Source organism: Canis lupus, chromosome 18 (assembly GCF_048164855.1).
Source record: "Canis lupus baileyi chromosome 18, mCanLup2.hap1, whole genome shotgun sequence".
In the NCBI taxonomy this organism is placed as follows: Eukaryota; Metazoa; Chordata; class Mammalia; order Carnivora; family Canidae; genus Canis; species Canis lupus.
This window is the reverse complement of record NC_132855.1, coordinates 49,216,819-49,360,997: the sequence shown is the minus strand read 5'-3', so window position 1 is coordinate 49,360,997 and position 144,179 is coordinate 49,216,819. Positions and strand designations below refer to the sequence as shown.

At 37.8% G+C, this 144,179-nt stretch overlaps 4 protein-coding genes, 1 long non-coding RNA gene, 1 other non-coding gene and 1 pseudogene across 10 annotated transcripts; 4 read left to right on the top strand and 3 right to left on the bottom strand.

Moving 5' to 3' along the window:
* Nucleotides 1-9,708: 9,708 nt before the first annotated feature.
* On the top strand, nucleotides 9,709-15,954 carry TMEM229A (transmembrane protein 229A). The gene has a single exon (XM_072784424.1). The coding sequence runs from the start codon at nucleotides 9,709-9,711 to the stop codon at nucleotides 10,822-10,824; it is 1,116 nt and encodes a 371-aa protein (XP_072640525.1). The 3' UTR covers nucleotides 10,825-15,954.
* Nucleotides 15,955-44,313: 28,359 nt separating this feature from the next.
* On the top strand, nucleotides 44,314-54,751 carry LOC140609376 (gametocyte-specific factor 1 pseudogene; annotated as a pseudogene).
* A 5,077-nt stretch (nucleotides 54,752-59,828) lies between these two features.
* On the bottom strand, nucleotides 59,829-79,137 carry SPAM1 (sperm adhesion molecule 1). Of its 2 annotated transcripts, none has more exons than XM_072784422.1 (4): nucleotides 79,006-79,137; nucleotides 67,376-68,511; nucleotides 66,817-66,906; nucleotides 59,829-61,284 (listed from the first exon to the last, which is right to left on the bottom strand). In XM_072784422.1, exons 2-4 carry the CDS (start codon nucleotides 68,330-68,332, stop codon nucleotides 60,706-60,708), a joined length of 1,626 nt encoding a protein of 541 aa, XP_072640523.1. In that variant the 5' UTR covers nucleotides 68,333-68,511; nucleotides 79,006-79,137; the 3' UTR covers nucleotides 59,829-60,705. The 2 variants fall into 2 exon arrangements, with proteins under 2 accessions (XP_072640523.1, XP_072640524.1); XM_072784423.1 differs by having other exon boundaries at nucleotides 78,923-79,040.
* A 45-nt stretch (nucleotides 79,138-79,182) lies between these two features.
* Nucleotides 79,183-90,518, top strand: LOC140609544 (uncharacterized). The gene is made up of 3 exons (XR_012011352.1): nucleotides 79,183-79,342; nucleotides 89,892-90,064; nucleotides 90,152-90,518. It is a non-coding gene; the product is annotated as an uncharacterized lncRNA (long non-coding RNA).
* Nucleotides 90,519-92,160: 1,642 nt separating this feature from the next.
* On the bottom strand, nucleotides 92,161-112,047 carry LOC140609176 (hyaluronidase-4). Of its 2 annotated transcripts, XM_072784421.1 has the most exons (4): nucleotides 111,610-112,047; nucleotides 98,785-99,780; nucleotides 94,610-94,699; nucleotides 92,161-92,881 (listed from the first exon to the last, which is right to left on the bottom strand). In XM_072784421.1, the coding sequence occupies exons 2-4, from the start codon at nucleotides 99,760-99,762 to the stop codon at nucleotides 92,480-92,482; spliced, it is 1,470 nt and encodes a 489-aa protein (XP_072640522.1). In that variant the 5' UTR covers nucleotides 99,763-99,780; nucleotides 111,610-112,047; the 3' UTR covers nucleotides 92,161-92,479. The 2 variants fall into 2 exon arrangements, 1 of the variants encoding a protein (XP_072640522.1); XR_012011111.1 differs by lacking the exons at nucleotides 98,785-99,780; nucleotides 111,610-112,047 and adding an exon at nucleotides 95,046-95,702 and having other exon boundaries at nucleotides 92,834-92,881.
* A 4,590-nt stretch (nucleotides 112,048-116,637) lies between these two features.
* LOC140609174 (hyaluronidase-1-like) lies at nucleotides 116,638-128,154 on the bottom strand. Of its 3 annotated transcripts, none has more exons than XM_072784419.1 (4): nucleotides 128,107-128,154; nucleotides 124,291-125,234; nucleotides 120,273-120,362; nucleotides 116,638-117,174 (listed from the first exon to the last, which is right to left on the bottom strand). In XM_072784419.1, exons 2-4 carry the CDS (start codon nucleotides 125,209-125,211, stop codon nucleotides 116,728-116,730), a joined length of 1,458 nt encoding a protein of 485 aa, XP_072640520.1. In that variant the 5' UTR covers nucleotides 125,212-125,234; nucleotides 128,107-128,154; the 3' UTR covers nucleotides 116,638-116,727. The 3 variants fall into 3 exon arrangements, with proteins under 3 accessions (XP_072640520.1, XP_072640519.1, XP_072640521.1); XM_072784418.1 differs by lacking the exon at nucleotides 128,107-128,154 and adding an exon at nucleotides 125,913-126,118; XM_072784420.1 differs by lacking the exons at nucleotides 120,273-120,362; nucleotides 128,107-128,154 and adding an exon at nucleotides 125,913-126,118.
* Nucleotides 128,155-136,425: 8,271 nt separating this feature from the next.
* Nucleotides 136,426-136,639, top strand: LOC140609622 (small nucleolar RNA U3). Its single transcript, XR_012011388.1, has one exon. It is a non-coding gene; the product is annotated as a small nucleolar RNA U3 (small nucleolar RNA).
* Nucleotides 136,640-144,179: the final 7,540 nt, after the last annotated feature.

Sequence of the window (144,179 nt, the reverse complement as noted above, 5' to 3'; positions counted from 1 at the left end):
TTTGTTTTTTTGTTTGTTTTTGCCTTAAACACAAAAAAGAACTCACTTCATGTCATGTAATATTAAAAAATAGTCATGTGTAACTCAAACAATAACACATTTAGTGTACTAGGAAAGGGAATACCTGGGTGGCTCAGTCCAGTAAGAGTCTGCTTTCAGTTCAGGTCATGATCCCAGGGTCCTGAGATGGAGCCCCCTACTTTGGGATCTCTGCTGAGCAGGGAGCCTGCTTCTCCCTCTACCTTCTCCCTCTGCACTCCCTTCCTGCTCATACTCTCTCTCTCTGAAATAAAGAAATTAAATAGTTTTAAATGTTCTTAGGAAAGCTTGTGATCTCAAAAAATCCTACTGTGAGGATTTGCTTACCAGGAAGAGAACTTTTAAAGAATAAACAATTACCCCAAACATGAGAACATAGGTATATAAATGCAAATTATCATATATCTAATTTACCCCAGAAAGAGATAAATGCCCCATGTACATTCTAGAATGAGAATGCCACGTATGATTCATTTTCTTGCCAACTTCTGTTGATTGATGCTATCTTCTTGTATCATTCTGTTGAATGAGATTCCAAGGCAAACTCTGGACTTAATGGGAAAACATGCAGCAATAATTATGTCTGCCATGTATGTGAGAGTAAGGAATAGTTGGAAGGCCAGACACATTCACAACTGCTCTCTGCATTCGCATATGTTTCCCCTTTCTTCTTCAGCACCATAATTTTCTACAAAAAGATTGCTAGGAAAGAGGTTCAGGATAGGATTTAGGCAGACTGATAGTAGGAAAGAAAGAAGTGTTCTCCTCCCTAGACTTCCTTAGCAAAAGGAAAGGATGAAGAGATGGAAGAAAAACTTGTTTGGAGCTCAGTTAGTTTTTCGCTCTGGTTATTATCATGACTAGTTCATATCGATACTACTAGATTTCATTTATATATAATGTAATAAATGAAGGTCAAGAATGTCCAAACAGTAGGTCATTTAAATCAACATTAGAATCCACAGAAGTTGAATGATCTCCTTTTTGTGTATGTCTCCTTTTTTTTGTCTTGAGATTTTTATTTATATGAGAGAGAAAGAGAGAGAGAGAGAACACCAAAGCCTTAAAATGTATATAACTTTGATTCTCTATTTAAACTTTAAGGATATGTGGTCTAGGTAAATAAACATGGCTACATGAAGAAGATAATTAAGGAAATGCTTGTCACATAAAAGTTTATAGCAGCAAAACTTTTGAAACAACCTAACTAGCTAAATATTGGGGATTGGCTAAACAAATTATGGGATATCTCTACAAAGGAATCTATTGTCGTCATACCCATGATGTAGCAGATTATCAAATGAAAAGATGCTCCCTAATCCCCAATAAGTGACAAGAACAATTATAAATTATAAAAGGTATGCATAATATAATCTTCTTTTTGGTGATACTATAATATTGTTGAAAGCCTACATACCAAAATATTAACAGTGGTTAACTATGGGTGGCGGTATCATGGGGGATGTGTACTTCTTTTACTTTCTACATATATTTATTTCCAATTCATTCAATAGACAAGCATATCTTTTGTAGTAAGCTATACTTGAAACGTCAAGAGGAGTAGACTTTGTTATATTCATTTTTTATGTCCAAGATATAGCACAAAATATTGCACATAAGTGTTCCATAACTGTGTGTTGAAGAAAAATATATTTAAACATATATTTATATTTAGTTATTATAAATAAAAGTTAAATAGGATATAAATATAAGAAATATATATTCTCTAAAGCAAGAGTTGTGGCAGTCGTAATCTCAGAGGAAAGCAATGTCACCAACACGACCATTCTCAGAAGAAACAGTCACACAGGTCAAGCCAAATAACTACAGTTAAAGGAAGAAAACCACTAGGTAATCACCAGGTGGCAGGAAATAGAACCAGCAACTTAGCTAAGGAAGCCAATGAGTATAGTGAGTTCTAGAAACTGCATCCTCCACAGAGGGCCTAAGAAATCCAGGCTATTGGCCAACAGGACTGACTCAGGCCTCCTTCACTTCCTTCTGCAATTCAAGTGAAAATAACTCCTCTCTTCTGAGCCCTGATCAGTGAGCTTGTTTCACACAGCCAGGGTGGGCGCTTAGAACCCTCCAGTGGGCTGGAGACATTTTGTAAGATAGGGAGTGTAGTCTGGAAGAAGGAATTTTTGGATTTTAAATGAGAAACAACTCAAAACAACTCTGTCATTAACAGCGTGTGAGTTTTGGCAAGTTGCATTTTCATTTTACCTGTTAAGTATGAATTAGAAAAATAGCTCTGTTTGTCACAAGATAGAGGACAAAATGAGATAATGACTGAAAAAAAATTAAGAAGTACCATAACTAGGTGTTAAACTATAAAATATATTACCTTTACTACCCCAGAAAGAGAGAAATGCCCCATGTACATTCTAGAATGAGAAAGCCATGTATGATTCATACGGAAGATGCTGAAATATAATATGCACTTAGATTTTGGAGACCAGATACAAGTGGACTTGGGTGGCAGCCCGGGTGGCTCAGCGGTTTAGCGCCACCTTCCACCTGGGGTGTGATCCTGGGGACCCGGGATGGAGTCCCACGTCGGGCTCCCTCCGTGGAGCCTGCTTCTCCCTCTCCCTGTGTCTCTGTCTCTGTCTCTGTCTCTCTCTGTGTGTGTCTCTCATGAATAAATAAAATCTTAAAAAAAAAAAAAAAAACGAGTGGACTTGGGTAACTAGATGAACACATGCAAATCTATTGGTTAAGTCTCTGCACGGAAGCATGCCTAGGTTTTTAGGTTATGGCAGCCACAAATAGATGTGTTAACTGGAATAGCAGGGTGTGGTTTTGCTGAACTTCGATATCTAGAGACATGTCCCAACAGCGCACAGGAATACATTTGCATCCCATACTTATTTTCCTATTATCTGAGCTCTATCTTCTATTCCACACCAAACAGCAACCCCTTCCAGACAGCCCCATTTGTACAAATAAAGAGCCATTACTAATTTGTCATGAAACCCTGAAGGGGGAAAGTGGGGCACAATAAATAAGTACTGAACAGTAACAACAAAAGGATGTGAAAGATTGCATAGGTTGATGATTAAAATGATAGCCAAAGGGATGGAGTAGCTGGGGAGGGGTTAGGGATTCTTAAAGGAATGCCCACTAGAACTATAAACAGAATTGATCTTTTTTATTAAATCTGCAACTTCAACTCATTCAAGGTGGCTTTAATATAAGAACAGAAGAGAAAACACAGTGTGTGACAAATGAGCTGCGATGTCAAGTGGAAATGACTTCATTGTTGGCATTGGACTTAATAGCTAAGACCTTGAGCAAGTAACTTTTCTGAGCCCCAGTTTCAATATCTGTTCAAAAAAAAATAATAGAACAGTTGTAGGAATTACTGATAATCTATGTGAAGTGCACAGCTGACATGTAGGTGCGCATTAAGTAGTATCCATTGACAGTGATGACCTCTCTCACCCCTAAACCTCAACCAATGTACCCAAGTAGTTTTATTCAAAATAAACTCCTTCCTCTGAAAACATAATGGAATTAACTAGGGAGGGGAAATCCTCTCCTTGTGCACTGAAGGTGAGTCACTGGCAGGCAGGCAGAAATTACACAAAGGGAGTGTTTCTGATTTGAATATTGCTCAAAGTGAAATTTTTAAGCAAGATTTTCCAAAACAGCTTGGTGCTCTTTTGGCTTTTCTTTAAGTGTTGTGAATTTAAAGAATTTATTCAAAGTCTGTTCCTTAGGGCACCTCGGTGGCTCAGTCAGTTAAGTGTCTGCCTCCGGCTCAGGGACCCTGGGATGAAGCCCCACATCAGGCTCCCTGCTCCATGCGGACCCTGCTTCTCTCTCTCCTGCTACCCACTACCCCCACCCCCCGCTTGTGCTCTCACTCTCTCTTTTATTCTCTGTCAAATAAATAAATAAAATATTTTTTAAAAAAAGAAAAAAGAAAAAGAAGAGTATAGGTAAAGTAAATGAAACTGTAGACATATGCAGACAAATATTTTACACGGCTGTTTTTATGGAACTGTCAATCAATCTCTCTCTCCCTTCCCCTGCCCTCCACACACACTAAGGATGAGCATCATTTTAGCTAAACTCAGTATCAGCCTTGCTTCTTTGTTACCTTTACCTGTCCTTACTCAAATTATTCTCCTAAGATTAAAAACTGGTCCTCACTATTCGATTGTGTGAACCCAAGATCAGACATCTCTAAAGCTTATTGTCTACGTGGCCATGACATTATTGTTTGGCTGTCTTCATTAACATGACTTCTACTGTCTTCATCAACACAACTTTTTTATTCTAGGAAGCTCTGGAGCAGAGAGATAAAAGTTTATTGATTCTCAATACTTTTTGAAACACTCACCTCAAAACATTCATCTTATGTCCACCAAGCCAAAACTATTTTATCATAATCATTAGCTAATTCTAATCAAGCCCGTGTATTGAAAGACCCATTTTAAACTCAAACCCAGAAACCACTTAAATAGTCCAACATTGTCCTTCCCGCTCCAAGATGCTATTAAAACTTTGTCAAGGAAGAAAGCTTACTTAACCATGATAAGCAACAAACTCAGTTTTGCCTTAGCAACAGGTTATTTTGGTGGTATTTTTAGGGAGCTAGCATTCAGCAATTGCAAGCCTTCTTGGAACGGGTGTTCTCCTTAGTTTGATGATTATAGTATATAGGAGGGAGGTGTATGGGTATAATTTGATCTATAATAAGAAAGGTTTTTATATCTAGTGTTAATGTGGCTGCTGCCTTTTACTGTTTTCTTCTGTCATTACATTCATGCTTTACCCTAGTGAAAATTCCTTAAGCTTTCTTCTAAATGCTGTACTCTCCCCTCACTTTCCTTTGTTCTTCTGGTGTGCAATGAAAGGTCTCGGGCATTCCGCACATCTAAAAGACTACAACCATGACCCCATATTCACTAGACAACAATTCACTGAAGATTATCATAATCCTCCAGAGGACCCTTCTCCTAATTAGCAGATCTCTCCCTGCTCACACTAACTACACAGCTCAACCTGGCCAGTCCAGAATTTTTACATCTCTACAGGTCGTTACTGAGACAGCTTCACAGCTTCGGAGGACAAAGGAGACTGTGTTTTCCATGGAAGAACAATGCTTCAAAACATCCTTTGAATGGCTACTTTCTAACCTAAGGAGTCTCAACTCATGTTCTTTTATTGCAGATTCCTGTTTCCTATTTTTAAATTTCCCTCACTCTTATGCCCACCAACTCCCAACAAGTTGCTGCTTTAACTGGTGGATCTTTGCAACCTAATGTTTGTAGTAGTCAAGACCAACACAGAAATGCTTTTAAGCATTTTATGATCATGGAGATTCTGATGCAACCATTGTAAATTATAAAATCATCATGGATCAGCAAAGCCGTTCTGCAGTTTTCCATTTGGAAACCCAGCAATGAAGTGTTTAAAACAAAAGAACAATGTGAAGATAAAGCAGAAACAAAGATTGGTATCATTGATGGGCTAACTTTTCAGAATGGTAGAAGATAATTCACTTTTTTTTTAAATGAGGCAATGAGTGAAAATAATTAATAATAGCAAGTTATATAATGAATAGTTTCCTTGCCCTTTGTTTCATGCCTTTTTTAAAACTTTTCCTTTTATCCTTTTGGTCTACTTTTTAAAAAGGTTCGTGTTTCATACATTTTGAAGTGGCCTAACTAAGGCGAGGCCACAACAAAAATATAAAAAGAAATATAGAATAACAGGTAATAGCTGCTTTTTCTGCTATGGACTTATAACTGTTAATTGCTATTTTGCATTACTTCTCCCGGAAGAAATGAGAAACAGATTCAAAAAAAGGACCTAGAACATTGAGATTTTTAGTAATCTAACCCACTCCCCACTTAGCAGAGCAATACATTGACAACAGTGGTGAGACACAAGCCTTTTATTATATATTCCCTAATTTTAAAAAATTAGCGTGTTTAGAACATGCATGTGCTATACATGCATAAATTTTATACATGTCTTATTATACCAATATAATTCATATGACATGTATGGTACACAAAATTGAAATTTTGTTAAGTGTGGAAGCTAAAAATACAGAAATAGAAGATACTAATTTTTGTGTTTAATCCAAAAGATTTTCCTACATTCCCTGAGATGAACTAGTCTGAACTATCAAATTAGACCTTTCAAGGTTTTCCTTGCATCTTTAAGAAAGTTTATAATAGGGCAGCTCCAGTGGCTCAGCGGTTTAGCACGGCCTTCAGCCCAGGGCCTGATACTGGAGACCTGGGATCGAGTCCCACGTCAGGCTCCCTGCATGGAGCCTACTTCTCCCTCTGCCTGTGTCTCTGCCTCTCTCTCTCTCTCTCTCTCTCTCTCTCTGTGTCTGTCATGAATAAATAAATAAAACCTTTTTTAAAAAAAAGAAAGTTTATAATAAATAGAGGACTTAGAAGAGGACTTAGACCCTGGAAGTTTAGTATACTATTAGAAAACAATTCAAGTTTAATATAGTGAATTAATATATGCATGTTTGAATGGCTATATTTATACTACCATGAAGTGCTTTCCCTTGCTTGGATAGCAATTTTGGAGAACAAGCGCATTTGTTTTTTAGTATCAATAAATTGGGCCCAGGGTTGAGTTTATTTAGTAAAATAATAACTCAAATATATTCATTGGTATGTATAGTAGTTCCCCTCCTTAGCCACAGGGGATATGTTCCAAGACCCCCAGCGAATGCCTGAAACCACCAGTGTTGAGTATATATACTATACATATTGTGTTTCTTTCCTGTACATACTTACCAATATCAAAGTTTAATTTCTAAATTAGGCACAGTGGGAGATTAACAGCAACAATAATAAAATTAAACAATTATAACATTAGACTTTAATAAAAGTAATGTGAATGTGATTTCTCTCCCTCAAAATATCTTATTGTACTATACTCATCCTTCTTATGATGATGTGAGATGATAAAATGCCTACATGATGAGACAAAGTGAGGTGAATGGCATAGTGTTAGGCTGCTACTGACCTTCTGATGATACATCAGAAGGAAGATCATCTGCTTTTGGACGGTGGAAAGCAAAATTATTGATCAAGGGGAGCTAGCTGGTCATAATTATTACCAGTAATAATCATAGGTAGGCTTTACACAGATATGGTAGGTTATTATCCTATCAACTAGAGTATACACTTCTTAAACAGTGCATCTTAAAACTCTTTATTTTCCCAGTGTATTTAGCATCTTGTATATAGTAAGTGCTCATGAAAATGTTTACAGTGTTTTAAAAAATAATAATAACAGACTCACTATGGAGTCCTTTGCCCTAAGACAGCAAACCAAGACTTAGTTACAGAAATGTGACTTTTAATCACCGTCTGGAATTTCCTGATCAGTACTAGTGTGGTGGTCTGCACGACAGACCCCCAACCCAAAGGAAGATGACCTTGCCTGAAACAATTCTTTCTTTGCTTTTACTAATAACTTTCCATGTCTTGCCTTGTTTCTGCCTATAAAAGTCTTCATTTTGTATAGCTCCTTGGAGCTCATTTCTGTTTGTTAAATGGGATGCAGCCCAATTCATGAATCATTGATTAAAGTCGATCAGATCTTCACATTTACTCAGTTGAACTTAGTTTTTTTTAACAACATTATTATTTTCTTCGTTGTACTTGCTCAGGCATTTGGGCAACTAACCCTCTCCTCTTTTGCAGCTGGTCTGACAGGCCTGTTACCTGAGGCTTTTGTCCCTGGCATGACCATTTCCACCCACTAACAGTTATCAAAGGAAGTCTGCCAATAAACCACAAGCTAACAAAACTAAAAAGAATAAGTCATTACTTTGCCCTTACACAAGTGATATTACTTTAACAATTTTTCTTCTCATCATACTTTTATTTCTCTCATACCCAAGTCACAGACAATTTAGCAACTATAGACTTTAACATAGGGGGTTGAAATAAGTAAAGGGAGGGAGTGTGGTGGAGATTGCTTTTAAAAATAGGGGCATTGGCCTCAGAATATTTATTTCTCCGAGAGGAAAAAAAGAAATCCCCAGAAAGCCTTCCGTCCAAGAAACATCCCATCTCCTTTCAGATTAGAACTGTTACCTAGTTTCTGCCTACAGATGAAGGGGGTAGGGGAGTATAAATCCCTTAAGGTAAAATATACCTTACGGTATAATTTACCTCTAAGTTTCTTTTCAATTTTAAGGCCTGATTCAAAATTGGATTATAAAGCACAGGCCCCGGGGCCGCCTGGGCGGCTCAGTGGTTGAGCATCCGCCTTTGGCTCAGGTCGTGATCCCAGGGTCCTGAGAGTCCCGCATCGGGCTTCCTGTGGGGAGCCTGCTTCTCCCTCTGCCTATGTCTCTGCCCCTCTGTCTCTCATGAATAAATAAAATCTTTAAAAAAAAGCACAGCCCCCAACACACCAAAGTTCTAGATTCTCTCATTCTACCTTAAATAAATAGATTAATTAATTAATTAATTAAAAAATCTCACTCTCAGTCTTCATCTCTGGGATGATCTGGTTCTGCAAGGAGAAAAAGCAGCACTGGGGTGTAAGAGGCAGAGACACAGACAGAGGAGAAGCAGGCTCCATGCAGGGAGCCCGACGCGGGACTCGATCCCGGGTCTCCAGGATCGCGCCCTGGGCCAAAGGCAGGCGCCAAACCGCTGAGCCGCCCGGGCTGCCCTCAAGGGGGCTATTCTTGACAAGAGCCTCCGCGTCAGCCAGAGCAACGTCCAACCCAACTGGCCTCAGATCATTTCATAATTCGGGGGTGGGGGGTGGGGGGTGGGGGTGGGGAGCCTTGGCCCCTCGCAGACTAACCTAGGAAAACAGGCTTGTCGGGGAGAGAGAGTGCAAAAGTGGACCAGGCGACGTTTCGGCTGCTGGGCCGTGCGGGCTCGGAGTCTCGGGTTTATCCTTTGTGCCTGGGACACGGCCGGCTCGAATCGGAGCGGGACACACACCGCACCGCAGCCTGCGCCCGGCCCGGCCTCCGGCGTGTGGCACGAGGCCCCGGTTGCGCGCTCCCGGGAGTGCCGGGCCCCCGCGCAGCCGGCGCAGCTCGGGTCACACCTGGTGGGGGTTTCTCCGCTCCTGCCCGCCCCCCCCCCCGCCCGCCGACGCCGCCCCAGGAGGGCGGAGAGGCGCGGCCGGGCTGCGTCGCCGGGACCCCGCGGGCCTCTGCGCGGAGGGCGGAGCGGGAGGGGGCCCGGCGAAGGCGGGAGAGGGCGAGCCGGAGGGGAGCACGGGGAGGCCGGGGAAGGGCGTCACTGCTCGCTCTCCGCTTCTGGAGCGGGCGGCCGAGGCGGCGGGGCGGAGCGGGGCGGCGGGGCTCGCGGCGGTCCTCGCCTCCACTCCTCCGTGGGCCGCGCGGAGGGAGCGCGGGCGCCGCGGGCTGCACCCACCCGGGCCGGAGGGCAGGGCGCGGGGCGGGGGGGGCTGCGCGGGGGGGGCGGCCGCGCGTCTCCCGGACTCTAGGGCTCCCGCTGCACCCACCCGGGCCGGAGGGCAGGGCGCGGGGTGGGGGGGCTGCGCGGGGGGGGGCGGCCGCGCGTCTCCCGGACTCTAGGGCTCCGGCTGCCATCGGGCCGCGGCGGGACGGAGCTCCCTGCGCGCCGTGGGGGCCTCGGCGGCCCGGCCCCGCAGCTCCACGCCCGGGCAGCTGCTGAGCCCATGGCGGGCAGCGATGCGGGCGCGGAGGGGCGGGCGCGGAGGAGCGGCGCGGCGCGGCGCCCCGGGGGCCCGGGCGGGCGGGGGCGCGAGGCTGCCGCCAGCCGCCCGGAGCCGCTGTCCACTGCTGAAGCGCCGGCCGCCGGCGCCGCGCTGCCCGCCTGGATGCGACTCTACTTCTACGGGATGCACGGGATCACCCTGGACGTGCTGGCGTCCTCGGCTGGGCGCTTCGCCCGCAGCCCGGACCTGGACCTCCGGATGCTGGGGTTCTCCTCGCCCTACCGCTGCCTGCTGCACTCGCTCACCCACTTCGCCCTGGAGCAGGTCTACCTGCAGCGGCCGCGCTGCCCCAGCGCCTTCGTCTTCAATTTCCTGGTCTACCCGTCGGCCCACGTGGCGCTGCAGACCCTGGCCGGCCTGCGCGGCGGACCGGGCGCGGCGGTGCCGGGGCCGCTGCGCTGGGCGCTGCAGTACGTGCTGGCGCTCTACCACTGCCAAGTGTTCCTGAAGCGCTTCCTGCGCCTGCGGTACCGGCGGCCGCCCGAGCCGCGGCCCCAGCCTTGGCCGCGCGCGCCCCCCGCCGCCGCCGCCGCCGCCGCCGCCCCCGCCCCCGCCCCGGGCGCAGGTGGCCGGCGACGACCGCCGCGAGGCACCAGGGGCGTCGGGGGAGCCCCGGCTCGGGGGCTGCCGGACCCGCTCCGCTTTCTCTTCTTCGGAATGCACGGCTTTTTGGATGAGATCTTCTTCACTTTCTTCTTCAACTTCCTGGGGCAGGCGGACGGGCCGACCAGCGGCCACACGTCGCTCTGGTCCTTCTTTATGTACGGCAGCTGCAGCTTCGTGGTGGAGAGGCTCTACTTCCACCTGCACCGGGGCCGCGGCTGGAGCACCTGGAAGCGGGTGCCCGTCTACGTGACCTTCATCTACGCGTGGGAGCTGTGCTGGGGCCTGGGCCTCCGCTCGTGCGGCGCTTGCTCCTGGGACTATTCTCACTACCCGCTCAACTTCATGGGCCTCATCACCCTGATGTATTTACCTGGTTGGATATTCCTTAGTGTGTACCAGGACCTACTTTTCAACGTGTTGTGGCGGGTTCAGTACATACCAACTATCTAAAGAAAAGAAAGAAAGAAAAGAAAGAAAAGAAAGAAAGAAAAGAAAGAAAGAAAGAAAGAAAGAAAGAAAGAAAGAAAGAAAGAAAGAAAGAAAGAAAGAAAGAAAGAAAGAAAAGAAAGAGTCATTCGAGTCCCACGAACCAATTCGATTTATTTTTACACGTTTAAAACGGAGTGGTTTTTTTAGCCTTTTAATTTTTATACGTTTTCCTAAGCTCTTCTAATATGTTTTACTCGACTTTTCCGTTTTTCTGACACTTTGGAACCTATGCATAATACAACATTTTGAAATTTTACTCGAAACATAACTCAAAGTACTTGTCAATATTTAAAACCCCTTACAAGCCCAAACAGCAAAGCCATGATACCTTGACATCAGAAGCTGTAGTATATTCACTTATTGGGGCATGGGTGGGTGATAACTACTAGTCTTTTTTTTTTTTTTTTTTTTTTTTTTTTAAGAATGAAGTTATTCAAACCAGAAATTAGTGATCTTTACAAGATTTGGTGAAATTTTCTAATTCAGTCATTTTTTTTCTTACTTTCTTTTTAATCCAATTTCATTTTAATTCCCCGCCGTATTTACCAATCACTGCTGAAACTCAGTGTCTTTTACTCCTAGAATGACAGTTAATAACTCTTAAAGTGCCTCCCTCTAGCACGCAAGTGGAAAGAAACTGACAAATGTGAAAACACATCCTATGGATCGATTTTTAAATAAATCTTTTCTAGCAACTCAGACAGGTGACACTGTGTTAAGATATTTGATCTTCATCCTGGAGATGATTGTTTTTCCAATGTGGATTAGCCTTAAACGCCAAGTGTGTTAACATTGATCAGATGCTGTGTTATCTATAGCTGTAAATTTTTGCTGTAAAATGTTTACCTTATATGCCCAAAGGCCAAGCAAAGTTTTATCACCCACAATAGTATTCTAACCCTAAGGACTCTCTCTACACGCAGCTTCAAGAACAGAAACAGTCCCTTGGAATAAAATGAACCTGAATGTTCATTATACTCGCATTAGACCTAATTGCTTACCGTGAATACAGATAGGCGTTTTCAGAGTATTTCTGCCACGGCTCACTTGTAATCGTCTTTCTTTTTCCTGCTGCACCCACAGAGTTCTTGGGCCAAACCTGATGTGCTAATGTGTGGTATAAATCAATGATAGCTTTTTGGTGACTCATTATTGTCTGGAAGCTCCAAAGTTAAATGAGATGATAAAACCCGCTTTAAAAAATCATGTCTAATCAATAATAATGTACTTTAAGGTTGTTTGTTGTTTTATTATATTTAGAAAAGATGTAGAATTGAGTATAGCTCAGCCAAGGATGACTAACACTTTCTCAGTTTTCGTTACGAAAATTATGAGGAAAACTTACAGTTTGTACAAATGAATAGTTTCCGCTTCAAATTATTAGCTTGTCTATGCTATGCTTCTTTCTGGTTTCAAAAAATATTTGCTATAGCAGTAAAAACGAATATGTATTTAGATGATTGTTGGGAATAATTTTGAGAATGTTATTTGAATCCACTATCTGAGGTTGTGAGCTAAATTATAAATAATGCAATATAATCAACCCCACCTGTGGAATGAATCATGTCAAACTGATTAGTTTAGCTAGTCAAAGCTGAGTAGCAAACCAAATGTTTGCAGAAAGTTAAAGGGTCACTTTATGAAACTTGGTCATAGGTAAAGGATTTCTGAAAACACTGGCCAGAGAAAAGTAGAAGTATAGACACTAGTTAGTCAGATGCTAAGCAATATTTGTAATATGAATGTGACCCATTGCACAGGAATCTGAGTTAAGTGTGGCACCACACCACACTTTCCTGTAAATGCTTAACCAAATCCTTGACTTCTAGGATACTTGCTAAATGTACATGTTTGCACTTACGTCCTTCACATGCTGCTCCTCATCCCTGCTTACCTGCTTACCAGCGTTCCTAAGTTCAGAAATCTGTCAGGAAGTAGGAAAGCCTGTTACTTTTTGTTTGTTTGTTTTGGTTTTAATGTTAAACTTGTTTTAAAGAAAAGACCAAGGTTTCCATCCATTCAGTTCATTCAAGAAATAATTACTGTGCACCCATTATTTGCAAGGTGTTTGCCTAAATTCTGCAGATACAGCAATGACCCAACACAAACAAAATCTGTCCTGATGAAGCTCAGGTATTAGTGTTTTGGTTTATAGGAAGTTATACTTAACTCGGAAAGCTACTGTTTTAGTACTAGGCAATGAGAGGCAGTTGCTAGGAGGGTCCTCATCAGGCTGGATATTCATCAGAATGAACATCAATCCATCATCTCTAAAACAGAAGTCCATTAACAGCCCCTCTTCTAGTTCTACAAAGACTTCATTCGTATGTATTCCGGAAGTGATTATCCTGTCTATTAACTCAGCACCATGCTATAAGACTTCTTGTTATGTGTTTACTCAATTTCTTAATTGACATTTTGCTATAACTGAAACTTGAAAGAAAAAACACGGCAAGAATCATCAGATCAATCAATTTTGTTAACTCATTAGCAGTTCAGATATAGAAGTGACAAGCCAATATAATAGTTAATATTTAAGGAACACCACCTGCCAAAAAATGAGCCTCTATTACATACATAAAATCTGAAGTGAATATATGTATATATCCATGTATATATTTTAAATGAGTATCATTTATACATCTTAAGTAGATATATATAATCTTAATATATATCCATATACAAAGTAAAGCATATAAAATATGATCTATATCTCTTAATTGTGGATATATATACATATGTATGCATATACATACAGATACAAACCCACTGATTTTACTTAAACCTCTAGCAACCCTCCTTTTGCAACCAAGACAATGAAACTGAAGCCGGAAGAGGTTAAGTAACTGCTCAAGTCATACAGCTATTGAATATTTACACTTGAATCCAAGTACTCTATGCTCCAGGGTCTGTTCTTAACAGAAACACTGTCATGCCTCTGTCTACTGACAGCAATGATTTTGGATCTTCTACGGATTTCACCTTACAGTTTGTATTGCTCTTCCCTTTCACTATCACAAATGCAAGTGTAGATGTCTAAAAACCAGGCACTAGTAACAAAAACACTCTATTCCATGGGAAATAACAAGGATTTATTAATACCAGGATACATAACTGAAAATCAGCCTAGTACTAATTCCTCAGGTAATAGTCTTATACTTAAGCAGAGCTCTGAAGTGGAGTTCTTCATTTGAAGTCAGGCAATCTTGATCAAAGAATAATACACCAAGAGGCATGATACCTTATATCACAAGCTAGGAAAAATACATAATTATTGCTACATATTTAACATAGCATTTGGAAGGATCATCATTGTGAGAGCTAAACGCCCCAAAAGTTAAAATTAAATTTTTTGCACGAACATTTATTCTGAGTTGGATTAAATACCTTAAAGTCTAAGGAGTCCTGAACAGAAAACATGGAAGAAAAGTAACAAGTATGATTTTTGTTCCATGTTTAACTTCAACAACACTGAAATTTTCTTCTAAAGGTGCTTTAAATTTTAAATCAATTCTATCTGGACACTGTATTTACAGAGAAATATGATCTTTTAAGTTTCTCATGTTAACAATGACATTTTTAGGTTATGCAAAGACTCCAAAAGGTTAATAATCCATATCAATATTTCAGACATTTCGGTGTACTTAACTTTGAATATTTTATCAATATTTGACATTTCATGTTTCGACTCAGCAAAACAAAACTTAGAAAAATATGACCTGTCCTTTGTTATTTAAGAAATGTTTCTAACTGGTTAGTCCTATCCTTTTGAAAAAATAATTTTCCCATACTGTTTTGAAATAGACTCCATTGACATAATGGACCTGGTTCTATTTAAGAGGGATGGTGAAGAATTTTGGTAGACTGCTTTGGTTCTTTTTCCACTTCCATAATACATTTAAAAATCAATGTACTTGGAAAGGAAGTTATAGTCATGCTACAGACTTGGAGTGATAAGTAAATCATTGTATTGTAATATCTGAAAGCATTTTAATAAAATCAATTTTTGTTTATATTAAAAGGCATTAAAAACACTTTACATTTTAAATTAATTTTAAATATACTATCTCCAATATGTTTTCCAACATTGTTTAATGGAACTAAGCTCCTTTACTGAGGGGAATAAAAGAAACACTCTTTCCCTCCCTCCATCAAACACATGCCTCAGTTTATGCTGAAGAGAAAGATGGCTGTAAAAGATGATGTTGTTGTGTTGCCAGATTTTTTTTTTCTTTCTATTCTTAGACTTGGTACCAGAGGAACCAACAAAAACAGCAATTGTTTGTGTGGACTTCTGTTCACTAGAATTGGCCTCATTCTGATTTTTAACATTGAGGTATGAAACCATCACAGAGGCAGTGGCTTCTAGACACTAGCAACCCAATTGTAAATTAAACTGGGATGAGTGTAGTGAATTTTTCCCTAGAGACTTTTTCTCTTAATATAAAGAGAACATAAATTTAGAGACTTTTCCCCTTAATTTTTAAATTCTCTTTGCAGAAATGGTCTATTTTTAGGTAGCCCTTAGAGGGAGAAAGAAAAAGAAAGAAAAGAAAGGAAAAGAAAGGAAAGAAAGGAAAGAAAGGGAGTGGGAGTGAGGGACTGGTCTTTGACATACAGAAAGACTTGATTTTCATCTTTTAATGATTCCATTAGAATCCAAACATCACATGGACCAACTTTCCCATTTGGAAAAAATGAATTTTTACCATGATTAAGGAGAGTCAAGGTTTGAAAGAAAGCTGGTTAAACTGGTTAACATCCAGTTCCATCCCAGGCAGGAATTACTGACATGACATCTCTGACAGATGGTTTCTCAACTCAGCTTGGACTATTCAAGGCAGTATTAATTATGTTTTTCATGCAAAGACTGAATGAGGGGAAAGCTGTCAACAGCTGAGCTGATAAAACCCACTCTCTATCAGTGAAGGAAAAGGCTTTTCAAGGCTTTCAGGAGCTGACATATCTTGTGTATTGCACATTGCTAATGTATTGCTTAATACGTTGCTTGTGTATCGCAATGAAACGTTTTATAAGACACTCTTTTCTTGTCATTAAAAAAATCAGTGTTTCATTCTTTTATCATGATAAGTATGGTCTTACATCTTTCCAAATGATGCCTTCATTCACTGAGTCTAAGCAGCAAGGCTTTGAGAACTTTGAGAGTAATTGACATTACTTCAGAGAAAGAGGAAAAAAGAAACATTGGCTGTAGATGTAGGAGTTGAAGGTTAAATAGTAGGGACCCTGCTTGGGTTGCTGGAGTCTCAATGTGGCTGGACCCAGGAAAAGCCTTTGGTTGCTGCTTAGGGCTACCTACAGAATGTCAACTGGGGGACTTTCCGGATAGTTTCCTCTGGCAGACCTAAACAGCTGCATTAAGAAAGGAATTGAGAGGCCACAGGTGTCACAGAAGCAAGTAGCGAGTCAGGAAGGATGAAAGATGCCAATCGGAAAAAGAGAATTATATATTAAAGGGAAAGCTAGCTCCACTTTTGATGGGATTCCAACAGACATTTATGTTATATCTGAGATACTTTATTAATGTATTATTAAGATCCATGATGAAAATAAGACTTGTTTCACAGGATCTCAGATTCAGAACTTTAAATATTTGAAAGGTAGTTGTTGTTGGAGAAAAATGGTATTGAGAAGAATATGCAGAAAGTTTACATCATCTCATTTTGATTACCCACTAACTTTAAGATACTAAAGTAAAATTAAATATGCTCTTGTACATTTCTGAAGGAGAACTATTTTAGTCTTAACCTTTTATTAGAAACAATGAATGGACAGGAAGATAAAATAAATAAGAAAATTCCCTGGAGTACATCAGAGCAAGTACTCAGATCCTAAGTGCTCAAAAGCAAATATTTAACAAAATTTATCATTGTTCTTACTTGTAATGAGGATATTTTCAACAAATAAAACAGAAACAAAAGAATAATAAAGGCATTAGTAGGAGATATAATGAAAAGGATAGTATTCAGTAGCTTTAGAGAGCCCATGGATTTATCTTTCTATGTAAAATAATTCAGATTATGAATGTTTTTCTAAGTCTTTATATCATGTAAGATTTGAATTAAAAGAAAATGTTGAGTTCATGAAATACTGTACACCCTTAGTTTGGTGAGGTATCAAAATGTGTACTTTATTATGTTAATATTTATTCAGCAAATTTTCTGAAGTTTTTTTTTTTGCATGTGTAATGATGTGATTGGACATACTATAAAAGTTTTAATAATGTGCTTTTGAAGTGTCTACAAATGTACAAGTAAACAGTCCACAACTTACTAAAATATAAAATTATGGTATTTCAGGGGCACTTGGCTGGCTTAGTTGGTAGGGCATGTGACTCTTGATCTGGGGTTGTAAGTTTGAGCCCCACATTGGGTGTAGAGATTACTTAAAAAAAATTAAAATCTTAGGGAAATAAAAATAAATAAAACCATGGAGCTTCAGAATTTGAGGAGAGAACTAAAGGTCATCTAATTTAACTTCCAGACAGTAGAATAATTCCTTCTAGATCATCTTTTACAGGTGTCGTCCACTCTCTTCTTAATCACATCCAATGAGATTATGATACTTACTCAGCTCTCGCAGGCCAAGCCATTCTTTGTTCTATTGTTTTAGTTGCTAGAAAGTTCTTAACAGTAAGGGATATCTGTAATTTTCACACATTTTTCCAAGTTTTCACCCATAGAAAGAGGACCAAAGGTTTGAAGAAAGTTTCCAAGTGTGTCTTAATTGTTTTACTTCAGGTGAAATATCCAAGATCTTTCAGCAATAGATAATAAAGTGTACAATTAGAAAATTGTTATCTACTTCAATCAGGGCACTTTATTTCTGCAAATGGAACAACATTAAGCACTATTAGCTTTTTTAGCAGCTCTGACCACTTGATTGTTTCTTTTCTTTTCTTTTTTTTTTAAGGAGATTTATTTATTTGAGAGAGGGAGCAAGCTTGGGGGTAGGAGAGGGGCAGAGGGAGAGGAAGAGAGAGTCCTAAGCAGACTCTGCACTGAGCATGGAGCCAGGCTTGTGATCTCAAGATTCTGAGATCACCACCTAAACTGAAACCAAGAGCCTGACTGATGTTCAACTGACTGTGCAACACAGGTTCCCCTACTTCAATGGTTTCAATTGAATTTTTATTTCTCCAAATACTCCGAGTCTCCTGTAAACTGCTGTTAAGCCCATGATCACTTTGTGTATATGCACATTAGTATAAAAATAATCGGCATGGATCGGTGCTATTCCCATACTCCATGAGTTAGCTTGAAGGTGAATGATAGAGAAATGAAGACAAATTGAGTGAAGAACAGAGAATCTACCATTGAATTCACTCTTCATTTCCTTCTTTCCTCTGATTTCCTACTCTCATTTTGAGAATGAGCATTTGTCATTCTTTATGTTTTCTCCACAGTTTGGAAAGAACCTAGCACAGAGCAGGTACTCAAATTTTGTTGTTGATGATGAACTTATCTGAGCTTTCATGTCAGACAATTCAATAGTGGAAGCAGGAATTAGGAATGTGCCACATGGCCACCTGGCCACAGAGGACATTAATTTATGGAACGTACATGAGACTCACCACGTGCCTAGAGTAAAGGTGGAATTTGCTTAATCTCTCCTCTCTTTCCCTCATCTGTTCAGCAACTTCTTTTGTCAGGTGCAGAACTCTATAAGAGATCTTAGTTACATTATAGATTAAAATTTGTAAGCTATTTATAGAACCTAAGTACCCTTTGAAATGTTATTTTGGAAATATGAATTTTAAAAAACTGACATGTACATGAACTAGTTGGTGGTATAAGTATTACTACATGACACTTCCCTAAGGACTGTCTTGTTCAGTTTGCAGCTTACTGATGCCTGTCTTGATTTTTGTTGGTTTTTTTTTGCTGATGACCTTCTGGATTTTGGCAATTTTTGAATAAAAAAGAAAAACAAAATTCAAAATTAGTTATATTTAGAAAATTACTGCTAGTGACAGGTGGTAAACATTTATGTTTATTATCTATGTATCTGATAACTTCTTGCTATACTTTCAACTCCAAATATTATTGACAGATTGTATTAGTCAGGATTCTTCAGAGAAACAGAACCAGTAGGAGATATATATGTGTAGGCAGACAGATATTGTGATAGATAGATACAGAGATGGATAGAGATATACAAAAAGAGAGGCTTATTATAAGGAATTGGCTCACACAATTATGGAAGCTGACAAGTCCTGAGACCTGTGGGGTGAGTCTACAAGCTGGAGACCCAGGAGGGCCAATGGTGCAAGTTCTAGTCTGAGCCCAAAGACCTAAGAACCATGAGAAACAATAGTGTACCTTCAATTCAAGACTGGCAGTCTCAAGACAGGAAGAGCTGATGCTTCAATTGGAGTCTGAAGGCAAGAAAATACCAATGTCCCAGCTAGAAGGCAATAAGGCAGGAAGAATTTCCTTTTATTCAGAGATGGTCAGTCTTTTTGTTCTATTCAGGACTTCAGCGATTGGATGAGGCCCACCCACATTAGGAAGGACAATCTGTTTTACCTCATCTATTGATTTAAATATTAAACTCGGGGCACTTGGGTGGCTCAGTCGCTGAGCATCTGCTCAGATCATGATCCCGGGATCCTGGAGTCGAGCTCTGCATCAGGCTCCCTGCAGTGGGGAGCTTCTCCCTCTGCCTATGTCTTTGTCTCTCTGTGAGTCTCTCATGAATAAAATAAAATCTTTAAATATATATGTTTATATACTAAATATACTACATATATATATACGCATATATATATTAAAGTCAGCCAGAAATATCTTCACTGAAATATTCAGAATATTTGATGAAATATTCAGGCATCCTTGGCTCCATCCAGTTAAGACATAAAATTTACCATCATACGGAGCAAAGCATTTGAACCAAAGGATTAAAAATGAGCATAAGGAAAATTGAGGAGGGTTTATTCACTCACCTGTTCAACAAATACTTAAATGTGTATTGTGTATTAAAAGCCAAAGGAGACATAGATAATTCTTCTTCTCATGGAGCAAAGATACCGATTTTAAAACAAAATTTTATGTCAGAGAAAGATGTTATTGGAGGAGAAATAACAGGCTGCCACCTAAACTGAAGAACATGGTGGCAAAATTCTACAAAGAGGGTCCAGGATGCTAAAGGTCCTGGCAAGAGTGAGTATCAGACACTGAGTAACTCAAAGCCCATGGAGTGTAGATTAAGAGAGAGTAGTGTAGAAGGGTGAATGAGAGCTGAGCTAGAAAGGTAGGCAAAAGGCAGGTCCTGAAGCCTTCCTGGCACTTTAGAGTAGGAGAACCATTTCCTAAGGGTGTTGACAAGTTACTTAGAGAGTTCGAACAGACAAAGGACTGATCCTCTTTGCATTTTTGAAAGGAAACTGAGAGAGGACAAGATGAGAAATAGGAAAAGCCAGCTACGGGGCTATTATACAAAAAAGTGAGAGGGGCACCTGGGTGGTTGAGCATCTGCCTTCGGCTCAGGTTGTGATCCCGGAGTCCCTGGATCAAGTCCCACATTGGGTTCGCTGCAGGGAGCCTGTTTCACCCTCTGCCTGTGTCTCTGCCTCTCTCTGTATGTCTCTCATGAGTGAACGAATGAATGAATGAATGAATAAATAAATAAATCTTTTTAAAAAGTGAGAGATGGATGCTGGACTGGGCCAGGATTGATGGTGGAGATGGACTGGCATAATACATCTGAGAGACACGTAAGAGACCCAGCAGACAGCGTGTGGTGATTAGATGGTTGTGCAAAGAGAAGGAGAGAAGCAGATGTAGTTGGCTGAGAAGTGACTGTAGACTCAGAGCCTTGATGACCTCCCAAAGCAAGTGATAAGAGGAATTCTGCAAGAGATGCAGGGATAAATAGTCAGATAAGCAGGTCGTCCAGAGAATGTGGTTTGGCAGACAACAGAAGAGAGAGAAGGAGGATGTGTTCAGTATCATTAAATTCAGCTTGAAATTAAAGCAAATTAAGAACAGAATCAATGACCATTGTATTCCAAGATATTCAGGAAGAGGAAGCGTAGGCAGGGATCTGAGATGTGAAACTGAAATATACTGAGGGTTGCAACTTGGGAAAATGATGATGGTGGCATATGTGACTTGTCTGAAAAGTGGCTGTGGGGGCACCTGGGTGACTCTGTCCACTAAGCCTCTGGCTCCTGGTTTCGGCTCAAGTTATGATCTCCTGGTAGGGGAGGGTGGGGAGATTGAGCCCCATGTGGAGCATCACATAGGACTCTCTGCTGAGCGGAAGTCTATCCCACTCCCCTGCCCTCTGCCCCTTCTTCCCTCCCCCACCCCATCCACATGTCTTTCTCTCTCTCTCAAATAAATAAATCTTTAAAAAAAAAATGTAAGCGTAGAGGGAAAGGACTGGCCTGTAGGCAAAAAGAGGTAAAGGGTCAAGGGAGAATTTTTTATCTTCTAAATTGGGAGATTTGTTCATATATAAATGTTGCTGGGAAGGAGCCAGTATAGAGGTTGAAGGTACAAAAGGAAGGAGATATTAGATCTCTGGTTAAAGTATGCTTAAGAATAATTGATAACTATGAGTGATGAGAGCTCACTATTTGTTTTCTAAGTATGACATGTATCAGTTTAATTCCCACAGCAACCTCCTCATAGGTACTATAATTATCTCCATTTTTACACATGCTGTTATTAGCACATGGGGTAGTTAACCATCTTGCCTAAGGCCACAGAGGTAGAGCCAGGACTTGGGCCCAGGCAGTCTGGATCCCAAGCTGCATTCTCTGAACACCTTACATTCAAATGGAGGAAAAAGGTAAAGGGGCAGATAGAAAGGGAAGAAGAACCTGGGATTGGCTCTCCACTGAATGTCCATGCTGCCCATATACAATCTAATAAACAAGTCAGAGAATGCATCTGAGAATTTAGATGCTTATCTGTTGACTAACTTTTGTATTTTGGATTCAATTATAGATTCGTTTATTCAGTAAAGACTTTTTGAGCACCTACTATGTAATAGGCACCGAAAATGCTCTGGGATTAAAAAATGAGCAAATCTAGGAATGCCTGGGTGACTCGGTCAGTTAAACATCTCCCTCTGGTTCAGACACGATCGCTGGGTCCTGGGATCGAGCCCGGAGTCCATTGGACTCCCTGCTCAGCAGGGAGTCTATGTCTCCCTCTCCCTCTGAACCTCCCCTCTTCTTGTGCTCTTCTTTGCTCTCTCTCAAATGAATGGATAGAAAAAATCTTTTAAAAAATATGAGCAAGTCTAACATGGACCCTACCCTTGATACCCTAACTTATTGTATTACTCAGCTCAGGCTGCAGACTGGTGCTGTGAGCAACAGAAACTTATTTTCTCTGTTCTGGAGGCTGGAAGTCCAGGATCAAGGTCCAGCAGGATGGGTTTCACGTGAGAGTGCTCTTCCCGGCTTGCTGATGGCTGTCTTTTCACTTGTCATATGGCAGAGAGAGCAAGGTCTCTGGTGTCTCTTCCTATAAGGACTAATCCTATCAAGATCAGAGTCTTACCCTTATGATCACATTTAAACATTACCTCCATAAAGGCCCTGTCTCCAGATATAGTGACATTGGGGGTTAGGGCTTCAACATATTCATTAGGGTGGGGAGGAGGGGAGAGAAAATTCGGTCCATAGTATATATTCTTTCTTAATTCCCCCAATGACCCTGTATGGTGGTGGTCGTTGTTATTTTTTTATTATCATTATTAATTTACAGTTCACAGATGAAGTGATTGAAACCTATCTGCCACACAGCTAGTAAGGGACAGGAATGAGACTCCATTTCAGCGTTCTTTTTAGGCAACACATCAGTCTCTTAGAAAGTCCAGGGTGGTATTATTAGTCAAGAGGGAAAGACTAAAAAAGAAGGAGCATCCTGTTAGTCTTAATCCTCTATAGTTACATAAACCAATCATCACTGGTTTTCATTCTCTCTAGAGATAAGTTCTATTTTGTCCATGCCTAATTTTAACCTTTCTTAGTATTTATACACAGATTTCTAAGTGAGCCCCTCCCCATTTTTATTTTATTTTTTCCCCAGTCTATTTGTTACCCAGAAAATTAGCTCTCTGGAAACATCTGATCACAGACACTATGTCTCCAGGACTTTCTGCAGGCTGACACAGAGGTTTTAAAGGGCAACTACACTCAGAGCCAATTCACTTCATTTCATACAATATATCTTGAGATTAGTGTTTAATATAGTTGCCCAGTGGTATTCAAGAGTACAAAATCAATTTTCGATGTATTATAACTTTTACTGGGTAATCACATTTCCATTAAGTTTCTAGGGTATTTATTTCCATTTCAGAAACATGAATTCCTAATATTTCTAGATGATCTATAAATAACTGTAGATATGCTTGCCAGTGTGTTGCTTTGCTTTTGATGGCATAAAATGGAAAACATAAATAACAAAGTATTTTGTTTTCTTAGCCAAAGGAAAGAATATCTTTTTTAAATCCAGAAAATTGTATATTATTTTGGAAGCTGTATGCAAATCAGACAATTTAGATGCAATATCAGAAGGAAAGGTGGTCTCCTAGGAAACTCTTGGCAATTTAAATGTTTGGTAGGTTCCTTCTTCAATTAAAGCAGAGTACAGCAAAGGGATATATCCCTTGAGTCACCCCATGTATTAGAAGTCATCAGCCTTCCCAAAACACTAGTAGTCTGAGTGAAACTTTTTGTTGGAGCAACTGGGTGAAATCCTGGAGCGTAAATAAATTCCAGATTTTAAACTTCACCACACAAATTACATTTTGGGGGGATAATATGTTTAATTTCATGGTAAGAAATCTGTTGAGGGTCAACTTGCTGCCCCCAAATAGTTTAAGTAGGTCAATGGAAACTTCTCAAAATGGTAAAGGTCAGTGAATGGCCTTTCTACAAAAATACTTTCTTTTCCAATACTAGACTTTCTTGAATAGGCTCATTCACTAAATCAGATAAATGTTGATAAATAATTTGATAGTCAACTTTACACCAGGATGAACCAATGGAACACTTGTTTTGTTTTGTGCTTTGGCCTTTTATAAAACACAGTTGGGAAAAGGTTGCCCTAAATGGATCAACTAACATTCAGCCTATGCCATGACTCACTCTGATCTCTACAACAAAAGCACTCCTTTTGCCCAGGATTTAAGTGTATTAAAAAAGTTTCTCAAAATTTAAGAGTAGTTGAGATTCCTCCTTTTTACATACCTTACATGCCCCCAGGAACCCAGAATCTCCTCTGAAATTATCATTTACGTTAATTTCTTTCCATTCCCTCAGCCTCCAGAGCAAACAGAAATCAACTGTAAGGGTCTCATACATTACCTCCCTCACCCCAATTTCTGTACAGTTCAATGTCTAAACTAATCTTAGAGGACAGTATCAGGAGCTACATCTTCTACTGTATACCTAATACCTGTAGTTGACTTTTAGCAAAGCAACATCATCCATCATATTAAACAGTTTATTTTTTATGTTATTGCTTTATATTAATATATAGATGCATTTCAGTTTTATCTTCATGTAGAGCCATAAATACAAGGTTTCATCCCCATTTTGTCTATTCATTATTTAATATCCCTGATAATTTTTTCTCCCTCATAATTTTTTCTCCCTCAAGGACATTTCTGTAAGTTTCTTTCATGTAAGTGCCAGAAACATACTTTCTGCGATTTCCAGTTTTCATATACTATATTGTAGAAGAGCTTGGTACTTCAAATTGTGGCATTTTTTTTTGTTTGTTTAAGGTTTTTATTTGTTTATTCATAAGAAACATACAGAGAGAGAGGCAGAGACATAGGCAGAGGGAGAAAAGGCTTCCTGCGGGGAGCTTGATGTGGGACTCCATCCCTGGACCCTGGGATCACGACCTGAGCCAAAGGCAGATATATGCTCAACCACTGAGCCACCCAGGTGCCCCGGAATAACAGAATTTAAAGACTGGTGCTGGCAAGTTCCAGGACTTGGGGTCAGCAAATAAGCAGAAGCCACACTTCCAAGCAAGGTACACGGTCTGCTTCTCATCCTCTGTTATCATCCCTCAGGCTGCCACAGGCTACATTTTGGAGTGTGCATTTTTAGTAGAAGTAAGACAGCCCTCCTAATTGCAGCTTGCAAGAAAGCACTAGGAACAGAACTATGTTAAGGACACTTTCCCAGGAGGGCACAGATGTTCTGGGTGAAGCCCAGGTCTAATGGTTATGAATCCTTCAGTGGATCCATATTTTTTTATTCCAGAAAGTGTGTGTATGATCTGACTCTGAGCCTATGTACAGATGTACATGGGAGATCTAACAAGGGAAAGTCCTGTTACCTGACCTATTTCCACATTGTCTAAACCAAGTGAAAAATCCATTTAGCCATAGGCTATAGAAATACAAATAAGAAAGAAAGATTTACTAGTAGAATATCTCTGACTAGATTTATGATTGTATAAAAAACACTATGTTTTTCTTGTTATCTCAGAGTTGAAAGCTATCCACTTTAAAACAAATGCAGCATCATAGAAACATAACTTATTATATTACCTAATAAATAATAAATGTAAACATAATACTTATAAATACATATTAATAACTTTCTTGTATTAGTCTGGGGTTTCTTTTGATTACCTTGCATAGTATATTAAGTGATTTATACAGTTGAACTCTTTTACATGTTTTAGAAGACAAGCATATCTTAAAGTAATATGCTTAACGTTTTCAAACAGAAATTTATTTGCAAGTCTTTCATCTTTTAAAGTGTCCTTACTTTCTTTTTTGAATGTATTTTTCATTCAGGCCCATAAGAAGTGGTTACATTAGCACATTATAGTAGCATGTTTTAAAAATACGTTGTTATAAATTTGTTGAGTATGGCTATGGTTTAACTTAAGGAGTATTAATTTGGAATAAAATTGATTTGTGTATTTTTATCATTCAAATATTAATGTAGTCTAAGAGCAAGATACTTTAATACTCTAAAGTTCAAGTAGGTTCAATTTCATTGTTTATAACATTTTATTTTCAATGAGTATGCACATTTATATGACACAGCTCAAAACTATTCAAAAACGTATTCAAAAACTACAAAAGAGAATAAGAAACAAATCAGATTTAAGTGTTATGATACATTTAATTGCAATGCGATTTTAATGCTTATATGTTCTCCATAAGAATTCATGGTAAAGGGATCCCTGGGTGGTGCAGCGGTTTGGCGCCTGCCTTTGGCCCAGGGCGCGATCCTGGAGACCCGGGATCGAATCCCACGTCGGGCTCCCGGTGCATGGAGCCTGCTTCTCCCTCTGCCTGTGTCTCTGCCCCCCTCTCTCTCTCTCTCTCTCTCTGTGACTATCATAAATAAATTTTAAAAAATTTTAAAAAAAAAGAATTCATGGTAAAAACTAAGGAAATTTCTTGTGTCTAGCAAAAAGCAACTGATTGAGACATCTCAAGATAACTGACTTATGTATTTTTTTTTAAGATTTTATTCATTTATTTGAGAGAGAGGGAGAGAGAGAATGAGCAGGGGAGGGGCAGAGGGAGAAGTAGACTCCTCCTGAGCAGGGAGCCCAATGCAGGGCTTTGTCTCAGGACTCTGGGAATATGACTGGGCTGAAGGCAAACACTTAACCTCCTGAGCAACTCAGGCACCCCCTGATTTATGTATTTTAATTATCAGATTTTTTTTTTTAAGATTTATTTTATTTTAGTTCAGGGAGGGTAGGAAGGAGCAGAGGGAAAAGGAGAGAGAGTAACTCAAGCAGAGTCCCCACTGAGGCAGAGTCCCACATGAGGCTTGATTGAAAGACCCATGAGATCACAACCTGAGCTGAAACCAAGAGTTCAGTGCCCAACTGACCGTGCCACCCAGGCACCCCAATCATTAGATATTTTGGTTAGAGTTTCTTGTCATTTACATATATTACTAGTTAGTCAATGTGGTGGATACAACTATTGTGAATTAACATTTGCTTCCCCCCCACACACACACCCATGGGTGTACTGAACTTATCTGACCCTTGACTTTGGGCTTGGCCATGTGACTTGCTTTGACAATGGGAGATTAGGAGGGTATGATAATTCAGGCCAGAAAGCACTTGCACAATTGAGTTTGTTTTCCTCATTCTTGCTGTTCCCACAAGAACATGCCTGGGCCAGCTTGGAGGTAAATGGAGCCCATCTGCCTCTGATGAGCTGCCCCAGCCAGGCCTAGCCAACCCCAGACACATGAGATATAATACATGATGGCTTGTTGAGGCACTGAGTTTTGGGGTGATTGGTTATACACCATTACTTTGGCAATGGGTAATGTAGAGGCTGCTTTTAGGCTACCAACTTGAACAACAGCAATCTGAGTAAGATAAAAGAGCCCACAGTAAAACCACAGAGCTATAAGCAAACAGGCAATGCAAACAGCCTCCTTAAGCAACCCACCTCAAAATAGCCGTAGGCCCTAACTGACCAATTACAACCAGGCACAATTTCTAAGATTACCAAGAGTGGGAAAATTTCATATGCTCCCATCCTCCTTTCCTCCCTCACTCCGCCCTCTAACTGTGGCCCCTTATCCTTCACACCCTCCACACCCTCCACACCCCATACACCTCTGCCTCATCACAGTCTCTGCTTTACTGTCCTGCCCATTGCTCCCTTACTGTGTATTTAAAATGCTCATATCTTTTTTTTGTTCTGCCTTGGGTGAATTCTTTCACTGCCTGGGCCACTGTCCTCCGCCTGGTAGGAGCACCCCACAGATAATCAATGCAGATACCAATAAGAAATGCAAGGGACAATACCTGCCTGGGTTTGAGTTCCAGCTCTGCCAGAGACTAGCTGTGTGACCTTGGCACATTTAACCTCTCTGAGCCCCTTTTGCAGCCTTTTCCTACTAGGAACATAAAGACAGAAGACTCCAGAAAAGCAGCTTCTCTGGAAGAAAAAGAACTTTGCACTAATTGGCAAGTTTGACAATATGGAAATTATATTGAGAGACTAATTGAGGATGTAGGAGGATTTAATGGTAGTTATAAAGAAAAGTATGTAAACGGGGGAAAAAATGAGTCAGTGATTACCTTCATGAGAAGCAAAAGTTATATCAAAAGGAAACAATCATAATACATGATTTGGCTCAACAATAAAAAAATCATAATAATTTAAATGCTGAATATTAATGTAAATAACAATCGTGCTATATCTGAGTTGAAAGGAAAGAGTGAAGGGAATATCACAGCACTATATTTACATTTACCCTCAGGTTTCTCAACCTTAGCTTTTGGGGCTACCTTAGTCTTTGTTGTGGGAGACCATGCTGTGCATTGTAGGGTGTTTAACAACATCCCTAGTCTGTACCTACTAAAAGCTGGTAGCGCACTCCCCATTTGAAAATCCCTGGTGTACATTAAGAGAGAAATACGTAATGTCTAAAGCTGTTGAAGTTTCTAAGATATAAAAGTGTGTTTGGGGGCCTCTGGATGACTCAGTTGGAAGAGCATGCGACTCTTGATCTCAGGTTTCTGAGTTCAAGCCTCATGTTGGGTGTAGAGATTACTAAAAAAATAAATAAATAAAATAAAACTTGAATATGACCTTCTCTTCCTTTCCTGTCTCTCTCTGGTACATCTTTCCAAAACTCTAAACCTGGAAAAATCTGCTCTGTCTATTCCAGGACTTCACTCAAGCAACTGATAATGCAGAGAAAGGAGCTAGAAGAACTTAAGTTTAGAACTCAAAATCCAATTGCCCCCTAACATTGGCAGGCAGTATACTTTTCCCTAGACAAGAAGTTGTCTTACTATTTTATAGTCTTTTGTGTATCTGGACTTTAATTCCAACATGTGAGGAGTAGGGGGGCCTTCTCTATAGCAAGAAGCAATGCTTGGACACCAGCAGGGGGTTTGAGAATTCAATCTAATTTAATTCTGATCTATTTACTCAAAGAGAGTATTAGATTTCACAGTTTGAAGGCTCAGTCCTACAAGATTGCCCCTACCCCACCTCCTCTGCAGATGCCTGTCACAAGCCCAGACTGTCACCTGTACTTCTGATTAACTGGCTATAGGATCATAGGTTCCAATGACTTCCTCCTTGGGTTTGATTAATCTGCTAGAGCAGCTCTCAGAACTCAGAGAAACATTTTACTCACTAGAGCACTGGTGTATTATAAAAGGACAGACTTTAGGAGCACCCAGATGGAAAAGATGCATAGGGCCAGGTATATAAAAAGTCCATGCCCTTTCCAGGCATGCCACTCTCCCCTAATCTCCAATGTGTTCACCAACCTGGAAGCTCTCTGAATCCTGTTCTTTTGGGGTTTTATGGAGGCTTCATTAAATAGTCACAACTGATTAATCATTGACGATTGCCCCTCTGCTTCAACCCTAACCACAAGGTGGATTCTCCTGGCAACCAGCCCCTATCCTTCGGGATTTCCAGAAGTTGCCTCATTAACATAACAAAAGACACCTTGGTTGCTCTCTTCACTTAGGAAATTCTAAGGATTTGAGGAACTCTGTTCCAGAAAAGGGACAGAGATCAAATATGTATTTTACTATCAATCACGATTTCACACATAGCTTCTCCTTTTTCCTCACACTTCTGATACCCTTCTGTTTTTACATGAGATCATGACCTTGCTTCTTAGGACTAAGAAAATAGAGTCAGCAGAAGACAGTGTTGAGATCCCTGCTATCAACCAAACTACCAACCTCCCTGCATTTACAATTTTTATTCTGGCTTTTCTCCTATTTTTAAGAGTAAACATATTCCATATATTCCAATTTAAGGCCAGCTCCTGCACTGATGCACTGCCTCTGAGCACTTCTTACAAATGTCCAGCATTTTGCTCCTATGGTAATCCCATTACCTCCTGTATCATCAAATTTTCTCTCTCCATTAGATCGATCATTCTCATGAGCTGACATACTTTAATAGCACCCATCTTTAAAAAACAAATTTAAGGGGCTCCTGGGGGGCTCAGTCGGATGAGTGTCCAACTCTTGATTTCAGCTCAGGTCATGATCTCAGGGTCATGGGATCGAGTCCCATGTTGGGCTCTGCACTGGGTGTGGAGTCGGCTTATGACTCTCTCTCTCTCCCTGGGCTTCTCTGCCCATTCCTCTAAAAAAAAAATTAAAAACAGACTAAAATGTCCCTTGACTTCACAGCTCTCTACCTATTGTCCATTTCCTGTTTTCCTTCACAGCACAGCTCTGTGAAGTGGATATCCACCCTGAAGTCTCTGCTTTCTCACAGCTCATTCTCTGTTGAATCCACTCCAGCAAGGTTTTATTTCCACCACTTATGGAAAATGCTCTTGTAAGGTCACCAGTGACCTCCAAGTGGCCAGATAGGAAGCCAGCCAGTGTCGTCTTCCCTGACCTCCCCGCAGCAATGGTGGCTGTGGCACCAACACTATTCCTCCTTTGCGCACCTTTGAAACAGTGTGTATTCGACTCTGCTCTAGTCTCCTACTCCCTCCCTCCGATATATCCTCAACAAAGCTTTAGGGCTTTTTTTTTTCTTTTTCAAGCACATATATTACTTCACTATTCAAAAATTTTTAACAGCTACCTTCACCTTTGGTTCACCTAAAATGTCTTTGTTGGAGGACTTGTTTCCACATGGAGCTCATGTCGAAAACTCTACCTCTCTAACACTCATAGTCTGAAGAGAGAAAGACCCAATGTGGGGACAGGGATTCCTTCTTCAGCATTTCCAAGGCCAGCCTCCCTTATCCCAGCTTCCTGCCCAAACCCCTGCCACTTCTTCAGAAATTGACACTAATTATCACCACTTCACAAAAGACCTCTGCCCCCTAAGCACAGGAATGTGGCTTTACACTGTGCCTTCATCAGGGCCTCCAGGTCCGAAGAGAGAAATTGGAGTCAAGTCCTGGGTTCCAGTCCCCACTCTGCCAAGTTCCAGCTGTGTGAGAGCAGGTGACTAAATCCCTCTCCACCTCAGTGCCTGCCTTTGTAGAACAGGGATAATAATAGTACTTGCTTCATGGGGTCGATGTGAGGATGAAGTAAGATAATAGATGTCGAATACTGGAAACTCACCATGTTTAACTAGCTGTCATGCAGAGACATGCCTATGGCCCATTCACAAGGCACACAGGTAACTGGGAGAAATGTTCTTTGGCAAGAGTACTGATCGTGGAAGGCCTCGTCAAGAGTATCTTTGTCAGGCTGCAAAGGAACATGAAAGCAGAGAGGGGCAGAGCCTTGACCAGCACATAAGGTAATCCCCACACCATTCTGCAAAGGAAGAATGACAGTTTCCGTCCTGTCCCTAGTCCGCTTGCCTCATCCCCATTTAGAATTCAAAGCCATTGACCTTCCCTGCTTCACCAGGATCCTTTGAAGTGCAAGTTTCACTCTGATCTTTAGTGGAGCCCCAGGGCCGGGTAATTCCTCTGCCCCTTTTATTATGCCACCGTGTTTCTGATCAAACAGAATTTGAGGAGAAGATAGAATCCATCCTGTCCAACAGTAAACAAAGGAACTCTCACGGTAGCCCAGCGCCCTCCCAGCGCCTCCAGCCTTAGGTGTCCTGGAATGCTCCTGCCCCGTAGAAAGCTACTTAACTCTTGAATGTAGAAAAGGATGGAGTATAATGACAGGACAGTTTGGCTGTTAAATGTGTCTGTGGGTGACTGTACTGATCTTTACGTTTTCAAAAATGCTGTAGAAGTATAGCTCGGTTGGTAAGAAGGTCAGCAATGTATTTTTCTGTCAAAGTCCAGATAGTAAATATTTTAGGCTTTTGGGCTATACTGTCTCTGTCTCAACTACTCAGGTCTGCCAGTGTAAGGGGAAGCAGCTACAGGCAGTAAGTGAAGGGCGGGACTGTGCCCTAATGATATGCTGTTTACAAAAGCAGGAGTGCATTTGGCCCAAGGTCCATAACTTGCCAAACACTGGCCTAGCGTAATGTTTCTCAACCTGGAGTCATGTCCGTACCACCTTCACTGTATTTTCTAAGCCTATGCACATCTATGATTATAACATCAGTAAAGCTCACTCTATTTTTAAATAAATTGATCATAAAATGAAAATAATATTACCACAATAAAAGGAAAATGACTAGTGCAAGTACCAAAAAGGAGACCTTAAAAGTATAAGTACCATTAAAACAATTTAATTAATTAATTAATACAATTAAAACAATACATTGCAACTAAAATGCTAATTGAAATTTGAAGAATAAGATTTACCACTGAAGGTAAAGTTCTTTAAGTTCTTTAAAAAAGCTGGTCTCATTTTGTGCCACCTCGTTCCAGATGCTCTCTCCACCTTAGCACCGTGGCCTTCTTACAATCCCTTCTTGTATTATCCCTGCCACCATCGTGTGTGTGTGCACAAGCTATTCTATGTGTGCATAGTGTAAATAAGCCAGATCTCCTATTATAGCTGCTCATAGACTAGCAGGCCACTCCTTGGAAGTATATGTCACAAATGCCATTTTATATTGGAAATTATTGGATAATTTTCTGACTCCCCTGCTTATTACCATCTTCTTTTTGAAGTCAAGGGATCAGTATCTAACACTGCAAGTTACCACAGCAGCTTCTGAGAAATAATTATTGGACTGAATGAATAAATGAAATAACTAAGATTTTTAAAAATCTAAATTAGTCTTTTCTGGTTGTCACTTTTCTTTTTTGTAATCTAAATCTACATTTCATCCATGAGGCTCTATAAATTCATATTCTTATAACTAGTTAAGAGCCAACACCTTCTTAATAAGGGAAATGTTTAACTAGTTCCAGCAAAGACAAGGATCAGAACTATGCCCTCAAAATAGGGAAGAGAAAAGTTGAGTGACTCTGGGCCATTTTGAGGCTTAGCTTTCTCCAAATATCCCAAGATGTCACCCTTCCAATGTCAGGATCCCTTTCTTTCTTGGGCAGTACCATCCATCTCATGAGACCTATTGAGAATGTCAATTTCATGCTTTAAAGTTAGTAGGCAATTCCTAAAATAAGAAACATTCATGTCTCATGTCCCTATCATCCAAAATGATCTTGCATTTTGCAACCGTGCTGTACATACTTGGGAACAGTGGCAAGTTAAACAGTAAAATTTTGGATCAAAGCCAACACTGGTTAGCATCCTTACTCTGCCCTTTACTGACTTTTGCAATCTATATTTCCTAATCTGTGACACGTGGATTTTTTTTTTATATCTGCAAAGATCCTATTTCAAAATTCAAAATAACATCACATGTATAGGTCCTGGTGATTAGGATTTGGATATATTTTTGCGTGTTGGGGGGGGACAGTATTTAATGTGTTATAAAGTGAATGAAGGAATAGGTCTCTTCATAATCTGATTAATACTCTAGCCTTAGTGTGCAGGTCCAAAGCTATCTCGCAGGAGTTCAGTAACAAAAATTCAACCAAGTAAAGTTTAAAGATCTCCTTGGCTTTATTAAATCAATTCATGAATGAGGTAGCATTGAGGAAGTAGAGGGGAGCTCCAGAGGACCATGGAAAGGGAAAGGCTTTTCAAGGCAGGACAAGGAAATCATAAACAGAAAAAAGGATTATTTCAGGTGAGGTCACCTCTCTTTGGGAACAAAAAGGTCCTACTCATCTTCCTCTGGGTGATGGAGAGGGTCCATGTGACAGATTATCTTATTGATGTTGCCCAGACAATTCCTGACTGACCTGTTTAAGACTACATTTTGGGCAGAGATTGAAACTGCAATTAGATTAGCTGTTAAACTCTGGTTTGGTGCCATGGCCTAGAACAAGTGACTCATTTTGGGCCTGTGGTTTTCTTTTGAACACAGGACTATTCTAGGGATTTCGTTAAGATAATAATGTAGAGTAAATATTAAGCCCAAGATCTTACTAGTATATGATAAGCACCAAATAAATACTCATTATTGCTGCTAGTGTTACTTATAAAATTTACATGCTCCATTCTCTTCAATGAAGATGAAAAAAAATGCTATTCACATCAAGAACATTTTTTTTTAATTGAGAAGAAAGGGATTATCCAGTAGATCTTTTCTGACTTAAAATACAGCATTATCTCTTTAACATTTCCTTTTGCCTTCATTAAGCACAAAATCCAAAAATAATTTGGAAGACAATTCTATGATAATAAACTCAATTTCAATGCAGATGAAAAAGAATGGAAATATAAAAACTCTAACCTGTATCTAAGGCTGATATCAAAAATGTTGGGGCAGCCCCAGTGGCCCAGTGGTTTAGCATCGCCTTCTGCCCGGGGTGTGATCCTGGAGACCAGGGATCAAGTCCCAGGTTGGGCTTCCTGCATGGAGCCTGCTTCTTCCTCTCCCTGTGTCTCTGCCTCTCTCTCTGTGTCTGTCATGAATAAATAAATCAAATATTTTTTTAAATGTTGAATGCAGGGAAATCTGTGGCAATCTCAGTATTTTTTAAGTTTTTATTTTTATTTTTTAAAGATTTTATTTATCTGAGAGAGAGAGTGTGTGAGAGTGCACAAGCAGGGGGAGGGGGTAGAAGGAGAGGGAAAAAAAGGCTCCCATCTGAGCAGGGACCCCCCCCCACCACCACCACCACGTGGGGACTCCATCCCAGGACCGTGGGATCATGACCTGACCTGAAGGCAGGCAGCTGCTTAACTGACTAAGCCACCCAGGCACCCAAAAGTATTGTTTTAATCAAAGTGGGGGTTTTTTGTTAAATAAAAACTCCTTCAGCACTTTCAAGTCTTTGTCACTTCTCAGTGACATCCACCCTGACTGTCATGTTTATGATGTAACCTGCCCCATACCTCCTCTAGAAGCCCCTGGTCTCCCTATCCCTAGTCTTTTTTCCCTGTTTTCTGTGGGACTTCATCTATCTATCATCTATCTCTCCATTAGAATCTTCACAGGAAGGAATTTTTGTCTCTTCTCAGATGCCTCTCCTCCATCTATAACAGTGCCTGGCTGTTGTTGGACCTCAGTAAATACATGATGAATAAAAGAATTAAGAAGGACAGAGACTACAGAACACCTTCTTATAGAAGAGTTATGTCCCCCAAATATTTAACAAAATCCTAAGCAAAAAAGCAACAGGAAATACCAATGTATAAAAGATATTATCTTTGTATTATATGTGAGTCTATACTTTAGGCAGTGCAAAGAGCTAGATTATGGCACAAGGAAGTGAGCTGGGGTTATATTAACTAACTGGAATTAAAATAAAAAACTAAACAACAACAACAAAAAGAAGTGAGGTAGGGTTGAGTTCTCTAGGAGATTTAGGGCTAATCCTGCAAAAGAACAAATCAGAGTTTCATTCCAGTTCCCACAATGATTTGCATGGAATTAGCAAGATACTCTTGCATCTATGAATTTAATAAGTCTCTGTTTCAGTAAGAGATGTTTGCGTAGAAATCACTGTCATGTCTTCATCATGTACTTGTTTGGAATGAAGCTTAAGCTATCACCTTATTTCTGCAGAGACCACCTCAGGTATTCAGTGTTATTATTGGACTTGATTAAACCAGTGTCGAAATTAATAGGAAGTGGAAATCTAATATATGGATAATATAGTTATATAGCCTCCAGATATGTCTAGAAACTAGAAAACTATAATATAAACTACTCCTAGTGGAGTATATGTATTACTTTTTTAAAAAAGTCATGTGTTTTCTCCATCTGTGTATACTTACTTCTTTTTGGAAATTTAACATAAACAATTATCCTTGTTCTATAAAATAGATTGAGACACAACATTTTAAAATTGATCTACAGCTAATCCTATCACATTTTAAATACCCAAGATACATTATTCAAAGGAACCCTGGAGTGGAAAAAGAATTGCCCTAAACAGCTGTTTTTCTGATCATTTCAAACCAACCGCGAATATGATATACAAATTTTGCTTCTTTCCTGTTCTCAGAGCAATAGAAAAATCCTTTCAGGGTAGAATATAAAGCAGACAGTAGACAATACAGTAGAAAAGGCAAATCAGGGAGATCCCTCGGTGGCTCAGTAGTTTAGCGCCTGCCTTTGGCCCAAGGCATGATCCTGGAGTCCCGGGATCGAGTTCCACGTCGGGCTCCCTGCATGGAGCCTGCTTCTCCCTCCTCCTGTGTCTCTGCCTCTCTCTCTCTCTGTGTGTGTCTCTCATGAATAAATAAGTAAAATATTTTAAAATAAAAAAAATAAAGATTGTGGTCAGTGAAAAAGGCAGAAAGAGGAAGAATCGTAGCTGCAAGATTTACTTCAAATTGTAGAAACTCAGTAAAAGTTGCATTTACAGTCAAAGTGCCCCCTTATCTTCACCTACAGTTTGGGAATAAACAAATAAAATCTTTTAAAAAAATACCAAACAGCTAACATCCCAACTGGGCATAGGCTCAGAGTTTGAAGAACTGGTCTTCTGAGAGCTTCATTTGATGTGCTACTCTGATGAAGGACGTTGGTGATGCAGGAGGCTGTGTGAGTGTGTGCGTGTGTGTGTGTGTGTGTGTGTGTGTGTGTAGTGGTGGTGGGTGTGTGAGAAATCTACGTACCTTTCCCTCAATTTTGTTGTTGAACCTGAAACTACTCTTAAAAATTGTCTTAATTTATTTAAAAAAGTAAACTGCAAATCAGTGTGTATGATTCCATTTTTTGGTAAACTATATTAAATGATGTATGTTTAGTTATAAGCTTAGAAACTAGTTTGGAAAAAATTTATTTACTTATACAATTCTGTGATGCTTATTTGTTTTAGAATTTACTAATCTTGTGCTTAATTTTTTTCTTAATGCTAAACCAAATGTAACTCAGTCACCTAAAAAGCACCAAATTATAAATTGTTTTTATAAGAGCTAAACTTAGTTTAATATCTGTTCCATATTTCTACCAAATTGGCATTTAAATCATAGCACACAGTCAAATAAGCCAATCAACCAAGCATTTGCCCTCTTTGAATATGATATTAACGGACTCTTTCTTATCTGTTAAGAATGTCAGGAACACTGAAAATAGCTAAGATTAGAATCACAAAATAGGGAACTTAATACCAAATAATTACTGTGTTTAATATTTGCCTTCCATTGTTCTAAGAATTTTTCAATTATAACTTATTTTATCCCCTAACAACCTTATTGTTATTTGCATGATACAGCTAAAGAAATTGAGAAATAGAGAGTTTGAATAACATGCCCAACGTCAAAGGTATTAAATGTGGATCTAGGATTTGAACTAAGCAATCCAGCTGCAGACCCTGTATATTTACCACTCAGTAACCAGTGGTCCTTCCAGAACTATTCTTAGACTAAACAATAGACAGCACACATCATAGGGCAGTCTTTTCTTATAGGGACAGTCCTAAATATTGAAGAGTTTTTGTTTTTAATCATATTGAACCAAAGTTGGCTTCCCTGTATCTTATGCCCATGGGTCTTAGTACTTCTATTTAGAACAATATAGAACAAATCAGAGAATCAGAGATCTTTGAGTAGAATAAACCTTAAGTTCAGACATCCTTCCGGTGCTTCTTCACCTAAATGGTATTTAAAGAAAGCTGTCATATCTCACTGGATTACTCTGCAAGCTTCACTCCTTCAGTTTCTTCAACCTGAGTTGCTTGTCAAAGTTTCTCTTCTTGATATGCAGAATTGACTTTAGCACTCAAGATTTGATATATTACAAAATCAGAGACATAAGTTCTTCATGCAGCTACTACTATAGTTTGATAGGCAGGACATCTCTGTTCTGCCCATATGTGTGTATCTCGTACCAATGTTGAACTATCATCTTAGGACACACTTGTCCTGTTGAGGTCAAAGTGTACTCTCATGCCAATCACAAGAGTAGAAACTAGGATCTCATTGTGATGAAGTAGTCATTCCCAATGTCAGTTGTCCATGGAAAAGACACATGCTGGGAATAGAATTAAGACCTGGAAGGGGGCCTATCATGTGAAAGAAATGGATCATTTTCCTCACTCCACTCAGGATCTTTGGAGATGTTTGGAGGTGTCTTGGTTGCTGGGGAAATTAGATACCACACAGGGAGGTAACTGAATGGTTAGCAAGGAAACAATGCTGTGGTTGGGCAGAGGGTCACACCCACAGGGGGTTCTGAGGCAAGCCCTAGTTCTGTTGTTTAGAAGAGCCATTCCTAGAAGCTGATTGCGTAGGGTAGTCTTTTTGTGGAAATTCCCTCATTTCCTGGTGACTTCCCTTAAATTATAGCTTGTGCCAGTGTAATCTCTTAAAGGATAAGAGAAAAGCTGTGATGTCCAACTGCTCATCCCTATCTGGAGACTCTCTGTCCATGGCCTAGCCTGGGAAATGAGTTATTCTATTAAGGGAACTGGTGAGCTTCTTTGTAGCATGCTAATACTTTAAGCTTTTCAACAATGACATCATACCTTAAAATTATGATACACTTCAGATCAATTAAAGTGCTCTAGATGTTCAGATATCTCTTCTATACACATACAGTACCTGTTTGAATTATGTTTTTTAACCAAAATATGAAGGCTCACAGTTTTTTGGGTTTTTTTTTCCTTGATTTCCCAGCATGTCAAGATCATACAGCCAATTTTTGATTGATTGTAGTGCTAGTGAGCCCTCTCTTACCTCTGGTCACATTCAAAGTGGACAAAAATGTTACTATGTCTTCAAGAGAATCATTTGTGAAAAAGAAAAATAAGATAGGGTCAAGGGTAAAAACTTGGTTTCTTTATCTGGCACTCCTTGAAATGAATTCACTTAATATTATCCAGTACATAATTCATCAAGTCCTCAAGGATATCCTAGGAGGCTTGTCAAATGGCTTGCTGCATTGACAGTACACTATGTTTATATCATTCCCTGATAACCTACTAGATAGTTATGGGAAAATAGAAAAAAGAAAAAATAGGTTAATTTAGTTATCAAATCTATCATATGGTTCTTGTGATCAACTTATTCCTTTCTAAAATACCAACCCATCAGCTTAATACTCATTTTTAACTTTTTGCCAAGAATCAATTTTAGTACTAATAGTATTCACATCCCTATTTTTTGAAAATATGAGCAGCAGTAGTCCATCAGTCTATTTTCTTTTTACAGAAGAGAAAAAAATCCAGCAACATATCAGGTAGCTCTTCCACTGATATCACCTACTGCTAGTTCTAGAGATTTGGCAACAGCAGCAGAGCAATAGAGATAAAAGCCAAAGATCAGAAATAGGCTTCCTCCATTCCAAAAGTCCCTAAATATAAATGACCAGCAGAGCCAAGCAAGGAGTGTTGGTAAACTAGTTGGCAGATTTGTTTTAACATACATTCATTCCTTGGACCCACTCCCCAGTACTCCGGTTCAGCAGGCAAGGGGAGGCATCCAGGAATCCCCTGGAAGTTCTAACAAACAGCCGAGTTTGGGAATTATCATGCTCATACCACTATTTTTTTTCTCTTATATATGATGCAGTAAATCATTTAGAGAACTAATATGATTACTGTATTCCATAGATCCAAGACATTTTTATGCCCTCTAATATTTCTTATTAAGCTATATCTTACAATTGATCATTTATGGTTTTTTTTTTTTCATTTATGGTTTGAGAACTTTTTCTTCTTTCTTAGTGGAACTTAAAATGCTGCTGCTGCTTCCATTGGGATGGAATATTAGATTCAATGAAATATGGTGTTACAAGTTGTAAATTAATTTCTCTGTTCCAGAGTCACAAATTTATCTTTTATCTTTAAGTTCTAGGTAAATAAATACATGCCTTTGGTTATAAGGTGGAATTCGCTAAGGACATGTAAGAAACTATAAATTTCCTTAGGACTGTTGGAAAAAAATCAGTACTCTTTGTATTGCAGGAAAAGCCAAAAGTGTCTAGGATTTTTGGTAACAAAAATTGAGAAAAAAAATGAGCAGGGTCCATGAGGAATTATAGACTATTACAAGTTCTCAGCTTCATGTGGTTACAAGTGAGTTTTTAATAATGGTAACTTGAAAATTATGCTTAATAAGTTACAGAGGATAAAGTTTTTTTATTTTCTTGTCTTCAGGAAAGCTTCCTGAATAGGAGGTAACGAAAGTAATAAACGGAGACCAGACAGTGACGAAGTGACAGGCATACACATCAGTGTAGGTTGCACAATGAAACACATGTGACAGTCACAGCAAGGGAAAAAAAAAGTACTGACCAGGAATCCTTAATTATATGAAAGAAGGAAATTGAGAGTAGGAAAAATATCTAGTTATAGAGCAGGAATGGGAAACCAGAAGCATGGCTCTGAGTCCAGTGCTCTTTCAACTCTGTCACTCTATCAGGCTACCTCCCTTGGCACCTAAGCAAAGTGTGTGATTTTCTTTAACCTTGAAAATCAAGATTGCTTTGTATATCAAATTTTTCCATAACCTAAAGAACAAAATCCTCCAGTTATGTTTCACTGAGAAGTCTGTTTTTTTTTTTTTCTTTTTATGGAAGTACAGATTTTTTTCAGCAAAAATATTTATCTTGGGAAAGAAGTTTGACCTCAAGCATTATCCCTTTCATTTCCTGACAATTATTTAAAAAGAAACAAAAGCAGAGCAAAAACCAATTTAAGTTGCTTACTCAAGACTATGGCAAAAATCCAAGACTGTGGTGGAGTCTTGTGGTGGTCTTGGCTTAAAGATCATTAAAATGCATCTTTAAAAAAAGTCTGCTTTAATAACAACAACAACAAAATTAGAGAAATCTTTTATCATGGATTCCAGGTACATAACAAAAAGATGCATATGTGGTGGAAAAGAAAACATTCTTCTCAGGCTTTACTCTATTTGATTAGGACTATTTAAAACAAGTTGTATAAAGTGACACTGAAGAACAACAATGGCCTTAACAAATGGTACTGGTAAAATCAGACATCTAAAAAGGATAACCAATGAACCTTGACTCTACCTTTCACCATAGAAAATAATAAATTCTAAATAGATGGCAGGTCGAAATCTAAGAGGTAAAACAATAGAATTTCTAGAGGATAACTGTAGACTTTTCCTTTGAGAGAGAGAGAGACAGAGAGACAGAGAGCATGGGGGGAGGGGCAGAGAAAGAAGGAGGGAAACAATCCCAAGCAGACTCCATGTTCAGCATGGAGCCCAACATGAGGCTCAATCTCACAACCCCAAGATCATAACCAGAGCCAAAATCAAGAGTTGGATGCTCAACTGACTGAACCACCCAGGCCATTCCTAGAATAACATAGAATTTATTAATGACCCTGGTCTAGGCAAAGATTTCTTTTTTTTTTTTTTTTAATTTTTATTTATTTATGATAGTTACAGAGAGAGAGAGAGAGGCAGAGACACAGGCAGAGGGAGAAGCAGGCTCCATGCACCGGAAGCCCGATGTGGGATTCGATCCTGGGTCTCCAGGATCACGCCCTGGGCCAAAGGCAGGCGCCAAACCGCTGCGCCACCCAGGGATCCCTAGGCAAAGATTTCTTAAGCAGTACAGAAAAAGCACTACCTGAGAGAAAAAGACTAATAAATCAGGCTACATTAAAATTAGAAACAGTAAAGTGTTTCAATATGAGAAGCTTTGAACTGTCGATGTATGATCTGTATCTCTTTCTGAATGTATTGTTATACTTCAATAAGACAATTATTATAAAAAGGAAAAAAAATTCCAGTAATAGTCATCAATTGTGAAATTGATTAGGAATTGATTAGAAAAAAAAGGAATTAATAGAGCTGTAAGCTAGATAATCCAAAAAAATCACTGAATTTCAGCTAAGATAATTACCGGACTTAACTCTACATATTTCTGATTAGGCAGGACATTTATTAGCATACCAGTCTTTTCCAGATAAAATTTGCTGTTTTTTAAAGGTAATTTTCATTACTCCATTTATCATATATCATTTTTAAATGTATCATCCTTATTTTTTTATTTACCTTACTTCTATAACCTAAACAAATTTGATGAATTGCATCTTTTCTTCAGAGTTGGTTTTTATTGCTTGATTTTCTAACATTACACTTTTTAGTAGGAATTATATTCTATGGTCTTCTTTGAGTCTAAAATGAAAAATTTAGTGCTTCATATGTTCAACAGGTTGTGGAACTTACTGTTTTGATCTCATCTCTCTAGGGAATATGTATTACTGCATCCTCATTTGAGTTTGATGGAAAAATAAAACAGGCTTCACAAGCATGTTGGCCAATAACAAAGGCATTCCTTGTTCAAATGTTACTCTTCAGAGGCCCCTCAGTGGTATGAAGATGGGCCAAGGGACATCCTTTTTGAGGAACCTACTTTGTAGAGTGTCATTGCTGTCGGATCACTGGAGGGACAACTAGTCAGCTATCAAGATAGAAATGATCTCTGAAAAAGCAACAGATCTAATATTGAGAATGTATTTCCAATGGAATAATTTTCTCAGAGAATGGGATGTAGTTGAGCAGATTCCTAGTGTGGATGACATTCTCATCAACATTTAGGGGATGGCTGGCAGCTTCTCTCCACACTCTGGGAGCTGATACTTTGGGAGAAAGAGTAATCGTACCCCTGTCACAGGCAATAGTAATTTCAAGGTCTCTCACTCATCTTGAAATACACATCTTTAATCCTAAAACACTCAGTGTTTATTAAATGGGGATAACAAACTTCACCCAGGAAATATAACTGAGGACATTATTAGCAGTGATAAGGCAGAAATTATATACAAACTCAAGAATAACACTAGTAATAATAATAAGTCAGCTAATGAGTTACTTTTTGTGATTATTAATAAATTATTAATATTATTATAATCAAGAAGCACTTCCTCTATGCCATGCATCTCACTAAATTCTTTTTTTTTTAACCTGACTAAAGTCTTTCATGCTCTATCTCATGTAATCCTCATCACAATTTCCTGATTGTATGGGTGAAGGAGGCTCAGGGAGGAGTTAACATTAACCCTGGGTCCATGGCTCAGAAATGTGCATCCAGATCTTAAACCCACATCTGCCTGATTCACATCCATGCTAGCTAGTTATGTGGCAAGAATGATGAAGTTAGACATACGTCTATCTTTTCTTCACAGTTTGCTCCATTTTGATATATATCTTCATCTGATGGACTTGTGAACTGCCATAACACATCTTAAGATGGGTGGCATTGATTTGGCTCACGGTGGTCACTCTTCCAGGTGCCATGTGTGGTTACCAAAGGGCTCCTTTTTCTTGGGCAGAGCCTCCTGATGACAGCAGAGAGTGGAGGAGGAAGACTCTCTGGGAGACCCTGCAGCCTATGTCAAAACATAAGTGTTTTCTCGTCTATTGTCCCTTACGTTATTTTGTTCTCATGATAATCATATGTGTCACATAGACATTTATTAACATTCTTATATTAGAGAAGAAATTCTTATAAATATGAAGTAATTCCTGCCTGATAAATCCAAGGTAATGGTGAATTAATCATGTTTTTTAATTTTCTGTATATTATTATGTTTTGACATCTTAAAACACCTTTCTGGCTGGGGAGACTGCTCCTCCCAGGGCAAGCTAATCCTTAGAGATAGCAGAGGGCATGCTATATGATATGCAAATGAATCAATGTAGAGTCCTACTTCCTCTATCTTCTCTGGACACCCCAGGAGTCAATATTCCCCTGTCTTAATCATCCCAGGACTAGGTACCAGGCAATTAGAGACCACCCCTATAACCCCAAGCCTACCAAAAGTATTCAAACTAGCCAATCCCAAACTATTTACCCTGCCCTGCCTTGACTTTTCCACAGAAACCCCAAAGGCATAACCTAGGTGCTACCCTCGCCCCCACCACACCTACTCCTCCCTCTGCTTCCCAACAAAAACCTGCAGTTCCTCATGTGTCCATGTGTGGTAAGCTGTGCCTCTTGTTCCTAGTAGAACTGAATCACATTAACCTTTTCTCTCAGTGGTATTGACCTCTCCATATAGTCACTCAGTCACCTGCATAAATGAAGACCCAGACACAAAACAAACCTTTCCCTGCCTTTTTTCCTACTTGGCAGCCCCCATCCCTATCACTTTACATTCAGCCCTTGTCTCTACCTGCCCTGTACCCAAGAAGAAAGATCCTTCTTTCTTCCTCTATCCCCATGCTGCCCCTTCCTCCTCTCACCTCATTCTCTGGTGCCTTCTCAGTGCAAGGAAAGGCACATGGCATACTTTCAGCATCCCCCTGAGTTGCAGTAATGACATTGTGAAAAACACCCATAGCCTTGCTGCATCCCACCTGTGCCCACCTCTTTGACTCTGGGAATAATACAGATTGTTTCAACATCCAGCTCAGTTCTTCTTTCTATCTGCTCTGGCTCTCTCTGCCTCTTTATTTCTCTGTGACCTTAAGCAAGTCAAACAAATGTTTTACCTCCTGCTTGGAGGCAGATGAAAAATGTTCCACTTCACAGGGGATTTGTGAGGACTCATTAAAAGCTCCTGAAGTGTTTTGAGAACCTGTCTGGTCTCAGGCAGAGGAAGCAGCCTTGACAGCATGGCTGCACATTTTTATTGTAAACATGGCATCTCATAACAAGCTCTTAGGACTGGGCTTTTGCTACAACTTCCTTGAGGTAGGAATGGACTGAAATTCAACTGCAGTGTGGTCAGCTGTCACTTCAGATGCAGCCATAATGCAAGGAGCTATTAGCACTGTGCTCTTTCTTGTGTCCACAATGCATTGAATATAAATGTAGCATTTTCTTTATTCTGACTTTCTCAGTTGGAGGCTTTCATGGAGGAGACCCAATGGTTAATATATGCCAGAATGTGTGTGAATATTATTTTTTTACAATAAAGAAGTAATCTTTGAGATTTCAGGCAAAAGTTTCTCTTAGGTTATTTGGTTGAAAGAAATCAGTTGCTAATTTATACCTCTAAATATGCCTGTGACATACAATGTAGCTCAAAATATATTGTCTAGTCAAAATGTGGGTGAGGGACACTAAGAAAAGCAGATGATGCTACCCAGAGGGTCCATCTGGGTGACTTACAACGTACTATCTAAAGCAGGAGGAAGGATTAAATCCACTGTGGCAGAGAGCATGAGACACTGTTTTCAAATTGGCATCAGAAAGCAATCTGGGAAGTTTACGGGGCTGTGGATGACAGTACACTTACTCCAAATCTTGAGACTGGTGGGGTGGGCAGGAAGTTGAACTTGACAAGTCTCGAGATTAATCTTCTGCTTCTATTCCTTATTGTCTTTCCCTTGTTACTTCACAGAATCAACCTAAATGAACAAAAATGGCAGAAATTAACTGGCACAGCTTCAATGTTTGTGTCCCCCTCGAATTCAGATGAAGAAATCCTAATTCCCACAGATGATGATATCAGGTAGTAGAGCCTTTAGGAGTTGCTTAGGTCATGAGGGTGGAGCCCTCATGACTGAAATTAGTGTTCTTACAAAAGAGGCTCCAGAGAGATCTCTTAGCCCTTCCACACGTAGAGACAGTGAGAAAGTGCAAGGTGTGAGTCAAGAAGAAGCCTTCACCAAAATACGATCATGCTGGTGGATTGATCTTAGACTTCCCAGCCTCCAGAGCTGGGGGCAATACATTCCTGTTGTTTATAAGCTACCCCATCTGTGGAATTTTATTATAGCAGCCCAAACAGACTAAAATATCAACTAAGATACTTTCTTCTTCTAACTTTGAGTTTCCTTGTTTGACAGAGGAAGATATAAGGGAGGAAATTCAGAAATGTAAACAGTTCAATCAAGCTAGATCCAGCTGGAGTCATTTCCCTCAGGCAGAACAAACTCCATGGTTGATAACCTGACAAAATTCCTTAGAAGAAATGAAAAGAAACCCAGCATGTGTTTGTACAGATCCCAGAGAAACACCTAGCCTCCACTCCATGAGCACCTTTTTAGAAAATGTGTTTTATTTTTTTGGTGTTCCTTTTTCTTCCTCTTGTTCTCTGCCCTCCCCAGGGTCAGTTTTCTGAACATATAAGTAAGACGCAGAGCAGTCACCACTCCTGCTCAATATGATTTTATGTCACTCAGAGGTAACAGGGGCACTCATTTCTAGCATATTCAAGGAGAAAGCATTTAAGATGGGCCTGACAGTAACTCAATAGTGCACGCAATTCCCTTTCACAGAAATACAGGGACCTGCAGTATGGGGCCCTGGCAGATGCGTGTCCCTCGAATCCAGGTGAAGTGGTGGCATGTGTCACCTGCACACAGACACGTGAGCACCCAGGATGGTCTGAGAAGCAGCCTCATGGAAAGAAGTCAATCAAATATGAACAGACCATTCAAAGGAAGCATCAACCTGAGGGCCTGGCCAGAGAAGGTGAATCCAGGCATGGTGATCATTGGAGACAATTGAAGAAGACTAGCTATAGGACATTTAAGGCAGAAGAGGTAGAGCAAAGAGCCTGATTTAAGGGCTGGCTCTACAGCTGCTCTCTAAGAAATTTTGGCTATGCCTTTTAAACTATTTTAACCTGGTTCCGCATCACAGACACAGTGAGAGCTTCTGCATCAAGTGTTATGAAGCAAAACATGATGATACATGTAAAACACTTAATACAACACTTGCACAGAGTACAGACTCCTTCTACTCCTTATTATCGCTATTGCTATTGACCCTAAATGAAGGGGAGGGTGGCTGTATCCACTTTCATAGGGTATTCATGTACTTGGTATGGCAAGGAGGGTTTAAAGAAATCTTATTTGGACAAATATAAGATCCCAGCACAATTTGACTTTAAACTGCCATCATTAAAAATGAGGGAACAGAGGTAAAAGGACTTTATGAAACTTATCTAGGTTACACAGAAAAACAGCAGAGTTAAAATTCAAGCCTATGTAATTTTCTCTGTCTTGATAGTTAAACATTTCCAACATAACTCTTAGCTTCTTAGAGCTGCCCACCCACAGTACTGGAAGTTCCTTGGTTATGGCATCTCCATTTTCAGTTTCTGTCCTTTGTCCTCCTCTCAACCTAAAGATCTTCTACTCAGTCTTTAAGTTGTTGCTCCAATGTTATCTTATCGAGGTCTTTTCTTTTCTAACACTACCAGGAAAGTGGTCTCTCCCACCATTGGGCTCACATCCTTCTGTAGTCACACTGGAATTTGGGTTTTGTTGAAGATACTGTCCACTCATTTCTACCAGTGCTCCACAGGAGGGCATTAGAGGGAGGTCTGTGAATCAGGCATATGGATGTGTGTGTGAACATACATGGGGACAGAAATGCATACATACATCTACAACAGTAATTTTTTATGTGATTCCTCCAAAATACCTTGGTGAATCCATTTTTTCAATGTCTATTGTGGCTGCTCCTATACACATGCACTGTAGTCATCAGTGTTGTCATATGTCAGAACAGCTTTCTATTGGTAGAAATTAAAAAATATGTGCCATCATTATGATGATGAGCATCTGTCTTTGTTTACTTCAGGATTGACTTAAATTAGAAAATGTCAAAGAAAATAATAAGGAAGAAATGTCAAATATCTTTTGGCTTTGGTTCTCACTGTGTGTGATAGAACACCAAAGCCCTGGTCCTTTTGCATGACACCATTCTTGTCAGTGAAAGAAGCATGAAGCCAAAAATGCTGAAGAAGTGTCTCATAATTTTTGTTCCAAAAATTTACTAGTGTAGATCTTTTCTAAGAAGACTAGAGTTGAAAAGGCAAGACTTTCCCAAAATTTAGTCTGCCCTGATGAGTCAGCCTACTCTTAAAATAGCAACAAAGTAAATGGTAAAATCTGAGTACCCCAGAAATGGTCAAGTTAAGGGTATGGTTTGGAGCAGAAGAGACAAGTTAAAGCTGTGCCTCCAAAATATGAAATTATTCCATGATGGTTGACTTTTTAAAAATATTTTGAGGCATATGATGGAGGAATTGGAAGCTTCTTTATGCAGCCAGCTGATGCCTTCAAAAATAAATTCCTATTTAGAAAGTCCCTTCAGAAATTTTAAGTCCATTGATGTCTTTGAAATGCTGAAAAGTTTATTCAGCAAATGTAACTCATTGGGCACTTTGTGAATAGATGGAACACCTGTGGTGCTTGGTAACACAGCTTAGAGGACATATCTTGATGCTAGAAGCTCTACACCCTTCCTTTCTCTGGGTCTGCAAGGTATCAATTTGTTTCCACCAGCACCTTGAATCATCGCCTTTTCAAAATGTTTTCTCATGAAATGAAAGCAGAATATGAACTTCTTCCCTTTTACAAATCTGTGATACAGAAATATGCAGACAACTTGAAACTCTGCAACTCTTAAAGTACTTCTGATCAGACAACCTGAAAATTGAAACATGAATTCTTAATCTTCCCTTTGCTGACATCAACAGCATCCCCTTGCTGAAGATGAAACTTCAGTGATGTGAAGCCAACAGAAATTAAACCACATAAATCCACTGTCCATATCAGATAATCTTGGAATATCTTGGTGTTCTCTTGTCATAAGCCCATTGTGTTATCTGTGAACATGAACTGATTCTGTTTGCTACCACACGCTGTTGTGAGCTCAGCTTTTTAGTGTATGTTACCATCAAAACAAAGTGTACAGGAAAGTATATGTGTAGAGACCATGCCAGAGACCACTCAGTAATTTTAGCTTCTCATTAAGCCAAGGGAGACATGCCTTTTCATTGAAATTTATTTTTTAACAAAGACAAAGTTTATGGTTTAATTTTATTTGCATACATTGGATTTCTTTCTTTCCTGCTTCCTATTTTTAAAGAATGTTGCCTTAAATTAATTTTACATGCAAAGAATGATGAAAAAAGCACAATTCTGCATATGAAAGTATTTTGATCTAATGCAACAAAATCAGCTGTATATATACTTTTGTTTATCATTATATATAAATATCTCTAGGAAGAGAAGCTCTAGCTTTTACTGGATTACCAAGCCTCTATGATGCAAGGAGGGTTAAAATTAATAGCATGAAATTATAAATATCTTGAGGTCAGAGAATCTTTGTAACCCACCTCTCTTTCCACAGCATCTGGGAGAGTGACTGCACTTAATACCTAGTATGTTGGTCGTGGTAGTCATGGCTGTCCCATTCCCTAAAGGATGTTGACTACAAGAGACAGAAAAGGCTGAATGAGCATGTAAACTCATGATTTTTTATTTTAAAATGAGTGCAAATCTTTTTCCTTAATCAAGAGAACAAAGAAAGCTTCTTCTTCCTCTTTTTTTTTTTTTTTAAAAAAGGTTGTATTTATTTATTTTGAGAGAGAGAGAGAGTGCAGGTGGGTGGGGGGGCAGAGGAAAGAGCATCTTAAGCAGACTCTGTGCTGAGTGTGGAGCCTGACACAGGTCTTGATCTCACGACTTTGAGATTATGACCTGAGCCAAGACCAAGAGTCCAACCACAGCACCACCCAGGTGCCCTGAAAGCTACTTTATTAAATATCTTATGAATTGGAAAAGGAAGATCTGACTGGGAGGATGTAAAATGAAAATTTGTTTCCTTTTGTTGATATCTCAAAACGGTGGAGTAGAATGTTTCTTTACTTGTACTGCATTTCCATACTGGATTCAAAGTCAAAGTCTGTAACAATTAAAGTTAAAATCATTAGGGTATTGATATTGTTATGGGCCAAATTATGTTCCTTCAAAATTCATATTGAAGTTCTACTCCTAGTACCTCAGAATGTGACTTTATTTGTAGACAAGATATTTACAGAGGTAATCAAGTTAAAATGAGGTCATTAGGGTGGCTTCTAATCCAATATGACTAGTATCCTTATACGAAGAGGAAATTTGGACGTATACAGGGACAGATGGAAGACAAGGAGAGGAGATGGCCACCTACCAGCCAAGGAGAGAGACCTGGAACAGATCTTGTCCCTATGCCCCTTGGAAGGAACCAACTCTGCTGACACCTTGACCTTGGACTTCTATCCTTCAGAACTGTGATAAAATAAATTTCTGTAGTTAAAACTGCCCAGTCCATGGTACTTTGTTGTGGCAAGCCCTAGCAAACTAGCACATATATATAGGATAAGTCCCAGGACCTCCAGGCAAAGACAGTGAATATAGGCTGGAATACATCCTGGAAGTAACACTAAGCTGGGACATAGAAGCAGATATGATTATTAATCCCTGTAACCACTGCCTAGGGAAGGAGAAAGCTCTTAGGACCTAACATAGATCAGCAGCTCTGAGCTTCAAAGTTTTAAGTGCCTTCATCATACTTTGAGTCTATTGGATAATGTGAGGCCTCTGGTACAGGAGTCAAGATTCGTGTGTCTACTTAGTAATTTTTTTTCACGCACAGAAGTGTAAAATGTAAAATCTCAATATTAGGGATAGAGGCAGAGGAGGAATTATGAGAGCAGCCTGAAAAATAAATCCTTACCTTACTGGGCTCCAGCTACAATCGACTTGACTAACCTGTTTCTGCTTCTTGCACTATGAGTCTTTAGTTGCCTTTTTCTGCCCTTATCCCCAGCTATGGAGGAATGATGGGTTTTCTGGCTCCTCTCCCTTTACACACTTTTATGATTTCAAGTATCATCTTAATGGGCTTGGACTCCTGTTGTCCTTTAGGATTGAGTTTGCATCCTGGCTCCACCCTTTATTTCCCAGTGGATTGCTTTGGAAAATCTCATCAGCCTTCCTGAGCTCTGAGTTTCTTAAGGTCCCAACAGTATCATCATCACAGGGTGTTACCGAGAGTTAAGTGTATCACCATCACAGGGTGTTACCGAGAGTTAGGTGAGAAATTGCCTATTAGCCCTTAGCACAGCTAAGGCCCAGAGCCCAGAGCGGGTGTCCCATAAATGAGAAATGAAATAAAAATAACAACAATATAACAAATTGGCATATGGTGCTTAACACCTGCCATGTTCGGATCTAAAAGCTTTACATGAATTAACTTACTTAATTCTTAAAACAAATGAGGAAACTAAGAGAGAAGTTATGTAATTTGCTCAAACTCACAGTCAGCAAATGATGGACCTGGAACTCGAACTCAGGTAGTCTGCTTCCAGATAACTATCTTCTCAAACTATTAGGCATACTATGTCTCTCCAACTATTATTATTTATTATTAATGACACCAGTCCTACTTTCTCTCTTATGCATCCAAATCATATGGCTTAAAAACAAAAATAAAAACAACGACAGAAAACTATCTGGATTCCCCAGTCACCTCTGATACAACATGCTCAAATGAGCCCCCCACACTGCTGCCCTCCCCCTCTCTTCTCAGGAGTGGATGATATTGTCCAGGAAGAAACCTGGTGTCACATTAGGTTCCTTGTTTTTCCTAACCCTCGAAAACCCCAGCAATCTATTGATTTTTATTTCTACCCACCTTTTTCCATCCTTCATACTTGCTTCATTCAGGACATCATCATCTCTGCTCTAGATAATAGCAACAGCCTTGTTTAACTAGTTTTCCAGGCTCATCTCCTCACCTTAACTTCTCCACAGATTTAAAACACAAACCTGACCATTTCAGGCCTGCCTAAAAGATTAATTTGGAGTTCATTAACATAGCCCAGAAGACCCTCATATATGACTCCTGTCTACCTCTCCAGCCTTAACTCCCCTTCCACCGAATTCCACACCTCCCTGTACTTGAGCAATTCCTTGGTGCTCTCTTCATCTCAGTCACCTTCCATCTCTGCCTCTCTTTCTCTCTGTCTCTGTCTCTCTTTAGGTCTCTCTCAAATGTTGTTTCACAGCTAGTATATCAGAATCTATGTTTAAAAAAAAATCATTCAGCTTATCTATTAAGAATACATAAAGCAATTGCGGGAAAGATATAATCACTTACTTTCCCCACCCACCATTTTCCTCACTGCCAAAATATCCACCAAAAAATTTGTTGCTTGAGGGTAAAAAATCCCTTTTCAATCAGTTTTATAAGTAAGCAAATTTTTAAAGCATCATCACTCAAAGACAAAAATTCTAAAGTAACCACAAACCAGCAATTATTTATACTCTGTTTTTAGCCATCTAAATACCCCATGTTTTAGTGGAAAGATAAGACGACTGATTTTCTTCTGGTGACATAATGGGCTAGCATGTGACCAGTTACCATTTCTGTTTGCTGAAACTGAAAGGCTTCAAGGACAGAGACGGTATTGTTGAAAAAGCCTTGGGATTGACACTGTTATTCTACTGCCCCCTGCTGGTGTAAATGGAAAGTTTATCGCTGTGTGTCCTGATACTGGGGCTTCCTTTTTCTTTGAATGACAGTTTCTCCTTTAATTCATGAAAACTATATATTTAAAATATATATGAAATTAAGTGGCCCTTGATCACCTGCACCCTGGGTCTAGCAGTCAGAAAAGTTCTCAGTAGTTGGCAGAGACTCATGGTCAGATGCTGCTATGGGGTAAAAAGAAGAAATCCGAAGTAGTTCTAAGGTCTATGTGCCATGTTATCTCATCTCATAACCTTATGGGAGGGAAGTATTTTGTAATGGTAGAACATGGTAGAATGGTAAAAAATAACAGGGTTGGAAGTCAAAGCACTAGGGCCTTCTTTGCAGCTGTACTTATGTGACCTTGGGAAGTCACTTAATCTAAGGCTGTTTCTTCATTGGAGAAAAAAATTAAGTGGGAAGTTGTATATAAAACACACAAATGTTGGGTGACAAATGGAATCTCTTCTTATTTATGAAGGCTTCTAAGGCAGTGATTGACAATTTCAGCAAGGGTAGTTCTCAATTTCATATGGGACATGACATCACTAAAATTATTAGTCACTAAAATCGTCTTTCACCATTTAAGGACTAATGTTTTCTGTATGATGCAAAAAGTATACTTTTGGCTTCTCAACTTTCAAAAATATTTGTATACTACGTATCACAAACTTCGTGATTGTTGCTACTTTTATAAAATGATTAATCCAGAAATCTTTTTTTACCTCTGATCTTCAATTAAAACCTATAAGAGAAAAATGAAACTATCCATTATGATTTGTTCTCCCAAAATTACATAATTGTATGTTAACCCAAGCCCATCCTTGTCTCTATATCTATTATTTAACATTAGCAGGTTGGTTTGGGGGAAGAAATATCTTTCAGTAAAAACTGTATGTTCTACCTCCTAATCTGATGTTTGTTATTAAAGATGTGCTATAATGAAATAATTGGAAACCAAGTAAGTGAACATAGTTGTATTACTACAATGTGTTAGAATTTTGTGGAGTCTAATAAGAAGCATGGCATATCAGGCACAAGACAGAAACCCCCAGAGGTATTAACTTTATTTTGATAATGTTTGTTACCAGTGCAACACATTGTGCATTGCGCCAGAAGTAGATAATTTGTTTTCAATCAAATTAAACTTACTTATTCTTTTTAAGTAAAGAACTATTATAAATACATCTTACTGAATATCATATTCCCCAAAATGAAATTGCTGAGATCCTTAATTGGAACAAACTTTTTTAGAAGACAATTCCGCAATGTGTATCTGAATTGAAATGTATATATACTTTCCATTAGCAATTCCATTTCATCCTGGCAAAAGTGTGCATATATATATACACACATACACACACATATATACATATACATACATATACACACATGTACATACATACATACAAATGCTAACTCCAACATTTTTGACAGAGAAAAAAATCTTCAGAAAAGGACATTTTCATCAATAAGAACTTTAAAAAAATTGTCGTAGAGGGCACAGTGGAGTACAGTGTGGTTAACTACATATATTCCAAATATATTGTCATGTGGGAAAAGCAAGTTAACACCATAGCCCTATTTGTGTTAAATATACTGTTACACTAATTAAACAAAGGGCCACTTAGACTGACTGATGTGGCTCTATTGCTGTGGCAGCTTATAGAGGCAAACCAAAATCTAAACCTATAAATGCCTCAAAGTTAAAAATCAAAATACTAAGTACAACCAATCACAAACAGCCAACTATGCTCAAAGCTTTGACCAGTCAATAAGTTCCTTTTTTTGCTTCCCTTCTTTCTCTGTATAAGCCTTTTCCCTGTCTGTGGGGCACTCTTCATCACTTCTGGCTTGGTGCTACATGATTTGAAATAGTTTTTGCTCAAATAAGCTCTTAAAAATTCTAATATACCTCAGTTTATCTTTTAACAATATGCACAAACATTTGCTTCCACATGACTAGGAAATTTCTGGAATAACATACAAGAAACTATAACCAGGGATTATCACTGGCAGAGGGAGGAGGGAAGAGGACTTTTAGTTTCCCACTGTGTAACTTTGCATTATTTCACCATGAGTAGCAATGACTTGATAAGAACAAAATAGATTTTAAACCAACCTAATATAAAAGGTTAGACAAGTGTTTACATTTAAAAAATTATTGGAGTCACAGGAAATGGGAGTCCCATGCCCTAACTAACGTCAGGGGCCAAGATGTGGGGAGAAATGATTGTGGGGAGAGTGTGTCTCCACAGAGCACTTGGTTTTGTTTCTTCATTTCCAACATGGAAGAAAATTACATTGATTCCCTGGACCCATTGTAATAACTTTGGGTTATGAAATAACCCAAAGTTATTACAATGCCACTATGATAAAAACCACCAGATCAGGGCTGCCAGGTTTCCTTATCATCTTATCAAGTGCAGAAAGAATCATCCTGTTGTCAAAGCAAAATGACTACTTGTCCTTTCAATGCTTGCTACCATGTTCCTCTGGTCAAAATCAGTCATCATATCTCAAGCTGTTTATGATAAAAGTTTTGTTGAGCAGGATGTTGCCAACAGAACCAGGAACCTTGGACAAAAACCTGTTCCTGAAAGCACATGGCAGTGTCCTCCTTTGGATGAAAACTGAGATAAAGATCTGTAGGAACAGACCAGCAACCCCACTTGTCTGGGGTACAGTTAACTACTGTGGCAACAACAGCTCTGCAAGGAACATAGTTCTGGAACATAAGAGTAACCTGGTGTCAGGCATGTGTGCTCCCAAGTCTCTGCAGTATGTGCTGCCATGGAAAAACAATGGAAATGCCCAGTAACTAAATATCTGTCTCATCAAATGCCAGACCCTAGAAGACTTCCTACCAATGGATTCTTTCATTTTTTTCCCTTCTGATGTATAGGAAGATAGACGGTCTATGGCTTTCAAAAAAAAGTTATTAGAGCTTAAAAATGTACAATAATTATTTTAATCAGTTTGAGTGCTTTTACAGACATAGAGAAGGAAGATCTAAACAAAACATTATCCCTGTTCCTCACAGGAAATTTAATGCCTTGAAGAGTTGACCTTAAGATCTTAGTGACTTTGTATCATAACCTGTAGGTACATAGCAGACTGGATTTGGCACATCCCAAACAATACTGCCATTTTGCTTCATCTGCTTTGCTTCTTAAAGGGAATCTGAGGCAGGATCCCTGGGTGGCGCAGCGGTTTGGCGCCTGCCTTTGGCCCAGGGTGTGATCCTGGAGACCCGGGATCGAGTCCCACATCAGGCTCCCGGTGCATGGAGCCTGCTTCTTCCTCTGCCTGTGTCTCTGCCTCTCTCTCTCTCTCTCTGTGACTATCATAAATAAATAAATTAAAAAAAAAAAAAAAGGGAATCTGAGGCAAGGGGAGAAGGAGGAGGAAGTGACACTTGTGATATTTGTGACATCTGGGCAGTGAGTGTTTTTCCTTTTCCTCTACCTTCTCTCCCTACCTCCTTCCTTCCCTCTCTCTTGGATTGCAAGCAGAGGAAGAAAGAGAAGAGTGCAGTATCCAGGTTTTCAATTTTATGGATGGTTTGATGTGGATTTTCAAATTCTTTAATCACACCATGTCAAATTTCAGTGTCATCAAAATGTTAGTATCTTGTGCAGAATGATTGTGTGGAAGCAATCCTGGCAGTTTTGCAAGTGAAACATAATGTGAAGCCTGGTATTCTTACCTGGGGAACACTGGTAGGTAAGCCTCTGAGTTCTGGAATATGAACCCTACACCCAAGGTCAAGATTGCAGTATTTGCCGAGTTCAAAGGAAGCTGCCATCCATTAGGTACCATAATTCAAAAAGTCCTTTCCAAAAATTACTAACTGTGAAGATGCTCCTTCACAGTTAGTCCAAAAAACACACTTTAATGGACATATTGCTCATTTCAGTTAATATGTAGAGTATGAACTTACTACAGAAGAACTCATGGTAAAAAACAAATATGAACAAAGAGAAAAGCATTTCTACTTTCCCATTTGTTCTGTGCTGGCGTCTTAATTTATAAAGGTGACACAGAGGGGGCATCTGGGCGGCTCAGTCAGCAAAGCATCTGGTTTCTGCTCAGGTTGTGATCCCAGGGTCCTGGGATGGAGACCCACATTGGGCAACCTACTCAGTGGAGGTCTGCTTCTCCCTCTCTCTCTGCCCCTCCCCCATTCCTGCACACGTGCGCATGCTCTTTCTCTTTCTCGCAAATAAATAAAATCTTTTTAAAAATGTAAAAATAAAGGTGACACAGAGGAACATATGAGGAACACCAGATTTTGGACAGGAAGCAGACCAGGAGAGAGGGGAAAGCCTTTATTGGAGTGTCCTTGAGAACTACAAGGCATAGGTTTGTGTTCAAGGGTAGGTTGAACAGTTACTGGCTAGCTTGAATAAATTTAGCAGGCCTTGGACTGCAGAGAGGAAAAAATTCTCTATTCTTGTAGAGTCCTTGACTGGATCTGAAAATTAAACTGACAGATTACAGGAGCAAAGCATACAAATTAATTTAATATAAGATTTATGAAAAAAAAAAAAGATTTATGGGACACAGGAGCCTTCATAAGGAAAAGACCCCAAAAAAGTTAGACCTGTGTATTTTCATTATAGGTTTGATGAAGGATGGGAAGTAGTATGGAAATAAGACGATAACGAGAATGTGCTAATTATGGAAACTAGAGGAAACTTAGCAAAGCCTGTTGGTTTGGATTCTTCTTGGCATCTCTTTGTCTTTGGAGACAAGGATGATCCTTTTGTCCAGGTATACGGAAGACATCTTTCACATGAGGGTTTTATGGTAAGAAGGGCAAGGTGAGAGGAGATCAGAGTGAACTTTCTGCTTCTGCCACTTTCTCAAAATCCTTTAGCTTAAAATATTCAATATGCCAAGGAGCCATATTTTGGAGTAATGTGTCCTGAACCCCAACAGGGCTATAGAGGTGATCTCTAGTTGCCTAGAGACCTAGTCCTGGGATGATAAAAACAAGGGAATATTGCCTTCTGGGGTATATGGACCAGATAGAGGAGGTAGGGCTATGGCATGGTTGGTTTGCTTATCAAATAACATGCCCTTTGTGATCTCTAAGAATTATCTCTCCCTGGGGACGGGGGCAGTCTCTCCCCTGACAGGTATGTTAAGATGTCAAAACATCCTAATATACAGAAAATAAAAAAACATAATTAACACACTATTACCTTGGACTTATCAGGCAGAAATTTAGGAGTAAGATCATTGTTGACGTATACCCAAAGAAACAGAGGAACGTGATGGGGAGCATTTCCAAAGTCAAAAATAATTTCAAATGAAGTGTTTCAAAAATAAATATCTTCAAGCAAATGGAAAAAAATACATTCAATCACAGTAGCTAACCAACTGAATTAGGAATTTATCAAATTCACTTTCAACCAATAGCAATTTTGCTCAAGTCATTGCAACATTTTTTTCGACTTTTTCTGAGCACCTACTCTGTGCCAAGAATTGTGCTATGTCATAGAATCCAAGCACACAGCTGTGCCTTCACTGAGCTTCTCTGGGAGTGGAGTGGAAAGGATATAAACCAGAAATCATTGCGCTTTCATTGGAGTGTGAAGTTACATTGCAAATAAATGTCCTCACAGTTCTGAAATATCTAGTTACAAAATAAAATGTGCCTACCTATCCTCTTCCTCAGTAGGTCAGACACCATGTAAATATCACTATTACTTTGCCAGAAGCCAATTTATAGAAACGTCTGAGAAATTTCTTTCACTATTACTTAATTACCAAATAAAGGTTAACATTTTGGAAATATTTCTAATTTTGTGGACTTCTGCTCTCCATTTTGTCCTTGTATTCCTATGGGCTATCATTTTCCTGTTAGTCACTTTTGTCAGTGTAATGTTTGCTATATTAAGAATCCAATACTTAATATTCCCAAATGCGTATATATATCCAACTTCACTGACAAGAGCTTTTTTTTTTAATTCTATGTCTTTATCACTACTCAGTAGGTATGCTTAAATGATTATTCATGATCTCTTAGTAAACATCTATTTTCTTCCAACAACATTTAATGTATTTATATAATAAACTCAATAGTCTATATCTATACTTCTTTCAAATTTACTTTCAAAAATAGAAGCAGTTATCTTCATTAACACCTTTGGAGCTGAGCCTTCTGCTGTACCAGGGAGATATTTTGTATGACACTTGAGAGTTTAGGGTGCAGTCTGTATCTAACAAATGAATTCCATATCTTTTGAAGCTAAAATGCTCAATTCTTTTAGTATGTTGTGTTAACAGGATGAAACTATGTTTCTTATAGTTCTTCATTTTTTACAATTTCTGCATATGCCTCATTCTGTGCACAGTTTTGGTTAATATATCATCTTTATCAATGTGCAAGCTCCTGAAGAGCAGGGATACCAAATTATTCTTGTATCTCAGATACAAACATGATCCCTGGTGAAAATATTGGATATAAATGGAAATCCAACTTTGTTTTTGTAAACTTGATGGTATATAAAGTTGTGTATTATATAAATTATTTGTGCCAATTCTCTTTTTCTATTTAGTAGTCTCATTTCTTAATTGGGTTCATGGCCAAGTCTGCCATGGCGCAAGTCTACTGTTTTGATATTTCACCAGATGACAGCAATACAGGTAACATCTCACACCCAATAAAAACATATCCATCTCCTTTCTCCTACAGATGTTTACAGAGTTACTTCTAAAGTCAAATGCTTTCCATGTGTTATATTAGTCAATCCTCCCAAGAACCCTAAAAAGTATGTATTTTTGCTGTTATATAGAAGGTTACTTCTCTCAGGCTTGAATAGCTCATAACTGTTGGGGACTGGGATTTGCCCTTAAAGCTGTCAAACTCCAGAATCCATGCCTTTTCCAGTTTGCCTTGCAGCTTCTATTATTTCTAAGTCCTGGTCACTTGACAGCCATTTATGTATTCTAAGTAAACTAAACTAGTCCATATATAGTATCCTTTCCAGATCATTATCAAATTGTCTCTTTTCATGGCTTACTTATGAAAACACGGCTTTGACCATAGAATTGTGATTGGAGCAGAGAACAAAGGACAGAGCTAAGGAAAAAGGCAGCATTGATCCAAGAGGACCCCAATTATAAAAAGTGGCCATGACGACTCTCTTACAATTCTTTTGTGGCTCCCTCTTGGCTTTTATTTGCTTAGTAAATAATTAGTAGGCTCTTATTAAGTCCCAGATACTGTTTATCACACTGTGGATATGGCAGCAAGTAAAATAGACCCGACAACTGTCCTCATGATGCTTACATTATAGGAAGCTGATGGGGAGTAAAAATAGATAAATGAGTCATGTTGTGACAGGTATGAATGGGAAAACAGGGCAGGTTAAAAAGTTTGGGAGTGTCTTCCTCGTAAACTCCAAACTTCTTAGTATGGTGGAACAAAGCTTTCACCATTTGGCCCATCATCTACTGTATACCACTATAAAGACCACACTCAATGTTCCATCTTTCTGAAGTTCCCTTTGTCTTGTGTCTCTGCACTAATTGCTATTCAGTCTTCTGAGTAGTGGACACATCATCTCTTTCATGGCATCCTTGAAATTTTCTCTGACACCTCCAAATTCTTATTTGTATGCCAGAACAGGCTGAACTTCTATAATAGCATTTATATCACATTGTCATTTTCAAATTTCTGTCTTCTTCAAATATACAAATAAACTCACTGAGACAAGAACCATGGTAACGTCACCTTGAATCTGTGACAGTTAATACTGAGCCTAGCAGAGAGTGAACACTGAATAAATACTTGATGAAGGATGTGAATGGGTGCTCAGATAAAATAAGGCCGTTTGAGGACACAAGGTTGTCAAAGACCATCAAAAGTGTAAGAAAAACTGGACTATTTTTTTAATATTTATTTGGAATACCTTTAAACCATGTACAGGGTTGACAGGCTAATCACTTTTTAAAGGTTACCTTTTTATAAAACATAACTTGAATTATCAAGATGAAATCCCTGAAACCTATAGTTCTGTACTCAGCCAGACAGGTACACTTGGGATATTATATTTTAAAAGATAAGCTTTATTACCATAATAATTTCATGATGTTTTTGTTGCAAATTAAGAACTACTTATAAGGACATTCATTTGCAGTAAACTAGAATTATTTAAATCTTTACTTTTCTCAGAAGAAAACTAGATCTCTAAGTGTTATAGACCTTACAATCAGTCTTTTATAGATAAAACCAAGAATATAGCAGATACCTATTAGTTCTGTATATACCTCATGGCATGTGAGATATTTGCTAAAGGCTCATGGCAATGAAAAAATACAAAATTAGATATCATCTTACGAAACTAATTCTATGCAATATTAATAATATTCTATTTGATTTTCAAAAGCAAAATGTAGTATCAATAGATTTCATTACTATTCATTCATTCATTACTATTTCATTTCATTACTCAGAAGAGTAACACTTTCTTGACTACAATTTTGAAAATTAAAAGTCCTAGCCAACATCTTTTGTGTATCAATTAATAATCATCTCAAATTCAATTTGATCATGAAAATGCAATCTGTGCTCAAAAATCAAAATACTATCTCAGCCATGAGTTTTGATTCACATCTCAAAAATAAATCTTCAAGTGTATAGTTATTATTACTTGCCTAAGAAAAATCTAAGCTAGCTAAACTATTAAATATAGAAATGCAAAAGATATTAAAACAATGTAATTAGAAAATTTAATAAACACAACTTATACTTGAATAGGTTTATTGTTTCTTATTTTTAATATGTATACTCTGATAGCCCGTTTGAGTGGTTTTGGAGTTATCTTCTACTATAAATCTGGCTTTGAGGCACCTGTTGAGATCTCTACCAGGAACACATGGAGGCCCTGTAGCCGGTGGTGGCATGGCAGAGAAGATATTGCTGGAAGTGACATATTTCCCCTTCCAGTCAGAGGGGTGACCACTGGGTACTGAGTTTAGATAGACATCTATACAAACATCTTCACCCACGCATACTTTAACAGTATGAATGTCAGTCAGGTCGACTCTTTCTTTACACTGTGTATTAGCATAACAAGCGCAATAAAATTTTTTGGAAAATAGCTGCAGGTCTTCAAGTGTGGGTTTCCCTTGTACTGTGTATCTTCCACTTCTCTCAAGTTGAATAGCAAAATTCACTGGGTTCAGGTGAAGATAGTCATTTGAATTCCAATGTTTCCTTATACACACTCCTTGATCCTGGCAAAGCACTTGGCTACACATTTTGGCTGCTAGAGTGACGTTGATTATGTAAGGATTCAGCTTATTCTTTATGTAAGCGTCTAGCTCTGTGCAAATTTGCTGTAAGAGTATAAGAAGGTTAGAATATCAAGAGACAAGTATGTGAATTAATTCACTATGATATGCAATTTCTAAGGAAGCATGATAAAACAGAACCCAGCAAGAGATAGGAAACAGTTTACCTTTTTAAAATTTATCTAGCAAGATTATTCTGTTTTTGTAACATTTGTAAGTAAGTTTCACATGTCATTTCATGCCACTGAATAATTGACCAGTTGAACCTTAATTTCAACCTAGCCTTGGGCTTCTTCAATAACTCATAAACTAATAAGACAGAATGATACAGTGGTTAGAGAATGGTCTCTGGGGCCCATCTGCACACAGATTGGTCACAGTTCCATTGATGACTAGCTGTGTGACCCTTGGGAATCTCACAAGCTTTCTGAGTCTTAGTTTCCTATCTGGGTAACCTTGGGCAAGTCAATTAACTTGGTTATGCTTCAGTTTCATCATTTGTAAAATATGGATAATTATAGCACTTACCTCATAGGGTTGTTGTGAGATGAAAAGATACAATGTATATAAAAGTGTTTATAGCACAGGGCCCAGCATACCATTGGCTAGCCCTCAAGAAATTATAAATTAAGGTAATAAGAATCATTTTGTAGGATAAGTTTAAACAGCGTGAGAAAGATTTCTCAACTTCTAGCTCAAAATAACTACACAGGTTCAACTGAGTATCCTTTATGTTAAATGTTATGTATAGTTTAAGTCATGGGTGAATTATGACAACTCTTTTACAAATGTACTTATTCGGCAAAGCTTGAGTGATGAATAACTAAAATGATTCATCTCAATACTGGTGCATTCTAAAACTGGGATGCTGTCTTTTTAACAACACAGAAGATAGTCACTCCCTTTCTTTCATAATCCATAGTTCCATTGAGTGAGATGGCTGTGCTAATCCTCCAGCAAACCAGAGGAAGGTGGTAGTAGATCAGAAGGCAAGTAGAGGAATCTTGGCAGCTTACACTTGAATCTATCTCGTTATATTCCTTGAGGTGACACCATTGATGGTAAGAAGAATAGGGCCTTCCGAGAATGTCCATTCCCTAATGCCCCAGAACCCATGACTATGCTACCTTGCATGGCAAAAAGAATATTACACATATTATTACAGATAAGAGTATGGATCTTCAGATGGAGAGATTATCTTGAGTTATCTGGCTGGGCTCAACCTAATCTTGTGAGTCCTTTAGAAATGTAGAAACTTTTCTGGCTGGGATTTAAAAAAAAAAAATGAGATGGAAGAAAGATAACAAATTCAAAGGTAAAGGAGACTCAATCTAGCATTGCTGGCTTTGAAGCTAGAAGGGAGGGCCAAGAACTAAAGAATGCAGTGACCTCTAGAAGCAGAAATGACCTTAGCCATAGCCTGCCAGAAAACAGACATCTTGTTGCTACCACCACAAGGAAATGAATTCTACCAACAACCCAAATAGGTAAGAGAAGATCATCCCGTGGAAAGGAATGCAACCCTACCAACATTTTTATTTTAGCCCAATAAGACCCATGCCAGACTTCTAAACTACAGAACTATCCCAGAGTCCTGGGATCACGCCCTGAGCCGAAGGCAGACGCTCAACCAATGAGCCACCCAGGCATCCCGAAAACCTCTTCTTAATCCTAGTTTTACATAGTGTTTATAACAAAATTCCATTTCTCCTGATTTTAATACAGCCTCATGTGAGGTAACCCTTCCTTCCTCTTGAACACCCCTCCCTTACCCACTATGCCTAGTAGTTGTTTCTTAAGCATGGCAAGTTCATTTCAAACTGCACTTACTTGTTTCCCTGCTTGGAATGTTCTTTCCTCTAATTTTTAACATAGTCACTTTACCTTGTCATTCAGACTGCAGCTTTAATTAAACCTCAGACACCTTTCCTATCTACTTTCTCACATCTTTCTATTTTAATTCTCTGCACAGTACTTATCACATCAAATATTTCTCTTGTTTATTTTTTTCTATCCAGCCAATATTAATATAAACTCCATGACTGCAGAGACTTTGTCAATATTCTTCAACAGTGTATCCCCAGGGCCACAATATGAGAATTTATACGAAGTTCAGATGACAATCTGGGTGACCACAGGGACAAGAGCTGGGCAGAAAGAGGAGTAAAGGATGAGTATGGTTTGAGAATGATTAGCCTATACAAGATGTAGTCTTTGGAAGGATATGAAACTGGCTTTCTTAAAGATAAGGCCTGGTTTACAATGTTTGTCAATATCCATTGTGCAAATACATCTGCCATGGTCAATTTTAAGCTGTCAACTTAACATCACTGAGTGATTGGGAATCAAGAACGCATAATGGTAGTGTGGTACGGAGAAGCACATCATTACATACTATTTCCACTTATATAGATACACTAGATATACATAACCTCAAGATTATGGATAGTAGTAAAGTACATAACGAATACATTTTGAGTATTTATTACTTCTGTTTTTAACAGTATTTATTCCATTCTAAGTTTTTGTAATTTAAGTTTTAATAATGGTTGTGTTTAACAACCAGCTCACAAAATTTCCAAATATTCAACAATCAGGTCTCATGAGCTGGGACCAGTAGAAGCTGCTTGTCACATCAATGGATCTAATAAAATGGAATGGGTGTAAATAGTTTGCTTACATTGGATAACCATTGTTTTAAGTCAATTTCAGTCTTTAAACCTGTAGTTACCAGCTTCTCAAGTTGTCAACGAATCAGAGGAAATAAGATGAGTAATCCATGATTCTATTGATTACAAATGACATAGAAAAAGGGGGAAGCAATGATAGAACTAGCATTCAAAAGTAGCAGAAATATATAAAACAGAGGCCACAGGGGGCAATTTCAAGATAGTGTCATTAGGTAGACAATAGCCATATTTAAATTGAAGAACTGTCCCTGCATGAACAATGCTAAAGATTATCTGAGAGTAATGAGAGAAGAAGGTAAATTTAAGATTAAAGTGCAAAAGAAAGACCATATGTGACAATGAAATAGTATGTCACACCATACTACTAATTGGGGAATGCCTGATTCATTCCTCATCAGAATAAGGGTGGAGTTCTCAGTTCTGGAAAAAAATAAAAAAGGAAGTAGTATGGAGAATTTAAAATTATTCCATTAAAGAATTACAAGACCCTTGAGAAGAGTGTTTACATATTTGAGAAACAGTGAATGATAATCAGGAATATATTCAGGAGAATTATAATTTTTAATTGATTTTCTGACATGAAAGATTTTGCAAAAGGGACATATCCCTTTCTCCTAACTTCTATTTTATGTTATTTCTCTTTATTGGTGATCAAGCCAGAGATAATAGAGTTCTACCAATAAGTAGTAGGACTCAGATTACTTGGAAGAATCTCATAATGAGGACTACTGCTGAGTACTTTTAGAAATGAGTTAACAATACAATGAGTCTATTGAAGGACAAGAGACAAAAGGTCTCTTCTGGTCTTAGAGTGTTGTATGAAGTGTCTTCTCTATAGGTCCTAGGATAAGACCCCTGGACCATGAGCTTCATAGGATATTCTCAATGGCACCTAACTCACTAGTATTTCCACATCTGTTAGAGAAGCAAAAGTGGAGCTCCAATTCAGTAGTGGCCATGTAACAGCTTTACTCTTGTTTGAATCAAGAAGATTGAAGAGGTGAGGAAGAAAGACCTGTTATAGAGAACTAAACAAGGAAGAAAATGAAGGAAGAGGGAAAGGACTAGGGGGTGATACTTAAAATCTTTTTGAGCTAAAGAAAGTGCATTATGTGAAAATAAAAGCAAGTCATCTATACAGAAAAAAAATTACCATTTTTTCCCTAACAAAACAAGTTTTATTCAAAATTTTACTTAAAATAGATAATACTAAATATAACCTGTGGAAAATAAAGAAGCATTCCTTTTCATCTCCCTTAGAGAAATTTTGAACAATTTAGTAATATTTCAAAAAATTCCCAGTTGCCTATTCACCCCTTCCCCACTCCTGCCTGGCTCTTTTTGCTTCCTCCCTGCCCAACCCCACCAAACCATTTCTCCTAAAGTCTTTCCCATCTCAGAGGCAAGCCCTTCAAACCAAAAGCCTCAGTCATCTTAAACACTTCTTTTATCCAACCTACTCATCCAATCCCTCAGTCAGTCCTCTCAGTTCTACTTTTGGGTTATATTCACATACCAGCACCTATGGTCTAAACCATCAACTGCTTTCTCTTCCTGCTTCTGCTCTTGCCCCTCCACCAGGGATCTTCAGCTCAGCTAAATAAGAAATGTTTGAGATTGCAACTCTTCCTCTCAGATCTCCTCGTGGCCTTCCATGTCAGAGTGAAAGCCCCCTGGTGGCCCATGAAGTCCTACATCTGACCCTCTGTCTTCTTGCAGACCACACCTCTTACCCCTGTCTTCCTTGCTTACTGTATTCCAGTCATGCTGACCTCCTCGGTCTTTCTTGACAAGCACATTCCAGCCTGAAGGCTATTGCACTTATCATCTTGGTCCCTGATTTCCATCAGGTCTCTGTTCCAACAGCACCTCATCAGAGAGGCCTTCTGTGACTGCCCTATCTTAAGTATCACCATTTTATCTCTCTTTATCCTGCCTACACTGCTTCATTGCTCTCTATTGCACTTATCACTACCTAATATATCCTATCCGTATATGTTGCATTTCCACTTGTAAAGATGGAGCTTCATGGTGATGGGACTTTGCTTTGTTCACTGCTACATTTTTTAGCACTTACAGAATTATCTGGCACTTAATCAAAAGAGATGTTCAATAAACCGAGTGTCAGCAAACATTTTCTGTAAAGGGGCAGACAGTAAATATTTTGGGGTTTTGAATGATACAGTCTCTGCCATAACTATTCAATTATTTCTTTATACTGCAAAAGCAGCCATAGACACTGAAACTAAGGAGCATGCCTATACTCCAATAGAACTTTACTAATAGACGCTGAAATTTAAATCTTACAGAATTCTCACGTATTTTAAATACTATCATTTTGGGGCTTTTCCTCATCTATTTAAAAAGGTAAAATCATTCTTAGCCCATGAGCTGTACAAAAGCAAGTAGGTCAGATTTGGCCCATGGCCATCATTGCTGGCCCTTGTAATAAACTTCCACTGAATAACTAAATGAATAAGTAAAGTAAGTGCTTAATAAATAGTAATTGAATGAATAAAAGAATTGACTATTCTTTCATTGGCTAGTTCATAGGCTTTTTAAGATGAGACATATCACAAAAAAACAAACATCGTGTCAGAAAACTGAGGTTGTAGTCCTGTTTTTTGCCACTTACTAGCCAGATAGCCTAGAGAATTTCAGTCAATTTCACTGAATTTCTGTTTCCTCATTGGATAACAGGTACAAAATTTTCTGCCTTATAACATAACCACACAAAGGAAGGATAGTTTAATGCAACCAGTATTAATTAAGCACCTACCACTATGTGCCAAGCATAGTACTTATTTTATTATTCAGTACTCACAACAATCCTCAAACACATTAAAAGTGGAAATGTTTTCATCTATTTCCTATCAATTCAACTTACCACATTTTGGGTTAAATTGAGGCTTCCCCACATTACCATTCCAGAGACACCTAGAGAAACTGATTCACCGATTGTATTCACAAGATCCTCCTGGCGAATGTGACAAAAAGAGTTAACAAATAAAATAGAAATACTATGCATAACAAAATAACACCAAAGCTAAGAATTCTGGCTCAACAATAATAATTTAAGTCTTCCCCACTATTTATTTCTATCCTTGTTGCCACCACTATGCTACTATAACAAATTACAGATTTTTCTGTTATTGTTTTAATTGCTTCTATTGATAAAAGAGCAAAACCCATGAAAGCAAAAAAAGGAACTGAGTTACTATATTGTCTACTCTACCTAGTTTTTTATTGTTCTTAAGATATTATATGATTACATTAAAATGAAATATATTCTTTTTCATATGCGTATAACAGTGTACAGTCACCAATGTGAATATTCCTAAAGGATATTAAAAGCTAAATCTCACTCCCTTTGAAAATGATGTTGGATTCCACTAAACACCTTTTGTGGACACTAGTTCATAGGCCTCATGCCTTGATTTACTCACCTCTGTAAGATATTTCAACAACACATCAGTAAAAACTGGACGGGCATATACAAAGATCGGAAGTGGATGTTTAACATTTTTTACTTTAGAAACCCTAATGGCTTCCAAAACACGATTGCGGACATAAAGAGCAGCGAATGGAGAAGATTTTAATTTGCTGTTCAAATAAATGGATGGGAAAAGGGCTGTGCTTTCCTTCCACAACCAGTTGATCTCATCATTTCTTCTCTGTTCTATATCAAAGCAACTTCCATTGTAATTGGGACTTTTATAATTATAATTGTAGCAATCAGGATAAAGATAGAAACCCCATAAATAGTTTGGCCGAAGGAACTTTCCCAACTTTAAAGTCTCTTGCATGAAACATTTTCCTGCCTTTTCAAAATCTGCCTTGGCTATCTTGGTGACCTCTGTGAGATTAAGGTGTATATGTTGTTGCTGAGCCAAGTCAATAGACTGTTCCTTGTATATATGTTTAGGTCTCCAGTTTCTTTCCCAGTTAGGCCTCCAGCAGTCCCAGTCAATGACAGCCAAGCCCACGCTGTCTGTTTCTATGTAATGGGAAATATCTTTCTTGGCTTTGTCCAAGTGCTTTTTTAAGGATCCCAATTGGGGGATTCCTCCATTCACAATTTTGCCAGTCGTTTTATTTATGTGGGGATAGTAGCCCAGTCTGTCAGAATAAAATAATGCAATGCCTTGTCCTATGACGCCTTTTAGAGGGCTTCCTATCAGAGAGAAAAGATTCAGATCTAGCTGCACATTAAACCTTTTAGCACAAAGTTCAGTGGGGGCATTCCAGCCCCAGAGGAAAGAAACACCTGGGATGAAAGGGGGTGCTCTGAACTCTTGAGTCAAGCAACATGGAATCAGAAGGAAGATGAACAGTGCTTGGGTTGTTCCACTGGACCCCAAAAAGCTCCTAAAGAAGATATTCTGGAACCTGAGAACTCCCATTGCAAAGATTAATGACTATGAAGATTTCTTCCCGCTTTGGCTTATCCAATATTTCATGCACAGAAGAGAGATAGTGGAATGAGGCCACTTTGATAGATAAAGAGGTATAACGATCGTGTTACTTTTAAATATTATTCTTCTTACTTCATGTTTCAAGAATATTTTGCAAGTTGCTTCATCTGTAAGTGGAAAAAAATAATAAATAGAATATATTGTTACACTATGTTTCTGTATCAAGACTTTAAACTTTACCAAGTTTTCAACTTTAAGTGTAGGAGTTAAATTCAATTTTTAAAGCTGGAGAACTCCTGTGTTTGAATCAATAAAATTATTTTCCCCTCTGTGTGATACAAATCATGTTATAGCTAACATTTGTCTCATCTTTCCAAATCATTACTGAGACTACAGAGAGGTGAATGTGGCTATTTTTTCCCTTTTCCTTTCTGCTTCTGTAGGATGCTGCGCCAATGACCTGTTAAATAAAATTCCAGTTGAACCTCTCGTTTTTGTTTGTTATTACTTGAAAGACCATTTTATAGTAGCATGCCAAAAATTGAAAATAACCTATCATAGAATTATGAGATTTCATCTTTTTTTTTTTGAAGGGGGGCACCTAGAGGAGGAAGCAAAAGTCACTTCTACCAGACGTAATATATCAAAAGTGTGTTCAAAACTATTGAATTAACCCAAATCTCCTACTGAGGAACAAGTTTAAGTGTTATTTGGAATAGTGCTCCATCATATCTCAAAGTAATGGAGTAAAAGATAAGTAAAATATGCACTATACTTATAGATATCTGTATCTCTATATATACGTACACAAAACTTATGTATAGGCACAAAAAATATGTAAATATTTTTATGAAACAAAGTATCTCTTCTTAATACATCTTTAGACAAAGTCTTGGGGCACAGAATTGGGGGCAGACCTGGGTTAGCATCTAGAAAGGCATCCTCATTGAGAGGATCTACTAGAGACTTTACACAAGAATCTCATCTCCCTAGAAAATCTTACCTGACTTAATTCCATATGATTAACATCTCTCCAGTAGTGTGTATAACGTTTGTTCTCAATTTAGATCAACTAGGTTGCTTTGCAAGTGTCCTTCTTGCCCATTGTCTGGATAAATGCTTCCTAAAGTCCTCCTGCTAAGCCTTTAGTATCTTCCCAATTCCTAACAATAGTATTTGCCCAGAAGTCCTTTCAGGGTCCAACCACTCAGCTTGTCTTCAGTGGTGCCCAGGCCAGAAGCCTGTTGGCTTTTTTTTTTTTTTTTTTAAGATTTGTATTTATTTATTTGAGAGAGAGAAAGAGAGAGAGAGAGAGAGAGAAAGCATGAGCAGGGGCGAGGGGCAGAAGGTGAATAAAAACTTGCTGCTGAGCAGGGAGCCCAGTATAGGACTCAATCCTAGGACCCTAGGATGATGACCCCAGCTAAAGGTAGATGCTTAATCGACTGAGCCACCCAGGCACACTGCCTGTTGGTTTTAACATCTTCCTAGAGCACTGGCAAGTCATTAACATTCCTTAAAAAAAAGATTGTTTTACCTCAGAATAAATTTAAAAGCTCAAGATTTGAAGACATCCAAAATCTTATTTAATTAACTCTTACTCTTATAAAGAAATTTTATCATTACAACACATTAGCTAGAACCTTTGAAACAGGAATGTTTTATCTGAGAATTTGTTCTAAATTATTTTGTAATAAAAATGATATAGATATAGATACTTAAAATGTGTCATTCACCACTATGTATTGTAGCATCTATGACTAGAAAATACTAAAAGCAACTTCACCACCCAATGATGAGATGCTTAAATAAATACAGTATTTTAGCCTGAAGGAATTTGTGCAGCATCAGAGCTAGTTATAAAGATCGCTAAATAACATGTAAAGATGCTTGCCTAAAGTACTAGGGACCAACTAGCTCCTTGCCTTGATGTTACTGAAAACAAGCAGTTTTTTGAGATATACAGAAACATAAGCACATGCTTAAGGAATTAAAGAATATCCAGGGATGTAAAAGAATATTCATATTTCCTGAGGATCCATTACATGTTTTTGATCTTCTAATTTTCTTTCATTCAGCTACCATATAGTTTCTCAAATAAAAACTGAGGAGAAAAATAAAACTTAAGGCTAGCCTTTTGCTTGCCAAAAGAGATTTGAAGTTCAACTTCTCCTTAGTGGGAAGAGGAATATAATCATCCACCTTCTTATTGTTTATTCATTAGGATGCTTGTTCGGGGTGTTTTTGTTTTAACTTTTTTTTTCTTCTTTTAGAGAGAGAGAGAGAGAGAGAGGAAGAGAGTGAGAGCATACACACAAGTGCCTAATTGCTCACTCAGTGGGAGAGGCAGAAGAAGAGAGAGAGAGAGAGTATCCTAAGCAGACTCCTGAATGAGTGGAGCCTGATGAGGCTCAATCTAATGACCCATGAGATCACAACCTGAGCCAAAATCATGAGTTGCTCACTTGACCAGCTAAGCTGCCTAGGCGCCCCTCATTTTACTTTTCAAAGGAGCTGTGGTTGGGATTTTTGAGGTAAGGACAATCAAGACAGAAAAAGCCAAACAAAACAGCTAAATTTCTTGGTTTAATTCTAGCCTCTTCTTTTCTACTGCAAATGCTTTATTTCTAGAAAATCATAATTAACAGATGGAGAAGTCAAGTCATAGGACTGTCTTCAGAACCCACTCTTCTGCTATTCTCATTTCCTAGAAGGAGTCTATGTATATATTACCTCAATGGAATTAAGAACTGAATTCATATACTATCCTCTTACTATTATAGATTTTGAATATAAATTATTATTATCAATGTCAAAGTGAAATTCAGAAATGTGTACAAAAATTGATAAAGCCAAGATTATAACTTTAGTGAGAGCTAAATTAGGACTGAAGGGAGGGCCAGAGTGGAGAGTCCCAAGGTTGAAGATGTTCCACAGCACTTCTTAGGTCCCTGTTACTTACCCTACTGGCCTCAGAACAACTGAGCATGATAAAGGTTACAGTTACAATATTCACCAAATAGCCTCTAGCCTCAGGATGCTAAAGGTAACTTTAATGTATCTAGATTACCTCCATAAATACTTTGGGAATCATTCTTGAATATCAAAAAATAAGAAAACAAAACTTCAAGTGAGCAGCCAGCCCCAAATTTATTACCTTTGTAACCCTTGTATACTAATTACATTTGGTAGGCTATGTTCCATTTCTGAAGTATTACTTGGTCTCTAATTTCAACTCAAAGGCTGACTTCTACCTCCAATTACAAGTTATACTGGATCTCAGCTGAGTTCTGAGCAAACTTAAAGTAAGAAACCAGCATAATAGTCCCCAAAGCAGAAAAATCCATGTACAATTTTCTTCTCTTAAAGCAAAAATTTATTCATGCTTTCAGGAAAGAAAAGAGCCTTCAAGCAAGTTTTCTTTTTTTTTTTTTTTTTTTTGTAGGAAATTTCTTATTAAGCTATGATGTTTTATAAATAACTTGGCCAGAAATGGATATGATGATAAACTTGATTAAACAAGAGAAGTTAATACTATTTTTGGTGGCGTTCCATCAACTCCTTCTTCCTTCTCCTTTTCCTTTGTTATTATTATCATTATTATTACTCTACTTTGTTCCTTTTGCTTCATTCTTAACTTTGTCAGTGTCTCCCACAGATAGTTTTTGCACAGTCTGGAGCTCCTCAAGGCTAAAGAAATTGCTCATTCTTGGGGCTCCTGGCTGGCTCAGTCCTTAGAGTATGTGACCCTTGATCTTGGGGTTGTAAATTTGAGTCCCATGTTGGGTGTAGAGATTACTTAAAAATAAAATCTTAAAAAAAAAAAAAAGAAAAAGAAGTTGCTCATTCTTAATCTGTATATCTACTACTAACCACTAAGTGCCAAACAATTTCCACTAAAGAGGTAGATTTAAAAACATGGCACATTATAGAACTTCTCATTCTTTTTCACAGATACCCATATTTGATTTTCCCTATCACACTATGCAGTAGAAAGAAAAAAAGACAACTTATTGCTGAGGCAGAATTGTAAAAGTTTCCTCTGAAATATCAGATCTGCTCCAGAAATTGCTCCAGATAATTGCTCATCAGTATTCAACGTGTTGGGTGGGAAAAGACAGCTCTTTGCCCAGTCAATTAAGGGAAGACTTAATCTTTTGAGATGTTACTGTGTGTATACTTGAGCTTTGCATCCTCGCAAATTCAAGAGCCTTATAGTAGCAAAAAAGATTGGTAAAGATGTCATATTAACAAAAAATGCTACAAATTTTAAGAACCCAGGTAAAACAAGTCCTAATTGCAGTTGTTTTGATTGCTAAAGCATTTTGTTAAATTAACAAAAGATTTCTGTAGTATAATAGAGATGAAGAATGAACTGGTTTCAAGGAAGTCCACAGCATTTGCTGTAAAAGTAATTTCTCCTCACAAAATTAAAAAGAATTTATATTTTCAAAGTGATTAAGAAAGCCGGGTTTGACATTTGTTAGAGAAAAATCCTAATTTTCTGAATCCCCTAAGGTAGGAAAGGAGAGGGGAGATTTAAAAAAAAAAAAAAAAAAAAGAACCAAACAAATAAAATCCTTCGAAAGCAGTTCCCAAAATTAAACTTTATTTAATTGCTGTAGTAGAACATAGAGATGTAATTTATACATGTTGATGTTATGCAATAAAATTTTGTCCTGTTGGGCCATGATATAATTAGAAAGTCATAGATCTAAGAAGCTAGAAAACCATAGGATTATTAAACATGAATTCTAGATTTTGAGGCCTTAAGCAAGTTATATTGATATATTGTGAAAGATATTAATATTTCAGCTTTTGAAAATGCAAAATAGTTCAATAGCAAGAGTGTTTAATTGAAAATAAGAAAACAATTCATCCTAGTCTTAGAAGAAAATTCCTTTGGAAAGAAGGTGAATGTGCCTGTAATAACATTCTGTGTCTATAATATCTCTGTAGACACCAGAGGCCTTATAATAGAATGTATACATTATACCCTTAATCTGAGGATAGGGCTGTTTTTCAAATTTCCAAGTCACTTGACTTATGCTCAATAGATACATACGTGAGTTACTTCATTAATTGAATGAATGAGTTTGATATACTTTAAATTCCAGTAAACTCAAAGTTACAGCTAATAGGGACATTTTAAAAAGAAAGTGCTTGAACAAAAACCAAAACACACCATCCAGAATCCACAGAGCTGTCAAAGAAAAACCAGAGCAGTAAGGGAAAGAGACTGCAATGTAGAACTGAACTCAATTCCAAATACAAAAAGAAAAAGTGGGACTTTATAGCCAAAGAGCAAAGTGGAGGGTCTGTGGATAGAAAATTGCTAAGAGGGAACATCAGGGGCAAGGGAAAATTTGGCTAAGCTGACCTAACAGGATTCTTGCTGAAGTCAGGCCAGGGTGATGAGGCAAGCACTAGGGGAACAGTGGAAGACAGGAAACCTAATCAGATTTCCAAGATGACCAGATATAGAGGATGGGACTCCTTGCTAAACTGACTTACCAGGGTTCCTGCCAGAACTAGATTCTACAGGAAGGATACAGAAGCCCACCATTTGAGGATTTGTCAGAAAGAGAGGTCAACCAGCCTGATTGTCACGGTCAATAGAGAATCTTTGTCAGTCCCCACTATTGTGTACCCTGGATGAGTTAATAATATAATTAGGTAAATGAACCCAATGTACTCTGAACTTCAGGAAACTCAAAATCATGGCTTATGGCATCACTTTAAGATGAAAATGTTCAAATAAAAGCGTCCAGAAGCCACAGAGTTCAAACATTACTCAGAAGACAATTATGTCTTCTATAGCCAAACATGAAGCACCGACACACCCAGATATGACAAAACTAACTACTTGAATAATTGAATAAAGTCTTAAGGAGTCTCTAAATTTGAGCTAGTTAAAAACACAATAGCTTCGCTGGGGTTACTTTCTGCAATGCCATTTGTCAAGCCCCAGACTGAGCTTAGTAATGCAAGTAAATGACTTCCAGTCAACCCCACATCCCCCCATCATAAACCTGAGACCAATCCTAGTTCTTCTGTAATTACGGTGTCTCAGCTGCCTAGCACAAATTGGCAAAAGGCCTTAGTACCGCTCAAGTCAAAGTTTAGGAGTAACAAGCACCTCCATGATAACCAGTGCTGTGCACAATGAAATTCACGAAGGTATGCCAGTTATAACACGAGCTAGGAGTTTACAATTGGTCTTCTGTTAGCAAACTAATGATTCTCTTTCCTTGATCAGCCAGATGACTTTTTGGGTTTTATTTCTCTGAATTATTAAAGTCATAGTTACTAAATCTACATGTGGGATTATATTAAAGATCCAAATGGCCACTATAGTCTAATACAGAGAGCACCTATTTGCTCATAAAAGTAAAGGCAATAGGGATCCAATTGCATCAAATGTGATTAAGCACATTTGCAAATGCTGAAGATAAATGTCATTGAAGAAAAACATATGAGCTCAATTTCAAAGACAGTACAAGGTGTTTTACTTCTTATCAATTTACGATATTTGGTGCCTATAGAGATACTAGGCTCTTAGGATGCAGACTGATTTTTTTTTTTTTCTTGAGAAGAAGACTGGTTCAAAAATCTTGTCAGAGTTTTAAGTGATTTGATACCTTTCTTCCTAAAAATACATGTTCTACAGTCTACCTTAAGAATGCACATTTTGTGAAAGCAAAACTATGGTTGAAGTTTCAAGCAAGCAAATGTCTTCCCAAGCTATTCATCTTTTTCTCCACTTCTGAGGAATGTGTGATAATTCAGTCTAGGCCAGCTTTTTAGCCAGGATCTAAAGTAAAATAAAACTCAAATCTTTAATTATCCACATGAAAATCCACAAGGAGAGTTTTGTGGTGACATTTCTTATGGGCAGTATGAATTCCATATGAGAATTATACATGTTTCATTCTAATGGGATCCTGCCTTGCATGTCTTGTATAAGTCTTTTTACCCTGGATCATTAAAAATTTATTCTGAGCCTAGAGATACCTCTCTCAATGACTGCTCCCACTGTGTAGCCATTCCAAACACATCTGACTATTGAAGTGTTCATTTCTGATTGCCACCAAGGTGAGTGTAAATGTGTTCAGGCTCTCAGAAAAATTGTACTCATTTCTTAGTACCAGTCACAGTTTTTATTCACATTTGAAACAAATATCTTTCTCACTAAACTATGAGCTCACTACTATGTCCCCAGTTCCCAGTACTGTATCTGATACATAGTAGAAGGTCCATAAGTACTCAACTGTATGGGTGAATGAGTGAATCTATCCATCAATTAATTCTTTGATCAAATTATTTTTTTCCTTTTTTCCAGTTTCACTAAATTATTTTTAATTTCCTATTATTCTTCCAAAGCACAGATTTACCTATTGGATAAAATCCAATTTATTTTATCTTAAACATTAACAAGATAAGGAGTTACAAGAGTTAAAGAAGTAACAATGGCTACTTTGACCTCACATTGTGGTATGAATAGTAACATTTATCCTAGAGATTATAATTAGCAGGGATTTTTAATATTACTAATTCAAGTCTAATCCCATCCTCTCAGGATGGTCCCCAACTGCTACCATTCTGTCCAATTAATGATGTGCTATAGCTCAAGAGTAGAACAAATATGCCACAGAGTATCACTAGTAACATTTAGTGGTGTCTCTTTTGGCAGTTGACTCTTCTCTCCTCTTCATACATTCACTTTTAATTTTTTTCTCTCTATCTTAACTGAGTCTTCCATCTGCCAGTGGGACCTGAAGGATGGAGACACTCACAGCTAAAGGGATTAAGGAGCTCAGATCTTGAGTGGGTTAAAATTAGAGAGAAAGACAAACCATAAGAGAATCCTAATTCTGGGAAACAAACAGAGTGGCAGAAGGGGAGGAGAGTGGGGGGAGTAACTGGGAGAAGGGCGCTAAGGAGGGCACTTGATGGGATAAGCACTGGATAGCTGGAAGATTCAAATTATTCAATCTTTAGGTATTAACTCTTTAGAAATATATTGGTGGTACCTGGATCAATCTCACTCGCAGGGATGCGGGGATAATATGTGAAATGATACCTATGAAGTATTTTTTACAAGAAGCTATACAAATATAGAGTGCACTATTTATATTATGAAATCTTCCTTGTGATGGTTCATTTGCATTTATCCCAGACTATAAGAATGACATCTAAAGTAAGGTGCAAGGTGTCAGTTGTTTTTGACTTCTAGCAATTGGAAAAGTCAAAATATGTAATTAGACTAGGACTACCTCTAAAAAAAAATTAGGGATTGTGAATTCCTAGTCCAAGAACACCAAAGAAATGTTTACTGCAGATACTGAAATTTTTAGATGATATGGACAAGTTTGGGGGAAATAGCCTGACTCTAACTATCCTTTAAAGATTGTGGTCAGTGGGCAGTCCTGGTGGTTCAGCGGTTTAGTGCCGCCTTCAGCCCAGGGCGTGATCCTGGAGACCCAGGATCGAGTCCCACGTCGGGCTCCCTGCATGGAGCCTGTTTCTCCCTCTGTCTGTGTCTCTGCCTCTCTCTCTCTCTCTGTGTCTCTCATGAATAAATAAGTAAAATATTTTAAAATTAAAAAAATAAAGATTGTGGTCAGTGAAAAAGGCAGAAAGGAAGAGGAAGAATCATAGCTGCAAAATTTACTTCAAATTGTAGAAACTCAGTAAAAGTTGTATTTACAGTCAAAGTGCCCCCTTATCTTCACCTACAGTTTGGGAGGTTGCTGCTGTTTGACCTCCAAGGAGATCACATGCTTCTAGTTCAAGGAAAAAGAGCACTGCAGAGCAAGGGCTAAACATCATCCCAGTATTTTAGATGCATTTTGGGCAAAAATGGAGAGTAGTTGTGAACTACTGATTATCCAAGAAAGTGATGTTCGATAGGCCTATTCCTAGGATTTTTTTCCCCTAAAGTTCAGACCATGGACTATTGGTGAGGCATAAAACTGATTTAACTGATTGTAATGAGCACTTTTTAAAAAAGAAGTGAAATCAATTATCATACAGTGGAATGGCTAAGCTAGGATAGAACAGGGCAGGACAGAATTGGAAGCAAGAGAATACCAATCATCACATGCAGTAAAACATATTATTTTATGAACCATATGTGTCAGTTATATATTTACAAATTTGTCCCCTTGGTCATAACATAAAATGTATTTTTTACCGTGGAACAGTTCAAGCCACTCAGATGGCAGAAGCCTTGGAGTCTGATGCACCTGGGTTTTCAATATCGAGAACAAGCCCTTTCTTATTGAGTGGGCCTTAGTCAAGTTCTCAAATCTCAATAATTTAATCTCTTCAGCACCCAGTATAGAATTCTGATCCCTTTGAAGACTCTTTAATGTCCATAAATGACTAAACTACCATAACAGCTTCCATGTGCCTGTAAAAATGTTAAAGTCTATATATTTTTCTCCTGTTAATCTGTCTTTTGTCAGCTCAACTCACAGGCTCCAGGTGCAGAATCTAACAGGGTAAAGGCAAGTTCTTCTTTCTACCATATACCTGACACAGAGTAAATACCAAATAAACGTAAGTTGTTCCTGTTGTTATTAATAATATTATCCCTTGCCTCCACCCTCTTTTGTGTGAAGGGCAGGGAAAAGCATGACAAACGGAGGCAAAGTCCAAGACTATTTCATGATTCATAAGCCTGCTAGTTTTAAAGCTTCCCTAGGAAATTAAAAAAAAAAAAAAATATATATATATATATATATATTTTACTCTAAATAATAAAGCATTATGGATTTATTCTGGTGGAAGTGAGATACTCAACAAATTCATACCTCCATGGAGCCAGATCTGATGATGTTGCTGTGCCTACCAATGGCATTCATCAGCACATAGCATGATCTGAGAGGAAACCTACATGAGAAAGTCCTCATGGATCATGACTCTATCAGCAGATCAGACTGGCTCTAGCCTTAGTGTGCCTTGCATTAATTTGGCTGTGACTACTTCCTGGCATCTTATGGAGGAGTCCACTAAGAAAGCAACCTCTTCAAGCTCAGACTTCAAACTCTTCTCTCAGCCTGATGGAAATATTTTTCTAGCTTGTCAAATGTGATTATCCAGACAGTTTTCAGCCTTTATATTGGATTAGTGGAATAAGTAAGTGGCAAATAAATAACATTTAAAATGAATAATGGCAAAAATTTTTAATGTAGGATTCAGATATCTCTATAATGTTGGGTGATTATATATTAGTTTGGCCAAATGAGGTGGCTCCGCTTCCATTTCATAAAAGAAAAAGAGCAGTTACCAAAACTCAAAGATACAATAGTTAACAAAATTATTTCTCAGTATCAAATTTCTTTTGGCTATTAGCATGCTTATTACGTCTACAAATACAAACAATCATTACTGTTGTTATTAAAATAAGCAATACATCTAACATATCACATATATCAAAATGTGTGACAGATGCTATCCAAAAAGAAAACTTAACTACAAAGTCAATCTTCTAATAACATTGTAAAGATCCATTAATATTTATAGTTATTTCTGCCCCCGTACACTATTCCATAAAAGCCTGAGCACATTTACCCTTGTAAAATGAGAAGAGCAGGCAGTTGTACTTGTCTCTTCACCAAGATCAGAGGAGAGCAGAAGTACCCTATGATTCTCACCTGAGACAAGGGAAACAGGAACTCAGAGTGACGAACAACTAGGATCTGGCTAATTTATGACGGGATGGGAGTGTCCCTAAGACTCACCTACTGGGAGAGAGCTCAAGAAAAAAAGGAATTCTGAGAGAATGGGGAAATCAGAATTTCTGGAGCAGAAATTCTGCTTTAGAACTTTTGAAGAGTTTGGACCAACTATGAAGGTGGGGGATGGACCAAGTATGAGTTTAGTGGATGGGGATAAGATCTTTATAAAACCTAGTATTTTGCTACCAAAACAAACAAGCACAAAACAGTAGATAACAAGATAACTTCAAAGATTTAAGAAGAAACTTCCAAGGCACGTGTTCACTTGTCAACATAATTATAGGGCAGTGAGTCTCTCGAGGTTGAATCTAATTAGTACTTTAGTTACTTAATGAATGTTTATAATTTTAAGAAAAAATATTGTTTTTATTCAATTGTGTATCGCTTATTTGCTTTTAATTCTTAACAAGCAATAGCTACAGTTTTAAAAATCCAAGATATAAGTAATATTTATTGGTCACCTAAACTGCTTTACACAAATGTGCAATATTTGTTATATATTAAATGTTAACATGAATACAGCAAGCCTTTCAGCAAAATGTCATTAAGAGACTGTTTACAGAAAAGCAATTTCTTTCAAGCAATCTTTAAAATCAGACAATCAACAAGTAATTATGAAGCCATCTAATGATTTTTAGTTAACAATTAATTATCGTATTTGAACATCTCCGTAACACTCTGGGGTAAGAATTATCATCCTCATTTTCTAAATGAGGAAGTAAGCATTAGCAAAAATTAGATAACTTGCCCACCAACAGAGTTCTAGCTAATTCTGAAGATCTTGCTCTTTACAACGTCCTCTACTGGACAAGTCACTATTATTATAGACATGAAAAGGTGTGCAGTTAGGGGTATGTAGGTGGCTCAATGGTTGAGCATCTGCCTTTGGCTCAGGTCGTGATCCCAGGGTCCTGGGATAAAGTCCCACATCAGGCTCCCTGCAAGGAGTCTGCTTCTCCCTTTGCCTATGTCTCTGCCTCTCTCTCTCTCTGTGTTTTTCATGAATAAATAAATAAAATCTTCAAAAAAAAAAAAAAAAAAGGTGTGCAGTTAGGCCCCATTTGCAGTGCTCTTACTCCTAAACCACTTGTCTGCTTTGGGTTTAGACAACTTTACCCTTTCTATTAATTTTTTTGCACAACTATTGTTTTTTGTTCATTCACTCTGAATGATACATTGTATGAAGGTAGCAAATTATGTTTTATGTTTTGACTTCATTTACTCAGTTTTGAACAGGTAAGTGGAAATGCTGTGTTCATAGTTACTAACTTTCCACATTATGGGACCTGAGAAGTTAGAATAAGAAATCCTTTAAACTAAAAGACTAATACTTAATCTAAATTAGAAGTATATTTGAACTATTTATGGGGGTCTTTTATTTCCTGGTTAATGTATATTACCTTCTAACTTTGCCAACAGTGATAAAATACAGCCTTGTCATATAACTTTCTCAGAAAAGTACAATGTAGAGAGGGTGAAGTCTGTGCCCATCAGCACTGAGCCTACATCTTTGTCATATAAAGCACACTAGATAACAGAGGACAAACGGCACTGGCTTGAGTCTAGCTTCAGTCCCAAATCTAAGAAGAGAGTTGAATAGTCACTAACATTTTAATTTTCTTCCTTTCCTTCCCTCCCTTTCCCTTCTTCCCTTCTCTCTCTAGACACTGTACACATATTAACACATTTATTCCCAATAATAACCCTCAGAGGTAGGCACAAGTTTTGTCTGTTTTATACATGCTACTCAACTTTATTTTTTACTTCAGACAGGCAAGTTTCAGTTGAATCCCTTAGATTCAGATTTCAGAACCAATATTCTACATTGCCAAAGTCCTGGAGGGCCTTACGTCAGCAGTTCAGATGAGGAAAATAAACCAGTTCCTGTGTGGCCCAGGTGCCTTCTTCAGTTCATGAGATTTGTTTCATTAAAAAAGGGTGACATGCGAAAAGTTTCTGACTATCTTCAAAGATTTAGACTCAAATTTTAAATTTTCAGGGAGAGAACTCCAGAAACAGCCCAAAGAGTCATGGCTGGAGGTTCAGTCTTGCAGCACTGGTGTCTGTAGTCAAATATAAGATAGTGTACGAAGTGACAGAATTGTTCCACACCTCAGCCCAGCCCCTTTCCATATTCCTACCTGTGGCAAAAAGGAGGGTCTCCATTATTTTTGTCATAATCTGCCTAAATTTGCTGGCACCTCTAATGCCTCTCTCTTCATCTAGAAATAATGTCATATATTCCCCTTAACTCTTCTATGCCTGCACTCATGGGCTGCCCTCCATAGGCTCTGGCTGTACCCCACAGCTTTTCATCGCTTGCTTTGTTCTGATGCCTGAAGGATATTCTCCTGTGCCCTGGTTTTCACCTCTCTGCTTAGAACACCTCTCTGCTACAGTGTGAACACTGTAGTACTCTGCCTGCTTTGGTTTTAATTCTGGTTTCTCCTTTGTACTTTATCTTAAAACATCTCTTGGCTATAAGCTCTGCAACCCAAGTAAAGCTTCTGACACTACTGCCAAGGTCTGCCATCTACTTGCTTGCAATTAATTAAGATTACCTCATGATTCTGATCTTACCTGGCTCACAACCTCAGTTACAACTTCTCTATTGCTCCGATTCCTTAGTCAATTTACTTCTATTTAGATTTTTTTAGTTTAATAAGCTCCCTAGTGTCTTAATTATTTGCCTAAGTGAGAATTTTAGATACTACAGAAGAATATTGAGATGTTCTAGATTCACTGGGGCATCTCCAGCTATACCATAGGTGCTGATTACTTAGTTGAATCAATAAATTAAGTAATACTTAATAAATTAAGTAATTATTTTATTTTTTAAAAGATTTTATTTTTAATCTCCACATCCATTGTGGAGTTTGAACTTTCAACCCTGAGATTAAGAGTCACACACTCCACCAACTGAGCCAGTCAGGCACCCTGATTCAACTATCTTAAATGGAGCATTTATTACAAGTTAAGCACAGGCATGGAGGACACCACTTAGGCCAGTCTCTGCTCTTGTAGAGCTTTAGTGTGAGGAGACAATAAGCAAGTAAACAAGCAAATGATTTCAGAATGATAAATGCTGTTTTAATCCATTTGGATTGCTATAACAAAATAGCACAGACTAAGTCACTTATATACAACAGAAATTTATTTCTTACGGTTGTCAAGGCTAGGAAGTCTAAGGTCGAGGTGCCAGTATAGTTAGGTGTTGGCTCTCTTCCGGGTTGCAGACTTCTCTTTGTATCCTTACATAGTGGAAGAAGGCTAATAAGCTCTGTGTGGGCTTTTTCATAAGGGCAGTAATCCCATCCATGAAGACTCCACCCTCATGCCCTAAGCACCTCCCAAGGACTCCACTTCCTAATACCACTACCTTGGGATTTCAACTTATGAATTTTGAGAGGACACAAATATTGAGACTATAGCAAATGCTATTATAAAACCTGAAAGAAGAATGAGAAAGATAGCAATGGGGGTTGAAAAGGTAAGCCTTGTCCACGTTTAAGTGAAATATGCCATGTTGACTCTTAAAGAGATTATATCAGTTAACACTCTCTCCAAGAATTGAGAAGCCTGATTTCCCCATATCCAAACTAACATTGTATTGTTATACTTTATAAAGACTTTGCCAACCTAGGTGATGTAAAAATGGCATCTCATTGTCATTTTAATCACAATTTCTTTTATTTAAGAAATTGGGCCATTTCATAGTTTCTTTGCTGTGATTTTCTATGTCCTTTTCCCATGTGAGATTTACATCTTTTTTTTTTTTAAGATTATTTATTTATTCATGAGAGACGCAGAGAAGGAGAGGCAAAGACATAGGCCGAGAGAGAAGCAGGCTCCATACAGGGAGCACGATGTGGGACTCGATCACATAACTCCAGGATAACACCCCCGGGGGGAAGGCAGGCGCTCAACCGCTGAGCCACCCAGGCGTCCCGGTTTGCATTGTTTTGAATTGATCTGTTTAAGAGTTCTTTATATAGAACAACTAGCACTTTGTCACATGTTCTAATGTGTTCTCCAATTAGTGTTTTAACTTGCTGTGATATTATATCCACATAAAAGGTAAGCTTCCTTCTTTATGCTTGTCTCTAAATATTTGGAGAACAAAAGAATTTTGGGTGAGGTTCCCTAGCAGCTAACTTAAGATAAAGTTTCATGTGTAGTGATTTATTAAGGAAGTTTTCTCAGGAAAAAAACGCTTAAGGAGAATAAAAGAAGCAGAAGGAGATGTAGCCAAGAAATGATGCAATTTCAATAAGGTCCTGAGGAGGGCAGCATAAGCTTGCTCACTCAAGGGATCCAGGTAAGGGCTGCGGGAAGCAAAACCACAGTGAATGGCACACTAACTCTGGGAACAAGATACACAACAGATTATATAAGGGACCTAGGGGGACCTGTGTGAGCGGTGCCAGTGTCTGTTAATAATATATGGTTCAAGGACCAATGAACAGAAAGAATAGGGAAGTTCAAAAGCAACATTTGATTTCAGTGTGGAAATCTTATTATTTACTTGTGATTAATTATTAAACTAGGCAACAGAAACAATCTACACAGTCAGGACAATTTAGTTCACCCTGACCTAGTCACTAGTGATTACTCATGTACAATTTGTTTTCTCCTCTCCCTTACCTCTTCCTGGATTTTGACAATCAACCTCGATGGTGACAAAGTTTTGGAGAAAGTCAGTTTTGAATAAGTTGAAAGCCAAGTAAATAACTATAGGTTAAACTTTGGAAGTCTATGAAAAGAGGTGATAGATTGAAAAGGGGATGCTTGGTCTTGGCTAAGGAATACAAGATTTAACCTTGTACTATTGCTAATAAAGAACATCTTTGCTGTATTTCTGGAGCAACTGGAAAATAGCCCCTGATATTGACTCTCATCAGCATCTCAGACTATTTTTTCTTGGAGGATATAGGCTCCACAAAGGAAATGTTATTTTTTTTCTTAAAGATTTTATTTATTTCTTTATATGAGAAAATGAGAGAATACAAACAGGAGGAAATGTCATTCTTAATCCTCTTGTGAAGTAAAATTTTATCTTATAAGAATCAAGCTGAGAGCATTTGAAAAACTCTTATGACTCGTTTAATGGTGAAGACTTTTCTAGAACAGAGCATTAACTCTGGGGCTGACTTCTTCCACCTGTCACTTTCAGGCATGTCATGTATGTAGATGAGTGATTCCCTAGGATTAGATGGGGGAATTGGGGAATAATGAAGAGTGACTGCTAAAGGGTTTGTAGTTTTGGGGGGAGTGATAAAAATATTCTAAAATTTAATGGGGTAATGAATGCACAACTCTGTGAATATAGTAAAAACCACTGAAATGAATACTTTGATGAATTATATAATATGTGAATTATATCTCAATTAAGTTGTACAATTTTTTAAAAATCCTCTGTATAAGAAAGCAGCCCAAATTTTTGACACTTAGAATTCTCACAGATTAAAATCAAGAAAATATGAATTCATTATGAAAAATTGCTAAACACACAAACAAATATGGTATTATTATTAAGGTTAGCAAGAATAAGAAACATTAAATATACAATCTCCTAATGTTCAAGAATTATAAATATCAAATATAAAATATTAAATATCTATGTATAAAAGGCTAAAAAGTAGCAATATGGAATAATAAAAATGATTAAGCAAAAGACTATCAAATGATAAGCAGGATAAGCAGAAAAAAAAAACATTTAGACCCTAAACCAAAACTACAAAACTCCAAAATTAGACTTGTAAAATGGGCCAGATTACTTACAAAGGAAGGCAATTAGATAGAAAGCAGTTTTATCAAAAAAAAAAAAAAAAGAAAGAAAGAAAGAAAGCAGTTTTATCACCAAAAACCTAGGAAACTATGATAAGGATCTACAAAATGCTAAGGGAAAATAACCATCAATCTATACATTTATACCCACTGAGACTAACTTTCTAAATTAAGGGTAAAATTAAGAAATTATCAAATTAAAAACATAGAGAGTTCTCCCCCAGTAGACTTTCACTAATGGAACTATAAAAGATGACCCTCAGTAAAAAGGAAAGTGATCCTAGACAGAAATTTGATATATAAAAATGTAAAATGAGGGAATCAAAGGTAAATGTGTAAGTAAAGCTAAAGTGTCTATATATAATAAAAATAGTAATCATGTTTAATTTGGGAAATTAAAATGAAAAGAAGTAAAATACTGGACAGAAATGCAATTTAACAGGAAGGAAGGAAGGAAGGAAGGAAGGAAGGAAGGATGGAAGGAAGGAAGGAAGGAAAGGAGAAAGAAAAGAAGAAAGAAGGGAGAAGTAGAGAGAGGAAAGCATTCCCACATTATGGCTTTCACAATTCTTAAGAACAATCTGTTTGCGGTCAGTACCACTTAGGTTGTGAAGCAGAACTCCAATTAATGTTTTTTAAAAGATTACATTACTTTTTCTTCTCTTATTATTTAGCTTAATGTTTTTCTCACTGGGAATACACATGAGAGTTGATTGGGGACCTTTTTCAGAATATGCATGTAAGTTCAAGACTTTTGACACCACAGTAGCTAGAAGGCCCAAGAATGCTTGTTTTGGGTTGGCTCCCCAAATGATTTTAATATGCGTCTCTGGCTAGCAAGTTATTATTTATTGTTTTAACAAACATTTTTCAGGTACTTCCTGTGTGCCTGGTCTGAGTTTGGTCTAGAGATACAATGGTGAATAAGATGTCCCTACTTTTCAGGAAATTTTAGTGAGTAGCAAAAGGAAAAAATTAAATGAAAAAAGTGTCCACTGTGCAGGATGTAGTAGTTGCATAGATTATTCATTATTTCCCAATCTCCTGTTCCATTTTTTAATGGTCTAGCCAAATGGCTGTCAGGAATAATAAAGACCACATTTGCCAGTCTTCCTTGCAGCTAAATGGAGTTGAGTGATCAAATTCTACCAAAGGATATAAACTAATGCATTATTTCCCCAGACAGTTTCTGGGAATATAAACTAACAGAGATTTATTGTGTTTGCTTTATTTGGACTTTCTTCCATTGTGCTGCCTGGAATTCAGAGGCAATAGCTAGAATGTCATGCACCATCTTGAGATGATCAGGTAGTGAGTTTGACAATATTTAGTCCCTGTGTTCTTTGTGGAAGAGAATCTTGCACTGTCTACCTCCAAAGGGCAAAATAAATTAATATTTTTTAAAGAGAGTAAGGACAGATTTCATATGCCCAGAGGGAAATATAGATTCTAAAAATACAAACAAATTAATTTAAAATCAATAAGTGCTCCTAGGTGAAAGAGTATAGCATCCTTGTACACTTAGATGTATAAACAGTACAATAGACAATATGGTAGAAAAATAATATTTATTGTTTATTTTTTCCTCGACAAAGGAATTGTGTTATTTTGGGTGTAGCAATAAATTTGATTGCAGAAAATTACTTCTCTTAGTATCTTATTAGAACAGAATGCAATAAGCAGTCTCAATGGTGACCTAAGATTTTTATTTTCCAAATACAAAGAATGGAGTATGTACTCTGTTCTAAGTTTCCATAACAAAAGGGATTTGAAGTGAATTTCATTGAAGTGAAAAATTGATGGTTCCTGGATCTGCAGAGAATAACAAAGTGTCAAGTTCATAAACAAATGTTCAGCAATATTAAAAATTTTCCAAGTTCTTAAAATTAGCATTAAAGACAGAGGAAGCAGTAAGTTTATACATTTAGTTCTCTAGTAGAAACACAAAGCACAATATTAAGATTCACTTTGATACATTTATTTTTCCCATTATTGAATTTTATTCTATCATTTTAAATTCTAATAATAGAGCTGCTGCCCAAGATTTAGAATAAGCAAATTTCTAAAAAATATTGAATAGAACCTATATATTACTTTATATTTGAGGTACATGACTTAATAATGGCTTATGTTGGTTAGTTGGTCAATTTTGGCTTTTGTATTTGGATCCTTTCAGAGTCCCATAACCACTAGATCTTAAGAAATTTTAGATTAGTTTAGCTATACCCAGAAAGTGTATCTAAAACATGATGGAAATACATTTCTTTTTTTCTTTTTCTTTTTGGAAATACATTTCTAATGTATAAGGTCATGAGTTGCCTCCAATATGATTAGATAGAAGTGAAAATGAAACCCAAACAAGACAGTTGTATTTTAGAGATCCTTTGACAGCATACAGAGAACTTCCTCATTCCCTTTTAGAGCTGAATCTTATCCCATTGTCTAGATCTGCTATAATTCACTTAACAAGCCCTATGTTGATATACAGGTGGGTTCATTCTCCTTTATTTATTTTTTTGCAATTTATTTGTTGATAAAACTGATTATTTGTCCTATAAAGCTCCTTAAAAGCTGAATTTTGATTATTATATCCCTGTCATCTTGTTCTGCATTTTCCTTTGTTCCTAATGTTTCCTGTGAATTTGAAGATACCTGATCAGATTTCTGCTGATTTCTAGAAGGATTTATCCTTAGCTAGTGTTACATACTTTGGTTAGGTGGTATGTAATGTCTGGCTTCATCTTTTATCATGATGTTAGCAGCCGTGATGATCTGTGCCTTATTCATTAATTCATTAGGAATTGCAAAATAGTTATATTCCAATAGTCTCATACTTTCTTCATTTATTCCCTTGAATATTTCCTTACTCCACTATTTGGTTACCCTGAGGTGTATAGAGTTCATATACGATATGGATAATAAATGGTTGGTTTTTCCCTTGTATTTAACAGTTTTCAAAGTAATAAGTTGGTTCCTTAATATTCTTCAAAGGTGATCAATGAAGGTTTTTCTTTAATATCATTTTGACTTCATGGATTGCACTTCTTTAATGACTCTTGAATTTTCCCACATTTGGCAGCAGAAGACTCTAAGTTGACTAGTGAGTATTTTTGATACAATTCTAGTGATGTTTGATAGCATCCCTGCTTAATGGTATAACAAGATATTTCTGATTATTGCGTACATTTCCTTCTTAGACCTAAAATCGGACATTTACTTAAGAGAACTTGGTTTCTTTTATATGTAAATGATATTTAGAGTATGCAAGCTAAGGGTACATTGCTAGTAGATTAATTTAACCATTTTTCTTACATGGGGTCAAAAAAAGCACTGAATACCTGATACCAGAATCAGTATATTTGTAGATTATATATCTATAGATTAGTATAAAGAAATTTGGTACAAATAAATCTCCTGTATTCTGCTGAGATCTGATGAAAAGATAACTAATTTAAGTTTCTTAAATGCCCCAAAAAGGGGCACCTGGTGGCTCAGTTGGTTAAGCATCTGCCTTTCACTCAGGTCATGATCCTGGGGTCCTGGGTTCTGGGATTGAGCCCTGCATCTGCATTGGGCACCCTGCTCAGTGGGGAGTCTGCTTCTCCCTCTTCTGGCGCTCCCCCCTTTTTGTGCCCTCTCTCTCTCTCTGTCTCTCTCAAATGAATAAATAAAATATCTTAAAAAGAAAAACAAGTTTCCCAAAAAAGGGCTCAAGGCCTGGATACTTCTTTGCAATATTAAGTAGTCATTTCAATACTCTGAATCATACGTAACTTTTTCTTCAAAATAGAGATAATATTGCCTGTCACAGCTTTTATGAAGACCCATATTGAAAGTACTTGATAATAATAGTTAACATTTGTTAGGGGTTTTTTATATGCCAGGTTTTATGCTAAGTATTTTACCTACTTGATTTCATTAAGTCAGGATAAAAGGACAAAAGAAACCATTATTATCTCCCTTTTATAAAATAGAATATTGCAGATTAGAGAGGATAAGTACCTTGCTGTTTCCATAAAGGGAAGTTAGGACAATCTAAAGAAGCTATGGTCATTAAGCAGCTCAGGAAGTAGATATCCTTTCCAGCAGAAGTGAGCCAAATTAAACAGAGAATCTACGACTGGAATATCTGGAGTTTGATTGAACATGATTAGAAATAGTAGGCCAAATTAAATTTTAAAAATGCATTACATTCATGGTCAAAAGCTGAAAGAATATATTTGGATTCTATTACAACCAGTTAGGGTGGAAAGAAAATTCAGCAACTCCAAACTCTTTCCTTTCCAAAAAGGAAAGAAAACTTTTCCTTTTGCCAGGGGGGTGGGGAGGTGGGTGGGGGGAGTGAGAGGAGTATTTTTTTTTTAAGCTTTTTATTTTAATTCCACTATAGTTAAAATACAGTGTTGTATTAGTTTCAGGGGTACAATATAGTGATTCAACAATTAGTGCTCATCATGATAAATGTAGTCTTTAATGCTCATTACCTGCTTCACCCATCCCCCACCACCAGATTGGGTTCTTTTACAAACTGGCTCTTTGACTTTGCCAAGTGATTCATTCTCTTTAGGCCTGAGTTCTTCAACAGAGGAGTTAAACTACAGATTTCAAGAGCTAATGTTCTAGGATTAGAATAGAACACTAATGCTTGAGTATTTGAGTATGGTTTGGCAATATCTTACTATTAATGTGTAGAATTTAAAAAAAAAACAACCCTTATCATAAATAATGTAGCTGCCATTGATTCAAGTTACTGAACCATTGAATGACTCATTCATTCAAAATACTTAGGACACATACTATGTGCTAGGCACTATAGCAAGTAGTATTCTAGCAAATACTGAACATAATGAAGTCCTCATTTTTCTAGTTTACATTCTAGTAAGGGAAGACAGAAATAAACAAATATGTAATATACACCATGTCAGATGATAATAAATACTACAGGCCGAAAGATAAAAAGAGCTAATATTTGATATAAATTGCTTATTTGTATATTTAATATCTGTCTCTTCCAGCTAAAATGTAAATTCTGGGAAGACAAACCTCTGTTTTGTTCAAGCATACATTTCAACAGTGCCTGATAAGAAGTAATGCTTAATAAATTGATGAATGTAAAAACTGATTATTAGGTGAATGAATGAATTAGGAGGGTGATCTGGAAAGTATTCTCTGATGAAGTGACTAAACGGTAAAAGCTTGACATTTAAAAATTAAAATTTATGGGGGGCACCTGGGTGGCTCAGTCCTAAGCTTCCTACTCTTGATTTTGGCTCAGGTAATGGTCTTGAAGTCATGAGATGGAGAACCACATCAGGCTCCCTGGTCAGCAGGGAATGTGCTTGGGATTCACCCTCTCCTTCTCCCTCTGCCCCTTGCCTCCTCTTTCAAATAAATAAATAAATAAATAAATAAACAAACAAACAAACTTATGGAAAATTGTTGATGAAATTTTGCTCCATCCAGTCGATAGATTCTTATGTGGCTTTAAAGATGACATTCAAATGACATTTATGAAGATTATGAAATAGTACGAAGTCTGCTTATAGCATGGTTAAGTGAAAAACACAGGACACAAAATTATGCATGAATTTTTATTATAATCATGTAAAAAAAAAACTCTTTAGAAGGCTAGAAATACACCAAAAGTTACCAATAGACCAATATGTCAAGAGTGATTATTTGTGACTTTCCTTATTTTTCTATTTTCTAAGTTTTCTATGTGATTATATCATCTTTGATATAAAAAATAAAATTTTTAAAAGTTTATGCAATGATACCTCTCATTCATAGTATTATAAAAGTTTTTTGTTTTCACTTGTATTTCACATTTAGAAATTAGACCTTAACCATGTCCAATAGTCTGACAAGCTGGACCCAGAGCTAAAAACAGCACACTTGGATTGAAAGGTTTCCTAGAAAAGAGAAAAGATGCCTTCTATTATAGCATTATATGTATCTAGGGTTTACCTTCTAAGTAAATTTTCTCCAGGGGTAGAACATGCCTCTCAACAACGCATAAGTGGTTTATAAATAGAACATAATGGGGATCCCTGGATGGCTCAACAGTTTAGCACCTGCCTTTGGCCCAGGGTGTGACCCTGGAGTCCCAGAATCAAGTCCCGCGTCGGGATCCCTGCATGGAGCCTGCCTCTCTTTCTCTCTCTCTCTGTGTGTCTCTCATGACTAAATAAATAAAATCTTTAAAAAAAAGAAAACATAACATCAGAAAGAGGAAATTGGGGACGCCTGGCTGGCTTAGTGGTTGAGCATCTGCCTTTGGCTCAGGTTGTAATTCCAGGGTCCTGGGGTCAAGTTCCGCATTGGGCTCCCTGCATGTAGCCTGCTTCTCCCTCTGCCTGGGTCTCTGTCTCTCTCTGGGTCTCTCATGAAGAAATAAAAAAAAACTTCAAAAAAAAAGAAGAAGAAGAAGAAGAAGGAGGAAATTGGCCAAGACTTTGTTTTATTCTAAGTGTTTCTGTTACTTTGATGATTAAGGGAAGATAGTTGAAGATTAGCAACATGTATAAGAGCCAAAGTATGCATGGGATGTGCTATTCCATTTACTTTTGAGAATCCACTGAGCTGAGAACTGTATTACCAAATTTCAGATGAGAAAATGGGAAATATAAATAACTTAGCTAGAGTTGCACATCCAGTTGAATAATGAAAGCATGATTCAAATTAGATTCAAACTGACTCTAAACCACTGCTTAAAAACTTACATGTGGGAACCAAAATATCAAATATTTTTGGTAGAACCCCTTCTCAATGGCACTTCTGGGTCCCTTAAGTGTTTATTAAATATATTTTTAGTGATGATTTTTGTTGCAAAAGACACAAACTACATTTTTATTAGCATGACATCAATTTCTGGATTTAGAACAATGTCAGCCTAGGCAAACGTGACTACTATCCTGAAGCCTTTTACGATGTTTAAATTGCCAAGGTCTGTGAAAGAAGGACTCATAGTGGGTAAGAGAAGCACCATATTGGAATAGATGGCTTTGCAATGAGTTAAGAACAGTTCCATTTGCCTCAGTCTCTGCACCTCCCATGAGAAGCCACATCAGGACCTAGTTTTGCACTCAGTGAGCTCAGGTGGGGAACAGAAGCCCAGTGTGAACCTTAGGCTGGGACAAGGAACTTTGCATTTGGTCCTTTTCAGTAGATCGAGTGACCAGTTCATACCCTGAGGTGACTTCTTCCATTGATTCAGATAATTGCTTAGCAATCTGTCCTTAATACATTTCTAAGCAAAACAAACAAACAAAAACACCCACAGGCTTTGAAATCAATAATTTAATATGTAGATGTACATACACATATGTTCATATAAAGACTAAAATATACAGGTCTAGTTTGAACACAAACATTCCAGTAAGGAAGAGGACTGCACTGATTTTATTCCTGGATCTGGTTTCTTAGCCAAATCAGGGCCAAATAAAGCAATATGCTCTTGTTTATGTTAAGTGACATACATAATGTCTGCTTATGCTACCTTTTCAATGTATTTCATAAGAGAAAAAAAAAAAGGTCCTAAGTTTCATCTTTTCTTTAAGTGACTACTCTACAGGGCACACAGTTCCATTTAAATTCAATTATGTCATGACCGGATACTCTGATAACCTGCTAAAACCAGCAGGCATAGTGTTATTAGTGAGCTAGAAAAAGAGAAAACCCCAGAGCAGCTGTCAGCCGTCTTTGTTCCTCTACAGTCGGCTCCTTCGTATCCCTGATAACAGTGACAGAAAAACTTCTCCTCCAACGCTTCCAGGTCCATATCAGATGCTTTTCCTTTCACAATAAATTCTCCATCCTTGGAGGCCTCTATGTGGTAACTTGCAGGGTTCAAGTGCAGGTAATCAGGAGCTTTCCATACCTTCCTTATGCATCTCCCATTACTCCTGCACAGGTGAATGCTGCACACCTCAGCCGCTCTGGTCACATTGACTATGTAGTGTCCTAAGTCAGAACTCACATACTGCTTCACCTTTGTACAGTTGCCCTAGAAATGTAGAAACAAATGGGTTTTAGTGGGTTTTGGCACTAATAGGATTAGAGCATTTGGGCCCACGAGGCAGTTCTTTGGACCTGAGTGAAACCTAACATTTGGCTCCTGTTGTTGATCTCTTAGGCTCAGATGCTGCAACACAGGGAACCTGATCAGGAAAGCTGCAAGGAGGCACCTGGGTGGCTCAGTTATTGAGCATCTGCCTTCAGCCCAGGGTGTGACCCCAGAGTCCTGGGATGGAGTCCCACATCAGGCTTCCCACAGGGAGTCTGCTTCTCCCTCTGCCTATGTCTCTGCCTCTCTCTCATGAATAAATATAATCCTTCCAAGGGAAAAAGAAAAAAGAAAAAAGAAAGGAAGCAAGTCCAAGAGGCAGGAGATGGAGAATAGGTTACACTAGGGCTAAGCAACTGAACTTGTCAATGGGTCCCAGAGTCAGCATATGATGACCTTGCCTTCTTTCCATTTACATCTTTTTTTCTCCTTCTGGCCCCCCACATTAATGGAATGTGAAAAAAAGAACAAACCCAAATTAGAAATCATGCCAGAGTTGCTGTCCTCTGGCCACCTTTCAGGGTTGTGTAGGAACCTGAATTCTCATATTCTACCAGTTAATTGTTAAGTGGCAACCTGTAGCTTCCTAGATTTTCCTGTTAATTATGTTCAAATATCAACTGCCCTGGATTCTGGACATCTGTACACAATTGAAACACAGGAAAGCCTGGAAGGCTGACTGGGTCATTTTTTTGTGGTTCCGATTATGTGTTCTAAACAGAGGCCACCTGGTTTGTGCACTCAGCTTCCTGATGGAGCTCCTCTCTTGAGCCGCATGGGCTGGGGGAGGGAATGTCACACCTAGAGGGTCAGGAATTGATTCTCCCTACTTCTACCAAATTCTTATATTAGACAGAGGAAACTTTAACCTTAAATTGTCACAGTTTCATGACAGATACCTTGACAGCAACAAATTGAGCCTGTGCAATCCTAAGAATAATGTCATATCATCATGAACTTGCAAAAAATTCAATTTAACAAAAAGTGTTGAGGATATGAGCATTACAATTCCAGGCAAACATATCGTATTATAGAGATATAAACAAACAGCATCTGGAAATACAGAAGAGGCTGTGACTAATGTGGATTGGGGAAAACTAGAAAGACTTATTAGGGTAAATAATATCTGAGCTGGGAGAAATTTGAAAAGAACTATATAGGTCTCATTTTAAATGCTATTAATTTTCAGCTAACTTCTCCATAAAGAAAAAATAGATTCAATGCAGAGATTAAAAAGTTACCATATGTTTCTTCTTCTTCTTCTCAAAATAGGATATGACACATTGTATGTAGTAGTTAAATGCAAGGGCTCCAGTCAAACTGTAGTTAATTTACCCTAGTTGGATTTCCTCTTTTGTTTCATTTATAAATAAATAACCCTACCGCATTAGGGTTATTATGACCAGTAAGTGAGCACATCCAAAACAAAAAGCAATTAGCACACAATCCCAGCACATAATAGTCTACAAATGTCAGTAATATGATTACTATCTTAACAAAAGTTAATAATACTATTGAGCTCCTTCTATGTATTAGGCACTGATTTGGACTTGAAGTCTAAAGCTGGTTTATTGTGGGAGTCATGAGAGCTCCGACTGGAGTTAGCTATAAAAGAAAAGAGCAAATACTTTAAATAATATTAACTATACCTTCAAGGTACTGCCTTACCTCAGATGAAGTTAAATTCATGTCTCCCCAGATAACAATGCCTGCAGCTCCCAAGGCAGCACTTTCTCCAATAGTACTGATTAGATCTTGCTAGATTGAAGACAATAGAGTTCATTATTCATTTGGCTATAAAACAGCATGCCAGGGATTAGGATTCGAGGTTGAGTTCAATATAATAGGATGATTCCTTAGTTCTCAGAGTAAAATAGATATTGAACAAACCAAGGCTCAAAGTTATACTCCATATTCACATGGAAGAGCATACTAAATATTTTTAAGGAAAAGCTTGAATTTTTCCAAACAGGATATTATTTTGATGACAGCCTAGAAATAGCCAACAGAAGCTGTTTAATCAAAGTCAACTAAGGCCACATGCACACAAACCAGCCATCCGTACATGACCCAGAAATTTTTCTTCTCCGAATGTGAAGAATACCTTGCATTCCTCTTAGCTAAATTCTCTTCCCTGTTTGCAACACTCCCCTGAGGACTTTGCCTCCACAGGGACCCGGAGGGGGTTTGTGTCATTTGGATCCCAGGACGAGGCAAAGCAATACAGTGTTAAGGCCCTGCAGGCTCTAATTTGGTCTAGCCCCTTCTTAGGTGAGATAGGCTGGCTAGATGGGGCTAGAGCAGGGCATTTCCCTTGCAAGTGGGAGACCAGAGCCAACTGGAGTTGAGTATTTATTTCCCTCCCCCTGCCCCCTTCACTTAGGCTCTGCTAAGTCCCCAGTAGGTTTGGCTCTGGTTAAATAGTTTCTCCTGAGAGCAGACCTTGTTAAGAAGAACAGAATGTTCTTGAGTATTCAAAACAGTTCTTTTTCTCCTGCCCCTTGCTAGATGCATAAGAAGATTTTTCTCTGATATTCATTGTGAGCACCTGATAAGCTTTTAGAGGGAAAACTCACAAAAGTACATACCCACCCATGACTGAGTCCCCTGGAGTTTTTATTTCTCAGACTTGTCCTCACTGAGTCTCTAGCAACTCATCAATTGTAATTCAGATTTCCCTACTCTGGCAGTGGTTCCCACAGAGATTTCTGATCTAGTAAGTTGTGATTCTCTGTATTCACCTGTCTGCCTCTCAAATTTTGAGGGCAGGAATTTGTCTTGTGTCCTCATGAATCTAAAAATAGTTGATTTTTCTTTTTTCTTTTTTTTATGAAGCTTTGATTTTTCAGTCTGTTTAGTTTTTCACTTGTTAGGATGGAGTGGCAATGTCCAGGCTTCTTACCATGCTGAATCAGAAACTCTATATTACATATATTTTTTTAGCGTCTCAAATTTTCTCATTTGATTTTCATAATATTACAGCTAGGTAGGTAGGGCAGGTAATAGTGCCTCATTGTATATCTTAAGACACTGAGGTACTGAGGTCTGGATAGGTGAGGAAATTTGCTACTTACTGTTAAATCATTTTTGTAATCCTAACTATATGTGTTTGTATATACTTGTGCAAACACACACATACACGACTACTCTAAAGTGCAGATATCAGGGTGCTGGCTGGCTCAGCCAGTGAAACATATGACTCTTGATTTCAGGTTTGTTAAGTTCGAGCCCCACATTGGGTATAGAGATTACTTAAAAATAAAAATATCTTAAAAATAAAGTGCAGCTATCTTGGGGAAGATTAGAAATGGAAGCCATTATTTGTCATTTATGATTTGGTGTAAATGAATATCAGGTTTCAAAAATTTTGTGGGCATATTTTTACAGAGGGTATAGTAAAATGGTGGCTGAACTGATGGTTTGAAATATTTGGAAATACCTTCCCATTCAGAAAGTTTTCAGAATGTTACAGAATGATTCCTGGGCCTGTCAAAGAGAGCTGCTTCTTCTTCTCTTTTTTTTTTTTTAATATTTTTTATTTATTAGAGATACAGAGAGAGAAGCAGGCTCCATGCTGGGAGCCTGACACGGGACTCGATCCCAGGTCTGCAGGATCACACCCTGGGCTGACGGTGGCGCTAAACGGCTAAGCCACCAGGGCTGCCTGAGAGCTGTTTCTTAATGAGACCCTAACCTTTGTTCCTTATTTCCTTAGAACAGAAACATTTCTGAGGTTATAGCTACTCAAGGAAGCTTATCTAGGTTTATAGAATGTGCACAATGTACCAGTAGTCTAATCTTTCAATATGAACACTTCATCCTTTAAAGTTTATTTCTTTCAAAAGTAAATGTATTATCATCAAAGATAGAAACTTGTTTAAGCCAAATATAAAATGTAAAGAAGTTTCATAGAAGGAAGTAGTATTTAACTTTCAGTTCCAGGGTCAAGCAGTTCTAGAGAACTTTTTAAACCTCCTGGGTAGTATTGATTTCCTATCATTATTAATCATTTGTTGCTGACTTTTCTGGAAGTACAAATATCAGTTCACAATAAAGACTTTTTTTCTTACTGACCTCATCAATGGTGTCCAAGGCTTAGCATTTACCAAATCCCGATACATCTGTGCCTTTTCTTCCTCTGAGGATTAAGCTGTACTCCCTATATGCTCCATAGATACCTACTGGTCATACTAACATCCTCATCTGGATGTTTCCTGAGCCTTCTCCCTTGGGTGCCTCACAGTCAGAACATCTTTATATTTTAAGACACACTGATGAGTTGAAACTTGTAATGGTGGAGAAGGAAGAAATGTGATAAGCCCATAGTATCCAATAATATCTTAAAATACCACTATACCATCCATGTGAAAGCCTGAACAAGTCTCAACTCTTCTTAACATAGTAAGTTTACACATAATTATCCAAGTCTAACCACTAGAGTGTCATCTGCTTTTAAGTTTTTATTTCTATTTTTTTTTATTGATTTATGATAGTCATACAGAGAGAGAGAGAGAGAGAGAGAGGCAGAGACATAGGCAGAGGGAGAAGAAGCAGGCTCCATGCACCGGGAGCCTGACGTGGGATTCGATCCCGGGTCTCCAGGATCGCGCCCTGGGCCAAAGGCAGGCGCCAAACCGCTGCGCCACCCAGGGATCCCTAAGTTTTTATTTCTAGAAGTTTCCATCTGAGTGAGTAGAGTAGCAAGGGGAGAAGAAGGGAGAGATAATTGGGCCAAAAGTTCATCTATTTTAAAAGTTACGCTTGTGGTTTATGGGAGGTCTTTGGATACAATAGTAAAATAAATAGACTAAAACTTGTATTTGTAAGTTTTAACCTAGGATTGCAAAATCATGGACTGGTGATGAATTTATGATTGAATTTAAAAACTTGCACCATTCTTACCCACTTTCCATTAGCTATGGTCATAGAGTCAAGAATAAACCAGATGGCTAAATCTATAGATCCACCTACTTTTTGCAGATTTGTAATGCCCCTATGCCTTTAAAAAAAATTTTTTTTTAATTTTTAAGAACTATTTAATTGTGGTAAAAAGACATAAAATTTACTACCTTCACCATTTCTAAGTGTATAGTTCAGTAGTGTTACATGTGTTCACATTGTTGTGCCTCTCTTGTACCTTTTATCAAAACCGGTATTAAATAACATTAATAACATTAAAACATTAAAAACATTAAAAAGAAAATATTTTCCTCTTGATATTAGATGGTGAGGCCAGAAGCAAGAACACTTCCAATTACACTTTCACATGTGTGAGCAAACTACTCCATTTTAAAATCCCCTCTCTGACTTTCCAGCTGGTCCACCACAACCTGCTCCCAATAAAGGCCAATCATGAGGGAGCACCATCAATTGGGGAGGAAAGTGGGGAGGAGTTGTTCTTATTGCCTTCTAACCTTCCTTCCATACCATGTTCCTTAAAAGAATGATAAATAATTAAGATTCAGTTGGCATAAATAAAGAGTCTAAGTGGATGGTAGTTAAAGGAACAATTACGCTCTTAGGAAAGAGCATAATTGGGAATTCTTCAAAGAAGAGAATTAACAAAGAAATGTCTGTTTTAGGGGTATCTTGGTGGCTCAGTAGGCTAAGCATCAGCCTCTGGCTAAGGTCATGACATCAGGGTTCTGCAATCAACCCTGTATGGGGTTCCCTGCTCAGCAGGAGTCTGCTTCTCCCTCTCCTTCTGCCCCTCTCCCTGCTTGTGCTCTCTGTCTCTCAAATAAATAGATAAATAGATAGATAAAATAAATTTTTGAAGAAAAAAAAAAGTCTCTTTTAAGAACAGGATGGAAATCTCCCCATCTTTGCAAGGGATGTCTTACCTTAGAAAGAAAAAATAAGGGCTCATTTCTGTAGCCTAGCCTTGTGTAGACAAATATAGGCAGAGCATAATCATGGGATGTCATGGTGGAGATCCTCAGGGATTCATGCACTCGAAATCGCGAGAAGCGCAAAATGTTTTCATTGTCTTCAAGAGATTTTCTGACACCAATAGAAGGATATAAAGCAGCACTACTATTCCAGAGCCAAGAGAGCTCATTGTTTCTCAAAACTTCCTCTTCTGGGCATGACCCAGTATAATTTGGGGCATAAACATTATAATTGTGGCAATCAGGATATAAATAATAACCCCAGAGGCCCTTTGGTCTACTCTTAATTCCCAATTCGATGGTTTCCTTCATGAAAGCTTTTGCACTTTCTTCAAAGGTTGCTTTGGCTAAATATTCAATATCAGTAGCTGATACATTCTCTTGCATGTCAGAAATCAGCTTTCTTGACTTCTGTCTGTAGACATCTTTTGTGTTCCAGTTACGGGCCCACTGAGGTCGCCAGTATTCCCAGTCTATAACAGCCAGTCCATTGAAATCTTCAGCAGGGATGTAATAATTAATATCTTGGTCAGCTTTTTCTAGATGCACTTGCAAACTTATGTTCTGGGGGAGACCCCCATTAATGGGAACCCCCTGTGATGTATACCATGGATAGTATCCCAATCTGTTGACATAAAATATAGTGATATTTTGCCCCCTGGCCTTGGCCAGTGGGCTTCCAATAACCTGAAACATTTTCAAATTTAATCCTATATTGTATTTTATCAAACACTGATCCGTTGGGGCATTCCAAGCAGCTATAAAAGGTTTCCTTTGATAAATTGGAAGCCGGGCAGGTTTTAGAGAGGAGATAGACTTCAGAATGAAGAATATGAGCAGCCATGATGTGAGATGTATTGGTTGAACAACACAAAGCCTTAATTGTCCATCAGATAATACTTTCATAAGATAAAATCTTATCTTCTGCATTAATGTACTGTGGAAGACCTGTAGGGAGATGTAATTTTCTATTAGTGATAATTTGGAGGAAAAAATTTCAAATACTGGATGGATATTATTATTATTGGTATATATTTCTATTTTAAAGTGCTTTTTCTTTAAAGGTTTGAAAGAGGACTATACATAAATTGAGATATAGAAGCAAGGGTAGAATAGAAGCTTGCTTCTATTCAGAGGCAAGCAGTGCAATTTAATAAATATTCATGGAACTGGGATGCCTGGGTGGCTCAGTGATTGAGCGTATGCCTTCAGCTCAGGTAGTGATCCTGGGTTTCTGGAATCGAGTCCCATATCAGGCTCCCAGCTTCTCCCTCTGTCTATGTTCTCTGTCTCTCTGTGTCTCTCATGAATAAATTTTAAAAATCTAAAAAAAAAAAAAAAAGAAAAACACTCACAGAACTTCATGCCCTATGTCCAGAATATAAAATGAACAAGATGTGGTCCTTACCCTCAAAAAAAGCTCACGATTGAATAAAAATGTAGAATTATATCAACTATCATTCTGGAAAACTCATCAAATTCTGGGCACCAAGATTAAATACTTTACCAAATAGTCATCTCATTTAATCTTATAATAACTTTTTATTGTTTCATTAAGTAAGCGCAAACGTCCAGATGCTTACATAGGCTCCCTTGCAGCTAGGGTACCCATATGTGTTAGTGGCCAAGATCCATCCTACTCTAGACCTTGTGTGTGTGTGTGTGTGTGTGTGTGTGTGTGTGTGTGTGTGCCTTTCTTCCTACCCTAGACTTTGAATTGACATCTTAAGAACCAAAGAACCTGAAAGGTGGTGGTGCCAGAAATTCCCATGTCCAGGAGTGGCAGCTCCTGTTGGGGCATCCAGAACCACATATCCATGGTGTTGGTGTTAAGTGGCAACATTGTCCTCCTGGGACAGCACTTTTTGGCTCAAATCAGTGAGATTTTGTTTTGATTGGTTACAACTAGAAACTTCGACTGACATAGGTTTTTTTTCCATGGAATCTGTGGCTTTTGAGTATCAGCAAAGCTGCAAGCACTGCATGTTGTATGTAATCAACATTTTTCACCACTAGATGTCACCAGCTAAACTGTATAACATTTTTTAGGTCTAGAACACGGAGGTAAAACCAAAATTTAAAATACTTTACGAAAAAATAAATAAATAAAATAATTTATGAAAACTAGAAAATCTGAACAGACCAATTACTAAAATAATATGAAAAGCTTTATTCAAAGACATTTAAGGAGTACTAAGTAAATGGATAGATACAAAAATATCAGTTTTCAAGTGCTATGGAGGTAGATATTTTCTTCATCCATAAATTGAATAAATGTCTGTATTCCTCCATAGCACAAAGATGGGTAAGATTACCTCGCTTATCAACATATATGTTATACTGAAGGTATAAATTATGATTTGAAAAGAATGGTATTTTCTTTTTAAAAGATTTTATTTATTTGACACAGAGAGAGAGAGAACACAAGCAGGGGGATGCACAGAGGGAGAGGGAGAAGTAGGCTCCCCACTGAGCAGGGAGCCTGATGCCGGGTGATCCCAGGACCCCGGGATCACTACCTGAGCAGAAGGCAGATGTTTAACCAGCTTCACCACCCACGCGCCCCAGGAGAATGGTATTTTAAAGGGAATATAATTTTATGAATACGATAAGAATCATGGTCCTTAAAAGTGTTCCTTATCTTTGATTTTTTTTTATAGTCTGCCTCAAGATAAGAAAAATGGATTTATCTGCACATGTGTTCATCAATAGGGGAGAAAAAGCTTTCGCTAAAGTTAAAATTCACTTTATGTTAGAGAAGGCTATATATGTATATATAAAAATCTAACCTATCAGAACACTTTCTGCTTTGAGTTTTATTCAAAACATTGCTTTCCACTGATTACTGTTTTCCCTTTGGTCAACCCCCTCATTACTGCCTCAGAAATCCTCGCCCATTCATTACAAAGTTACCAAGCGATTCTCTCCTCCTTATTCCCCAGATTCTGGTGGATGGATGGGAGGTGCACTTTCCATGGCAGGTGGTAGGCAGAACTCCTTTTTTTTGTTTAAGATTTTATTTATTTATTCATGAGAGACACAGAGAGAAAGGCAGAGACACAGGCAGAGAAAGAAGCAAGCTGCTGGCAGGGAGCCCCATGCGGGCTCGATCCCAGGACCCCAGGATCACGACCTGAGCTGAAGGCGGTGCTAAACCACTGAGCCACCCAGGTGTCCCTAGAACTCCTAATAAAATGTGCAGCTTTACACAACAAATACAAGCAAAAAAAAAAAAAAAAAAAAGAAAAAAGAAAAAGGGCAATTCAGTGCCTGCGTCACCTGTTTGGTCTCAGCTTTCTGCTTCCTGCGCGTGCAGGACAGGGTGCTGGTGCACCTTCTGTCATTCACCTAATTAAACATAGCTCGCTGAGAGGAGATCCCTTCACTCGGCACCTGTCAGCAAGTTTTGGGGTCCCCTGCCTGCACTGTGCAATCATTGGCTGGCTGCTTCTCCCACCCTCCTTTCTGCATCAGGGAACCTCCCCATGCCTGCCCTTCCGAACGTGCCCTTGGCCTCAGGACCGCTGTGAACCACTCAAATCCTCACCGCCCAGCTCCACCTGTCTCTTGTCTGCGCAGTTACACTGAACCAGGAGTCACCAGTAGCAACACCCTTCTTTGCTTCCTTACAATCATCCTGGGAAGGTTTGCTTCTTTAAGCAAATCTAATTGGTGGAATTTTAGGAAGCGTTGGGGGCAAGATATCGGAGGTGGGGATAAGTGAGGAGTTTCACTTGGACGTCACCCCTAGATTTTATCACCTAGTTTTCTCTTTGTGGGAATAGGGTTTGTTCTGGGAACATATATGAAGGACTAGTTCCCTTCCTTCACCATGGAAAGTTCTGTGAAGGTATTTTGAAAGCCCCTGAACAAATGACTCCCAGCAAAGTCTCACAATCCTGAAAACCCGAGAGGAAAGGGAGGTAGCTTTCTCCTCAAACCCCTCCCGCAGTAGAAAGAAGAGCCACCATGAGGAAGGCTTAGCTGAAACTGCTCTGACTTGTTTAGCCCACTAGTGGGGAATGTGACAAAGATAACAGAAAAGGGGGGACTGCCTTACATTGAGCAGGCCTCAGTCCTCACCCCATTCCGACGTGGAGGATGGTGAAAAAGGGGGGTCCCCTGTGAGACAGGCCCGACATGTGGACATACAAGAGTCTGCAGAGAACAGAGAAGTTTCTATCCTCTCCTTACACCTATTTCTCCAGTCACTCCTTCCCCACAAGTGTGTAGCTGCTTGTGATACATTTAAGGGGGAAAAACAAAAGCAACATCCAGATTTCAGAAGCTGGAGGCACTTAGAGCCATGCCGTGTTATTCTCCTGTCAGACTAACAATTTCACAGAATACCAACCTCAAACAAGTTTGATCTCAGGCTGTGACAAAATGAAACAAAGCAAGGCCACGTTTTCATTTTGCCCAAGCACAGATAAAAACAAGGTCAGGGGATCCCTGGGTGGCGCAGCGGTTTGGCGCCTGCCTTTGGCCCAGGGCGCGATCCTGGAGACCCGGGATCGAGTCCCACGTCGGGCTCCCGGTGCATGGAGCCTGCTTCTCCCTCTGCCTGTGTCTCTGCCTCTCTCTCTCTCTCTCTCTATCATAAATAAATAAAAATTTAAAAAAAATTATAAAACAAGGTCAGCGTGCCCCCCATATGATATCGAACATCCCTCTCTCTTGCTGAATGAACAACTGCTGTTCTTTACCCAATTATAGATATGCTCCGGCTTTTTGACAGCATCCAATGGACCAAACATCCATTTTCTTAGACCCTCTGCCAGATGACCCAACTAAAACTGAAGTTCTATTCCCAGGCTCTTGCTGATACCCTCTTACTGAGAGACCTCACAGTTCCTCATGCTGCGCATTTTCCCTTGCTGTAACATGTAATAAACCCAACTCATTCAACTGTAGGTGTGGTCCAGGTAGTCTTCGGGGCATTGACACCTGTGTGAAGGCAGTAGTTAGTGTTCAAGAAATATTTATTGAGCACCTATATACCAGGTTTCCCACGGTAAGTACTAGGAATACAATAGTGAACAAAGCAAACAAAAAACCCTGCCCTCTAAGGTTTAAACCTTTTCAGGGGAGACGAATGATAAACATGATGAGTACATAAAATGTATAGTACATTGGAAGGTTGTAATGGAAAAAAAAAAAAAGCAGGGATTCATTGTAGATGGGAAGGCCTCACTGATCTACAAGAGAAAAGAAGTAAGCCTGAAGGATGTCTGAGAAAGCATGGGAGGCACGTAGGTGCAAAGGCCCTGAGGCAGGAGGATGCCTGCCATGTTTGTAGAACTTCAAAGAAACTGGTGGCCAGGTAAAAGAGAGAAGTAAGTGTGAGGGTCTTGTAGAGCTTTGCTGGGACTCTGGCTTTCCTTCTAAGTGAGATGGGAAAGAATTAGAAGGTTTTGAGAGAAGAATGACCTGGTCTGAATTGGGTTTAACTGGATTCCTCTGGCTGCTGTGTTAGGCAAGCCCAGAAGGGAAAGAGCACAAAAGAGAAGCAGCAGGAAGCCCAACAGGAGGCTCTTGCAATAATCCAGGATAGAGATGAGAGTGCTGCAACCCAGATATTCAGAATTTTACAGTATTTGTATCAATCACCAGAAGAGAAATATAATAATATTATAAATCTATAAATTAATCCTGCTAGTTTTGTTTTAATTTTGACTGCAACTCTAAATTCTAAATAGATGGAAGACTCTGGGAAGGCTTCTAAACATATACATACCCACACCCATCTCAATGTATTGGTAGGAGGAATTAATTTTCCAGATCTACAACTCTTGTTTCTTTTTTTCATGATATTGAGATTTTGTTATCAAAACTTTAAGATGCCAAGTGTCTGCCCCTAAATCAGTAAGATTTATTTATTTATTTTTTAAATTTATTCAGAGAGAGAGAGAGAGGCAGAGACACAGGCAGAGGGAGAAGCAGGCCCCACACTGGGAGCCTGACACGGGACTCAATCCTGAGACTCCAGGATCGCGCCCTGGGCCAAAGGCAGGCGCCAAACCGCTGGGTCACCCAGGGATCCCCCCCCAATCAGTAAGATTTAAAAGAGTATCCTGAAGGTCATGATCCCTAAGCGGGGATCCCAGTGAACCCCATTTTGGGGAGAAATTTAAAAATGCAGTGTTTTATTTCCAAGCCTTTCAGGAAAGGTTTGACCAAAGTGAAATTTTGTTGCTAGTAATACAAATATATGCATAAATATTTATCAGAATGGAAGATATAGGGACGCCGGGGTGGCTCAGCGGTTGGGCTCAGGTCATGATCCCAGAATCCAGGATCGAGTCCCACATCAGGCTTCCTGTGAGGAACCTGCTTCTCCCTCTGCCTGTGTCTCTGCCTCTCTCTCTCTGTGTCTCTCATGAATAAATAAATAAATCTTAAAAAAAAAAAAAAAAAAGAATGGAAGATACAGCAGAACCACTTAGTTCAAAGCTGTACCCTCAGCTCTGTAGAGCTAATTGCTGACCTGCTTTCTAATAAAATCTCATTAAAGCAAAACCAATAATAGGCATCTATTCTTTCCTTTAAAGGATGTTACTGCCTTAGTCATTGTCAATTGACTTAGATTGTCAATCAGTGTCTTCTCCTAATGATTAAGTTCTTCTCTCATCAGTATTGTGAAATATCAATACTGTGAAAGCTGGATGTTCCAGCAGAAGAAAAAAATATACTGTAATGGATAGAAGTTTCTCACTTAAGTTTTCCCCATACATTTATCTTAAAAACTTGGTGCCAATATCTTATAAACTTGGTTTATAATAGAATCCACTATGTGATAATGTCTCTTTAAGTCCCCAAATTCATCATTATGTACTCATTTTATTACAACTCTATTTCATGCCTTTATCAAAGAGCACGATATCCCTCCATCAGAACAAATTTTAAAACTCCTGGATTATCTTGATTGTATGAAACTGCTTCCCTGCCAGTCTTCCTAAAATATAAGCTTAAATTCTGTTAAGTACATAAAAACGACTATTTCAGTGTCACTCGTGCTAATGGAAAATTCACCCTTCGGGGGGGAAGGCCATATTTTTTATGAAGCAAGAACAATTTCTGTTTTGAGAAATGTGATCTGAAAGAGAATGTAATTGTCCTTATGCAAGAGTATATACTTAGTCTTTGTCAAAAAGTTATTACTTTCCTTTAGGACTTGAAATTTCTTGCAGCCAAGATCAACAGCTTTCTTGGAAAAGCACACAAAGTCTTAGGACCACATTTTGAATAAAATGTTCTCTCTGTCAACCTGTTTTTAACTAAGCTCCTTAAAATAACATTAGGTTGATTTGAATCTTCAGCTTTCTAATTAAAGTTTTTGAACTGTAAAGCAATCTAATGGTTTGTGAAATGTTAACTTAAGTCCTTTCTGTGTCCATAGTCAAGATGATATTTGAAAACACCTCCTTCCTCCCAAGATATGAGCCAAGCCACTGACTGGAAGAGCTGGGTGGCAGACCAGGCAGGGTACACAGGAACTGGGAGCGGAGGCCCAACCTCAGGCCTGAGGACCTGAGCCATATTTACACAGGAGAGTTTGATCTGCGTTCTCCAGATACTAGATGGGAATGTCAGGGTACAGGGCTGGAGTGGAAGGACAGGCACACGAGAGGCCAGAGGTTGTAGCCAGATCACAAAATTTTGATTTAATTTAATGGCGTAATTTCATATTCTGAGTCCTGACAGCAATACCTTGGGGGAAATTAGGGTTGGCCTGGCTTTCCAGCTGGCACCCATCTCTCTGTACGGCATACATATTTCAGCCAGGTAAAAATCTGAGCAAGGTGAAATATGCAGGCATAGACTCCAAACTGTTTGTAATGAGGAAAGAGTAAAGAACTATGATGTATTCCCGATGGAAACAGATAACTGGAAATTTCTGTCTGAATTACAAATGCATAAAACTTTTTACTTAGAAATTCTGCTTCTATGTTATTCATAGTAGCATTGCCTATAATTATTAAGTTGAGAACAGATGGCCATTATTAAGGAAGTGGTTAAACTGTGGATTTCCACATAATGGAATACTATGCAATTATAGCAAAAGATGAAGTTGCTTCTACATATTGATATGGATATTCATGATACCATAATTATTCTTTAAGGTATATTTTGTTTTATATACATATCCGTACACATATTTAACATTTTTAAAAAGCGAGATGTGTATAGAATGCCGCCATTATTTTTCTGAGAAAGGAATGTGTTTATATTTATTTGTGCATGCATATGCATGTAATTTGAGTACTAAGGAATGCATCTGGAGGCACACTCAAGAATTATGTTGCTTGCCTCTAGGAAGGATAGCTGGTGGTAGAGGGAAAGAGTAGGTGAAATTTCTTTGAGCGGCAACTTCTGTTGGGATTTTGTCCTATGTTAATGTACCAGTTATTCAAAACCATTGTTTGAATTAAAAAACTAGTAAAGTTCTCTTGAAACAAACAAAAAAGGAAGATACAAATTGATTCTGACTTTAAGGAATCAGGCTTGCCTTCCTAAAAAGGTAACATCTGAGTTGGCTTTTATTACAAAGATTATTTCTTTATAAAGTTATTTGAGAAAATGCTATGATCTGCTGAAATCTGGCAAGAAATGCCCTTTTCAGGAAATAAGAAAGCCCCCTCCTCCTTTTTTTTTTTTTTTTTTTTTTTTTTTTGTAGTGGAAGTGAATACCATCATCCAGTTTTAAGTTACCACTCTATTCTGACATGTGGCTAATTACAGTTTGGTTAATTATCTATAGTAATGAAAAACTAATGGGGTTAATGGTTTAGGAGATGCTCAGTAGAAACACAGAAGATAGGCTTGAAGAAAATGATTAGTATTATTACGCACCACAAAATGTGGTACACAACATGAGTTTGTTACTTATTACAAGTAGAAAAATATGCTGTAGAGTAATAGGCCTTGTCTGATTGTAAACAATGCAAAATTCTAGTTAGAACAATAAAAGTGCCTGGAGAAATTGAATATGAAAAAGATGCTTTGGTTCTCCTTACTTCCTTGACTATGTATTAGTTTCAATTATTTATCTAGCATAATTTTAAATTAAAACTCAGGTAGCTGCATTTTACCTATTCAACTTCAGATCATTTTTCCTTGAATTTTCCTAAGCACTTCAATTCCATTATATTTTATCCAATTAGACTTTTTTGACAAAGCTTAAATTCTGACAGTTTTTTAATTCTTCAGATGTTCACGGCATTATTTTTTATTTCTTTTTATTCTTCCTCACACTTTCCTGTAATAAATCCTTTCTCAACTCTTACTGCTTTTAAAAAATTCTGCTCAGCTATCCTTTTGTGTTATTTTACAAGACAAAATAAGGAAATTTCAGTGTAATATAACAGAAGCCAGTATGTAGCAGAGTTTAAAATCTTAGACTCCATGGGCAGCATGGGTGGCTCAGAGGTTTAGCGCTGCCTTCAGCCCAGGGCCTTATCTTGGAGTCCTGGGATCGAGTACCGCATTGGGCTCCCTGCATGGAGCCTGCTTCTCCCTCTGCCTGTGTCTCTGCCTCTCTCTCTCTCGCTCTCTCTCTCTCTATCTCTCATGAATAAATAAATAAAATCTTTAAAAAAAAAAAAAAAGAAAGATAAAAACTTAGACTCCAGGGCTAGTTACCATCCAACACACTAGAAAAAGTTTCATGGTCTTACCTATTTAATTTTAATTTTTATTGTTTCTAATAGCCTTTCCTGTGTGTCACAATACTGTCTTTTGGGGGGAGTAGTGATGATAAGTAATGATAGCATTTTATAAATCCAAACACAATATAGATGTCTATTCTCTGCCAATGAGCTGAAGTCTTGGCTGTTGAAAATTAAAATTTCATTTTAATCTTTAAAATGTATGAATATGGGATAGAATATTGCCCATCACCCTTCCCCATGCCTCGCTGCAACTCTAGCCCTCTTGCTGGCATTTTCACACAGGACAGATTTTCTATTCAATATGCCTATCTCTCTGAATTGGATTGCTCTCGGACATATCATCACTATGGTCTAATCTTCTGGTATTCAACTGAATTACACCTGAGTTTGCAGTGCCCTTTGGCATTGCAACTAATGTTTCCTACCTGAAATATCTCCATCAACTGTTGCTAAACTTTATGATAAACTGTCAAGCTCATCAAAATTAAGTTATCTGAAAAGATTGTGGCATATAATAAAAATAAGAGCCGGTGAAGTCATGTTCACCTGTATTTTTTTCACTCTTTAGGTTTGGATCTTGTATAAGGAGCTACAGAGCTATCTCATAGCTCCTTCTAAGGCTAGGGCTTTCACTCCAGGTACACCTGCTGGATGAATGATGCGCTCTTGATTGCAACTGACCCTGCCAGTTAGGCTAATTTCCATCAAGTTTGAATAATAAATAATACGTATTGTTGTGCAACCAAGTGGATTATGCTTTGTTTCTTAATAAAATAATTATAAACTGTTGAAACACCAAAGATAGTATATAACTAATCAACAATTTGCATATATTTTAAACAGATCATTAGAGAACGTGTTCTCTACTTTGGTTGCCCATTCATAAGAGATGAGAACTCTGTTACATTTGGAGATTAATAAAGAAAGCTGAGTTTCTGCAGTCATGAAAGTTAACAATAACTTTCAATAACAAAACAATAGCAAACAATAACAAAAAGTTAACTGAGTTTCGCAGTCATGCAAGTTAACAATAAATATGGCATAAGTACTTTTTCATACACAGACTTTAATTTTTAAAAAATAAGGCTATTTACTCAAGGCCATAATTGCATGCAATCTAATTATGCAAACCATATACCTTGAAAATATTAGGAAATAGATTTTAATTTCCAAATGTAACCTTGAGAGGGTCTCCTATGAATGGGGAACTGCAGAAATGTTCCACTTGCAGGTTCTGGGTTAGACTAAGGATGCAGCAAGGTTGTTCTGGAATGCCTATGACGGAGGCAGAGCAGTGCCAGCCTAGAATAAGAGCCAATTCTGGAGCCATCCAGTAGAATATGTCTAAGATATAGTGCTCCTTGAAGAGTAGGATTTTTCAAATATACTTGATAAGAGGGAAAATGGAATTCATTCATTTGGACCTATAATGAACACTAGACCGGTGCTCAGGTGAAAGGCTTTGTTCTGTCAAAAAGACAACTGGAAACTGTTCCTGTTAGAAATTCACAGCATTTACACTTCTATTATACATAGAAAAAGTCAAGGAATGTGCTAAAACCAAGGACACTAATATTTCAACAAACAAGTAATTATAGATGATGATGTAAGTATAAATATAACTCTACTGAACTTGATAAAGATTTTTCCAACAAAGAAGCTTATTGCTAAGACAATATGGTATACATTATAATTCTCAAAAAAAATCATAAAGAATATGAAACCTGAATCTTTGCACATGAATTTTTTATAACTTATTTTCTAGTTTTTCTTAACTTTCTCCATTTAACACCATTTCAATTCTTTGCTTGGGACTCCACTTAAATGTTAAGAATCTGTGAATACTTCAGCAAGATATCTTTCCTCCGTCATCAAACTGAATTTACAAACAAGGCTGAAATAAATCATGTAACTAAACTTTCTTAGCTATCACTACAATGTGAGTAGCTACCTGTAAGATAAGTACCTCAATTAACAATGGTTCTAGACTTAAGTTAATTATTCAGGAACTGGCAAAGGTTTTAGAGACACCAATTTTATTGCCTACATTACCTTATTCAACTCATAATTTTTCAAATCTTTCACCTTACCTTTGATATATGTAGCCACTGAAGTAGACAACTTTTTTTCCCCATCATTAGGAGATTTCTTGACTTTAAGATTTCCTGTCTCTGGATCAAATGGTTTAAGATTTATCTTCTTTTATCATTTTGGCATTTGTTCTTTCTTTTCTGGAAATCTAAATCTACTTATCTATGTATATATCTTCTTCCCAATTACTGAGAGATTTTCTTATTTGAAGTGCTGTTGATTGTCATCTCTAAGTATTCATCCCATTATTAGTATTTGAAAACAAAACTTAAAACCCATTTGTGTAACCAAAAAAAAAAAAAAATCCATTTTTTGAACCCTTTTAAATGCCATATATTTCCTAAAAACTGAATTTCCTTTTCTAAATAACAGTCTTCTAATATTGCCCATCATGGTAGTTATGATAATAACTATGGAACATATCTTTAAAAATATCCTTCATTAAAAATTGAGCAAAAATAAAATCGATTTTATCCAATCAAGAAATGCACTTATGTTCTAAAGAAAATATTTAGGTATATAAAGTTAGCTTGAGGAATTCCTCACAGCTATGTTATTAAAAATATTTTAAAAATAGTGTCTCTTCTGTGGCTTATTTACAGTTAGTTTTCTAATCTACTTCAGGGAATACATTCTGATATTATGAAAAGGTAAGTTATTAGGTTATAATAACCCAACATACTGCAAAAAGCTACTTTTCAAAGAAATTGTGCATGTAGAAGAGAAATAAGTCTTTAATAAGAATCATTTTCAAATATAAATTTACAACAAATAAAAAACTAACTGAAATTTAACTTAAACTATCAGTGACAGATATATTTTGTAGAGTGCTAGGTTCATAAAAGCAAGCTCACATTTTGAAAAGTAAAGTATATAAGAAGTAAATAAGTTAGTCCAGAAAAGAAATTGGGGTATTCCAAGGAACAAAGTAAGTTTCCTTCTAACTCCCCTAAGAGAGCATATTTCTAAAAATAGTCCTTAAATTTTTCCCAACAGGATAGAAAGTATATTTTACCTTTCTTTTGTTCTCCTGCTGGCTCTTTAGTCACCTGATGCCAGGCAGAGATTGAGTGGCAAAGGATGCCCTGTGGTGGTTCAGAGAAACATGTCATTACAAGGGTGACTCAGTCCTCCAAGTTAAACTGGAGGCTTGCATTAAATCTCTTTAAAACCAAACTCAGACTCTCTTGAAAGCATATTGGTAGAAGTGACAATTGCTTTCTGAAAACACCCAACTTAAATTCACTGACTTAAGAAAGAAAGAAAACTTTGATTGAGACTTTAGTTGGAAAATAGAGAGGTAAAGAAAACTATATTTAAAAGATTTCCAGATTAAAGAGAAAAAAGGAGGTCAAATCTATGTGTACTACAATATATATTATTTAAAAAATAGATTCTAATGAGCTGTCTTAACCCTTAACAAGGCATTAGCCATCATCCTGAGTAAATATAACATTAATTTACTAGAACTAAGCACATGTGTTTACTGCATCATTTTCAGCATATGCCCTTAGAAAAGAATATAATATAAACCTGAAACAAGAAGTGGTGAGATGATCCAAAGACTGAAAACATGAAATTGAATCAGAAATTTAAATTTTAAAAAAAAATTTAATTGCAGAGGTATGAACTATTCCTTCCTTTGGAGAGAGAAATCCTAAGTGCAGAGATAAGAGATCCCAAAGATGAAGTATGTTCAGGACTCATTATCAGAGCAATCAATTAAATATTTCTTCTGGTGTAGCAGAGCCAGTCAGACCATTCAACTTCACAGAGTATGTAGAATGACAAGTAGCAAAGGTGTTTGACCTCAAGACATTTATTTTTATTTTATTTATTTACTTATTTCTTTTAGTGATCTCTACACCCCATGTGGGGCTTGAACTCACAACACAGAGATCAAGAGTCGAATGTTCTTCTGACTGAGCCAGCCAGGTGCCCCATGACCCCAGGACATTTAAATATAAAGATCTTCCTAGGTAGAATTCAGAGTTTAGCAATTGGACCAACTACAAAAGCAGAGATGAACTGGTCTCCCTACTGGGCCTGAAGGGGATAAAAAAAGAAAGGCTATTCAGCCCCTAAAGAATTATACTCTTCATCCAGGATAAGTTTCTCTTTACCTTGATAATTATGAGGGTTCCTTCCAGACTTGCCTACTTTCTAATTACATGCTCCAGACAGAATCTGATTTGTCAGATTCTGAACATGCCTCAGCCCCTTTCACTGTCCACATGCAGTCCATTCTCCTATCCCACATAAGAATCTTGTTAAGTAAATATGCCCAGAGAAATGGGGGGATGGGAAATCCCTGTGACAGTATTTTTTATCATGCTGGTCCTTCATAAATAGAAATAGATGACCAAGGATCGCCAAACATTCAATACACATGAACAGTATGGAAGAGAAGAAATGAATAAAGGGAACAACTGATCTTAGAGACAGTGGAACAGAATATTACACTTAACAACAGCTACAATTTAAAAAAAAATCCAATTGATATTCTCAGAGAGATTCAGGAAGCTATCAAATCCACAAACCAAAACAAGGCTATTATGAAAAAGGAGTGATTTCCTTCCACCCCCAATAAAGAGTTCTTTGGAATTAAAAGTATGATGAAACTTAACTAATATCCTAGAAGAAAAGGTGGGTGAATCTATAATACAAAGGAAAAAAGACAAAGACTCAGAATCCTGGAAAGGAAAACAACATCTAGTGTAGATCTGGACCTAAGATCCATCTAATAGTACTTTCATAAATGGATAGAGAGAATGGAAGAAAGGAAACCATGGAAAAATAATGCAAGAAAATTATCCTGAGCTAAAGATAAGAGTCTAAATTAAAAGGGAAAGCTACAAGGCCTTGAAAGAATATCTCTAATTTAAAATGAAGATGATGACGTGAATTTACTGAGGACCAGAAAGTATAATGACAACATTCTGTTTCTGAGATGAAGACACACATTCCATCCAATTGTGGTGTGAAACAATTAAGACACTGGAAAAAAAACAAGAATGTGATCAAAAAGTTTGTGTTCAAAGAAAAGGTACTGTGATTTTTGAACGATTAATGAGTGGTAAGAAACAACACTTCCCTGAAGAGACAAAGTGTCATTGTTCAGGCTATTCAGGAGAGAGATGGATGCTTTTTGGGTTTCTAATGGGGACTACTTATCATCTGGGAAAATATGTTTCATTTACTAAAGTGATTTGTAGTACTTATAAGCTATTTTTATTGCTGTATCCTTTATTAATGTCTCTTGATGAATTATCATAGCATAGGAATAGAGTTAAATTTTGATCTTTTACAAGGAAAATAGAGAGGTGCATGTTTGTCTTTGGATTGGACATAATTGATGACTTCCCATCTTTATGAGATAGTTGACTAAGTATTATAGTTTGGAAACCCAAAATTATGTAAGTCAAAATAAATTACAACAAAGCAAAATATTATAGTTTGTTTTTAACTTGAGCAATTTTTTTTTTTTTTTTACAAAACAAAATTTTGAAGAATCGGTTATTAGAAATATGGTAGTTCCTTGGGTCTTAGTTTCTTTTGCTTGCTATTAAATTTAAGTGACATAACGGGACTCTTGGGTGACTCAGTTGTTGAGTGTCTGCCTTTGGCTCGCTCGTGATCCTGGGGTCCTTGGAATTGGGTCCTGCATGGGGCTCATACTTCTCCCTCTGCCTATGTCTCTGCCTCTCTCTCTGTATATCTCATGAATAAATAAAATATTTAAAATAATTTTAACTGGCATAAAATTTAACATTCTGTATTCAGAGAAAAATGATTTTCTGTGAGTTATAGATTTGGGATATTTCCTGTTTTTTTCAATGTATTTTCTATATGTTTTCCCTTTCTCTTTCATCTACCTTAATTTTTATTCCCAGATTACTTTGGAAGCACTGTAAGTTTAAACAGTAGAGAGCAGTGATGTGTATCCTTACTTTTTATTTCTTGATTAGTAGGTAAAATTGGCTATACCTTTTATTCTCTCCTTATCTTACTTTCTTCTTCTTCAAACTGGTGATAAAACTTATTAATAGGGGATCCCTGGGTGGCTCAGCGGTTTAGTGCCTACCTTCCACCTAGGGCTTGATCCTGGAGTCCCAGGATCGAGTCCCACACTGGGCTCCATGCGTGGAGCCTGCTTCTCCCTCTGCCTGTGTCTCTGCCTCTCTCTCTGTCTCTCATGAATAAATAAATAAAATATTTTTCAAAACTTATTAATATTTGCCTTTTCCTGCTTTAGGGGGATTCATTGCATATCAAAACCTTGATAGATAAAAGTTTAAAACATCATTGTAAGGATAAGAGCCATTCCTTTTCACTTATCATGCCTTAGTACCAACTTTGATAGTCATTTCAAAAAACAAAACAAAACAAAACAAAAAACAAACAAAAAAAACAACCATTTCCTGTTTGGGTAAAGGGATTGAATGGTTGTAATTTCAGCCTTGGTGTAGCAGAATACTAACAAAATAGAGGAATTTAACAAATAGCTCTCAATCCGATTTACTCTATTTCACTGCCTCAATTTCTACTTCTCCTGAAAATGAATGAACAAATGAATAAATGAAGTCCAAATCTGAGTATGATCGACCTATCCACACTCTCTATATATCCACATTTCATACATGTGAAAATGCAATATTTGGAAAGTGTCAGACTTATTAATACTATTAATCTCTTTTGAGCCTTTATAAAAGACATTAATCTGGATTATAACTGGGTCAGCCCAAGTGACCAAATGAATTTTTCAAATCATTTACCATGCATCAAGAGTTAAAAGGAAATGAATTGCTTAGATATAGTATACTTTAAGAAAGCAACAAATATCAAAGAATTTCTTATACAAATTCCATTTTATAGGAGTCTACTAAGATTTACCTTCTGATAAGGATGATTGCCAAATCAATTTCTAAGAGCTCTAGTGATACTTCTGATAAAATTGAACCCAACAGAATTCAGCATAGATTCCCTCTTGCCCTATGACTTGGTATCCTGAGGTCACTAGAATTACTTAGAAATTCCCAATCCTTGGAGCACAAGTAGCTAGAACATACTGTTTGCCTTCTTTAGCTTATTGTGTGTGCCATATTCCATATGACCTAATTTAAAGTTTCCAATTTGTTATAAATGATTGGGAGTCTCAAGAACATTGTAACAATACCCATCTACTCCTAAAAGATGCTCTTGTTTCTATCCAACTTGTGTGTCTTTATTTTTTAAATGTAGATATTATATCTTATTTGACCAGCTTTCCTCCAGAAATTTGTCTTTATTAAAAAAAAAAAAAAAAAAAAAGGTACCTTTGCTCAGACTCTTAGCTCTTACAAAGTTAATGACCTTACTCTCCACTTCCCCTCTTCTTCCTCCTGCAGCAGCCACACTGGCCTTCTTGATGTCCAGAATTACTCCACTTCTGCTCCCACTTAATGGTTTTTTGTTTTGGGTTTTTTTGTTTGTTTGTTTTTTGTTTTTTTTTTTTGTTTGTTTTTTGTTTTATTTAGATTCTATTCATTTATTTATTCATGAGGCATACAGAGTGAGGCAGAGACATAGGCAGAGGTAAAAGTAGGCTCCTTGGAGGGAGCCCAATTGGCGACTCAGTCTTCTGAGTAGGATCAGGCCCTGAGCTGAAGGCAGACACTCAACCGCTAAGCCATCCAGGCGTCCCCCACTTACTGGTTTTTGCCTTTGCTCTTCCATATTCCTCATTCCAAGAACATGGATGTAATTAGCGATCTGCCTCTGTCTTCAGGTCCTCTCACAGGGGGCTTATTTGTCTACATATAATTTCCAGTGCTCCTCCACACACCCCTTCTCCTTTCACCCTGCTTTATTATTTTCCACCCACTTACCTTCATTGAATATATATGTATTTATTTATTGTTTACTTATTATTGTTCAGTTTCTCCCGCAAATCTCAGTTCCCCAGGGGTGGGGACTTCCGTGCACTCACTTCCCCATCCCTAGTGCCTAGCATGAAAGAAGTGCCCAATAAAATAATCCCTCTAGCAAGGAATGGAGCCAATGATCCCTTTAAAAAATTATTTTTACTTTAAAGCCAATAATATTTTAGGAGTATCTTAACGTTAAAGGAAAGAAAAGCAGCCTTTTTTACTCTTCAGTATTTCAAGGAAAAATTGACGTTGTAAGAGGAGGTGATAACATTCCATAGAATCACAGATAAGGTCATGCTGAGAAAAACTGGTACAATAAAGCTAGTCCTTGGAGCCTTATTCTTCCCTCTCAAGATATCTGAAGAGGGTTGCTGACAAGATTCTCCCTGCCAGCCATAATAGCAATGACACACAAATCCATTCTTCATGACCTTTGTTGTCTTCAGTTTACTGGTTGAAGAAATGATGAATCTGAAACTCTTATTTAGGATGTATTTCTTAGTGCTACTTTCAGGCATATGCAGATAGGAGGAGGATTCAGGTGTTTTTCGGATACACCTTCCATTATTGTTACATAGACTTTGACTGCAGAATTTGGCTGCAGATGTCACATTAACAGCATAATGGCCCAATGGCCCTTGGATGGACTTTTGCACAGATAAGCAGGTCTCCTGTAGGAAAAACAGAGATCCATTTACATCACTCTCAAAATGTGATTCTGTTATGCAGGTAGTACTCATACCTGAAACCTGTATTTGGTAGAGCTGAGGAGGAAGACCCAGGTCTTTAACTGGGAATTAATATAAAGAGATAGTTGTAGTAACACTTTGAAAAGATCATCACTAATATGGTAGGATTATTTTAAATTTAACTTTAATTGTGAAATATCTTCAGTACCAATACTTAATATACATTAATATTATAGGTCAGATTTTTCTAAGACTGCCAAGTTATGCCATTCATCTCCCTACCTCAACCGATGTAACAGTCCTCCTGAAGTCAAGGGGGGGTAGTCGTCTTTGCATCCATGTTTTTATAACTTTTATATATATATATATATATATATATATATATAATCTTCACACATATATGTAATTATGAGCAGTTATAATATTATCTTGTTTTTAAACTTTCACATAAATTTATATCATTAGAGATTTTTATTTTCTGTAACTTGCCTTTTAAACCTAACATTTTCAAGATTTTTGTTTCATGTTGATATATATAGGTCTGTTTTTTCATTTTAGCTGTAATTCGGTATTTATGGTATAAATACAGCATACTTTATCTATCAGTCAGGGTTTAGTAGGTACAATATAAAAGATCATTATTTATAACCAAATGTCCAAGTCACCTGTATTAGCATATAGGGTCCAATGATAGTGAGGAAGGTAGTCTTCTCACAAGTTGCCATTACATGTCACTGATGTGACTTTAGGATACATTTTCTCCTGTTGATCTTGCTAGGATAGCCTGGACTAATTGACATGATATCATCAGCTAGCCCAAAAGAATCTGGCTAGAACCTTGATAAATTCCTGCCTTGATCCATATCGAAAGAACCTTGGGAAAATCCTGGTAGATCTATTAATAAAATACATTGAATTCTCTGTTAGCACTTCAATTATTTTGATCAATATGAACACTGGCCCATAATTAAAGTCCAATTAATGTAAAATGTTTTCTCAATGAGAAGAGGCACCAGCACTGTGAATGCATCTCCTAAGGACTTACAGGGTTCCAGTGGAAAGGCATAAGCAGAATAAAGCTCCTAAAGACAGGTGGTTAAACAAGGTATCACTTTGGGCAGGAACAAGTGCTGAAAATCCGGTGTGTAATGTTTTTTGGTCCAGGGACATCAATCTAAGCTAGCTTCATGTTATATTTAGGGTAAAATGCTATTTTTAATCAAAATAAGACTCCTTATCTGAGGAGTTTTTCAGGACAGATGGAATAAAATAAAAACAAGCAAACCATTGAATAAAAAAGGGAGAGAGAAAAAGATTGGGGGAAGACTGTAATCACGGAGAGCAGAGAACACAGGTAAATACAATCCAGTTCAACTTAGGCATCTCCTGTTCTGTCCCAACTTCCAGAACGTCATACCCTCCTGGTTTTTTTCTACCTCACTGAATGTTTCTTCATAGTGCCCTCTACTAGCACCTGCTCATCTTTCCTGCCTCTGAGCACAGGAGTACTTTAGGCTTAATTCTTAGACCCCTTCTCTTCTCTAGCTGTACTTCTCTGGATATTTCCACCCTATATCCTTGCTTTAAATAGAACTCCCAAATGTGTATTTCCCAGACTTTATCCCTGAACCAATTGCATACCCACCTACCTATGTGACATCTCCACCTGCATGCTTCACAAGCATTTCAAACTTATGCTCCAATCTGATCTCCTGATCCTCTTGCCAGCCTGCAACTCTGGCAGCCTTCCCCATCTGAGAATATGCCAGTTTCCTCTTTCCAGTGCCTCAGGACCAAAGCCCTGGGGGGGGGGGTGTTGTGTGCAAACTGGGGGTGTCTCTAACCAAACCGCAGTGACCTCTCATGAGAGAAAGAGCTAGACCCCATGTGGGAGAAGAACTTCGAAAAACAAAAATAGTTATAAATGCCTCCAAATAAATAAAAATCACATTGCCCGCTTTGTCTCCTCCCCAACCCAGTCTCTCACACCCATCCTTAAAGCAATGGACAAAGAAATTGCCCCATATTCCTCTTCCCCATACCTAGGACCTAAGTGTGGGGTGTGTGGACAAAGGACTGGAAATGTTAATCCAGATAATAATAGCCAACACATACCTGGCACATATGCCACCCCAGGCACTGTTTTAAGTGCTTTATATATGTTATGATGCAATTCTCATAATGGCCCAATGAGACAGATACTATTACTTTCCCTATTTTACGGATAAAGAAATTGTAGAGTCAACGAGTTGCTCAAGGTCACATGGCTAGCAGGTGACAAAAAGCAAGCACTGGACCCCAAGCAACCCAACCTCAGGCCTCCTACTCTTACCAGCTCCACCATGCTGATTCTGATTCATGTCATGCTGAATGAAAAATGCTGGCTGTTTTTATGTTTTATGAGACTGGATGTTTTAATATCTGAAAATGAGACTATCTGTTCATACCTTGAAGTGAGGAAAAGCTGTGGCTCAGAATTTTCACTTAGGCAGTGCGACAGGTAACCAATAGAACATGTTCAAAGTCAGTTGTGGAAAATAATAGTTATTTTGTGTATGTACTACTCTCAAGAGCAGATTGTTAATAAACCTTTGTATACATACAATTTTTCCTCCCACAAGCATTTCTATCATGATTAATCAGGCAATAAAGAGCCATTTTTAGAAAAGCCATCCTCCTTAGTGTAGATGAAATAATATTTTTTAAATTTAGTATTCTTTCTCTTTGTCACATATAAATTATATCATTGCATTTACTGAAATCCCTGCAGAGTAGGTATTATTTTTAGGTGGAGAAACTGAGACTCAGCAAGGTTAATTGATTTGCCCAAGATTACACTTCTAGAACATGAAAATTGAGTTCTCCTTTAGGGGTGTCTGAATGGAAAACCTGTGCTCTTTCCATGCTACTGCTAAACAGAGTGGTTGGTACAGAACTGGTGCTCAAGCAATGTTAGTCCCTATATTCCTTAAACTTAAAGTCATGAGAGCAGATAACTATTTGCCTCTGATGTGAAAAATTAAAACAAAAAACAATATCTAGCATATATTCACGATGCTGACAGAGAAATCACGGCTTACCTTTGAATCAGAATATTCAAATCCTCCCCACAATATTACTCCTGCTGCCCCCAATGCGGCACTCTCACCAATTGTATGTACTAAATCTTCCTAAAAAAGAGAAGTACCACAAATAGTTTCTGCCAAACTAAATTTAGGCATTGACATTTCAGTGATAAGACTCAACCCATCAATAGTGGTGAAAAACACACTGATAATGTTATCCTTGTTTTTGAAATGATGGTCTGTAGAGCAGAATTAGAAAAAGTAATTCTGCCTTGGATACTTAGTTTGATTTGATAAATATTTATAATGTTCCAGGCAGTTTTCTAGACACCGAGAATATAAAAATGAAATAGATTCCAGTTCCTGTCCTCAACGGAGCTCTTAGTGTGATGGTTGAAGCAGACATATAAACAAGTAATTATAATTTGCTGGAACTCTTTTTTTTTAATATTTTATTTATTTATTTATGAGAAACAGAGAGAGAGGCAGAGACATAGGCAGAGAGGCAGAGACATAGGCAGAGGGAGAAGCAGGCTCCCTGCTAGGAACCGGATGTGGGACTCGATCCTGGATCCGAGGATCACACCTTGAGCCAAAGGCCCACGCTCCAACTCTGAGCCACCCAGGCGCCCCTAATTTGCTGGAACTCTTAACTTTGATGTTATACTACCTCTAACACTGAATAATAATAATAATAATAATAATAAAGAGAACAAAGTTTGCTGTGATAAAAAAAACAAGTAATTATAGTGTAATAAATTAAATTCTATATTGTCCCACTAGACATATAGATTATAGGTACTGCTAATGCTATATGGAGGAGTCTGGTAAAGCTTTCTTCAGGAGTTCAGATTTCAGATATGTCTTTGGAAATTAGTAAAAATTTGTAAGACTGATTAGAGAGAGCAGAATTTTGTGTACAGTAGGAATAATAAGGGCAGAGTTTCCAATGTAGAAAAATACAATCAACTCAGAGAGCTGCCAGTAACTCTTATGGTAAAGCACAGGGGATTTGGGAAGAAGTGAAGGAATCTAAATCTTTGTATATAAGTAGGATCCAAATACAAAGAATTATTTTATGCTATTTTAAATTGTTAGGACTATGAAAAAAATTTTAGTACCAGAAAGCCACAAATTTGCAACTTCGATAGATGTTTTTGGCTGTCACATAAAACATGTATTGGAGGAGGAAGTCAACATGGTAGCAAGGGACACCTATTAGGAAGTGATGGACACTGCTCAATGAGAAATGATGAGGGTCTCAACAAAGGCAATGTCAGTCCTTATAAAGCAGAGGGGACAGGCTGAAAGTGATTTGAAAATTAAGATTTTGTTATCTATTGGATAATGGAAAAAGAAGAGAGGATACAAATGACTCTCAAGCTGAGTGATTAAGTAGATTATAATTTACCAAGACTTGAGGACATTATGTTTATGATTATAGATTAAGAACAAAGAAGCAAGGAATAAGGGGAGATGGAACAGAGAAGATGATAGATGAAGGAATCTTCATTGTTCCCCTCCCTCCAAGGTATGGAGAACCAGAGATCTGGTGCAAAGACACAATGTTCAAAAATTAGGATGAGAAAACGGCCATGCCACTACAAAGCATCCTGGCATTTTGGGATGTCTCCAGTAATACTAGAGCTTATTTTCTGTAATTTATATAGGTAATACAACAAGAAAGGAAACCATCCTTTTATTTTACTAGCTAGTATCACATTCCTTAAATGTAAATCAAGTCTCTCACTTAAATTGAGACACTTCTGAAAGAAAATATCAAACAAAGTTGGTATTTTAAATTATTTCATTGAAAAGTTACGTTATTTAGACAATAGGGAAAGAAGACCCATATCATTTGTTGATTGATGAAGGCAATAGCATAGTATGAAAATGTTTCATTATAATACTCAGATTAATTCTTTGGTTTTTAGTGAGTAGATTATGTGGTCTATTGATTCCTGAAGTAGAGCTCAGAGGTGATACTTAGCCCGTAATTTACATCAGAAGTCTAATAGCACAAAAAAAAAAAAAAAGAAAAGAAAAGGTTATGAACAAGACTTTCATTAAAATGTGGCTCATATCATTCTCTCATTGTCTTTCTTTTCTTAAGATTTTATTCATTTATTTGACAGAGAGAGAGAGAGAGAGAGAGAGAGCATAAGCAAGGAGAGAGGCAGGCAGAGGGAGAGAGAGAAGCAGGCTCCCACCCGAGCAAGAAGCCTGATGAGGAACTCTACCTTAGGACTCTGGGATCATGACCTGAGCTGAAGGCAGACACTTAACCAACTGAGCCACCCAGGCACCCTCATTCTGTCATTTTCTATCAAGACAAACTATCTAACTATATGGACTATTATTAGTTTCTACCATTTTTTTTTTAAATTTTTTTTTTAATTTTTTATTTATTTATGATAGGCACACAGTGAGAGAGAGAGAGAGAGGCAGAGACACAGGCAGAGGGAGAAGCAGGCTCCATGCACCGGAAGCCCGACGTGGGATTCGATCCCGGGCCTCCAGGATCGCGCCCTGGGCCAAAGGCAGGCGCCAAACCGCTACGCCACCCAGGGATCCCAGTTTCTACCATTTTTATTATTAACATTAATAATATTATTACTGTTATTATTAATAATATAATAACACAGTATAGTCACTCAATAAATAATTTTGGAATAATAAATATAACCCAGTCTTTTTCCTAAAAGGATTTCAGAAAGTGACTTGAGTTGAGACCCATTACTTGAGGAACAACTTATTGAGAAGACTTGGGTAGGTATAACTGATGTATTCAAATACCTGGGGACCTGACTTTTGAAAAAAGGATTTATGTATTCTAGATTGCACCGGAAGGTAGAAGTAGAATTAATGGTATGAAGTTTTCCAGGGGCAGAGTAGACTGAACATACTCAAGAACTTTCTGTGAATTAACATTGTCCCCAAATGGCAGTTTTTCTTCTGGAATAGGGAGAGCCCCATTAAAAAGTGCTGAAGCAGAGGCCAGGTAAGAATCCATGTTTGGGTGAGAGGTGGATTAGACACTTCTGAGATCCTCCAGCTTTTTGTCAAAATGCTGTGATTCTTTTCCTCCTAAACTTATTGAATGAACATCCCACTAATGAGTAATCCTTCAATGATAGAAATGTCAAGTCTAACCAATAGCATTTGGGTCAATAGATATTTATTCTGAAATATTTGAGGAAGAATTGATACTGCTTTTAGGTTTCCTCATTTCAGACAAGTGGTCTAGGAAGTCTATCCAATGGCCCTGCCATTGGATAGTGTTGGGTAGTGGAATAAGAGAGCTGTGGTCTCACAGGTATGGATGGAGATTTCAAGCTTTTCTTATCTATTTATCCAATGATTGAAGTCCTATAACAATGTTCTATCTAAATGACAATTAGCTAAAGCTTGAATACTTCCAAGTGTCTTCAAACCATTATCTTCCAAACCAGCTCATTCCAACCTCTTTATGCTTCCTACTCTGTGTCAAGTCTAAGGACTAAATATCTATTTCATAAACCATTTTTAACACCTTGACACTGGCCACTAGATCACTTTGTAGACTCTTAAACATAAAATCAATAGAATCTACTATTTTGCAATGAACAATTAAAACATAAAAAGGCAGTATAACAGAAACTAATTGCTTAATAATTTACCCAAGGTTTATTCTGTATGCTTTAGATTTGAAAAATTGCTGCTACTATTTCACATTAAAAAGCTGATTCTGAAATTTCTGCAGGGCTAAAATTAATCTGTTGCATCATTTAACTCAAGCCTAACAACTGTTCTGCAGGAAAACCCTGAAAATGCTAAGCTGATAAGAATCATCATCTTAAAACCAAGTAAACATCTAATTGTCAGTGATACTATTTCAGAATTAGCTTGACATTTGAAGAAATATATACCTTTAATAATAAAATAGTGTTCTATTATTAAGGGAAATAATTATACTAAAACATTTTTTCACAGATTTTATATAGTCATTGTACTAAATTTCTATTTTTAGGTGAATGACTGTACTTTTTCTTACCTGTGACAAAGCTTCAATACTATGCACATAAAATGGTCTGGAAAAAATAAAAACTGGCAAAACATAGTCATGTCTAGCCATTTCAGCAATCCTCATGGCTTCCCTAACTCGATAATGAACAAATTTCAGAGCATTTAAACTTGACTTCAATATTTTATCCAAATATATTGAAGTATAAAGTGCTGTGCTTTTTTCCCAAAGCCACTGGAGTTGGTCATTGCGTAAAATTTCATCATTTGGGCATTTACCTGTGTACATTTGTGGATTTATCCTATAATCATAATTGTAGCAGTCTGGGTAAAGATAAAAGCCCCATAAGCACTTTGGTCTCATTTCTAAAGCCAGTGTGAGAGTGGTGCTCATAAGATTCTTCCCAGAATTTTCAAATTCCTGTTGGGCAACTGTTTTCACTTTCATTTCTGACCAGTCAGGATGGAGGTTTCTAGTGAAGGCTAAGGAGTGGTTTTTATATATTAGTCTATTGCCCCAATTTCTATCCCATTGAGGTTTCCAGCTCTCCCAGTCAATGATAATAAGACCTTCTGATCTCCACCAAGAGACAACTTTTGCAATGTCATCAGTTGTCTTCTTGAGGTGTTTAGGAATACTTATATTCTGTGGTATCCCTCCATTAAAGGGTTTTCCATCTTGAGAGAAATAAGGATAATACCCTAATTCATTTGGATAAAATATGGCAATTGTTGATCCCTTCTGAGTCTCTAAAGGATTTGATATAATATTAAATAACTGGAGATTCAAATCCACGTTGAAGAAATGTTGACACTGCATTGTTGGGACAGCCCAGAAAATGTTGAAAGGTTGGTTCTTGATCACTGGAGGCAGTGCTGGTTTGAGGACTGAATGAGTGAACTTGATCAAGGGCAACAGCACTCCTAACCATGCTACCCATGGGTTACACATTTTTTCACCATTACAGCAGTCTCCTTAAAAATAAGAAAAGGAAAAATCATTAGACGTGATGGAGTCAAATGCCCCTTTAGTTTCATATTACACAGTGAGTAGCAAATGAAGTAAACTCACAGTGGTGTTCAAGCTATTCTTTAAATGATAGACCAATTTTTTTATAGATTTATGAGGTTTATTGATATCTAGGCCTAATTTATAGTTTCATTTGAACAAGGGGAGAGAAAATGAAACTTTTTTTTTTAACACTAGAAATGTGAAAGCAAAATCCAATGAATAAAAACTAAAGTAAAAATCTTCACACAAATTCTCAGTTATGTCAACTCTACCTGTGAGGTATTCTGGTTTTAATTTCCTATTATTCTTGACTACATTGATATAAATCATCCTGTATAGACAAAACTTTGGTTGTAAGGGAAACTAGGAAATAAAAGTATGAATGGTTTGCCATAGCTCCTTGATTACTGGAAAAGTGACCAAGAATATGCCCTGTTAAAAATTAACAAATATTGACATTTTAACAACTATTAATTAGAATTAAAAAGAACTAATATCAGCAATAAGCAATACTTTTCTTGCTATTTGAAATGCACTGGCCTCAAAGATTTGTCTACTTCTTTATCTGTTTTGTTTATAAAAGAAAGCAATCACCCTTGGATTTAGCACAGGCTAGAATACAAAACAGACATGACATTTACCTGCTATTGACTATGGATTTGGTGCTGTCTTCTCTCAGGAACATAAATAAGCCTTAAAACATGTATTAGTTCTTTAAATTCATGGTTTTCTCATCAAGATATTAGACTGTCTTTTCAGCAGTTAAATCCCAATGAAACTTTGCTCTTTAAAATCCCTTCTAAATAGTCAGTTGACCAAAAACTGCCAAAGAATCTTCCCAGAATATGAAGACTGCCTAATAAATGACACATTCCAGCCAATGAGATCTCATTTAGAAAGCAGTAGAGTTGAAGTTATATATCAAAATTATTTTATCATGTATAGTTTTACATAAAGGAATCACAGATTTTTCTCTGATGTAATTAGACTCAGTATCTTTTTGAGAGTCATACATCTTGTGTAGTTCTTGCTGTCTTTATTTAATATATTAAATGCAAGAAATGATGCCAGCCAAAATCATATGTTGACTCTGGCAAAATAGCACCTTAGTTTGTAAAGACTTTGGCATTATCTTGGGCCCTGGCATGCATTTTGTAATTAACTTCTATTATAGAAACAAAATTATGCATTATTAAACAATGAATTTTTAAATATAATTAATTCTTTCCCCATGATGCTTACTGAGATTTTATTCCATTTTTTAGCGATTTTTATTACTCAGAATATAAAGCCAGATCGAAATTTTCTGACTTTTAACCTACATCCATGCACATATACACATACCTACATGCACTTTGTTTTTTGTTCAACGAATCTGTAGGAGTGCTGATGACACTGACTCCATCTCTGGTCCTCCATCTTGTTCATGCCTCCTTTGGGGCTATTGTTCCAGGCCCCATGGAAGTTAATGTAAGCCCTGCCTGGAACATGGGAAGACTTGTTCTAATCTCCCTAAATGGTGCCTAGAAGGCTCCACATTAGATAACTAGTAGAGAGCCTATGATGTGCAGGTGGCACCACTTTAGATAACTGCCCTTTGACCTCACCACCATGCCCCTGACTGTAAAAACTGTGGCTTAAGGTCTGGACTCGGGGGAGAAAAGCTGTGTCGCTGCCTGAATCCTTTGTATGATGTAGGAGATTTTCTTGATTGCAGATTCTCAGTTACAGAGGATATAACGGACAGTTTTGCCAGACCAGGGAGTGATGTGAATTTGGCTCAATGAGAAGATACAGAGAGGAAAATACAAGTGATAAAAATAACCTGGGAGTTTGGGTTTTATGCATTAAAGGCATGACGGAATGAGTTCTGATGGGCTTTTAAAGGGAGGTTAATAATCAGTTCCAATGAAAACCTACTTGTTATTGGTATCTTAGGTATTTGCAGTGAGAAGTAGGGGGACAGGGGGTCATTTTGCCAATAGCATTCAGAGTTCTGTGGTCTCTGTTTTCAATTCTGCCAAGAACTGTGTCAAAGGTGAGAAAGATACGGTTTTACCATGCTTTTGTTATACATTTTCTTCAACTGAAATGTGGACTTATTAAGATGGTTCTAAATATAGGTGTGTATGTGTACATATATTAGAGTCCAAATTCATTATGATTGGGGATTTTATTCTTTCCACTCAATGATAGCAAATCTTGTGATGTCTCCCAGAGAGATGTATTTTTTTTACACATGATAAAATGACTAATCACTAAGCTTGTTATGATAATACATTATTAACTTAGGATCCAGTAAAAAATCTCTCTGGGGTTTATAATTTTAAACCAACAAAAGTTTAGGGGCACCTGGCTAACTCAGTCAGCAGTACATGTGACTCTTGATCCTTGGTCCTGAGTTCAAGCCCCAGGTTAGGTATAGAGATTATTTTAAATTAAAAAAAGAAATGAGAGGGACCTGGGTGGTTCAGTCAGTTAAGTGCCTTCAGCTCAGGGCTTGATCCCCACTCTTCATCAGGCTCCCTGCTCAGTGAGGAGCCTGCTTCTCCCTCTCCCTCTCCTACCGCTCCCCTACCCCTGCACATGCTCTCTTGCTCTATCTCAAATAAATAAATAAAGTATTAAAAACAAAATAAAATAAAGCATTGGCCTGAGGGCAGGCATCCAGTTTAAAAAAAAAAAAGTTTGTGACTATTCTTTAGAACCTCTTAAAATACACTGTGGGCCATTCGGGCAAAGATGAAATTTTCTCTCAAGCTGAGGTCTTGTTTGAGTGAAAATTGGAGCCCTGTTGAAAGCATTTAGAATAGGTTTTGTACTTATTTTTCTTACCTGCCGGTTATTTATGGTTTTTATTTTCTCAGAGAAAGAGCTATAGTTCTGTAAAACGAAAAAGAAGAGAAAGATTGATTAAAGCAGATTTGATTCAATAGAGTATTTTGCTCAAATTCACCCATATTTCCAATTTCTAATGAAATGACAACCTAAGTCAAATTCAAGTTATTTAAATTTCTGTACCAAAAAAGAGGGAAATAACAAAATTCTCTGAAAAGCTTATGAGATTTATACTTTCCCCAGAAATAAGTAGGGAAGTTGCTATTTATCATATAGGCTTTAAATTTGGGTAAAAGAAATTATGTGAACTGTTAAGAGAGAAACTGAGGCATATTTAAATTTTTAAGAGTTCTTTTGAACAAAAACCAATTAGAATTGGGCAGCACCAAACTAGAAGTGCTTAAAAGAACTCTGATAGGAGCTCTGGGAAAGACTTTTATGGGGTGAAGGTGAAAGTAAAGCAAGGCAATTATTGATTGGCTATAGCTTAAAGGCCTAGTTGGCTGTTTGTGATTGGTTGTCCTTAGATCTCAATTTTGTCATCTTGAAGCATAAACTTGGATTTACTTATGCAGGCCATTATGGTTTTAGAGCCACTTCAAAACAACATTATTTTCCCCAAAAAATGTCCAGAGCAGGGGTAACTGTAGAACAACCATAGCATCAGCAACAAAAGGACTTCATATGGAATAGCTGGACTATGTTGTCCCTTCCCGTTTCTTAAACACAAGGAGCACTGGGCTGAGGCTTTTATACCAAGCTGAATCCTTGAGAACTGCTCTCTAAACTTGTGGGACTGAATACTCCAACCCTCTCATTACTGACTGGTTCCCCTGGTAACCTTAGGTGCCTCCAAAGTCACCTCATTACCATAACAAGAGACACCTTTCATCCTCTCCTCAAGGGAAATTGCAAGGGTTTTAGCAGTTCTGGCCAAAAAGGGCAATGACAACCAAAGATCAATAACATTTCTTACTATAAATCGTAATATAACAGGTGGATGCATATTTTACATTGCTATGTCTTCCTATTTTTTGTTCCTTTTATTTTATGTAATAACCTCTTTATCTTTTACAGTACTCTGTCAGGAAGTCTATTTTGATATTAATATAGCTTCTCCAGTTTTCTTATGCTTACTGTTTTCATAGCACCGTATCTTTTCCCTTCCTCTTACTTCCAGGCTGTCTGTATCTTTTTATCTAAAATGTTTTTCCTGGGGCATCTGGGTAGTGCAGTCAGTTAAGTGTCCACCCTTGATTTTTGCTCAGATCCTGATCTCAGGGTTCTAGGATCCAGCCCTATCTCAGGCTCCACCCTCAACGTGGAGTCTGCTTGAGATTCTCTTTCTCCCTCTCCCCTCTGCCTCTCCTGCACATGCTGTCTGTCTTTCTCTCTCAAATAAGTAAATAAAATCTAAGTATATATATATATATATATATATATATATATATATATATATATATATATATATATATATATATAGTGTTTCTCCTGTAGGTAGCACACAGTTGAGACTTGCTTTTTTTTTTTTAACACAGTCCAACAATTTCTGCCTTTTAACTGATGTGTTTAGTCCATTTGCACATAATGTAATTCTCAGCATAGTTGATTTAAGTCTCTAATATGGCTACTTATTTTCATTCTACATCTTCTCTTTTTTGTTGATCTGTTAGGCCTTTCTTGCCTTCTTTTGGATTACCTGAATATTTTTTTTTCTCATTCCATTTTATCTACTGGCTTCTTAGCCATATCTCTTCTTATTATGTTGCTGATGTTTGTTCTACAACTAACAATAGGATTACTTAGCTCATCAATGTCTATTTACTGTCAATATTATCACTATTCACACTTGACCTTTTATACCTGACAGTTTCTGTTTCCCATTTTTCAATTCTCACTTTCCACTTGACATTTTATACTCCACGCTCCACAAATGTAATAACTTTACAACAACAGTATAATTCTATTTATTCACGCCCCTGCTTTTACAGACATAATAGGAAAGTAAAACTGCCATATTCAGACATTACTGCTTATGTAGAAAACTCAAAAGGATCCACAAAGAATTGAAAAAAGAAATAGCAGAGTTTAACAGGTAGCTGGATATAAGATTAATATATAAGTCTGGTGTATTTCTATTCACCAGAAGGAAATAGCTAGAGAATGTAATTAAAGATTGAAAACTTGTGTAAGACTGCTACAAATAAAAGTTATTAATCTGCATTGAGATATATTATCAGAGACCCAAATAAATGGACTTGTGATTTCTCTACCCTTGCCATTTACTACATAACAGTGCATCTACTGACTCATGCTGTCTCCACCTTCCCAAACTACTTGGGGAAGAGAGGCCAGAGATTAAGAAGGGACTTGTCTCTGAGTGGCTTTGTCAGTTAGACCTCGGCCTTTGGCTCAGGTCATGATCTCAGGGTTCTGTGATGGAGTCCTCCTGCACTGGTATCTCTGCCCTGCAGGGATTCTGCTTCTTCCTCTCCATCTGCCCCTCTCTCCCACTTGTGCTCTGTTCTCTCTCCCAAATTAAAATAAATAAATAAATAAAAGCACGAAGAAGAAGAAGAAGAAGAAGAAGAAGAAGAAGAAGAAGAAGAAGAAGAAGAAGAAGAAGAAGAAGAAGGAGGAGGAGGAGGAGGAGGAGGAGGAAGAGGAGGAGGAGGAGGAGGAGGAGGAGGAGGAGGAGGAGACTTGTCTCTGAGATCCTGGTTAGGAAAACCCACCCTCACCTCTGGACATGAGAATAGATTATATTCCTAATCTGTGAAATTATTATGCTTAAGGCAAAAAATTATAAGGTCTGGTAAAAGTTCACTAACATAAAGAGATCAATAATGTCTCAGCTATGGCCAAATAGCTTAGTGAGTTCTGGCTGCAATAACAAAATGTCATAGACTAGGTGGTTTATCAACAGAGATTTTTTTTTTTCTCACGGTTCTGGAGGCTGAAACTCTGAGATCAGAATACAAGCACCCTCAGGTTGCAGTGAAGTTCCTCTTCCAGGCTGTAGAATGCCAATTTCTCATTGTAGCCTTACACAGCAAAAAGAAGGTGAGAAAAGGGCAGCCCGGGGTGGGGGTGGGGGTGCTCAGCGGTTTAGCGCTACCTTCAGCCCAGGGCCTGATCCTGGAGACTGGGGATCAAATCCCACGTCAGGCTCCCTGCATGGAGCCTGCTTCTCCCTCTGCCTGTGTCTCTGTCTCTCTCTCTCTCTGTGTCTCTCATGAATAAATAAAAATAAAATCTTAAAAAAAAAAAAAGGTGAGAAAACTCTCTGGGGTCCCTTTTATAAGGACACTAATCCCATTCATGAGAGCTCCACCCATGAATTAGCAGGTTTTACCTCCTAATACCATCACATTAATGATTAGGATTTTAATCTATGTATTTTAGGGGTATGCAAACATTTGGTTCATTGCACCAAAGTTTATAGAGATACTAACGTTTGGATTTGATGAATTTTGACAGTTTACCACATTCACAACACCATGCTTGATGTTAAAAGTTGATTCAAATTGTCTCTTAGGTCCAAGAACTCAGGCTAATGTGTGTGGGGACCTGTGTATATATATACAGATGTGTGCGTGTGTGTGTGCATAGACTGGGAATAGGGGAGGCTAGGGAAATATACATCTCAATTAAAATACCAGGCAGAAAGACACAAGTGCTAACTTTTTTCTTTTTAAAAAACAGCTGCTTTCTTATAAAATTAATTATTATTGTACTGAATATGGAAGTATATAAAGAAAAATTCGGATTGATTGTATTTACATTACCCTCAAAGTAATATTTTTCTGTGCACTTTTACAGAGATTTCTCTAAATGTTAGTCCACATTTGTATGAGCAGAGACTCTGTTCCACTAGAGTGTAGCATCAGGCAGTCTGGATATCTGGGCTCTCTGTGAGCTCCTGGTAGAGCAGACACTTAATATCAGAGATAGGGACACTGGAACAGAAGTCCAGAAGACATGATTTCTGATTTTTATGAAGCCCAGGACTGTGGAAGAAAACATGAATCTCCCTTGTAGATAGGCTTCTAATGTGTAAATTCAGTTAGATTAATTCAGGTTCCCTGAAAGAGATGGCTAGAGGGAGAGTCCTGGAGGGAAATACAAGGGAGGTATACTAGTCTCTTTTCTTTCTTTTCTTTTCTTTTCTTTCTTTCTTTCTTTCTTTCTTTCTTTCTTTCTTTCTTTCTTTCTTTCTTTCTTCCTTCCTTCCTTCCTTCCTTCCTTCCTTCCTTCCTTCCTTCCTTCCTTCCTTCCTTCCTTCCTTCCTTCCTTCTTTCTTTCTTTCTTCTTTCTTTCTTTCTTTCTTTCTTTCTTTCTTTCTTTCTTTCTTTCTTTCTTTCTTTCTTTCTCTTTCTTTCTTTCTCCTTCTTTTTTTCTCTTTAAGTAAGCTCTAGCCCAACATGGGTTTTGAACTTAAGATCCCAAGATCAAGAGTCTCACACTCTTCTGACTGAGTCAGTCATGTGCCCCAGAAGGTATAATAGTCTTGAGGGCTAGGTAGATTGAACTTCAGCATCCAAAGATTGGAGGGAACAGGTACAATGATTGTGTGAGATTGGGCTTGACCATCTCTCGAGCTCTTCTTGGCTCCTTCAGAAGCCTGCATGCTCTGGATATAGGAGTTGTGAGATAGGAGAAAGTAAGGCAGGAGAGTAAGGTTCTTGTCTCCAGAGTCGAAGAGTGAATCTCATGGACAAAGGAGAGTGAGTAAAGCAACAGTTTTATTAAGCAAAGATACAGAAAAAGCTCTCAGGATTGAGAGAGGTCCCAACAGGATTTCTAATGTGGGCCTCCACTGACAGTCTTATTTAGAATTGACCAAGGAGCCTGTGGCTTTATTCTTATGATGTCTTGGTTTGAGTAAGGACTAGTAATAACATCTTTAATGCCTTACTTTCTTTTTAGCATCTGGTTATTCTTTGTTGGTCACAAGTGACTGTCCTAAAAAAGACTACCACCACCCCTCCCTTGACACACAGGGCAGGGTGATCTAGTGTGTTCCCATACCTCTGGTTTTCTTACACGTCTGCATTTATGATTTCTGTGAGCCTGATCCCATAGACCCCTACCTGTCTCTCCCTACCTAGCCCTTCCTGTCCTTTACTCAAAAGCCCTGTTTCCCACCATTGTAGGGACCTATAGTTCTCCTGTGGAATTCAGACAAGATTCTCACCTACCAGGATAGAGATAAAAGGATCAGTTTGTAGTGGTCTGGAATAGATTGGTGACCATGCAGGAAAGGGCAGGGACCAGACCCTTGAGCAAACTAGGTCACAATGTAAGAGCATATGATGCTTGAACAGAAGGAATGTGAAGGGCTGATTAAGTGAGACTCTTCTCCCTTCCTCTAGGAATCCACAAGGTAAAAATTGGAGAGGGCAATCAGAATGAAATGATCATCCACATGAGGGATATCAGAGCCCTGGGGTTCTGTGTATTATTTCACATGTGAAACATCTATCCTCAGTGGTAGATGAAGTCAGGAAAAATATGTGCATAACCCTACTATCATACATTTCTTTAGAAAAACAATGTCATGTCATATATGCCATTTACTTCTGTGCTTTATTCACATCAGGCAGATGGTAGCTTGTGAGGATAATCAGCTTAGCTATAGATGGAGGAAAGCTATACTAACATGTATATAGTATATAGTAGGACTAACTTATGAATTATAGTATAAGGTGATTATATAAATAACCTACAAATTATGTGGAATAAAATCCAGTTCTCTAAGTTAGACATACCTGGAATGCCACATGAATTCAAAACATGAAGACATCACATGTGGTTAAAGAAATCTGGATAAGGGACACTTGGGTGGCACAGTTGGTTAGCGTCTGATTCTTGGTTTCAGCTTGAGTCCTGATCTCAGAGTCTTAGGATCGAGCCCCACATCAGGCTTCATGATTAGCTTGGAGTCTGTTTGTCCCTATTCCTCCCTGTTGCCATTCCCCATGCATGCTCTCTCTCTCTAATTAAATAAATAAAATCTTAAAAAAAAAAAAAAAAAAGAAGGAAAACTGGATAAGCTTTGTGCTGGAGATGATACTTAAGGCTTAACTTGCCAGCAGAATTTGAACAGGCTGAAATTGCAAAGGGACTCCAGATGGAGGGAATCACAAGAAGAAAGATACAGAGGAAGGAAGACAAAGGGCACATACAAATGGTAACAGACATTGCTTTTTGAGGTGTAGATATCTTAAGATGGTGACATCTGGCAAGCAGTTAGGAATTTTTCTAGGGGTGTAGAATTGGCAGTCTTCTGCATTGACATGGTGGTTAACACAAAGGAGGGAAATATCTACAGAAAAGAGATGAGACCTGAAGACAGAATTTTGAGGATAATCTCAAAATCAAAGGGAGAAAATATTCAACAACAGAAAGAAAAAACAAAAATCACAGAATTTTGGAGGACAGTAGTGTACCTAAAAATGAGGGGCCTTGTTATTTAAGGAAGGAAGGTAGAAGATGAACACCAGGGAAAGGCAACTTGCTGAGGCAGTTAGATGTTGACTAGTTTCAAAATATGAAGGGGTTTATGAGGAAATTAATTGAGTGAAAGCAGTATTGTTCCTTAGACTTGAGTATAGTTTCCCTGTGACCTCTCAATATCTCCCACTCAAGCGCTTTCAGCTGGAGTGGAGGGGGAGCCATTCTCAAGAAGGAATGCCTAATTGGTACAGGCTTCTCAATGTCGGGGTACTCAACTCAATATACTCCTGAAGAGCTAAAGGAAGAGATTGACACTCAATTTGAAGTCCTAGTAAATAGTTAGGTGCATGGAACTTGGTGTCTTTTTGTCCTGAAGTAACAGAAAGGCTGGTTTTGAGAGATTTAAGAGAGAGGCGTAAGAGAGCACTAAACAACTGTAGATGTCCCTAATATAAAAGATATATGTGGAATAGCACGGCTTCTTTCATGATTATTTATTAAACCACTCTCATCTTTGCAAGCAGTTGAGAAATAGGTATTTGTTATTCTTTAGTTTTGCCTTTGGTGTCTTTTGATTTTATCTTTAACATTAAAGATTCAGTATCATAGAAAGATCTATACCATGCTCAAAAGTAACAAACAAGCTATACTCCTTCCCAGGGAAGTCTTAAAAAAAAAAGAAAGAAAGAAAAAAAGACATCTGGGTGACTCACTTGTTGAGCAACTGCCTTTGGCTCGGGGTGTGATCCCAGGGTCCCAGGATCGAGTCCTGCATCAGGCTCCCTTTGGGGAGCTTGCTTCTCTCCCTGCCTGTGTGTCTCTGCTTCTCTCTCTGTGTCTCTCATGAATAAATAAATAAAATCTTTGAAAAAAAAATAAATAAAAAAGAAAAAAAGAGATCACCCCAACTTGATCTCTATGATTTAGTTTAAATTTTATAATGTTGATTAATAATATGGGGTGCCTGACTGGCTCAGTCCGTAGGGCATGTGACTTTTGATCTCAGAGTTGTAAATTCGAACCCCACGTTGGGTGTAGAGATTACTTAAAAAAAAATCTTTTAAAAAAATTTTAGATTACTAATAAATGTAGCTCAATAATACACAAAATAAAGTAGATTAAACCTGATTTATTAGCTAAATCAAAAAGCTAGTGGATGCAAAAAGATAAGAGTTCAATTTAAATTTAATTAAACAGGATTCTCTGAAACAGAGAAGGCATTCTTGGGTGATGTGTAAAAATAGGAAAGCTTTCCTGAAGAACATATTACCTGAACATATGAAAAGATTTACAGTAGAGGGAGCTACGGTAAAGAAAGGGATATGCTTAAATTTAGTTTTCCAAAAGTCCATATGGACATTTAAAATTAGAATTATCAAGCAAAAAAAAATATTATTTTATATAATGTCAGAAACTTCTGCAGTAAGCATCTGGAGAAATCTTTATTTTTAGAGGTATAAAGCATTACATTGGTTGCTTTGGCAGTAGTTATACTTGGAGATTACATACTCTGTTTCTTCTCCCAAACTCATCAATCAGCAAAATCACTCCTCCTCTCCTTGGGAGGGATGAGGGAAAGGATAAAGGTGGTTTCTTTTCCTTACTATTCTAGAAAATTCCTTCCCCTCAAGGACATAAAAGCCTAACACCTCGTCTGTCTATAGGGTGACCACACATTCTGGTTTGCTGGGCACAGTCATGGTTTATACTCATTATTCCCAGGTGGTTAATAGCAGTGCCACCTTTTAATTCTCAAAACTTCCCAATTCAGACAATAAATTTTATAGACACCCTACATATGTAGCAATTGCCCTATGTATACTCAGGAGACACACAATACCTAAAATAAAAATTTTAAAGACTATACTTTCAAGGATCATTTCTACAATTTGTTACTAGAGAAGTTTCTCTCAATGTGTAGAGCACCGGAAACTACCGGGAGGAGGCGCAGCATCTCTCCAGACTGTGAAGCTGGTTTTTAGTGTTTGCTTCTGCAACACCATTCACCATTGATATTGGTTATTTCTTCTCTTCCTTCGGGGGAGCAAGAGAGGGAGGATGCAGATGAGGAAATGGAAGGAAGGAAGGAAGGAAGGAAGAAAAGTTATTTAAAACTTTCTACTTAGCCTACAAAATGGAGGAATTGAAATTGCAAAAAAAAAAAAATCATAAAATCAAACACGCAATAAAATTGATGTCAATTATATATGATACTTTGATTAACTTTATATATGAGTTAAACTGAGTAGGAATAAGCAGGGTTTTAAAAATATTTAATTTATTTGAGAGAGAGCAAGTGCAAGAGAGAAAAGAGAAAGAAAGAAAGAAAGAAAGAAAGAAAGAAAGAAAGAAAGAAAGAAAGGAAGGAAGGAAGGAAGGAAGGAAGGAAGGAAGGAAGGAAGGAAGGAAGGAAGGAAGGAAGGAAGGAAGGAAGAAAGAAAGAAAGAAAGAAAGAAAGAAAGAAAGAAAGAAAGAAAGAAAGAAAGAGCGAAAAGAAGCAGAACCTCCCACCCCCATCAATAGAGAGCCCCAGGTGGGGCTCGATCTCAAGACCAGATCCCAGAACCCTGAGATCATGACCTGAACCCAAAGCAGACACTTAACTGACTGAGCCGCCCAGGCACCCCAGGAATACGCAGTTTTTACATATTTTACATATTTTTAAATACATATTTTTAAATAACAAAAGGGTAGAATTGTTAGTCATCTTCAATTAAGTGATTTATACTTTTTTACTCTTTGTTCCCAGGAGGGAAAAGGTCCCATATAGTCATTAGTTGAAGCTAATGCGTGCACTGAAATATCTCATCTATTTTTGTGACACTATTAAGGTCCACAGATAGAAAATGGACCAAAATTTCTTTCCTGGATTAATAACTCCCAATACTACTCCCACCTCCACTTATTTCCACTTAAATTTGAAAAAGACTTTTAATAATTAAGTTTTAGAAATTTTTAATAAGTTTTATAAATTTTTTTCAAGTGCGGGGGCCCCTGGTAGTTTCCATCTGTGCAGCATGCAACTCTTGATCTAGGGGTTATGAGTTCAAGCCCCACATTGGGCATAGAGTACTTTAAAAAAAATTTTTTTTCCAAGTGCTTCACTATGGAAACCAAAAATGAAATGAGAAATAATATGAACAAATGCCATAATTGAGTATATTCTTATAAGCCAACAAAGCGTAAGGAAATAAATAGGTAATAGGTAAAGGAAGATTAGTGAAGCCTATTTTTTCAAGAAGTTTACAATCTAGTGGATGAAATAGGCATAAAAAACAATGTGGCATAATGAACGATATTTCAAAATAACATTGACATTAAAAATGAGTATTACACTAGAAAGAATTTTTTAAATGCAGAGAAATAGTGACTACATTCTAATTGAATCATAGCAGATGATAGACTTACTTGATTTTTAAGTACCAAAAGAGAAGGAACTTCTGTTTTTACTTTATAATGAATTCACATACCAATAAATATATTGAGAAAAAAGTTTATACTAGAATTGAAATCAAAGACAGACCTAGTTTAAAATACAAGACCCTTGTTTGTAGAAAAATATGTCTGATAAAAAGAACAAAATGAACAAAAAGCATGGAGTCAAATGAATAAATGGGAAATGATTAACAAAAGTGTTAACAAAAGGATTCATAATTGCCTTTGAAAGTATTGTATTTTTTTAAAAGACCTAGAAAAATGATCCTACTGATAAAAGAATAGGGAATTGAAAATATTGGCTAAAAATGAGCTATAAAAATAAATAATTTTTTCTGCATTGCCTTTTAACAAGAAAATTAAAGGAAATGTGCAATTAAGGAACAACAGTGTCTACATAAGGCTTAGGGAAAGGAAGAGGAGAGAATAGTACATTGAATGAGGATCAAAGGGAAATAGCATTAATATAACGGGTACTAAAGGAGCTTGTGATGAGTTTGCTGATGCATTCAGAGCTGACTGACCAATGAGGGCACCCTCATTGAACTATTGCAGCAGCCTCTTACCAGTCTCTCACCTTGTTCTCTTGCTTTGTCCAGTCTAGTTGCAACACAGCAACCACAGCGTCCTGCTAAAAACTTGTCAGATCATGCCACTCTTCTTCTGCTCATAATTTTTCAATGGTCTCCATGCCCCTCAGAGTAGATTAAGGTTTTATAGCATCCTAGTAAGCCCTATATGATTTGGTCACAGTTTCCTCTCTGACTCCTCTCCCATCTCCCCCAAAGACCTCTCTCTGGTCACATCAGCATCCTTGAAGTCCCGGCAACAGACCAGGCCACACCCTCAGGGACTTTGCTGCAGCTCAGTGGTTCTCAAAGGATGACCTAGGGATTCCTGTAAGTCCTCAGGATCTTTTCATGCGATCTCAATGGTCAACAATAAAATGAATGGTCAACAATAAAATGAAAGATCTTTGGGGTCTTTAACATATTTTAAGAGTATAAAAGAGTCCTGAGACTAAAGCATTGAGAATCATGCCTCTCGTGAATCCACTCCAGCCTGGGGTAGCCTGGCCTCAGATATCTGCCCAGCTCAGTCCTATTCCTTCTTCAATACTTTGCTTGTACTTTACTATCCTGGTAAGGCCTACCCTGACCACCTCTTCCCAATCCCAGACTTCTCATTCTCCTTACATTTTCTCTTTTCCATGGTATTTATTACCTTGCAACATACTATATAATTTACTTAAATATCACATTTATTGTCTATCTCTAACTGTGATTAGCATTGCATAATATATAGAGTTACCAAATCACTATGTTGTACACCTGAAACTAATATATGATATGTCAACTATATTTTAACAATAAAAATTTTAAATATATATATTTCCAAGACATATTGAAATAGTGGCTTTACAAAATGCAGTGAAAATATATACTTTCATCAAAATTTAATTGGGGAAAAACATTTAAAGAACATATAAAAATAAAAGTAGCATAAAGACTGCAACTTTTTCTGGTGAACCTATGGCAGAAGAAAAGAAATCTTTGAAACATCTTGTATCAGTAATTATACGCTCCAGCTTGAGGATGACACACACCACTTCCATCACTGTTCATTACTTATTAGCTAGAACTAGTCACCTGGCCCCACCCAACCGAAAAAGGGACCAAAAGTATACTCCTACCATTTATCTGAAGGCAGGAACCTGAAAATATTTGACAAATAGCACTACTGCATTTGATAAATCAATTCAATAACCAAGATTAATAAAATTTCATGTGAAATTAGTTCAGAATATACAATGACTGTAAAAAGCAAGTAAGTTCCAGTTTCATTATAAATAATAAATGGCTTAATCTTGACTTATATAGTAGAAAAATAGGTTAAAGGAGACGCCTGGGTGGCTCCCCAGTTGAGTGTCTACCTTGGCTCAGGGTGTGATCATGCAGTTCTGGGATCAAGTCCCACATCAGGCTCCCTGCAGCGAGCCTGTTTCTCCCTCTGCCTAAGTCTCTGCCTCTCTATCTGTGTCTCTCATGAATAAATAAATAAAATCTAAAAAAAAAAAAAATAGGTTAAGATATATTACATTAATCATAATGAACTTTATTAGTGGTTTGGACTTGGGAGCATTTCATATCTTCCTTCCTCCCTTCCTTCCTTCCTTCCTTCCTTCCTTCCTTCCTTCCTTCCTTCCTTCCTTCCCTCTTTCTTCTTTCAGCAAATATTTGTTGAACCCTTCTATGTATAGCTAATGGCTCTAGGTAATAGGGATACAACAGTGAATAGAAAAGATTCTTGCCTCCCACAGAGCCTACTGGGAGAACACTGGCAATAAACAGGTAAGCAGAATTTCAAAATCAAAATAGTTATATATTGTGATAAATATTATAATGAAGATAAACATTTGATAAAGAATACCTGGGATAGTCAGAAAAGTCTTTTGAAAGTGATATTTGAGATGAGATGTATTTAGACTATAAAGGAGCTAGTTTTGCAAAGATCCAGAGAAAGAGAATTTCAGACAGGGGACATGTGCGAAAGTACTGGCATGACTGAGAAGTAGCAAGGAGTCCTGTATGGTTTGTACCGGGGGAAGAAGAAAGGTGAGAGATGAAGTTACAGCGCCAAGCAGAGACCAAACCATGTAGGGCTTTGTTGTTGAAGGTGACAGGTTTAGATTTTATTCTAAAAAGGTAGAGAAAAGTCATGAAAGGATTTTAACCAGGGGATTGCCTGGATTTCTTTTATGTTTTTAAATTTTTCATTGGTTTCTGTAAAAGAATGGATGGGGGGGGGGCGATGCCTGGATTCATTGATTTTGTCTACAACTATTTTGGTCTTCAGTTTAACCCCTCTAGTTCTGAATTAAAAAAACAAATTAACTGTTTAATTCCATTTAAATGCAATCAAATCCAACATCTTTAAAAGTATTATGTTTCTTTCTATAGAATAAAAGTGCTCAATCTTTCTATGGCCTCCTTCATTTTTCTACATCTCTCAACAAGAGTGGTATCCTTTCATGTAGGGGTACATAAGGGGAGCTTAAATAACCTCATGGCAGCAGGAAAAAAAGCAAAGATCTTGAGTGTAAGGTCTTTTGCTTCTTCTGGTTTGTAATATAATATTCTTTATCTACCAGGATATTGCCTACCTTTGGAGGTATTTAAGGCTGAAGTTTAAGTTGGGCGCAGCTGTCATTTGGTTTGTCTAGTTTCATGGTAATAACTCCTGGGTGGCTAAATATCATTATGTCCCGCTGGTCCAGGTCCCTGCTCTAGATCTGGCTGTGCTTTCTATTTGATCCGAGTCTCTTCTAACATCCTGGCCACTAGGCCTGTTGCTCTGCTAAGGTGACTCCTTCTGGCATGCTCTCCAGTCTGACGCTCAATAACTTGGGGTCAATGCGTACCACATAGAATCAGAGGCAGCCCAGGAAAGCTACGTGACCATAGTTCATTTTTAGATGGCTCTGCTTAAAATTGGTGTATGGCAGCCAGCATGTTTGCTTCCTTCCAGAATCTCAAATGGTGAATAGGAGGGAAAAGTACTCCTCTGCTCTCAGTGTTCTTCTCACTTAAAGAATGCTTGCTCTAGGCCAGAGCCAAAACCCACAGAGGGAAAAGTACAGAGACATCTGCTCCCCTCAATCTTATTTTCTTACTCTCTTCTTCTTCCCATTATTCTCCTTAGTTCAAAAAGGAATGTATCTTATCCCAGAGAAGGCCTGGCAATCATAGGTAGGAGTGGCATCTCTCTATTGCTGGAGAACTGCTTAGCCAAATATCCTTCAAGCTAACATGGCTATTATCTTGCTGCACAATTCATATTTACATATGAAAAGCAGAATTTTAATTTATTTATTCTTTTTCAAGATTTCATTTATTTATTCACGAGAGACACAGAGAGAGAGGCAGAGACATAGGCAGAGGGAGAAGCAGGCTCCCTGTGGGGAGCCAGCTGCAGGACTCGATCCCAGGACCCTGGGATCACGACCTGAGCCGAAGGCAGATGCTCAACCACTAAGCCACCCAGGTGCCTCGAATCTTAATTTATTCCATTTGCATTGCTACTATAACAAATTTTAAATTCATCTTACACAAAGGGAAGCTTCCTTAAAACCAAGATGAAAGTCATGAGCTCAGAAAAGCAAAAAAGAAAATTATATTCTCAATTTTTTTAAAGTACTCATAATTACTATTTGAGTCAATCAATCTTCACATCAAATTTATATGTCCAGTGATCTTATTACTTCTATTTTAGGGAAGAAACTGATACTTATGAAGATATTTTTACTTTTTAATTTATAATACAAATTATCAAATTACATTATTGGGACTCCAACCATTCTGTCTACAAAACTCATGCTAAAATGCTTTCTCTTGAAATTTTTGTAGTTAATACTTACAAAGAAAGGAAAATAAAAGTCAAGGATTCCAGTATGTAACATGGATGAAGACAGATCAACTTAAAAATTTACATTCTAACAAAAGCCCAAAAAAGCAAATAATCTGAAACAGAATCAAGTTAATATATTGCTTAGGAATGATGTAAGAAAGCCACAGAGCAGGAAGCAAGCTGGCATTGTTCTGGGCAAATGCTCAAGCGTTATGATCAACCCAAAATCTCAGTAGCTTAATAGAACAAAAATTTATTTTCTGTTTCCATTACATCTCCCATTTGAGTTGACAGACTTTCTGGTCCACACAGAGATCTACACAGAGATGAAGCTGCCACCATTTTGTTAGCTTCACCATCCTGGGCATGCACCTTCCTTAGTATTTCATCAGGGGAAGAAAGATACTTGAGAAACTCTCATGGGCTTTTGACTTTCTCAGCCTGCAAATAACACACTTATGTCCACTAAGATTTCACTGGTCAGAACAAGTCCTTTATACTCACCCAATTGCAAGGGAGCCAGGGAGAGTAGGAGAGCAAATGGAATGTTTGCTCTGTCTCTGTCACAGCCCTGTGAACCCTGATCCACACATTCAGCTTAGGGAAAGGAAATTTCCCTAATTAGGATCTGAAATCCTAATTTCAGATCTTTCATTTCCAAGGTTGCTTTTAGGTTCAGAATAAATATTATCCTTGTTTTAGAGACTGCTTTACATTTTGTGACTGGGGAAGAATATTTCAAGAGCTTTGTAAATCTTTATTAAAGGTAAAATTACATGGGACGCCTGGGCAGTTCAGTAGTTGAACGTCTGCCTTCGGCTCAGGTTGTCATCCCGGGTCCTGGGATGGAATCCCACACTGGGTTCCCTGCATGGAGCCTGCTTCTCCCTCTGCCTGTGTCTCTGCCCCTCTCTCTGTGTCTCTCATGAATTAAAAAAAAAAAAAAATCTTAAAAAAAAAGACCAAGTTACAGTTCTAAGGTCGTTGCAGGTAATCTATTTTTTTTTTTTAAGATTTTATTTATTTATTCACGACAGATACAGAAAAAGACACAGGTAGTGGGAGAAGCAGGCTCCATGCAGGGAGCCCGTCGTGGGCCACGATTCAGGATCTCCAGGATCACACCCCCGGCCGAAGGTGGCGCTAAACCGCTGGGCCACAGGAGCTGCCTTCTATTTTGCTTTTAATGAAGTAGTGTTTATGTGATGAGAACACATCTATTCTTACCCATGTTGGGAATAAGATACCCATGCAAGTAGAAACGTAGGGTCTCTAGTGATTGTGTGGTTTCTGTCACCACTACTCGCTTGTGACCACTTACTTGGCCTTTCTACTGGTTTAAATATAAAAGAGTGACTTAAAAAGTCAAGCGCCCAGCTTTTCACTTACACTGACAGGTTTCCATTTACAGAATTCCTTATTACATTACAGAATGTGGAATAAGAGAAATGTGCAAATTTGAATATGAACATGGGGTACCCAAAACCTAACGTAATAAGAAATTGATATATTTAGGAAATGTAAGGAAGTAGCACCATCTGGTGGGTAAGAAAGAAAGAATGTGGAGAATCACTGAATGCGTATTGCGGGTGCTTTTTAAAATTATTATTGCCATAGACATAATCAGGTTTTCAAATGAGACTTTTTGGGAGCTTTAGAATTGAGACCTGAGGAATCAAATCCTCATCTGAGAAAACAGGGACAAATGCATGGTATGTGCCTTTTCGTATTACCATTTCTGACTGATGTTTGTTCACATGAAACGCAGG

Excerpts from the sequence above, each read along its gene's own strand:
- TMEM229A (XM_072784424.1), top strand. The coding sequence starts at position 9,709 with ATGGCGGGCAGCGATGCGGGCGCGGAGGGGCGGGCGCGGAGGAGCGGC.
- SPAM1 (XM_072784422.1), bottom strand. The coding sequence starts at position 68,332 with ATGGGAGTTCTCAGGTTCCAGAATATCTTCTTTAGGAGCTTTTTGGGG. Across the intron at positions 66,907-67,375 it reads TGTTGAAATATCTTACAGAG|GAGGATCTTGTGAATACAAT; the intron begins GTGAGTAAATCA and ends CACATTCGCCAG. Across the intron at positions 61,285-66,816 it reads TCAATTTAACCCAAAATGTG|CAAATTTGCACAGAGCTAGA; the intron begins GTAAGTTGAATT and ends ATACTCTTACAG.
- LOC140609176 (XM_072784421.1), bottom strand. The coding sequence starts at position 99,762 with ATGCAGAAGATAAGATTTTATCTTATGAAAGTATTATCTGATGGACAA. Across the intron at positions 94,700-98,784 it reads CCTTATTTTTTCTTTCTAAG|CAAGATCTAATCAGTACTAT; the intron begins GTAAGACATCCC and ends TCTTCAATCTAG. Across the intron at positions 92,882-94,609 it reads TGAATTTAACTTCATCTGAG|GGCAACTGTACAAAGGTGAA; the intron begins GTAAGGCAGTAC and ends CTACATTTCTAG.
- LOC140609174 (XM_072784419.1), bottom strand. The coding sequence starts at position 125,211 with ATGTGTAACCCATGGGTAGCATGGTTAGGAGTGCTGTTGCCCTTGATC. Across the intron at positions 120,363-124,290 it reads GTATTGAAGCTTTGTCACAG|GAAGATTTAGTACATACAAT; the intron begins GTAAGAAAAAGT and ends TCTCTTTTTTAG. Across the intron at positions 117,175-120,272 it reads TTGAATATTCTGATTCAAAG|GAGACCTGCTTATCTGTGCA; the intron begins GTAAGCCGTGAT and ends TTTTTCCTACAG.